Source organism: Melozone crissalis, unplaced genomic scaffold (genome assembly GCF_028551555.1).
Source record: "Melozone crissalis strain CALT ecotype California unplaced genomic scaffold, PUWL_Pcris_2 ptg000014l_1, whole genome shotgun sequence".
NCBI classification, from domain to species: Eukaryota; Metazoa; Chordata; class Aves; order Passeriformes; family Passerellidae; genus Melozone; species Melozone crissalis.
Genome location: NW_026535792.1, coordinates 15,279,773 through 15,395,888, shown reverse-complemented (window position 1 = coordinate 15,395,888; position 116,116 = coordinate 15,279,773). Strand labels below are relative to the sequence as shown.

The window sequence follows — 116,116 nt, the reverse complement described above, 5'->3', positions numbered from 1 at the left end:
GAGATACCTGCAAAAATGCTAAACTTACAGCATTTGGTGAGAAGAGTGAATTTGTTGTCTCAAACGTTTTAAATTATTTTGCTGAAAAAGATGTTTAAATCCTCACTGATGTGTTTTTGATTCTCCTTTGGTACTCTTGCTGTTTCAGGTGCATGGCTTGGCTGCATTCCAGTCCAGTTCAGTACAAATATTTCTGTGTTATCCACCTCCTACATATGCAGATCAGAACAGCTGGAATGGTTGTCACTCCATACTCTTTGAAGGGCTGATTCCTGGCCTTTCTCTTTTCACTCTTGTCTGATCTGGTTTTGAACCATTTCTTTCTTGCAATTTCTCAGATTTGGTTTTAAGGTTTATGCAAATTTTGAGGTACTTTTGGAATTGAAATGTGCTTCATTTTCAGAAGGACCGTGTCAGGATTTGTGGAACATCTGTTCCTTAACACCAGGTTGACATCCAAAGCACTAGGCACATGTCTGAATTCTGATCTATATTCCTCTTTATTCCTATTTTTCAATTGTCAGATATTGCAATTATTGCCTGGGTGCCAATGCCTTGTGCTGTCATACTCTGGCTATGGTTAAAGGGCAAAGCTGAAGTTTTCTCAGATAGCATGTATCCTTATCACTAATACTACATGACAGCTACCTTTGTTCCATTTTATTACGGTGATGTCATCTAGAGAAAAGGGAGATAGATAGGGCAGGTGTGCGTGAGAAGCACATTAGCAACTTTACAAAGTGAAAGCATAGCCTTAGTACCCACTAGTTTTAGGATTTTATTTGTGATCAAAAGGGTCCTGTCTAGGCCCAGAGTGGGTTAGATTTAATTCTTTTTGTATGAAAAAACCTGTATGAATCTGTAGCGTCCCCAGCTTTCTTTCAGCTAGCTCCAGTTCACATGTGGTATCTTGCATATTTTATGCACCAAAGGGAGCTGAAGAATAAAATTGTTCTTTTATCTTCCAGCCCATGGACAAGCAGCAGGCTTTGGTTCGGAAATCATCTGTTGTTAACCTGGAAAACTTCAAAAGGCAATATGCTAGAAGGCGATGGAAGGTACGACAACAAGCCTTTAATCCTTCTCACATGTGGCTTCCCAAGCCTGATGGGATCAGAGGGCAAGATAGAGCTGAAAGTAAAATTGTAATAGGCAGTAAATGAATGAGATGTGTTTGGATATGTCTGCACTGGCTGTGTGTGATCACATTGGTTTTCCTCCCTCTCTGCACAGCTCTCGTACCGCGTCGTTTCACTGTGCAACCGCTTATCGCGCTCGCTGGTGAATAAGGTCCTGACACAAGAGGAGAGTTTGGTAGGTGCATTCCTCACACAGGAAGAAGAGAAGAGCCAGTCTTACTGTGCAGTCATTTTTGCTGTCCTTCATGGATGCACAGCCCAACAAGACAGCAGTGGCTTGGAGTGGGAAACCAGAGGGGACCACGGCATCATGTGTGTCTTTAATGCTGCTGTATGTTCTGTTACTGTGACAGGAGTCTTGTGCAGGGAGAGCCAGGGACAAGATGGACCTTCTAGGGGCTAAGCACAATATTGTGTAAAGGAGCAGCTAGGAGCCTGCAGAAGATGTCTGGATCACAGGCAGTGACCATGGGGTGTGACTGAGAGCTGAGCAATTGCAGGGGAGCTCACTGCTTTGTGCCCAGCTCTGTGATGGAGGGTGGGGGACCCTGGCACTGCCTGTGACCTTCTGAAGTGAAACTTTATGGGCTCTATTAGCTCTGCTCTTCTCAGTAGATGATAGTGATAATATTGGAACAGCATGTTTAAGAGCATGGTATCTGATTTACATGAGACTTTGTGGCCTTTCTATTTCAGAGAAACTGTGAAAGTGACAGTGAGGATCTTTCACAAAGGAAAGCCCCTCCTCAGAGGAGAAGCAGCATATCATAATGGGATGAGAATTCCATGCGCAGGAGACAGGAAACTTTCATCCTTGCTGAAGCAAGCAGCAATGGCAGCAGACTTGGACTTCTTGTCTGAGTCCTTGGTATGATGCTTCTTGCTTCTCAAAATACCCCAACAACTGGACAATGGTCTTAAATGCCTACTAAGCATTTTAGAAAATTGGGAATCAAGATTCCCAGGGAAATGCTACAGCACAAGCACCAGTTGGAGTGCTTTTATATGTTGAGTGTTTCAGTGATACTTCAGTGATACTGATGTCAACTGCACTCAGGATGTAGGGTTTCTACTGATAATCTTTACTGCAGAGTAATTCACATTCCACACAGTGGTTAAGACTGTGGGCATTATTATTTCAGTCAGGGAATTGCTAGTGAGTAGTAAGGATTTTTTTTAATTCAATTTTTATAATTGTTAATAGCATAAATATTTGGTGGCAGGTATCTGACAGGTTTGGTTAGCTTTATGCAGTACTCTGTTATTGCTGCCACTGAAAAGAAGATCACAGTGTCATTACATATCATAACCTTGATTTTGTGAACCTGGCAGTAAATAGTTCTGAAATGCAACAAGAACTGTGCTCTGGCCATGGTCTCTGCCTGAGGATTAGTACAACTCTCATTGTTAGTGTGAGTGCAACTGACTGTGGCACTGAGGTAGGCCAAGGCAATTTTTGGATGAAAAAGAGAAAAAAATTCTGTAGTGATTTACATGCACCCAAATACGACATTTTCATGGAATGATGACAGGATGCCTCACCAAAAAAAAAGGACATTTATAAACCTAAAGCATAAACCTAAAGAAATAGTCTTTATTAGACTTTGTTATTGCTGTCAATATTATTTCTTTTCAGCAAATTGGAGACTCTTTAACACCTGTTTGTATAGGTGCTGTTTACATGTAACCCAGACTGCAGACATCTGTATTTTATTCAGGGAGTTGTATCCAAAATTGAGGAAATAAGCACTTTGATATTGGTGTAATATCTTTGCATAGGCAAGTTGCATCATTTAAAATATATTAGTTTCTAAGCCAGTATTGTTCAATTGGTACCAAAAATGTGCATAGACTAGGATATTTTTTCATTTGAATGTATTTGCTCTTAGAAGTTCCTATTTATTTTGTGATTTAATGAATTAAAAATCAGAAAGCAAGTCTATTAGAAACAACTGTAGATGGACAAGGAAACTGATTTAGTTTAGCTTTACACTTGTCACCTCGAGGCTGAGGTTTTAGAGCAGAAGGTGTTGAGAAGTAGTATCAGGTTAATTTTGATGGCTTCCAGTTTCTAAGAAAGAAATAAAAATATGCTACTTATATTTGTAACTTTATATCCTTACTTAGTTGGAGACTAAAATGCAGTTGATAAGAAATTACTTCTGTGAAAGGAAGGAAATGTATGAGAAGCTTTGGAGGAGAGGCAGAATGTAGGATTTGATGGAAGAAACATAAAATGAAGGAGAGGGTTGGAGGAAAAAAGCAGTGGAGAGGAGTGAGTATGAGAGGGATGTGGAGCTGATCCTGGACAGGGAAAGTTGGAGGAAAGGAAAGAGAAAGTGCATATATGGATTGTGGAAGCTGGAGAGTAAATGTTTCTGCAAATATGGCACTGCATTTTTATACTAATTTCTATACATTTTTATTTAATTTCTATTTATTTTATATCTTGTGCTGCCATAGCCTGTGACATGAGCTGGTCAAAGGATGAGGTGCAGGGCATGGGCTCCTCTTCATATTCAATTAAAAGGTATATTTCTGAACTTTCTGTGTAATTCTTGAGACAGAATCCTCAAAAAGTGTTGCAGTAATGTATCTATTAAGAGGGAGCAGTAACAGGGAAACCTGAAGTTTCAGTGTATCCTAATTTCAGCTGGAATAGAGTTAATTTTCTCCTTAGTAGCGGGTACAGTGCTGTGTTTTAGATTCAGTATGAGAATAATGTTGATGATAATATACTGATGTTTTAGTTGTTGCTAATAGTGGTTACCATAAATCTGGACTTTTCAGTTTTCCATGCTCTGCTGGTGAGGAGGTGCACAAAAAGCTGGGAGGGACCATAGCCAGGGAGAGCTGACCCAAAATGGTCAGAGGGATATTCCAGCCCATGGAATGTCATGCTCTGCATGTAAACTGGGTGAGCTGGCTGGGAGCCACAGGTCACTGCTCAGGGATGGGCTGGGCATTGGTCTGTGGGTGGTGAGCAGTTGTGTTGTGCACCACTTTTCTTTCCTGGGGTTTATTCCTCTCTTTTCTTTTCCATTATTATTAATTATTATTATAATATTTTTCTTTAGTTCAACTATAAAACTGTTCTTATCTCAGAGTAACCCTTGAGGTTTGCTTTCCAATTCTCCTCCCCAGCAGGGCCAAGGAAAGGTGAGCAAGGAGCTCTGTAGGGTCTAGTTGCCAACGGGGGTTAAACCATGGCAGTGTCTGGAGGGAGTCTTTCATAAACAGAACACTAAAAATATATATTTGGATAAAAAGCCTCCCAGCTTACCTACCAAATTTTGCTTTCTGCTTTCCCAGGGATGTGGAAAACCAAACAGACTCCAAGCCAGTGGTATTTTTCTGAATTTCTGGACTTTGAAAACACCTCTGGTTTTCAAATTTGAGATTGTGGGATGTGTATGTAAATTACACTTCTGAAAATTAAGCCCTGGTTAAAATAGGTGTTAGGTTGTTGGATCAGGATTGTGCTGTCATGGAGATGGGGTTATTCTCATGTAAAATCCTAGCAACTATTGAGAAAGATGGGCCTCAGCAGAAAGGCAGAGAGAGTGCAAGGCTGTAGGAAGCTCTGGCTTATTAATTCTACCTTTATAAAGATGTAAGGTGGTGTTTTAACAAAGACATTACAGGCAGCTCACTGATCAGTCTTCAGTCATTTTCGTGCCCAGGTGAGCTAAGGCCAGACCTTTCTCTCTGGCCCTCAGTCACTGCACGTGGCTCCCAAGCAACTTCATTGCACAGAAACCACAGCACACAGCACTGGTGTCCATACAAACCCTGACTGTTCCAGGTAGGAGCATGCTGTGAGTGTAGAATCTCTTGTACTCAGGACTAATGTTGGTGACGCATTAGGGAGCTTTATGGTGTTTTCCCAGCTGTGGTGTTCTCTGTGTGTCCCATGGGGTGAATCTCAGCCTGCTCAGGGAGGCACAGTGTAATAGTGCTGCTTCCAGCCCTGGCAGGACACCTGCTCCATGCAGGGCTGCTTCTGATACTCACCACCAGGGCGTTTTGAACAACAACATCCAGGTTCCATTCAGTAAAGGGCCAAAAAAAAAAAAAATTAAAAAAAGAACTACATGGAAGGAAAGGGAACATTGAAAGAATTTTCTGCTTTGCTGGGAGAAAAAAACCACAACTATTTTCTATGTATTATTCTGTTTTGCATTAGAGAACCTGGAAATGAAGTGATGTCTGGGAAAAAAAAAAGAAAAAGCACAGTAAAAAAAAAAAAAAAAACACAAAAACCCACGAGTATTTTATTAAAGTATGGCTATTTGGCTAGTTTTATTCTTATTTTAGTAGTGATGTTTTTTAATCTACATATATTTTTTATTAGGAGAAACACACTGATTTTTAATATTTTTTTGTTTGTGCCTGGAAATAGTACAGACTGTCAAAAATAGCAGAGATATTTGTAATTTGCTAATAAAATATTGGAAAGCTGGACGGTTGTGTCTGTGTTTCCCGAGAGCGGGGCCTGAGGCGAGGCCCCTCAGCCGCAGCTGTGGAGCCCAGAGGGCGGGAAGCGGCAGCGCCTCAAGGCAGCGGGAGGGAGCGGGCCGGGCCCGGCGGCACTGGGCGGGTTTGTGCCGCCCCTGCCCGCAGCCACGGCCCGCTGGGCGTGAGGGGCTCATCGGGGCGCAGGTGGCGGGAGGGCCGCTCTGGGGCTGCGGAGGAGCCGCCGCCGTGGCACCGGCTCGCCTTTTGGTCCGAGAGGGCTTGATGGGCCCGGCAGACCGCGCTTCCCCCTCAGGAGCGGGGCTCCACAGCTCGAAGCGGGTCCCGCACCCTGGACAGCGAGGTAAGCCCAGCGACTGCCGAGCGCAGCAGCTCTGCTCTTGCTGCCCTCGCCTCTGGTCTGTGCTCTCTTGCTCCATTTACTTTCACTTCCTCCTTTTTTCTTTTAATAAGAGCTGTTGTTCCTAGCTATACTTGTATGTAAGTCAATGAATTTGTGCGTGGAGGGAATATATTTAACAATGTTCAGTTGAGAATCAAAGAACTCGGGAGGCGTTTCTTTTCCCTCTCTCGTTTCTATATGATCACTGTAACTGGCTGACATTCTGTATTGCTCACATAAATGTCTACTCTGTCTTCACATAAACTTCAAACTTTAACAACTTTAGTGCTCAGATAGAAGTAATACATAACTTTCAGCATGCAAATTTCAGTGAGAGGAGTTAAAGAGGGTCAGGTGCACCTTGTTACTAGGCAGGGCTGGCAGGGAACCATTACCTGTAAGTGATCATGAGGCTGATGAAGTGATATTACAGCAAACTCCATCCAGCTGGGGCACAAAGTGTTGGAAGCTTGTGCAGGATGGCCAGATCTGTACCTGGTGTGTTGCTGAGGCTCAGGGGCAGAAGTTTGGCCCTGAGGCAGAGCTCTTGATGAGTTGAGAACATGAAGGTTTCAAATGGACAAGAAGCCATGGTCCTTGTCACAGTGAGTAACTTTGCTGAGGGAAGGGTGGATTAAGGAGAAGCCTTGGGGAGCCCTGATGGAGTGGAGAATGGGCTTTGGCTCTCTGAGGAGATGGGAAGGAATGGCTGATCTGGCTGTGCGTCTGGGGCTGGTGTGTACACAGGGATCTGTGACCATGCCCTGTACACAGTGTACCCCATATCAGAAACATGGGTGATCCAGAAGTCTCAGCATGGATCTGGGTTCTACCTGCAATTCCTTGTGCCAGAGCCTGTTCAGAAGTATCCTCACAGTGTCGTTGCTGGTGTATTTGCTGTTATTTTTGAGGGGTAGGTGCAGAGACTGTCACTGAGCATTAGCTTTTTATAGCAGTTTGCTACAACTTGTGGCCACATCTCAGAGGTGTGACATTTTCCTGTTCTACTTGGAGCTGTGCTCAGTTGCAGCCTTTTTAGGGTGGGATGTATCCACTCAACAGAAAACCTAAGAAAAATGGTGCCACATCAGTATTTCCTAAAATATTTTCCCAAGGATGAACCTTTTGAGCTACGTACAATGCTTTGTTAAATATAATTGAATGAAGTGTCTTGTGTGCATGTGAATTGTCTTAATATAACAATTATGTGGTAAAAAAAAAGCTCTTAGGTAATTCAGTTACCTTTTAAATCTTTTTACTCTATATATGTAAAATATGCTGTAATGTATAGGTATTAAATTTGAATTTAATTAGATTTACTGTTTTGAAGTGTGGAAAAACCTTTCTAATTTTTAGCTTACAGCCTCTCATTCAGCTAGCAAAGGACGGGAAATGCTACATTTTGGTTTGGTCTTAGTTATGTAATTCAAGAGAAAGCAACATAAAGATGGAGATTGGGTCTTGGTGCTGAGCCTTTAATCTTGTCTTGGTTCATGCTGGGCCTTTAAAAGCTGTAGCATATAAAGTTAAGTCCTCAGAAGTCTGTAACAAGCAAAGTCTGATTTTCAAATGTGAATGACTCAACGCTCTTGATGATGAAAAGTTGGGAATCTGTGATGCTGCTCTGTCATCTGGAGTGCTCTGTTTCCCTGCACCTGGATCAAAGCAGGCAGAACGGCTTTTCTGATCTGGCACAGGAGTGCTCTGCATGCCAGCACTGAAATATGCAGTATCCCCTGCACAATGTGCGTCTATGCCTGGATTTGTGCTCCTATGAGCAAATCAGCAAATTAGAGATTCCAGATCCTTTCCTGAAGTTTGGTTATTCTGCCAGGAAGAGATTCTACAGGACTGTGTAGGACACCTGGATGACACAAAGCAGGAGGCTGTGTAGCTGAAGTAGATCCAAAGCCAGCTGGTGGGGGCAGGTCAGTCACCAAACATGGTCTGTCATGCCAGGGGTCACAAGCTGACAGACCTGTGGTTAACTGGTTAACAGACTTGTGACTTGTGGCCCAAGGTTGTGCTCTTACGCAAATACTGACCTACATTTAGAGTTTTTGTTATTTTTTTAATCCTAAGGACCAAATTCATAGAGCTATTCCATTTGGCATGCATAACGCTGGAAAAAGTATAATGTACAAAGTTATTAATGCAGAGTCTATACTGAGACTGGGATGCCATTGTAAATGGAACCATGCTTATGAGATGGCTGATCAGTCAGCAGAGCAAACTGTATAAAATTATTTAGATCTCTAGTTCTGGGCTTTCTAGAGCATGTAAGACAATTTATGATTTTCTTGAGGAGTGTATCCTCGTGTTACTGATGGAGAGGTAAAAATAGTCATGTATGTGGAGCTGCAGGGACCTCAGTTTTTGCTGTAGTTGGTAAATATAGAATTTTTAAGATTGCTGTTAGAGGAACCTGGGTAGTGCTGCTTTCAGGAGGGACAGCTGTGTTTTCTGCACACAGAGAAGTCTCAGTTGCACACAGTGAAGTTGAACCACTTCTGTCCTTCAGGACCCTCTGCTCTGTGGAGCAAGAGCCGCTTGTTTCCTTCCTGTAGTTTCTTTTCATATTTAGCTGTATCAGCTCCATTCCAAAAGTGATTTCCTGGGTCTCCGTGCTCAGAGCCAATGGTGTCCTCCCCTTGTTTTGCTTTGAAAGCTGAGGCCATTTAGTCACACACAATGGTGTGTGCTCAAGGTGTTTGAGCTAAAATACAGAAATTGTCCTTGTGTGCCTTGTGGCTACCAGAGGTCTCACCCCTTCTCAGCCGAGAGCCCTCAACGCCAGGGTAGTGACAAATGCTCTCTCCCTGTGCTCTGAGCAGCCTCCCTGGCAGAGAGGGAGCCAGAGAGAAGCTGCAGCACCTCTGGCAGCTGTGTGGAAGGACTTGGCCATCTGCGCAGGAGGAGCTTGGTGCCGGTTCCAGGTGACGGGTCAGGGCTGCCCCCAGAGGCAGACACTCTCCCACGGCCCGGTACAGCTCTGAAGGAAAGAAGCCTTGAAAGAGGAGTTTGGTTTCAGGTATGCCTTTTTTATTCTGTGAGTTATCTAGGGCCCATTAGTAATTATGGAAATGTTTTTCTATTATGTGTAGAATGATGAGGTGCTAAAAAGCTATTTAAATTTTTTTTTAATGGTGGGAAAAAGCACCTGCAGTTGTTTATTTTAACCTGGTGTAGTAGGTCCCTGCCCTTCAGTGTCTTTCTTGTAGGGATTGAATGTGCCTCAGAGGACAGGCAGTTTGTTGGATGTGCTAATTAATAATTGTAGAGTCACACCAAGGGTTTTGAACATTAGCACATGTCAGAGTTGCTGTTTTTAGTGGAAGAGTTCTTGGAGCCTGCCACACATGGGTGGGGTGCACCTGAGGTGGCACAGGCTGCACACCATAGCACAGGCAAAGGGCTTGAGATAACCTTATCAGTGAGATCCATATGTGCATAAGGAAAGTCTGCCAGCTTTCACTTTTCATAAAATACTGTGGAAAAAATGATGCAGTTTTCATGAAAATGAAAAGTTTGCTTTTTGCATCATAAGGGCTGAGGAGGCAGAAAACGTAAGTTCAATGCATATATTCTGTCTAGGAAAGGATGGTTTGGGGCAGATGTGACAGGGGAGGTGGGGTTTCAATCACTTCAGAAACAGCAGTGATCTTCAGTGAGAGTACCTGTAAGGGAAAGACCTCTGAACAAAATCTCCAGAGAGCAGAATGAAGATAAATGTGCTAGTACACCTTTCTAAAAACAAGGGAGTATGTTTGGAAGAGTTTGTGAGATCTTCTTACTGTTTTTGATGCAGATTTCTTGCCTTGTTTGCCTCACCCCAAACTGTACTTCCACTCAGATTTTTCATTTCTAGGAGCACTGACTGTTTATTTCTTTTAAAAGTCACTGGAAGAATTGCAGATGTTCGTTCTGTTTGTTTTGGAAATCAACAGGTAGGGACTGTTAGAAATGGTACTGAGAATTTTCCCAATTGATGATGATGAACTTTTATCCTGTTTAATGGCTTTGGCCCCACTGAGTAAAGTAAAACTTGATGGAATTTTCAGATGGGGTTTCATTTTTGCTAATTTCAGTTACATTGTAAGTAACAGTTACATGGAACAAAAAGCCCTGTGGGGAAATAGAGGCTTTTTCACCACTGGATGTCATACCAAGTCCATGTGTCTTTAGAACTGTCTGTGCAAGTAACTCATGTCTAGTTTAAAGGTAGACCAAGCAGGGTCTCACACCACTAAAAGTATCTGCTGCTAGAAAACTCTTATTGACAGAAGAGAGCAATAAAAATTTCTTCTGTCAGCTTAAACCAAAATAAAGCACAGCAATACCTGAGTGTGAGAAAAATGGCAATGCTGCCTGCAAGTCTGGGACACGACTTTGAGTGTCTTTTGGGATGGGGTCTTCATGACAAAATCTGCACTAGCAGTTTGCATGCCTTAGCTTCAAGCAATTTCTGTCATTGAAATTAATTAAAATCCTTACTAGCTGCTGTTCTGAAGCGTTTGGCTCTCCTTTTGTTATTGTTCATATGAAAGGGGATGCCTGATCTTTAATAAACTGCATGATCTGCAGGAACTTCTGGCAGAGCAGTGTTATTTTAGGAGACACAGATCAGCAGCCAAGGAGGTGAAGTTTAGCAAGGAAGAGGACTCACCTGTCCCTATTAGTGTTTTTGTGAGCATTAGAGCTTTTTAGAAAAGTGCTGAAAAATCAGAGGGCTGAATTCTGGGGGTTGCTGCTGCTGTCCAGGAGCTGCTCTGTGTATCTCTGGTGAGTGATCCAGAGCACATGGCTGAATTGGCCTGATGGTTTTTGTTTGAGTGGTCACTATTAGGGAGACACCTTTGCCCCCTGAACAGATACCCAGTATACAGGATGGTTAAGGGGAGGCTGCTGACAAGGTACTGCTTATCTGCAAGATGTTATTTATGTGCAAATGGTAGATAAATAAATACTCTTCTGAGGCTGTGGTGGATGTAGCATTTCCTTCTCCTTCTGTCATCACTTCCATAAAATGTAGCCTGGAAGCAACACCCTGAGAGATAAAACTCTATTCACTCCAAATGGCACTGACAGGAGTGTGGGATTCCCAGTCCCACCAGGTTACAGGGCTGGTGGAGGGAATCCTTTGGACTCCAGAAGGGTGACCAAAGGCCTAAAGGAGACTTTTCAAGCAGTCCCCACATGGTTTGACCTGTGTTCCTGACTCTGCACCCAGAAAACTTTTCATTTGTGACAAGAATTAGATTCTTTTCCACTCCCTAGTGGAAGAATCAGTGAAAGTCCCTCTTCTAAGACTGCAGCAAACTAATTTTCTTCCAGAAAAAGTTGTGTTTTGTGGGACCAAAAGGCACCTTTCAGAACAGGTGTTCTAGTATCTTTGTTCATGTCTCCTACTAGAGCATCAAATGAGCTCAGTGGGGCTTTCCTGGCAAGCTGATAGAATCCATGCCCTTAAATGACTAAATCAGTCTGATTCCGTTTTCCTCCACTGCTTGTGAGCAGCACAGATGGTTCTGATTCAGGCAAATGCACCTCACATGGCAATGCTGCAATGTTTGTGGTGCTATGCATTGCACTTGTGCCAGGACCTGAGAGTGGCTTCTGAAAGGTGTTTTGAGTATTGAATCTCTGCACCTGAATTTAAGGCTGATAAAGCAGTTGACAAAATAAAAAAAAATTGTTAGGGAGTTCAATTAAACCATTGTCTAGTAATTATTATTAAGAGATAGCTGAAATGTTATTTCTCTTGGCTTTGGTTAGGACCAGTGTCTATCTCAGTCTGCTTTGAAACTAATTAAACTTAAACCTGCAAGGTGATGTGCAGTAATTAAGAAAAATAATTAAAAAAATCAAGAAAAATCTGCTTGGGAACCAAACTGTGTGACTTGCTTAGTTTAAGGCAAAAAAAATCTACAACTATCTGTCAGAATATATTGCTTTGTCTCAGAAGAAGTGGAAACTAGGGAAATTGAGCAAAATGAACTTCCAACATAGTCATGGGAGTTTAAGAATCAATTGAAAAGCTAGTTTCTGTGTTAAATCAACAGTAGTGTTCATTTGTTATCAAGTTAAGACATTTTATTTGGTAGCAAAGGAAAGCTGAGAATGTTTAAATACTCCTTCACACAGGTCTCCCTTACCCTACCCAGCCTTTTATGCTTTTTTGTACTTGTAGCAGCTTTGCTTAACAACTCCCTAGAGAAACAGGGAGCAAAAGATAATACAGATGTTTTGTTAAAAAATAAAAAAAAACTGAAACCGCTAAATTAAAAAAAATGGAAAGTTATAAAATCTTATGTACTTTTCAAATCAATTTTATGCAGCTGCTTTTAATCAAGCTTTCATAATATTTATCTACAGTAAACTTTTCCTGTACTTAACAGCTATGTACAGCTATTGCCAGCCCAAAGAAAGGTCATGTTAATGTCCTGGTATCATTCTAATTGCATGAAGTAAAGATTTTCTCTCCAATTTTTCTTTCTATTGAGTACTGCAGCTTTCTTATGCTCTATTGAAATTCTGTGTTAGGGAAGCTGTTCTCAGGCAGTGCAGTTCATGCCAGACTGGTGGTGTTCACCCCAGCACATGTTAAGTCTTAAGTACTTTGGAAGTGACACACTGTTTACTTTTGATTTTTGTTCAGTAAAAATGTAAATATAGGACAGTGATTTTGAGGGCAGTGACTTCAGAGAAAGTTGTGTAGAGCTCTAAAACGTCAGCCAAGATCTCTTCTGACCCAAATGTTAAAGATCAGCAGAATTGACCTACATTGTAATAAAAGTGTATGTGGTCTTCAGATGGTATAGCTAATTAACACATAAAAGAAACTAGCAAATTTGTTCCAGTATTCTATTTAAAATCCCTTCCCATGTTTGTACATAGTGTCTGAGCACTGTCTAGTCGTGGGCAGCTTTCAGAATGGTGTGAAATATCCTCTAAGGCTTAGCAAGACACTGATTCACTTGACTTGTCACATGGGTTCTTGCTCACAAAAATCGAGCATGTTTATGAAAAGTCTAGATTCAAGCTTATTTTTAAATATAAGCTTAAAACCTTCTTAACTTCTTACTGAACTGTAACTTAGGGGGAGTTAAGCATCTGATCACCTCATAGTTAAGATACAGAAATGATGACTCACTACAGTGAGAAGTTGCTGGGCATTTGCTGGGTGGTGTTCTTTTGTTCTCTCCCAAAATGAGGAGTGACATTGTGTGTGTGGAGGTGCCCATGGCTGGCCCCGTGCCAGGCTGCAGTGCAGATGCCCTGTGGCTGTGAGCAGGATGGCTCTGGCCTGCCAGGCTGGCCCCTTTCCCTGGCACTAATTGCTTTCAGCATGCCTGAGCTGTGCTCTGCTGGGATCCAGGGGCTCTCCTTTGTTTCTGTGCTATATTGGCCTGCACTCCTCCTCCCGTGTCACATTCCTGTGTCAAACTGTTGTGCAGCACAGCCTGATTTCTCATGCTGTAAAATACATTATTTTCAGATAGAGGAGAACATCTAGAATTGAATTAAAAGTCTGACCCTGAGCTCTTGGAAGGACAGGGTCGCACATGTCTGCCAAACGCTCTTCTGAAGGAGCTTTGACCTGTGCTGTACTCTCTCTCTATTTAGATCTAAGCATTCCTGTCTCTGCAAAACCTGAAAATCCTTCTCACGGTCCTGCTTCAAAGGAAGAGCCCATGTCTGTGCTCTTTTCATTGCTGTAGACTTTCTTTCTGTCCTGCCTCAGTTTAGGCATGGCTGTGGATCCCAGGGCATGTTAGAGCAGCCTGGGCTGGAATGAACTGTGGTTTGAAATTCACATCAGTGTGTGGAAAGATGGACAGGCAGATACCTGCCCTCCCTGTTATTTCACTATTGTTTTGCCCAATTGTCTTCCTGCTCCATGTGCTTACAGCCTAATCTCCTCTCCAGTGCCCAGCTCTGGGACAGGTTCATCCCCATAATTCCCTGGCAGGGCATGGGATCATGAGGAACCCTAAGGGCTGGGGTGTGCAGGGGTCCTGGCAGAGGGGTGCTGGAGAGCATCCCTGCAGGTCCTCACAGGTTCCTGCCCAAGAGCTGCCAGTAGTGGATAACCAGCAAGCAGAGTAGCCTGGGTTGATGGGTGTTGTGTCAGGGAGCTTCCTGTTTGCCCAGGCCACCAGGACTACACTTGTGCTTTTGCAAAGGCCTGGTGTGAGCCATCACTCTCTCTTTCACTGATTGTACCAGTGTATTTATAAAAGTTTTCTACTTCATACTTTGTCCTTTGAAATCTGGAGGCAAGACCCAGCAATGTTTCTTCAGACTACCTTCTCTTTCAAATCCTGAGCAGGGGTTTCCTCTCAGCATTCTCAATCCATATGTCCCAAATTACTTTGCTGCAAACTGCTGCTGCTGTGAATGGTAATTCTGCATTACCTTCCTGTGGTGTTGATTCCTTGTTTTCACAGCAGCATTTCAGCTTTTAATTCAAGGAGGACACACTTACATGAAATGTGCAATGTAATAAAAGTGTTGTCCATGTTGCTTCAACTGCCTTGCTGCTTTTGGTTTATCTGGGTCATGACTGTTGCATTGCTTCTAAACTGTGGCCAAAGTAAATGACTGCTTTTTTTTTGTTTTGTCTTCAGTTGTGAACTTTAAACATAGTTCTTCCAGCAGCACACGAACAATAATATTAATTTGTATTGTTTTATTCAACTGCTGCATTGAAAGGATGACATTGGTTTTGGTTTTAGTTCCTTTGGGGTATGTTTCTTAAGACACTGTTACACGGAAGAAGAGCTAAGGACGTTTCTTGGAGTGGCATTTCCAGGTATTAAAATAGCTTGTTCTCTGTTGTGTATGGCTATACATCCAACAGAAAGCTTGTGAATGATGGTGGGCCACTTAGAATCCCAGCACTGAAAATATTGCAGACAAAATAAAATACCAAAGTGCCTCACTCCTGTGCTTTCCCCAACTTCTCTAGATAAATAGATTGTAGATAAATAGCTCCAGCATCAGCGTGAGGAAGTGCATGAGCACTGATGTGGGCACATTGCCTTTCCAGGTCACAATGTTCCCCTGGAGCTGCTCTGTGCCAGGCTAAGGACACACATCCCCTGGCAGTGTGAGGCAGCACTGCTGCTCTGGTCATGTTGTGTGTACTGAGCACAGGCCAACTCGAATAAAGTGTGTTTGCAGACTGGCTGGCCTTGCAGTGCAGGGGGCTGGGTCACGTGTTGATGAGAGAGAAATTGGAAAATGTTCTTAAAAAGGGGAGAAAGGGTAGTGAATGAGGGCAGCAGGGAAATGACACTGAGGAGAAGCTGGGAGAGGTGGGAAAAGGTCACTGTGTTGGACAGTGTGGGCAGCAAACATTAGGGGAGGTGGAGGGGATGGCAGTGGGTGTGGGCCAATCCATGTCCTTAGGCATTGGCCATGTACCATGCCCTTCCAATACAACGGGAGTTTTGGTTCTGTGACACCCCACAGCAATAGAAAAGTGATGCCTATTTTCATTCCCATGTCACCATGCTGAAATTAGCCATTCTGGCACCCTTCTTATCAGCAGGTTTAATTCCATAGCTTGGGCTTCATTCTTAGCACCAATATTCAGCACTGGATCACCTCACTGAAATAGAGATGTGAGAGCAGGACCAAAAAGGATCCCAAAGCCTCTCCTTGCTCCAAGGCTGGCACAGCAGGCATCTAATTGTACATTGATATGGCAAACTCTGTATGTGATAGCAGAGAGTAGGAACTTGGGGAGTGCTTCAGCTGGAAGCAGAAAACTGACAGAAAGAATTTCTAAGCTAATTCAAAAAATGATCCATGAAGTTCAGATAGAGATAACTTACATCCCATCCTAAATATGCAAATTAGTCAGAGGATGTATTGATGGGCTGTTCTTTAGGACACCAGCTTGGTTAAACAGGATTCTCTTTGCAGCCCTTTTTGTGCCAAGGACAGAGCTTTCTATTCATCTATATAATTCATTTCTATATATTCTATTTCATTCATTTCTATATAATGGAACTGCTTTCCATTTCAATGCAAAACTTGGGGTTATTTTGTGTTTTTCTTTTTCTGTTAGGAGAATTCCAGGCCTTTTTTAAACAAAAAAGAGAAAACTGCTAAGGTGTGTTGGGTAGTAGTTTGGTTTCACTCTTGAGAAGAGGAGTGAAAGGTTTTACATGTTATTTTCCATGTGATTCTGCAATTAAATTGATTTAACACTATGTAGAGCTTGATATAGTCCATTTGGAAAAAATTCAAAAGTAGGTGTAGGATGGGGTTTTAAATGAATTGTTTGTTGTGTATTTGCTTTGATCTTTTCTTACTTCTTCCTTTTTTTTTTTTTTTATCTTTTAATCACTTTTATTGGCTCTTACCTGTTTTCATAATTCTGATTGTGGAATTGGCTGAAGTGTTTATTAGTGTTTAATGACATAAATGTTTTAACTAATCTCTTTTTCTGGGTGATTTAGGGCTGAATTAGCTATGTCAGAGAGGAAATGTCTGTTGGATGCTCTGTGATTGTGTCTGTCAAGTCCAGGACTTCTTACAAATCCAGAATACCTGTAGAAGGAGCTCTGGGCTTTTTGGTTAAACCCTGGTATTGGAAAAGTTGCTCCATCTGTCCAGGCTCAGTTTTGATCTCTCTGAAATGAAGATGATGATAGCACTCCAAGTGAAAGATTCTTTTTTCCAGCATTCATTTGGGAAGTGACCTTTGTGCTTCCGAGTCTCCCTGGTGAGTGGGCGCGCTCCTTGCCCAGCAGCAGCCAGGTGCTGTGCTGAGAGCAGCACAAGGAGCTGTGTGGGACAGCAAGGAGGAGTTTGGAACTCTACCAGTCCCTTCTACACAGAGCACTATGAGCAGGTGTTTCCTTGTAAAAGGAGAATATTAGGGAACGTGCTGAATGAAACACAGCCTGTGCCAGACATATCGGGATGAGGTAACTCTATCCTGTTTGTACATTTTCCCGCCTCATCTAAGGGAAAGAGGATTCTTTTTGAAAAATATTGTGAGATCTTAAAGTGAAAGGTGTGAGAGGGTATTGTTTGTCTTGTGGTGTTTGCTGGAAAAAAAAAATTGAATGCAAGAACAAATGGAATGAGGGGAAATGTGAAAACAATGGGAAGAGAAAAACTGCTTTTAGCCTTACAGAGTAGTCATTGATTCATGAAAGCACAAGGATAATTCCTCATTGTACAGCTTTCAGACAACAGCTGGAATATTCACTTTGAGTTAAAGACTAGCAAATGTTAATGAACTGACAGAAGCCAAAGAAAAGTCAGTAAAAAGCTCCAGCAGTTAGAGGACCAGACAAATAAGTGCTAGGAAAAGGGAGGGAAAAGTAGTGGAATGGAATGGGCAAGGAAGACACATAGGTGTCAGAACTGAAAAGAAAGATAAACTCAGAGAAAAATCAATTGCTTTTGTAGCTCAAGTTCAGAAAGAGGAATTCTGGGGCAAAAATAGAGTTGTAAGTTTGGGGTTTTTTCCCTAAAAATAATTTTTTGAAAATCTGTTGTTTTAATTTTATCTGTTTTATTCTGAGGAATGATCTAGATAATGTGGAAAAAGAAATTCTTTCTAGAAATGCAAACAGTGCATTTGAATATGCTGTACAGATGAAAGGTTTTTCAGTATCTTTCAGGCCTTCAGGTTTCATGTGGCACAATCACCTGAGTACTGTGTGTAATCATGGTCTTGGAATGTTACTAATTTTGAGGACAGCTCTTATCTTTTTTATGCATTTGAATTCTGCAAAGAAAACCTAACTCCCAATTATAAAAAAAATTGGTTTTCCTAGGTTTAATATTTACCTCTTATGAGATTATTATTTATTCTGACTTTCAAAGTTAAGTTCTTGATGAAAGAAATGATGTATAGGATCTTGCATGGAAAAAAATGTGATAAGGGATAATAATATTTTGCATTTGTACAAAAATTTTAGAGTAATTTGAAAGCAGGTCTGTGCCAGTACTTAGATGTATAACTTACTTCAGAGAGAAATAACAAGGAAGGGGACTTAGTCAGGGTCAGATGGCCTCAGTGAAAAAAATGAAGCTTTTTGCTTTGCTGAAGCCCTCTAAATAAAGGCTTTTCTTCTGGTTATGGAAATGGGGACTGGATCAATGTTGTGCTTGTGAATTGAATAAACTTCAGTCTTTATTTAGTAAACTTTTCACCTGTTTTGGGTTCCATTGAAGAAAGCAGAACGGTGCTTGCCCGAAACAGCTCAGGTGTTCCTGTGCTGCTGAGCCCAGTTTGATGTTATGCAATTCTCTGTGAATACTAACTGGTGCAGCCCTGTGGAGCTCCCTTTTGGGAGGGCTCTGAGGCTGCTGGGGGTGCACACAGCTCTTGCAGGCTGTATTTGGCAGAGCTTGGGTCCATCCCTGTGTCCTGCCCAGAGCAGCTGCTCTGTGTGCTCCTGTTGCCCCAGGGCCATGGAAGCTGGGTCACCTCTCCACTCGAAATGCAAAGGGACTGGGAGTCTCCAGTAGGAAGCACAGAGGGGTTCTTAAAGCCCTGTGCTGCCTTTTTTCCCTGCTTCCATTCAAAGGTCTTGCTCACTGAGTAGGAAAGAGTACAGGGTGTGGGAGGGGAAAGTGACTGTGACAGGCACTTTCCCTTTCCTGACTGCATTGCTGAAAGCATGGGAAGTGCAGACACACTGCAGGGTTGTGCAACGGGGGTTTTAAAGCAGAGCACCAAAATTCACTCCTGAGACCCCAAAGGAACTGTGAACAACCCGTAAGAATGCAGCTAGGAATGGGAGTCCTATGAATGATACCTTAACCATTGGCCATTCTCTTTTGCTCATTAGTACTCTCCATTATCTTTATGCATATAGGTGTTATTCTGACACAATATTTAAGCTGCACTGTAGCTGTGCACTGGATGCTACCAAATTGAGGTAATGAGAATTACTAATCCTCTTGAAGTCCTAGTAACCTGCTTGCCACATGTGCTCAAAATGTCTCATAGCCATGCATAGATTAGTTTGGAATTAGTCTTGTGTATGAATTCAATTGTTACTTAGTTGCTCACACATAATCCTTTTAATTTCCCCAGTATATTATCATTCATTGTCTTCCAGTGCAAACCCTCCTTGATTCCCATGCTTTTCCCCAGTGGTTCACTGGAATGTTTCCTGTCTTGGCTTGGCCAAGGGCATTTCTGAGGTGTGGAACCTTGATACAAAGCTGGACTGAGCAAAACAGTTTGAAAAAGTTACCAGCTAGCTAAAGAAAGAGAGAGATGGCCATGGATTGAAGTAGATCTTAAATTTGAGGTTACTTCAGACTGGTTCCTACCCTGCATTTCACAGTTGAACCAAGAGTAGAAGAAAAGAAGTGACACAACTACCTGCAATCCTGAGCTCTGAAACTGCTGATTATGTGGCACTGATGATTTGTGCTGGGGCAGCAGCCAGCTGGCCATGTGGCTTTAGATTGCTTTTGAATAAATAGCACTTAGTATGGCTCAGCTTGATATGAACAGGAAGTGCCAGGCAGAGGAACTGTCACTCCAGAACATGAGTCAGAAGATGAAATGAAGGGCTGGCACAGATGCATTTATTCCAGTGCCTTCATATTTGGCATCTGTGCCCAGGCAAATGATCTAATAACAGCTCCCCTACATCCTTGGATCCACGGGAAAAGAGCCAGTGTTGTGAATAACACACAGAAGACATGGGTGAATGTCTAGCTAAAAAGAATTTCTCCATGCATTTCATAGATTGGTGTAGGTTTGCTTTAGTCATGTTTTTTAGTGCTTGCACCTGCTCTGTCCATACCTCCTCAGTGACTGCCACAAGCTCCTCTCCTCATCTTTTAATTGGCAAACTCGCCTCCCTTTGGCCTCTTGTGAATTGTGAGCCATGAGAGGAGCCTTGCCTTGTATGAGCCCTCACAGAGATGATGGCTTCAAAACTTTTTATTGGGTAAGTCCACAATACAAGACTCCTCATATTTCTAAACACTAAGAATGTAACTTTGGGCAAATCTGGGTTCTGTGATGGTTAATAACTGCCCAGGCAGGTCACTGTGATTTTTAATGGCTCTTGGGGATGGTAAAGCTACACATGGAGACCTAAATGCAAGAGAGGGTCACAAGTAATAATTTGGTGTCTTCTATCCAATCAAGTTTTGTTCAGTATCATTTGTTCAGATTTGGGATCTTTCTTTTTTTTCCATTGACCATTTATTAACTGATGGCACAGAAACATTCAATGTCCTTTGTTGTAATTGTTGGCCCATTTCTGTATAAAATTTTTTCTGAGTCACATCCCAAACCATACAGACTCCTTTCATTGCCATGACAACAGCAAGGCATGCCAATGTTAGCAAAGTCTGCTGGAAAAAGAGAAGTCAGTAAAATCAAAACACAGTTAATTGTGGTATTTAATATATAAATTCCCATTTTCTGTATTGATCCAAAATTATCCTGCATTGTGGAAAAATAGTTAAGAATAAGCCCTAGATAAATAGCACAGCCTCATGCTGGACATTGGGTCTTGTCCTGGCACTGCATTATAAAAAAAGGTCTTACAAAAACAGTGAGAGTGGAATTGCTCATAGCCTTGGTGAAATGTTTGGATCAGAAGAGGATGAAGAGTTAAATGTGGTTACTAAAAAAGTAAAGGATAATTATTAACAGTCAGAAAAATGTTTGGGGTTAAATTGTGTGTTGTTCTGTCACTATACCTATCTTTTCATTGCTTAATATTAAAAGTACATTTGCTGGGATTACATAACAGTACATTTTAAACTAATAAATAATGCAGTAACTCGTGCAAAGTAGTAGGGAATCATTGATGTAAAACAGGTCTTGTAGAGCTAAATGCTGGAAGAAATCTGCCTCAGTCGAGTGAAGCTGGGAAGGAGGAAGACTGTGGGTGGGACTTGAGAGGTCTGCATCATGGAGGATTATTTCTGTTTTAAAGAAGAGGTGAAGCACAGAGATAACAGAGGTACTATCCACAGCCTCCTTTCTCCTGAAACCTACATGATCAGTCATATGGGCTTTCTCTTGGCCTCCCTCTATGCTTTGAAGGTAAACTATTTTGGAAATAGAGATGGAGGATGAATGTCCTGCAGTCAGGGACATTAGGGGCTGAACTCTTGAGATTTGTAGTTTTGAATACTTCTGCTTATGCTTGCTGTGAAGGAGGGGGAGAGGATGAGTGATGTTGCCTTCTGAAAGCTGTGATTCAGGTATTCCTGGCCTGTGTCTAGGGGTGTCCCATAAAACTCTTCTCAACTTTTTTTGTTCCATTCACCCTGTTAATATATAGCTGCAGGTGGCTGGAGGGCTCATCTTTCCTCTGGTATGTCCTCAGGGTACCCAAATGAGTTTCAGGAGCCTCTGCAATTTCCAAAGGATGCAAGTGCTCTGTTTTCATTTAATGATAATTGACTCTCAGATGAGGTGGCTGAATGGTGGTGACAGCCATTGGTAGCATCAGAGCAAATGCAGACTTGTTCCCCTTATTTATGTCCTTACTTTCAGACCTACTGGAGCTACTGTAGGCTGGAATGCTGTTTGCTTTGTTTGGGCTCTCAGTAATTCTGCCAATACCTGCCTGTGATGCACTAGACCTCCTCATCCTGCATCACCTGCCATGCTAGGTTTTATTCCAGTGTGGAAGCTCCTGAGTCCAGCTGGCTGCAGGAAGTCACTTGACTCAGCAAAGATTGTAGTTAATATTAAATATTAACAGTTGCTATCTAATAAACAAGCTTCATGTGAGAATTCACAAAGATGCTATTCATAGCAATAGCTATTCACAGCATTGCAGTAGCAATGGTCCTCCAGCGTAACCTAAGTTCTGAGCTCAGGGAGCCTCTGGAAACAGCCCCTGCACCTGCATCCAGGCAAATGGCAAGGGAGAGCCCTTGACTCTCAGTACTGCAGAGGGAAACAGAAAACAGAAAACCTTGTGGTTTTGTGAAGTTAATATTTAAGTGTATGTAACTTAAAAGCATTAGATGTTTGTGAACCTAAGAAACTCCTTGAGAATTATACAATGCTTGGCTGCAGGTGGAGCCTTCAAGCCATAAAAGCTGCAGTTAATGATAAGATTTTGTCTTCATGTTGTGATTAATGTGTGTGGGCATGTGAACATGGAGAAGAGCTCATAGTGCTGAGTGTGTTTGTTTATTATTCTTTCTCTTCTGTGGAATGGCAGATCCCCTGGACATGTCTGCACTGAATGTGTTTTCATGCATCTGTTGATTTTTTAAAGTGTATTTCTTATACAGCATCCTCTAGCTGACATATCTGAAATACTTAAGGGATGCTGTAAAATGTTTTTATAGTTTGCCCCTATTTTGATGGTATTTGTTAGCATAGGTGGTCTCATCAACAAAGAAGGTGCTCATTCACAGCAGAGTTTGACTATGATTCTAGACAAAAGATTAGCTGGTGTAGTTAGAGGTACAAAACAAAAAAAAATTCTTACAACTTATAGAACAAAAATGGGTTGTCTTGACCATTATTCTCTGGGTTGATCTTACATGGGTAAATTGCCAACAGAGACTTTTTTCTTAGTCTGTGATTTTTAGCTTGGTTGGATCAGACTATTCAAAGCAAGGCATTTGAGTTTTATTCTGATGCAAAACGCTGTGCATCCCTGAGTTGCCTTTTAGGGGACAGCATGAAAAGCCATCCATACCTGGGACGTGTCTCCACAGTGGTCAGTGATATTCAGTCCAATTTTGGTTGGAATTTGTGTCATGAAATGTAACAGTCCCTCCAGGGAGCTGAGCTCTGCCATTAGGGACCTCCCCTAACACTTCATAACTCAGAATAAAGCATTGAGGCTAATGAGGAGAGATGCAGGAAACACAGGCTACAGGACAAGAACATGAGGATGGGATCGCTGATCCACTGGCACTGAGCATCAGCTGTGCCTTGGGAAGGAAAGGCAGCAGCAAGCACAGAGCAAAGTGTCCGCAAGTATTGTAGGGCTTTCTGTGGGACAGGGCATTTTTCAGCCAGAGATGTCTTTGATAAACTGATGGATTTTTTTATTTCCTGTATTTTTTCAGTCTCTTTTTGAGTCCAGGTAAACGTCTACTACATTTTGTCCTGCCTCAAGGTGTTCTACAGCTTAATTATATGGGAATGAAGAAATAGTAATTCTTTTCCTTGTTCTGAATTTTTAATCTGCTAGTTCCTCTTGTTACCTTCTAGCTCTTCCACTCGAAGAGCATAAACAATTATTCCCTGTTCACCTATTTCACATCACTAGTCTTTGTAAGCTTCCGTTGTGTTCCTGACTTAGGCTGATGTACTCAAACGTATGCAGTCCCTTCTTGCAGAGCTTTCCTCTTGCTTCTGGTCAGTTTTCCCACTTAGTTTGTGAATGTCTACTGACTCAGTCATGACATCCCTAATATTGTATGGACTGTACCAGTTCCTGTGGCTATAACTGAGATTTCTCACTATGTTGTTTGTTGTCGCTGTGCCCTCACTCATCTTGGTGTGCTGTCCTTGCTGCCACCATCTAACCTGTGACAATGCTCACCGCATCCTTTATCCTTCTTCAGACTTGGAATTCCATTCCTCAGTGACAGTTTGACTTTTTGCTGTTATGTTGTTCGTTTTGTTTAAGCAAACACTTTAATATCCTCCTGCTTGTCCTCTAATGTGATTCGTTCTGCCTTTTCTGCACATTTTGTCCCTGCCTACGGCATCCATTTCTCTTCACCGCATGTCCAATACATCAATTCCGTCAGGATCCCGGCCTAAATGAGATGCTTCGTTTCCCTGACCCGTTTCTTTGCTCGTTTTTATGCAAAAGCATTAGTCTGCTGTTCCTCACGCTCGGAGAAGCCCAACAAACCCCAGTATCAGGGCACCGTGTCCGTTCCCGGTGCCCGCCGAGCTCCCCCTCAGCCGGCCCGAGCCGCTCCCGCCGCGGTGCCGCCGCCCTCCGGCCTCGGGGGCGCGCCGCGCGTGCCCGCGCACGGGAGGCGGTGGCGGGCGGGGGCGGGGAGCGGCCGGCGCTCTCGCGAGAGCCGCGCGGTAGCCCCGCGAGATCGGCGGCTCCCCGCCCGCGTCATGTTTTCCCTGTGACAATCCGGGCCGGGAGGACGCGGCTCCCGGCGGGATCTCCGCGCCCCGCTCTCCGCGCCCCGCCGGCCGCTCCCGCGGGGCTCCCGGGCCGAGCGCCGCCGCCTCCCCCCGCCGCTGCCTGGTGAGCGCGCGGCCGCGCGGGGCTCGGAAGCGCGGGCAGGGGCGGGAGGCCTGGGCGAGCCCAGGGCCGGGATGGCTCTCCCCGCGCCCTCCCCGCCCCGCAGCACCGCGGGGCCGCAGCCGCGGGCGGCCGGGAGCGGGGGAAGGTGCGGGAGGCCGTGAGGGAAAGGGGAGGCAGGTGGGGCCCGTCAGGTGCCACTGCCCTGTTGCTGAGGGTGAGAGAAGGAAGGGCGTCCTCCTGCAGCTCTTCTTCCTTCGTGGAGGATTTTGTGCCTTTTCAAAGCGGTATAAACTGCGAATTCTGCACTGTGCTTCGGCTGAGGTCCTCGGAGCCTGTGCTTTTACCTCATGAACCTCATGAATGCTCTTGTAGTGTGGCCGTGCATTTTCCTCTAAATGTTGAATGCATCTCTGGGTACGTGCATCCCAGGTGGGCCCGGCAGGTGTCACAAAATTCAGTCTGAAATTTGTCATGTTTGCCTTCATCAGCTTCGTGCATGACTGTGGGTAGGTGTTCCTTGTGTCTCCACACCTGTCATCTGAATTGCACCGTCTTCCCATGGCGTGTTTGTTTGGTCTTGCTTGCAGTACTGAAACATTATATGTATACTTTTACTTAGAGATGATTTATTTTGTATTTCCAAGTGAGGTCCTAGCAGGTGTTTTGTTGTTGTGTTTTGGGTTTGTTTTCTTTTTAACTGCATATGTTTAATTTCATTGGGATGTTGCTGTACACAAGCTGCTTTTCATGTTTTTTAAAGGGCAGAATCCTATTGTTATGCCTTCTCCCTTTTACAGTGTATAGGAGAGGTTCAATGCAGTTGAAACATTTTAATTTCTGTTGGCACATATCTAAGCTGATTGATTCCTCGTGAGTGGTGTAATTTCTGTAGCTGGAACTGTGCTCTGTATACATGTAAACATATACTGTATGTGTCTGTATATGTACATGTGTATATTGATTTATGAGGTTGATCAGATTTGTAGTTTAGCAGAGTGTTCTATGCTGGTATTTCATAACAAAACCTCAGTTTACATGTGCTGAATTTAATGCTGCTTGTTAGAGACCCCATATATATAATATGTCTGCTCCATTGGGATGTGCGCCTGTGGAGAACTTTGATCTGAGGGTTAAGTGTCACATAGTTTTGGGGAAAATTATAATAAATATTTAATGTGGAAAGGTAGACTGTGTCCCTGGTCAGTCTACTACTACTTTCCCATTCTGAGAGGAATCTGTTTTTTGCATGAAATATTAAAAGCTGTACGATGTGCTACAGGACAGAGTGGCATTGCCAGTCTCCTGTAGCCTTGCACCTATGAGGAGTTTGTTAGGTGGCTGTATCACAGTGGTTGTGTTTTAAAATGAAACATCTTAAAGCTTTTTGTCTCTAGGGTGCAAACTTGTAGTGAGGTTTTCCTCTCTGCTCCTGTGGTCTTATTTAAATATGTCATGGAGGATTTGTTCTTTGAACATTAAGACTAGACGAGTTTATGGGGTTGGAAGTGTGTAAGTTGAAGGGGAAGTGGGAGTCTTGACTTTTTTTTGAAAACTATGTAAAGGAGGTGTTTATCTAATTGTTAAAGACTTGACATCCCTTTGCTTAATTGACTTATTTTTGCCAAGAGACTGCTCGGCATAGTAAGAATGTAACACAGTATTTTTTTGTTCATCTAATCTGTGAATTGAAAAATAGTTTAACAGTAAAAACTTGTTCTGCTGTTTCACAACTGAATTAAATAGATAGTAGTTGATTAAAGATCTTTGTTGGGTTTTGCCTTTAGTTTACCAATCTGAGGTAGCCAGAAAGTTTATTTTTCAAAGAAAACAGTACAGGGGTACTCTGCAGAAGCATATTAATATTTTAATTTATTAATAAAATGAATATTTTAAATGATCAGTAGTGACTGGAGTAGGACCAGTTTAAGAATGGGGAAGCTACATATGAAATTAGCAGTAATATTTGTGTTTGAGTAGTAAAATTATGTATGTTTAAGATGTTAAGACGCATGTAGCATTCCGATTTTTCTTTCCGTTTTTAGTGTTATTATTCTTGTAATACTCATGGGGTAGACATGCGCTCAATCCTGTTTTAAAAATAAGTAATGGAGACAGAAATTGTGTATTTTAGGTAGGCTTGGTGGAACAGGTCATAGGTTGTTAGGAAGTCATTGACCTTTCAAAGCAATGGCCTCAGATCCTGTACAGATACTTCATCTTCCTCTGTTCATGAAACTTGAGAGGTTTTTTACCTTGCCCTGGTGTGTTTTAGTTCAAAGCAGATGCAATTCTCTGTGGCTGTTTCTGACTCCCTGCTGTCAGTGTGGGCAGTGAATGGTGAGCTCTGTGCCGCCTGTGTTTGCCGTGATGGGCTCTCAGAAGTGCTCAAACTCTGAAATTGCTGCCGGGGTTTCTTTTTGTCTGTCCCCCTTGCCCTGACTTACAGTCAAGTGGAACATTCAAGTCTAGTAGGTGTTAGCTCTTTGAAAACATGTGAAGGAGCCCTCAGAAATGGGAGCTCTGCTGTCACAGGGCTGCTTGCAATAAGTGCAGGAGTGCTGCAGCTGCTCGCTGTGCTTTAGAGTCATTCAGAGTAACCCCTGTCAATCGGTAATATGAACAAGAGGAAACACAGCCAGTCTGGAGCCCAGTGGCTGCAGGGTTTGCCCATCAGCAGCAAGTGTAGCTGTGACCTTGGAGCTGGCCAGGTGTGTTCCCTGGCCTGTTGTGACTGACCTGATGTCACCAGGCTGTTTGGGAGAATGTTCAGGTGGCTCAAGCAATCATCTTCTCTGCTGGAAGTTGGAATTAATTTGCTGCTTAAAGAAGACCCTGCACTTTGAGTCCTTACTACTAAGAATTTTTTCTTTTGCTGTCAGAACTAGATAATACTGAAATTTCATCCTCAGAACATTTCCTTACAAATGCACGAATTTACACAACAGAAGTTTCTTTTTCAAGTAGTTATAAAGGAGTTCTCTGAGTCAAGAAATGCAAATGTTAGCAGGAAGTGTTAACACAAAGGGGCGTCCACAACTTAGCTGGGCACCCTGCTCCAGTGTCTCACCATTGAGATGTTTCTTCTTTATATCCAATGTTAACCTACTCATATTCAATTTAAAACTTGAAAATTTCCTGTTGTCCTGTCACCACAGGCCCTGATAACAGGTATCTCTCCCTTGCTCTTATATGCTCCCTTTATATATATAGATATTTATGTATTGATCTATCTATATATATGTGTGTGTATATATCTATCTAAGGGCTGCAGTCCACCCTTCTGCTTACATACAGCTAAGTTGAATGTGTTTGAATTTTGACTGTGTGTATTGCACTCTCCTGTCTGTTGCTGAGTTTTCAAGTCATGATTTCTAGTAAATACATCTTTAAAACTTCTGTAGTTTTTGCAAAAAAAAAATGTCTGTTCCTAAGTGTAGTGGTTTTTGAAAATATTGATACTACACTACACAGTAGAAGTGATTGTACCTTTTGGGGAAAGTGGTAGTGCTAAAACCTCACCATGGTTTTTGTCCCTTTTCCAATGCAAGATCAGGCACCTTTCCTTGCTCAAATTGTTGGGATGTTTTGATGCATATGGAATTTCTGCTTCTCAGCTCCTCTTCACCAACTGCTTTTGATGATTGTGTATGTGGAACACCCTGCATTCTCAGCTTTTGTTTCAGTAACCTTAAAGCATCTGAAGAAGTAATGGATTAAATTGATTTTTCTAAGTTTATCTGCTGAACAATAATGATGGTTTTTATTTCTCCTCTGCTTGGGTAGATTTTGTACAGCCCCTGGGGGTTTACATTGAGAAGCCATGATAAGGTTTTTATATCACTTTCCTTTTAAACACTAAAGTCAAAAGGGCAAATAGCTTTAATTTCATATTAACTTAAAAATAACTTTGTCTTCCTTTAGTCTGTCTCCAAAAAGATTTTTGGAGTAACCAGTTGTGACCAGCTGAAAGCATAGGGTTATATTGGTTTCAATACTATACCTGATAATGAATAAATGAATGATCCCACAAGAACCTAAAATCGTGTAGGAAGATGAAAAGTGGAAGAATATCAAGTAGAACCTTAGCATGGCTTACTTCACAAATATAAGGTTAGGTGGAATTCAGTATTTGGAAAGAAAAGTTGATGGTTGTTTGCATAATTACTCTTATTCTGAATGATTGTGTCATTGATTTAGTTTCCATATGCTGAGCAGGAGGCTGATACAAGGAGAAAGATCCTGGCCCTTGTGCTCAGTGGAGACAGATGTTCACATGCATCAATGCTGGTGTGTGTTTCACTGTCATGTTTCAGTAGTGAAGGACAATCTGCTCTAGCTGCTGTTCTTGCTTTTTCTGGGTTAGTTCCTTTTGTTCCTTGCTTCCTAGTCCAGATTTGGAGGAGACCACAACTTATTTTTTCTCTGCTGTTTCACAGTCCATCTCCTGTTACTGGTGCTGCTGCCTTTTTTATTTTTTTCGCTGCTTCTGAGGACATTTTTTGCTTTCAGTTCTGTGTGAATTTATAGTAATTTCTCTGCAGTGCAGGCACTTTCTAATTTATCTTTTTCTCTTTTTCTGTTCTGTGACTGTTTTGGATAGATTCCATTCACCTTGCATCTCTCGTGACAGTGTGTCCAGACTCCATGGACAGGCCAAAAAAAACATTTGAAAGTTCCTGCCTTGTATAGTGACCTACAGTGCTTTTTGGCATGGTGGAATATTGAACAGATAACTCCTCTAGCCAGCATTATGTCCTGTTGGTTTCAGCTGTCACAGTGTCCCCTTGCTGGAAGCCATATGAAACGTCTTGTGGGTTTTACATTTCTGTACATTTCATATTTTTGGTGTGTGACAAGGCAGGATTTTAGTTACCTTTATATATTCTTGGTTTCTAAATCACCTTTGCAGTAAAAGGCTCTAAATGTTGTTTGGAGCTGTGATTCCTGCTGCTAAATCCTGTATATACAGTCCCTTATTTAGGAAAAAAGGGAAGCAAATCAGTTGGGGTTACTTGTGCTTTCATTGTAAAATTCTAATAAGGATTGCAAAAACTGCAGCATGTGAAGCAAGATCCTTACTGGGACTTTGTGGCTTCTTTGTAAGAAGTATGAAAGGCTGGAATGATAAAAACTTCAGGTAATCTGCCATTTTATGGAACATCAGGTACTGTTAGGAGTGGAACTTGGCAAAACCAGAGAGCGGGCCTCCTGTTGCACAAAATAAAGGTACAGCCATATCTTGAACTTCACATTCAGCCTGGAGTTGTACAGGTTAGGAATTTGACAGAATATTGAGAAAACAATTTAGTAGTCTTGGATACAGCCTAAAGACTTTGGTTTGCTGGTCAGAACGTTACATGTATTTGAATGAAAAAATAATTTCAAAGGGTTCTAAGTGCTTATGCTAAGAAACTGAAATATTGAAACTTTGAAGAGATTCCACTTGTATAATGCAGCTGTAATACTGTCATCACAGTGAGGCAGTAAATAGAAATATATTAGGTTTTCTGTCACATTTTAAGCAAATTAGCTTTTCCAGAGCTGTGATTGGCAATGAACTCAGAACTTCTACTTTATCAAAAATTATCTAAAATAACATCCCAGAAAAAGTTCCTCAGTAGTCAGTGTCACTCGCAGTAAATGAATTGATTTATATTTTTAATGAGCTCGTAGAATTATCTGATCATTCTGATTGTGAAATCTTTCCTGAGTTTTGTGTGAGCCACAAAATGCTCGATGTTTCTGACCCATCACAGGAGTTAATGTGCAAACAAAGCTTTAACCACGTGTAGCAGCATCAAGAGCTGTAGTGGGATCTGGCTGCCATCTGTTTAAATATTAAATTTTCTACTCCTTTTTAGAAACCACGCAGGTGACATCAGGCTGAAGGGACCTTGAGCACAGGAGGTGCCCTGAGAGTCCCTCAGGCTGAAAACAATGAATGGAGCTGTTGCAGACTGCAGAAGCTCACTGTCAGTGAACACACAGTGAGGAGCTCTGTTCATGTGTGTGGTACAACACTGCAGGCAGGCCGTGCACACAATTCAGTTTCACAACCACATCTTCCTATTTAATTTTGGTGTTTCCTGCCTGTGATTTGACTGTACAGACAGACTTCTTGTGTTGCAAGCTTTTGTAATTAGGTTCCCATAAAATAGATGTAGTCAGCTTCTGACAAAGGTTGCTGAAATTGCTGATTGCAGGGAGGGAGGGAGTGAATGCTTGTGAGGTTTATTTTTCCTCTGAGAAAACTTTTTATTTTTAGGATATAGAATATTTACAGTTTTATAGGTGCAGTTTTTCAAGAGCTTTGCATAAAATAAAGCTTTCAGCTACTTTTGTAGGAGTTCTAAGAGCCTGAGCACTTGGCTTCTGTCAGAATAATTTTGTGTGTGCTTGATTTCTGCTGTAGTCAGGCTAAGTTAAAGAAAAATGTGTTAGTATTTTGTAGCTTTTTTCAAATTCCATCCTTGTTATATCTTCAGTGTGTGTGGTAGTGTCACTGATTTAAAAAAATTGATTTTCTTCATACTAATTGAAGCTATTGTGCATAATTTTATGCAATTTAAATGTTTGAAAGTCTCCATGGACTGTGAGTAGTTGTGCCTACCTTAAACACTATGTTAAAATACATTCCCCTTGTTTGCTGTGTTCATTTGACAACACTTGATGTAACACGAATTTTGCTTTTTATCCCTGTATTACAGTGTTTATTCTTTGGGCCTTGTACAGGGAGGGAAGCACAAAGCTGTAAAATAACAATCAAGCAGGAAGATTCAGGTCTGTACAAGCAATGGGAAATCACTGTGCTTCAGGATTTACCCACATTTCTGAGCTGATTGTTCATAGTTTCCTTTTCACAGCCTGAACAGCAGGTGCACCTTCTTCCTCCTTATCTGTGGACTTGCATTATTCCTGCTGGAATACCAGAGATCACCTGCATTTGGCAGTGGGGTGCAGCCAGTCTGTTTGGGGAGGGGAAGGCCCTAAATCAGCTCCTCCCTTGCACGTGTTTTGATGGTTTCTGTCTGTTGATAAGTTGAGTGTGTGCACACTGAGGACTTCAAAAGCAAAACATGTTTTGTGGGGAGACCACTCTTACACTCTCTAATCAAATCAACTAGATAATAATTCTGTTTTTTAAGGATCCTTTCTACAACTTTCTTTAAAACAAAACATAAACCCTTCATTTTTTTCTTGTCATGACTTTCATACTTACATGCTTTCCTGCAGGAATTCAGTGTTATCTCTTTTTATTTGCCTTGTGCTGTTCTTGATCTTCCTGATCATCTCAAAAGGAGCTGCAGTGTGATGTAACTGCACTGTACAGCTTCTGCCCAATCTCCACCTTTCTTTAAATTGTTCCAGCAATCTGTCTCTTAGATCTACACACAGCAACTTCTGAGGAGCTTTTTTAAATTCTAAGCATTTTTTAAATTAAATCTAAACCCTAGAAGGGAGCTTCCTATTTACTTCTATTAGGATACATTTGTTGTGTGCATGGAGGTGGTTTTTGGGTGACATTCAAGTATCTCCCATAATTTCTGAGCTGACATGGAAAGGGAAGACTGTGGAAATTCCTTTGGGGAATTGTGTATATTCTGTCCAAGATAACTTTATGGACTTTACCCTTCAACCCCATGCCAAAGTCCTTTGTAAATGACTCTCATTTCCCCCTGTTCCCTTGGAATATAGGAGTACTTGGGGCAGTTTCTAAAGTCCTCACTCCTTTGACAGTGTTGAAGGTGAGAATTTCCCATATTAACTTCTTTAGTAATGTTTTTTTCCCCCCTTGTGAGTTCTTATTCTTGCATTTGAAAGTGATCAAAGCTGTCCCACTTACCTCAAAGTGGCAAGACCTAAAAACTTCTTGGTTTCCTGAAGCTGTAGTAAAAATCTGAAAAAAATGTTTGTTCTTAGAGGTTTGACAGTCTTGCTGTCTGAGCCAACCAAGTGGATTTATGAGAAATATTTAGTGTCTCCTTTGTTCCCTTTCTAGAGAAATCTCTTTCCATAGCTAATTTAGGAGATGGTGCTAAGTGGCTGGAAATCTACTGTTACTTCTCAGTCCCATTTTACCTCACATATATCACTTTATAGAAACACACAAAAAAAAATTATACAGAATCTTCTTGATAGTTTCACTTTGATGTTAACTGAAATGCTTTGGAAGAATTATTCCCCTTTGAAAACAAATAATTGTTGCAGAAAGATTACTTGTGTTTCAGACACATGTACAGGAAACACAGATATTTTTAGTATCTAATATAAACACCAAAATATAAATATATATGTATATATGTATGTATGCATATATATATATATAAATATAGAAATATTTGTGGCTGAATGCCTATTTCATTGTGTCTCCTGGTCAGTTGTACATTAAGGTGTGAGTCATCCATGCAGTCAGTGACTTGGTATTGTATATATGCAATAAGCAAGCTGGGATTAATGACAAGATTAAATTCCTCTTTCTCTTTCTGTGATTAAATTGCTGTGGTGGCAGAGAGAAAGAAGGAACAGCATTCATAGTTTATCTCCTCATAATTTATTTCTGTTTCATGGAAATAACTTGTAAATGTAGTTAGATGCCTCTCCAGTCTCTTACTTTATTCTTGTTTGAGATAGGGGAATAGTTCTTTTTCCTAAAAAAAGATGCAGTTTTTCTCAGTGAAAGAATTGGCTGTTTGGCCTATTTCATTATTGATATAAACTTAATTTTAATTTTAATATGCCCAATTGTCTGTTGTATTTAATAATGACTTGCAATAGGTCATTCACACTTTCAATACATGTAATTTATTAGTTATTGTAGGCAAGCTTCCACCACAAAAATTAATATTTAAAGTGACCTGTAAAAATTAGCTGGTGGTTTCAGGCTGAATTGATTCCTACTGAAGAAAAAACAAACTCTTTAATAACACAGCATATTTTAAATTCTTTAACATTATTTGCTAGGCCACTGAAGACTTCATGCTTTCCCTATAATGTGACAACTTTCCTCTTTTTCCTTATTTTTCTCAAGAGGGAAGATCTTAAGTGCATCACTTATTATTAGTGTATACTCTGTCTTGCTGACAAACATTTGCAGGCTCTTGATTTTTTGTTTATTTTTTCCTTAAGTGCAGCAAACACATCTAATCAAAAACTTCTTTAAAATCATCATCTAACTAAATATATGAAGAGAAATAAGTGGATAAAGGGGTAATGAAATTTGTCATCAGCTTTCTTTCTGAGTTCTTGGCTGTGTGGAAATGCATGCCAATCACTGAGTTACAATGGTTTCACAATCACTAGGGCTGCTTGAAAGTTGATTTCTTTGAATTTGAAATGCATCGTTACCTCCTGTCTATTACTAGTTATGGCAAGATGTGGAATCTTGATGCTGAGCTTAGAATTCGGCTTAGTTTGGCTCTGTGGTGTGGGTTTTTTTTATGATGGGGAAAACCATGAACAGAGCAGAAGTAGCTGGTTTTGACTTCTGAGCTTGAAGGGACAGAATCAGGGATACACAGTCAGTCTGCACTGGGATTCAGCTTTGGAAGTTACAGGTTCACCTTCAGGTGCATTTAAAGCAATGGACTGATAAAAGGAAAAAGAACCCTTCTCTCTGCTGCAGGTAATTTTCGTGTTTCTTATAACATTAAAAGAGACCTCTCTTAAGAATATTTTCTTCCATAATTTAAATGATCTGCTCTCCTCTTAGCTCAGGCAAAAGCCTTCTCTGATTATATTCCTCGTGTTTTCACAGGTTTCATTTTAAAATTCTTTCCCTCACATTCCCTTTGATTTGATGTAAGAGGAGCAAACAGCAGTTGGTGTGCAGTGCAGGGATGGGTACCAGCAGCTCTCCCTGTGCTTGTGCCCTTATTCCAGCAGAGGATTTGATGAGCCTGAGCCTTTCCCCGAGTTCCGTTCAGCCCTGGCTGTGGTTCTCGGGGCGAACACTGGAGGCAGCCTTGGTTACCTTCGAGTCTTTCCATGCAACTCGAGTTGCTGCCGCTGCTGTTCCGGAAGAAAAATTCTCCATCCCGGACACAGAACTTGGCTTTCAGTGTTTGATATGTGCATTTCCCCCCAGTGTTCCCTGGAGTAAGCTTGTGAAATAGGTGTTACATTTGGTAACACTGTTGAAATCTTTGTTCAGCTATGTGTTTTAAGTCCCATTTTAGTTGATTTACCCATAGGCAGCAGTAAAATGGATGCAGAAATGTACTGCCCCAAAATGGTGATTTCCTCAACAGGAACTGTGGTTCTGAAAGATATGACAAATAAGTTGTGTTGCACATTCTCACGGTTCACTTCTTTTTTTTTTTTCCTCCCCCTCCAGCCCGAGGAGCAGAGGGAGAAAGGGAGGAGTAATGGCAGATAAAGTGGACATTTTGTTTTGTTTTTAATATAAATCCCAGAAAGTTCTGGGTACTTTAGTTTGAAGTGTTTTAAGTGTTCCAGTGTTGAAATAGTTTTATAAAGCTGTTGCTATACATTTAGGTTGTTACAGGTTTATGATGACAAGAGAAAAATACTTTTCTCCACTTGTCACATGTTTCTGGCTTCTCCCTTTGTGCCTGGCTGTGTGATCAGCATGTTCAGACAGTGTGTGGGACTGCACCCTGTGGGACTGGCCCACCCTGCTCACTTGGTGCCTTCCACACGTTCACCTGGCCCTGCAGTGCTCAAATACAGTGAAACAGCAGTGAGCATTCGCTTGAGTTTTCAAAGCCAAATTATTTTCTTTTTGTCTGCCCTAAAAAAACCTCCGATGTTCATGTCTAGGCTCTGGAGCAATTATAAACCTTGTATTTGTGGCAATGAGCTGGAAGAAATAAACCTACCTATACCCTGTGTAACTGTTACCTGGTTTCTGCTTAACTTCAGTGATCTCTAGTTGTTACATACAGAGAGAGATCTTTTACATTTGTATTCAGAGAGTATTTCCAGGGTTATGAGCAGTGTCTGGTTACAGCCTTCTGCCTGTCACATGAAACTGAATGTTATTTCCATGGTGGACCAACAATTTCTTCTGAAAGCTGCAGAAGGAGAGTAGGGCACTACTAAGGGCTCAGCTTCAAGCTTCAGTCTCTATTTTTAGAGATGCATACAAGGGCAGGAGGGAAAAGATCTGTCAGTTTTCAGGAAAAGCAGCAGTATTTGAGCCTTTGAGGTACATGAGCACATTTTGAAGTTTCTGAAAGAACAGTAGCTGGTGAAAGCATAAAGCCCATGAGTAAGTCTGTTTGGGAACTTCTTAATGGAGCTACATCTCCATGTTTCACCTCTTGATAAGGCACAAACTTCACATTAGACCAGAGTTAGGACGTTTTCATTAATTGGCCTTAGAGTTTCTGTTAGGATCCAATGGTAGTTAGCAAATACTTTGTGACAAATGAGATGGTGTTGCTCTTTGTTCATCAGCAGGGTCCTGGTGTAATAGTACCTGTCTGTGTCACTTGGAGGCTGAGCTGCTGGGAAGTTTTGTGGTGTGAGTAGACAGAAGGTGTGTCTTGTATGAAATGCAAGGAATGCTCCCTGCTCTGAGTGGTGCATAACAGCAGTGGCTGCAGTTTTGTGGGATAGTCCTGGGTAAGGGGCAGGTACTTGGGTAAGGCTCACTGGGGCTCATGGAAGGCTTTTCTGAAGGTATTCATCTGTTGTAGGGAAAATTTGGCTGAAATAGAAGTAAGTGCTTAATAGCACACAGTATGCTTTTTTGGCAGATGTATTGGCAGAATAACTGTAGTAGTTTATGTTTTTAATTTATGATTTTAGGTGTGAAATGTCAAGATAAAACAAGGACCAAATTGCACTGCCTGTTACCCGTTGTCCTACAAGCACGACATGGCAGCAGCACTGACTTTCACTGCATGGCAGAGAGTCTTTCCACCTCCAGGAGTTTAGTTTGGAATTAGATCAAATAGGGCTCACACTACCAAAGGACACAAAACTCTCCTTTAGGAAATTATAGTACTTTTTGGTGAAATTGTAATGTGTTAGGACTTACAGGGTCAAAGAACAGAAAGTAATCATTCAGAACCTATGTAACCCATGGTTAATGATTATAAAACAGGAGTTAAACACATCTGTTTTGTATAGTAGGAGATAAAGCATTACTCTAAAGAAAATTCTTTTAAAAGGAGCAGTTTGAAATCACTCACTTTGAGGAAGCCTCTTTGCATATTAAGCTATGAACTACCTTAGCAAAACTTAGAGTTGACATCAAGAATCCTCTTGAAGAACTGGAGTTCTAAATGCTGCTGGAATTAAAGTTAGTAATTTGAGTGTCTCTTTAGGATCAGAATGTTCTTTTAATTTGTTAAATTTTTTAAATTTTCTCAGACATAGACTTAGAAGAACCCTGGACTCAGCTATTTGTGATCAGTCTGTATTCTTGTATGTGAGAAATTTTTCGAACTCAGTGTAGGTCTTTAGGAATTGTGATCCTTTATTCAGACAAAATAGCAAAATATCATACCATTACATGGATGATCCTGCAGACATAAATCATCATAGTGCTGAGATAGGCTTACCAGCCCTGCACCTTTGTGGTTCTTGAGATCTCAATCTTAAATTACCTTATCTGTTAAATGCTGTTCATGTCACTTAGAATAATTAAATTTGCTTTATGTGAATTTTTGTCCATATGGATTTAGAAAATGCAGACTGACTTACACTGAAATTCTTACATCGTGTTAAGTAAGTTGCACATGCATATAGGTGAAACAGTGAAACTGGTAATTCTTGGTGGTCAATCTTTCTGTGCTTACCTTCTGAAAGGATTATTTGGGTTTGTCCTGCTGTCAGTAATAAGATCTATAGATAATATTGCATAATTGACAGTTTTTTTCATTTTCAGGACTAATGGCAAAGAAGTAAACCAGCATGGCAGCTATGGTCCCACCTGTGAAGCTGAAGTGGCTTGAACACCTAAACAGCTCATGGATCACAGAAGACAGTGAATCTATTGCAACAAGGGAGGGAGTTTCTGTCTTGTATGCTAAGTTAGTTAGCAATAAAGAAGTAGTGCCATTGCCCCAGCAGGTTCTGTGCCTCAAGGGACCTCAGTTACCAGATTTTGAGCGGGAATCTCTATCTAGTGATGAGCAGGACCACTACTTGGATGCCCTTCTTAGCAGCCAGCTGGCACTGGCAAAGATGGTGTGCTCAGACTCTCCGTTTGCTGGAGCTCTGCGAAAGCGTCTCCTTGTGCTGCAGCGTGTGTTCTATGCACTTTCTAACAAGTACCACGATAAGGGGAAGGTGAAGCAGCAGCAGCATTCACCAGAAAGCAGCTCTGGCTCCACAGATGTGCACTCTGTCAGTGAGCGCCCCAGGTCGAGCACCGACGCGCTCATAGAAATGGGAGTTCGGACTGGGTTGAGCTTGTTATTTGCACTGCTGAGACAAAGCTGGATGATGCCTGTGGCAGGACCTGGCCTCAATCTCTGCAATGATGTTATCCATACTGCAATAGAAGTTGTCAGCTCTTTGCCACCTTTATCTCTAGCAAATGAAAGCAAGATTCCACCTATGGGTTTGGACTGTTTGTCACAAGTAACAACTTTTCTTAAAGGAGTAACGATTCCAAACTCTGGGGCAGATACTCTAGGTCGTAGATTAGCTTCTGAGTTGCTTCTTGGTTTGGCTGCCCAACGAGGTGCCTTGAGATACCTTCTTGAATGGATAGAAATGGCTTTAGGTGCTTCAGCTGTGGTAAACACCATGGAGAAAACCAAGTTACTGCAAAGTCCAGAAGGGATGATCAGCTTTGATTGCTTTATGAGTATATTGACCCAGATGCGACGATCTCTGGTAGGTATAACCACCTTTGGATTTTCTGCATTCCAATGTAGCTGCATTCTTAACTGAGAAGATTCTCCACCCCAAATGCCAGTTTGCTGAATATGTTAGAAAGAGGGCTTTTTTTGTGATTTCCCTTCCTGTATTTTCTTCGTTACCCACCATCTCTTTCCCTTCCTGCCCACCTGTTCCCTCATAGGTAAAGATGAAACAGCAAAACAGTCTCTGTGTTGCATTTTGGTGTTATTCTCTAGCTTTAGGGAAAGAATTGAGGACACACTTGATCTACTTGGACTTGTACATTTAAGTTCATAGCAGAAAAAGTTAGAAAATCCCAAGTTCTGCAATACACCTTGTTTCCTGTTAGTTACTTTTATTACACATTTTTGCTCCCCCATTCACCTAGGCCTCTGCTTATTCATCTTCAGGATGTGCAGCAGTTTTGCTGATGCTCAGAAATTATTTTGATAGAAAATGAGCTAAATTGGAAGTGTGGCACATTGCTTTGTATATTGAGTGCTCACTGCTGGTGCTAGATGAATATTGCTTTCCAAGGTATGAAATTATTGCACAGTACACAGTCAGAAGCTATGGCAGCTTCTGTCTTGTGGTGCTCAGACTGAAACAGGAAATGACTTTTCCTCAAGTGGTCATCCTTTCCTTTCAGCTTGTACTGCTTGTTAATAAACATAAACTTTAAAATCTAAAAAAGATTCTAAAAAGGATCTAAAAAATATTTTGAAGAATGAGATCCATGAGAAGAACATGGCAGTAGCAGTATCTGAATCGGAATAAATGTTTTGATGGGCAACTTTATTTGCTGTTGGATTTGGGCTATATATACAATTAGAGACCAAAATATGAAAGATATGTAAACATAAAATTATTTATGATTAGTAATTTAGAAAAAAATATCACTTTAGACGCAAATAACATGCATTTCATTACAAAATAGTATTGGGAGAAATTACCTCCAAACTCAGATACCTTCACAAGACTGAATCACTATGAATGTTGGACCAGCACTTGTGGCAGTTTTGTTTTCCTGAAGTGTATGCAGGTGACCCAGCTCAGGAGAGAGGTAGTGTACTTATGCTTTTATAGAAAGAGATGTTAATTTTTGCTTAGCCATAAGAACAAGTTCCTAATGTATTTTGTTCAGGTGGACTGTTGCTGTATTGGAAGCATATTTCTCCTAATAACAACATTTAAACCTTGTAGGGATCATCTGCTGATCGAAGTCAATGGAGAGAGCCAACCAGAACATCAGATGGCTTATGTTCCCTGTATGAGGCAGCTCTGTGTTTATTTGAAGAGGTATGTCTTGAAAAAAACTGTTAAGTTACTGTAGTTTACTTCTCCTCACACGTGATTGGCGTGCACATGTGGGTGTAGTTATTCTGGAGTCAAAGAGGTGCAAAAAACATTGAAAAATAAAATGTAGTGAGACAAAGTCATTAAGCTAATTAGTTGGCAAGCTAATGATATGGTCGTGGTGATTTGTATTTTAGACAGTTACTGTGTTGAGGGGCAATTAAAGCTGCCTTAAACACTGTGACTGTATAGGAAGAAATATGAAATGCTACTGTGTAATAAATCTCTGGTGTGAACAGGTTTGTCGAATGGCCTCAGACTATTCCAGGACATGTGCCAGCCCTGACAGCATTCAAACAGGTGATGCTCCCATTGTGTCAGAGACCTGTGAGGTGTATGTGTGGGGCAGTAACAGCAGTCACCAGCTGGTAGAAGGAACTCAAGAGAAAATACTTCAACCCAAGCTTGCTCCAAGCTTTTCTGATGCACAGACGGTGAGTGACATCTGTTAATGGTACATTATGTAACATTCAGCAGCTTCATAGTCACAGTATGAAACTGAAAAATAGTACTTTATTTCTGAATGTCAAGTTGTAATGAATGATGTTCAGAACTGGTCCCACAGATTATTTTACTGAGGATATCTCACTACTTTTATTGATGCCTGGGAAAAACATTCTGGTTTGGTCTTAATGACATGCACAGATAAATATTCATGTAACAAGAATGACTGAATTACCTGACTTGCTCTGTGGAGACAAGTGTAGCTGCCTGTAGTTTTTTTTGGTGGGTTTGTTTTGATTTTGGTTTGTTTGCTTTTTGGTGGATTTTTTTGTTTGTTTTGGTTTTTGTTTGTTTTTTTTTAATTGTTGCTTAAAAGGTGCCTTAATGACTGCATGCTCTTTTCCATTGGTAGTTTTCACGCCAGGGATTGCTGAGTTTAAAGCTCCAAACTGGACTAGCTGCTGACACAGCAACCTTAATTAGCTTTCTGAAAATCAGTCTACATGCTCTTTCTGCTCTGTCACAGATTCTGCAGTTGCAGCTGGGCACTTCTATTGATGCATGACCCAGAATATAATAGTTTGCTTTTCTGGTACTATATTGGCTTTGCAGTGTTGACTTAAGTAAAAGCACTTTCTGGTCACTAGACAATTTAGGTGCATTTTCTGGAATTGTTTCTATGGACATCACTGATGTATTTTATATTTCAATGGGTTGCAGGACTGGACATCATAAACCAAGGTTTATGCATTCAGAAAAGTTTCAAAACATTTGAAAGAATAATACACAAGAATGGAATGCATGATCTGTATGAATGTATGAAAAACTCTTTTAATAGTACTGTATACAACTATACAACAAATTTATGTGATTTTTTCCACTTAGCCTTCCACTTGATGATTATGGTAGGAGTATCTGTATGAAGACATTCATTCCCATTAAACAGGACTGTGGCCACCTGTTGGGGCTGGTTTATGGTGTGCCTTCATGTGTCAGATGGAACCTGCTCTACACTTCTGCTGTGTTAAGATTCCTATAGGGAATGGTGTCTGTGTTACTCCATTTGCTGTTGGGTCATTCCTCAGCTGAGCACTGACTTCCCAAAAGGGACAAGTTCTTATTTGCTTAAAAGCTTTTGATCCTATTTCTTTGATGTTCATGTGATTATAGTCTCAAGTGAGTGAATTTTTAGCATTTGGTTTATTTTTGGGATGTTAGTGCTTGGTACTGCTTAAAATTAGGCAAAACCTACAGTGTTTCATCAAGCTGTTACTTTGTCTTTCTTGCTTTTAAAACATTAAGATTTCCATCTGTGAGTTTTGGAGATCTGAATGCAGCACAAGTTCTACAGTCTGTAGAAGAGATACAAGTAAATAAAATAATCACTGTTCATACACTTTAGTCAATTATGAAAATAGTTTTAATTGTAACATATTTCCCAAGAATTTTAGTTTTACTGCTTGCTGAAATCCAAATTATTTTAACATTGTGTTATATTTAGTTTTTACATCATTTTATATGAAGAAATCTGAAATTCTGTTAAAAAATACAGACTTCTAGACCTATATGTAAATTCTGGATTTGTCTAATCTCTGTATTTCTCTATTACATCCTTTTTTCTCTTTGTAGATTGAAGCTGGACAATATTGTACATTTGTCATTTCTACGGATGGCTCTGTTAGAGCCTGTGGAAAAGGCAGCTATGGGAGACTGGGACTGGGAGACTCCAACAATCAGTCCACATTGAAAAAATTGACTTTTGAGCCTCACAGGTCTATTAAAAAGGTGTCATCTTCAAAAGGATCCGATGGTCACACTTTAGCATTTACAACAGAAGGGGAAGTCTTCAGCTGGGGCGATGGTGACTATGGAAAACTGGGACATGGAAATAGTTCAACTCAGAAATATCCCAAACTTATTCAGGGTCCCCTGCAAGGGAAGGTATGTTTTGTGTAGTGGAGCATGTGTTTTTATTCTGTTCAGCTGGGATGTTGTGTAAGGTTTGAAATAGATAAAATCCTAAGAAAAAGTTCTGTGTTCTTTGTAGACTTCTCTTTGAGGCTGGGTCTGCTTGCAACAAAACACTAGAGCTTATGGTTGCCTGTAGGCCTGTGATTTGGGCAGTGGCATTGTCAGGAAAGCTTCTCACAGCCTTGAGTCAAACTTGTTCAGGAGCTTTCACTGAATTACAGTTTCAATTTTGCTAGCTGCAGCATCAAGGCTTTCACATATAGATTGTCTTAAACATCCCCTGATGCTGCTTTTTTCTCCTCTAAGACTTGGATATCATCATGCTAAACCTGCTTGATAAATAAATCATTAGTAGTTTTCCATATGAACTTTTTATGTACTTATTTCCCCTTATCAAATAAACAGAAAAGATTGCAAAGATTATGTGTGTACTTAATCCCTGTGAATGAGCAAGTTAGTTTATGTAGACTCCTTCTGAAACTTGACTCTCGTAATCTTTCAAACTTCCCACTTGGTTTGTGTAAAAACGTTGTCTTCCTTTATGTGTGTGATGTAGGTGGTGGTGTGTGTATCAGCGGGCTACAGACACAGTGCTGCTGTTACAGAGGATGGAGAGCTGTACACGTGGGGAGAAGGAGACTTTGGAAGATTAGGTAATGTGTAAATTTCATGAGATGCTTTTGGAAAATTCCTGTGTCTAGTAATGATTTTATACTCCTGTTTGCCTTGTTCTCCAATTGTCCACTCTGCATACATATACACATGTACTCAGGTGTGTGCATACAGCTGACAAGTGCAGCGGATCTTAAAAGTTTTTAATTCAGTTAATTTTGCAAAAATTATTTCTAAAAGACTTTTCATTTCAAGGCAAGTTGCTTTTTCTTCATTCCTAAGACTACCATTGCTAATGTCTCTGGAATGTAAAAACAGTTGACATTTGAAATAAACTGAAATTCTAGATAAACCTCATTTAGTGTGATAGTGGAATGATTCTTTGAGGAATCATAATAATATGGCTAATAATAGCAAGTGTATGATTCTAATAAGGATACTTCATGTTAAGTTTGCCAGAATGGCTTAGTGTTCTTTTACCTTAATACATCTAAAAAGTTAAATTTAACTGAAACAACAAACCCTGTATTACTACTTCCTTCAAGTTAACTTGTTTATTTTGTCATCTTTGCTATAGAGCTGCTATGCCTGGTGTAAAACTACTCTTCTTGAGCAGGTTCAGTTGAACCAACAGGTTTTATGCAGGAAATTTTTTCAAGTTGGGCTTTAGTTCCCTTCTGTTTTCTTTAAATGTCACAATCATCAAGTATAGAGGAGTAGAAGCAAGCAAGTGGCAGGGGTGGAAGATGAGGAGAGTGTTTGACAGTCACAGCTTTCAAGGGAATCAGTAGAAGCTCTGAGTGTATCCCTGTTGTTAAAAAAAGGTTAGAGGTTTAACTAGAATTTTGGTGGGAATTGTGGAAACCTCCTTGAGTTTTAGATTATATTGGAATTTTGACATCCTTTGGGGGTCTTGGAGTGTACAGTAGTGAGTTCTAGAATGTAACTCAGTGTAACATTTCATTGGGTTACAGGACATTCTTAATATTTAATCAGTTATGGATACCAGTGATAATAATTTTCCTCTATTCTCCGTTTTTCTTCGGTATCCACAGACTTTCTGGAGTTTAGTAGAAATAAAACTTTTTATGAAGTAGGTTTTAGCTGTAATGTACATGGTTTCTGCAGAAAGGACCTGTTAGAAATGTGGCTGTCTAAAGGCAGCTGAGGGGCAGATCTGTTCGGTCTGTGCAATGGACAGGAGTGACAGAGGGCTCTTATCACAGCTTCCTCATGCTGTGCACGATACCTGCTGCCCAGTGTTGGCAAGTCTAGCTACCTAATCAGCTGCTAGTGAAGGCAGTTGTACTAGCAGTTAGTTTTATTTCTTTTCAGTTAGGTAGAAAATAATCATAAGTTTTAGAGGCAGTGAGATCTGAACAAGTGTTCTGGAGTATGTCCTAAAGATTTAATGTTTAACTTTATGACAGGTGTCCTTCAAACCTTACTATGAGTCTTTCAGAGAAGTTGGCAGAAATCATCATTTGTGATGTCTGCAATACACATGGAATTTGAAAAATCATGATTGCAAAACAAATATAGGACTTTAATTGTCACTAAAAGAAAATACTTCTTTCTTTTTTCCTTAGGTCATGGTGACAGCAACAGCCGCAACATTCCAACTTTAGTGAAAGATATTAGCAATGTAGGAGAGGTTTCCTGTGGCAGTTCACACACCATAGCTCTGTCAAAAGATGGGAGAACAGTGTGGTCCTTTGGAGGAGGAGACAATGGTGGGTAAAACAAATGTTTTTGGTAGTAATTTTTATCTTATTCCATCTGCCTCATAGTTTCAGTACTCCTTGCAGTTTGGTTCTGGTTTTTATTCATCATTTGGTTGCTATTCAAGGAAGGGATTCTTAAAAAATCTAAATACAATATCTGAAGTTCACCTGCAAGATGATAGAATTAAAAAAAAAAATATTTCAGCAGGGGAGGAGTTTCACAGCGCAGAAGGGTCAGTGAATAGATGAACAGTTCTGGAAAAAATGCTGTGCTGATGACTTTCAAATAAGCTCACTCATGATATGTCAGTAGCTAATTATGTCCTACAAACTATTGCATGTAAACTCCCTGGGATTTGTGTTTCAATTTTAAAATAGACTATAATAAATATATATTTGTATCTGTATATGTATATATATGTAATTACAAGTCTGTAATTACTGTAATTGAAAGAAAATGGATTTTATAAAAATTGTAATATGTTTTAATTTTAAAAATCTACTCTGATATTTTTGGAAATCTGAAAAAATCTCTTTGGGAATACTTTTTAATTGTTTAATTGTTGTCTATGCATTGAAAATACCTTTGAAATACCATTGAAAATAAGGAAGTTGTGTTTCCTCCTTTGCAGGCAAACTTGGTCATGGTGATACAAATAGAGTATATAAACCTAAAGTTATAGAAGCCTTGCAGGGAATGTTTATTCGAAAAGTTTGTGCTGGCAGTCAGTCTTCACTTGCCTTGACATCAACAGGGCAGGTAGGCAAAACAAGTTTCATTCAAATTACAGGAGTTGGTGAAGAGAGTCTGGGTTCCTATTATCTCTGCATTTATTATTTTAACTGTTGAGAAAATGTTCAAAGAGTACTTAAATAGAAGTGAAGTTCTTGATTAGAGATTGAGGTACCTAATGCACAGGAGTGTTTCAAAATGTGCTAAGAGTCATCTAAGACACACTTTTCAAGATTCTTGCTTAGTCATAGAAAACATGTATTAACCTATGTTTTTAGGCTAATCAGTGTAACCAGTGTAAAATCAAATTGGATTCAAGAAGCAAACAACAATGAAATGCTTGTAATTTTTAATACAGTAATCAACTCAGGTGATTAAGTGATTTAATAGTTTTTTAAAATGCATATGTATATTAGAATATAGTTATTAACTGCAAGTTTTATTTCTAATCTGAAAAATCTCAGGAGAGCTTGGAGCTGAATGGTGAGGTGGTAAACAAGGGCCCTTCCTGGCATGATGGGCATATGTAATCCAATAAGCATTTCCACACATGTAACCCAGCTGGCCTCCCCACCTTCAGCTCTGTGACTCAGAGGCTCTGGCTTTTCGAAGTGGGGGTTAGGAATGTTGACATTCACTGTAGCAGTTTGTTTTCCTGCAGCAGCCTCCCTGGTGCTGTGCTCTGTGGCACCTCGGTGTCTGGGGGAAGGAGTGCACACTGTATGACACATGTGTTCAGTCAGGAAAGTCCTGTGCACACTGTGCTGAAGTGTCATTGCAGTCCTTGTGCAGGTGGTGTGCTGGGGTGTTGTTTGCTGTGCTGGGCAGTAGCACAGGTGTGACCTGCAGTGTTCTGTGCTTGCTTTGCTCCAGGTTTACGCGTGGGGCTGTGGGGCCTGCCTTGGCTGTGGCTCCTCAGAGGCGACTGCTCTCAGACCCAAGCTCATTGAGGAGCTGGCAGCTACCAGAATAGTTGACATTTCCATTGGTGACAGTCACTGCTTGGCACTTTCTCATGGTAAAGAGAATAAGCTCTAAAATGACATGATCCTCCTCTAGATCAAAAGCAGTTGTATTTCAGCTTTTTTCTACTTTATGTTTATAGACAATGAAGTTTATGCTTGGGGTAACAATTCAATGGGACAGTGTGGACAGGGAAACTCTACTGGCCCCATTACTAAACCAAAGAAAGTCAGTGGTTTAGATGGAGTTGCAATTCAGCAGATTTCGGCAGGAACATCCCATAGCCTTGCCTGGACAGCTCTTCCAAGGGACAGGTAATGATGACATTTGGGACAGGTATAATTTTATTCTTTTATGCAAGTCCTCTTTGGGATATATTTAACTGTTTCCTGAAAATGTTCCCACATCATCTCTGTCAAGCAGTCTGGTTGTAATGTTTTGTTCTGGAAAGTCTTCTTCCTCTCATCTTTAGATATTTCTTCTTTATGTATGAATGTTTCTTACATGTAGTTAGACAAAACCTACCACTGTTTACTAAATATTGACAAGGGAGTCAGTGGGAGGTGAAACAACTCAGCATTCTTTATTTTTTGCTTCTAAGGGGATTTTTTATGACTTGGGAAGTTTCTTTTAGTGTAATAAGTAGTACACTAATCAGGAGGCTTTTAGCAAGGGGAAGTTCAGACAAATTACTGAGGTGCATTTAAAGATCTTAAAAAATTTCTGTATGATTGCATGTTAAACTGAAAATAAATAGTTTGGTTATTAATAGACAATAACTCAAATAATATTTTTACACCAAAGATGTTAGCAAGTGATTGAAGTGAAACAGTAAACATTTATGTATGAACTAACACAGAGGAGCAGAAAAACTTAATATTTGGAAGATAATTGAAGAAGAATTTCAAATGCCCTGTTCTCAAGGGAGCTGTCAAATAAGGAAATAATGCTCTGTGCATTTTATCAAAGTCTCTAACCTGACATTTATGCTAAAACCAGCTTTGTGAGTACTGGTCAGCCTTTGCCTGAATCAGATTAAATGCATATGGCTTTAGATTTATGGCTTTGAGGTGTTTTTGTCCATAAATGTGGAGTGTTTGATTGTAAAGAGTTTTACAAAAAAGAAGAAAATACCTTCGTGGGTCAGGAAGTTGGTCTGCCATCGTTGTATTAGTTTGCTCTAAGAAAGAAGCTGGTTTAGTTAAGTGTGTATTCAACTTGTTTAAACTATTAATTTATTAAGGCAGTTAAAGATTTCCAGAAGGTAATTTTCCTTGATGTTTGATTCCAGGCAAGTTGTGGCATGGCACAGACCCTATTGTGTTGACCTTGAAGAAAGTACCTTTTCACATCTTCGTTCTTTTCTTGAGCACTACTGTGACAAAATTAACAGTGAAATTCCTCCTCTTCCTTTTCCTTCATCAAGGTACCTACAGCATATGTGTGTTACAGATTTTTATATTTGTTTTTTCTTTACAGCAGTGGTGCATGGCTTAGTCTTGGTTACTCTGTTCTTTAACAAGCTTAAATCTGGTTTACCTGCTCACTCAGGTGCCATTTGTGTAGAATTACTGTATTGTACTTGTATAACAGAGGAGCTTTACAGTGTCTCAAATGTAGCAGGATATTTAGTCTGAAATTTGTTTTCATTGTGCAATGAATTAAATGCTTTATTTCAGATCTTTCCTTTAAAATTCATTTTTCTGTGCAGTTGAAATGCATTTACTGTTTCTGTGTTGTCAGTTCTTACTCCTGTAACCAGTGTTTCAAATATTTTTAAGAGGACTAGAAAAGAATAACCTGACTTCTTGTTTTTAACCTGATTAGTGTACTTCTATATCTTCTGAGAGAAGATTACATTTATTGCTTCTTAAAAGTTTTTTTTTCCCTCTGTGTATCATATTATTGTTTATTTCTGTATTTTGGGACTGTTTTGCCTCATAATTCAGAGGACTGTTAATCTAAAGTGAATGCCTCTTACAACCATTGTCCACAAAAACACTTCTCTGTTCTAGTTTCAGTTTTTGTTCTTTTAAGGAGGTTGGCAGTAAGTTTCTCAGAGGAGTTTCCTTCAACTCCCAGTTGGAATTTACTTGCTGGTATGAAAAATCAAAGGAGAGTTAAAAGCTTAGTGTGCAAATAAATGGAAGGGAGTCATGCTAATAGTAGGAGAGGTTAATAGATACATATTTCTTTTACAGGGAACATCACAATTTTCTTAAATTGTGTTTGAAACTGCTTTCTAATCACCTTGCACTTGCACTGGCTGGAGGTGTAGCCACCAGCATTCTTGGCCGGCAGGCTGGTCCTCTTCGAAATCTCTTGTTCAGGCTGATGGACTCTTCTGTCCCTGATGAAATTCAAGAAGTAAGTCATGCCTTGTTGTTTACTTGTGAAAATTGTACTCTTCTCTTTTTTTTCTGTGTAGTTAGATATTTATTAGACTTTCTGAATGATTCTGACTTGTCAGTTTTACTCATTAAAGGTAAAAAGTGTAGTCACCATCACTGTTTCATGATCTGAAGGCAGAGGAGAATGCTTGCATAAGAACTTCAAAAAGCTGCTCATTTTGGAACTTCTGAATTATTCTTCCCTGTAATAATAAACCTAAAATGTTTTTGTTGTGGGTTGAGTAACTGACTCGGTTGAGTAATTCTCCTAAGATGCACTCTTACAGGAAATAGCAACTTTTGTTGGTCTTGCTTCACTCCTTCAGTGTACTGCACATTGTTTGTGTCACAGCATAAAAGATTAATGTGGTAGAATTCTGATATTAAATGAAATTAAGCAGATATTTGGGATATATCATGTGTGGTGTATGGTAATTTTTAAGGAGACAGGTGGGTTAATTATTTCCTATGTTAAGAAGTATTTTTGGCTGCTCTGATTTTAGGTTGTAATTGAGACACTGTCGGTTGGAGCAACTATGCTGCTTCCTCCATTGCGAGAGAGAATGGAATTGCTACATTCTCTTCTACCCCAAGGTCCTGATAGATGGGAAAGCTTATCAAAAGGACAGGTAAGGTCAAGTAAAAACATGCCTGAGAGCAGCTGGGGTAGGCTTTGGTTTAGTGATAAGATAATTTTGAATACTAGATTGGTTGAACAAGCCTTGGTGAGAGAAAATTAATTGTTTCCTGGGATGAATACTTGTATAATGCTTTCCCTACATGGATTTCACCCTGCTTTTCAAAGATGACTGCAAGATTCATTTTTGTACCCTTTTTCCTATGTACAGTGTAAAGAAATTGTGTGTCTCACTCCTGTCTTCCCAGATGATCAGATTTCTACAGGAAATACTGGAGAAAGTGTTTGATTCAGTGTCTTACACTCATTGCCCACCATGTGGACAGTCTGGTTTCTGTCTCTCTTAAATCTCAGATTTTTATTAGTTATGGTCAGTGCAATTCAGTATATTTATCCATTCTCTAATAGTACAAATCTTCATGAAAACCTGGAATTTTGGTAAAGCCTTCCAGCTTATTTCTGTGTTCCATTAGAAGATTTTTATTGGGTAACTATGACTGATGCCTTTTTTCTTCTTAGCTCATTATTTTATCTTTATTAACAAAGAGTGATTTTTGTGTCTAAACATTCTTGTTTAGAGAATGCAGTTGGACATCATTCTGACCAGCTTGCAGGATCACACCCATGTAGCTTCCCTGCTTGGCTACAGCTCCCCATCTGATAGCACAGAAACTGCCTCCATGTGTATCAGCTATGGAAACCTCTCTGATCAAACATATGCTGTCCAGAGCAGTCATCCAGACACTCATCTAGCTGAAATCTTAATGAAGACTCTTCTTAGAAACTTGGGATTTTATACAGTATGTACAGGCTTCATATTATTTTTTCTTGTTAAATTATAATTAATTTTTGATATTTTGAAGGATTAATATTTCCCCCCTCATCTTAAGGAAATGGTGCTAATTTTGTTTATCTGAAGTAGTACTGCCACATGTATGTGTCCTTAAGTGGACTAAAGCCAGTTAAATCATCTCTAACAATATGGTTCTAATATTGCTCTAGTGGTATTTATTGTTTAAGGTGACTTATGTAAGTGCAGCTGGTTTCATGTCAGACTATTTTATTGCTCTTGCTTTGGTTTCACATTTTTCTGGAAGAGAAAACATAACACAAGATGTAAATAGTTGATATACTGTGTTTGCCAGTATAATCTCAGCCACCAGGGAACAATATGCAGACACCAGGAGCATTAATCTATTTCATTAACTTCACTATGGTGGTAACTACCTTGTAATAGAGCAGCAAGTACAGGTCTTACTGAACACAGTGTGTCAGCCAGATTGTTGTTCTTAGAAAGTGTAGGGGAACATGGGAGCAAATCACTGACCCAGCTTCTTAATCAACCAGCCAGTTGAATTCAACAGTGAGAAGAAATCAGAGCTTTGGGCTTCTTGGCATAGTGTGGAGCTCCTCAACACAGGCTTGGCAGTGTTTTGTTCTTCTCTCTAGACCTCCTTCAGTCAGCAAGGTGGACCTGTCTGCTTTGAATTGGCTGCTTGAAATTAACTCAGTTTTTCCAATGGATTCTCAGGGAAGTCAAGCAGCCATCTATGTTCTCCTTCTACTGCCATCCTGGATAGTGCAATCAGGGATTATGATGTGAGATATATTAAGCATCAGCCCACAACAGATCCTAAGGAATTACTCCACAATTTTAACACATGTGCCTAAATTATTTTAACACATTGTGCTTTGGGGGCTAGGTTAGGAACTGAGTTTTTGAATCTAGTTATCCTTGGTGAGGAATAAAAGTGTTGCTGCATGTGAAAGTAATAATGTTAGAAATGTTTGCCTGACAGCTACCACAGTCATTCCTGTGGCTTTATAAACAATTGGAATTTCAAGTTTGCTTATCCCATGATCCACTTGACACTATCCAATTTCTTCAGTAATTACAGGTGCACATAGTAAAGATGAAAATGCTTCTTTTTAGGTAATAATAAAGTATTATAGTACTTGGAGCAGTATTAATTGTTATCTTTTGTCTTAATAGGACCAAGCCTTTGGAGAACTGGAAAAAAACAGTGATAAATTTCTGCTAGGTACATCATCTTCAGAAAACAGCCAACCTGCTCATTTGCATGAGCTTCTATGTTCCCTACAGAAACAATTGCTGGCTTATTGCCACATCAACAGTGTTACTGAGGTGCGTATTCTTATTTTTACCATTTAGGAGAGAAAAAAATAATTCAGTGTTCAGTATCAGAATGTTGTAAGGTTCCTTTTGAAAATCTTCTGAGTATTTGAAAGCTGAAGTGTTTTAAATAGTGTACCCCTTATATGTATTTACAGAATTGTTCTTATATTTGTTTCCTTCTAGAATTCCAGCAGTGTGGCACTGCTTCACAAGCACCTTCAGCTTTTATTGCCTCATGCTACAGATATCTATTCCCGTTCTGCAACACTGCTCAAGGAAAGCTCTTGGAATGGCAGTGTTGGGGAAAAACTGAGAGGTAACTGTCCATGGAAAAATCAGTAATGGTGACTCTATAAACTTAGGCCACTTTTTTTGCTTAGGTTTGAATAAAAAAATCCCTTATTTTTCCTATATTAAATTAGGAAAATGTATAAATTATATAAATTAATGCATAAATTAGGTATCCCAAGGCTCCCCAAAGGAGGAGATGAGGTATCTACCCAGGAATGGCTGGTTCATGTTTTTGATAGAATATTTTGTGTGCAGGAAAAGCACAGGTTGGAGAATGTGAGTTCTCCATTCTGTTCACCTTCACTCCAGAATGTGAAGGTGAACAGAATACAGAATGTGCATTATTGTTTCAGTTTCATTAGTTATAGATTTCTCTTTTTAGAAGTACAATAATTGTGACTACTGAGAAACATGGAACTAAAATAAGAGATTAATAATTAAACAAACCCATCAATTCAACCTTTATTGTTTAAGACATTCTGAGGTAGCTGAGGTGCAATTCTTTGACTTTTAAAATTGTGCTTACATAATTCCATAACCATAGTTAATTCAGGTTTGGTTTTTTCTCTGCAGATGTGATTTATGTATCAGCTGCTGGCAGTATGCTCTCCCAGATTGTGAACTCACTGTTGCTGCTGCCAGTGTCAGTAGCCCGGCCTTTGCTGAGTTACCTGCTGGATCTGCTGCCCCCTTTAGATCGTCTCAACAGGCTCTTGCCTGCTGCAGCCCTTTTGGAGGATCAGGAATTACAGTGGCCTCTTCATGGTAAGTGTTATAACAAACCTGCTTTTAATCTGAGAAATAAACAATGGCATCTATTCTAGTGGAATTTAGCTCTCCCTTTTAAGATGTCTGTTTTTTTTAAAACTGTTGCATCCCCTTTTCAGTTTCCTTAATATATTAATATCCCTTGCTGTGAAGTACTTTTTCTGCTCTGAGAGCTGTTTCCAGTTGTATCCTTAATCTATACTTGTTTATCAGAACACAGAGAAGTGTGTATTAGACAAAGCAAGTTCTTGGGCAGAGTTTAAAAGAGCCTTTACTTCATGAACAACTGTGCCATGAATGGTGGTGGCCTCTGCTGTGCTGTGCTGTGGTTCCAGTGTTCAGCAATGTTTGTCCAAGCTGCTGTTTCTTCAGTGGAAAGGTTGCTGATGGAGGGACAAATCTGTGATTAACTGGGAAATGTTGACAAGATCTGCCATTAGCGTTGGGATTTTGGAGTTGTTTGTGACACCTGGGCACGGGTGACTGACCTGGCACTGAATGCTTGCAGGTGGCCCTGAGCTGATCGACCCTGCGGGCGTGCCCCTGCCGCAGCCTGCCCAGTCCTGGGTGTGGCTGGTGGACCTGGAGAGGACGGTGGCCCTGCTCATCGGGCGCTGCCTGGGGGGGATGCTGCAGGGCCCTCCAGTGTCCCCTGAGGAGCAGGACACGGCCTACTGGCTCAAAACGCCGCTGTTCAGCGATGGAGTGGAGATGGATATTCCTCATCTAGGTGAGCTGTCAGTGCCAGTGCCTAATGCTCAGTGGAAATGTGTTCAGGTGTGAAATTTCTGATGATGTTTCAATAAGTCTCTGTAGTGAAGGTTTGTCTTTCAGCATTCTTGTCTATTTGTGGAGTAATACAAAAAGTTCCAAAATGGTATTTAAGGTTATGATGTAATTTATTGAGAGTCTTGGAAATGCATTCTGGAGAAAAAATTTGCAATTTCTCAGTGGAAGACCACAGACTTCACACAGTTAATTGGAAATGTTTTACTCTTAGATGCTCAGCATTTAACAGACACTCCAAGAACTTAATTTTTCATATTAATTATTGGAAAAATCTCTTCTATTCTATTCTACTTGCAAAATTATTTCTTTATTATTTAGAAACAATACTATTCATAGCAAACTTCATTCTTTATGATCCACCAGAATTATCAACAACTCAGCAGTGGTGTTCCAGTCATCCCTTCCTATCTGAATGGGGCACGTGCTTCTTTGCACCCTGTTCCTCTTAGTTCACATCTCCTCCTCCCTCTGGTTCTGAGTAGGCTACTTCAAGACTTAAAAAAAGAGTGTTTGAAAATGGGTCCAGGCAGTAATTGCAAGTGCATAGCTGTGCAGTTCAGGTAGAAATAATGATGCAGATGTTTGAAGAATTCTTGAAGAAGAATTGGATAATGCTTTTAAATCTTCATAGGTTTTATATAGATTGTCTTTTAAGTCACTTCCCTATATAAGGTGAATTTGTGGAAGGACAATGACATGTCTTGATTTTTTTCCTTTTTTTAAAACTAAGAGGAAGGTCAAAGGTAGTTTAAATGCTTTTAGATAGATATGTCTAATCCTCAACATTTGCAGAGTTTAATTTCTTTGGTATTTCCCTTCTGTTAGATAAATGCATGAGCTCCTTGTTAGAAGTGGCCCTGTCTGGAAATGAGGAGCAGAAGCCCTTTGATTATAAGCTGAGGCCGGAGATCGCAGTCTATGTTGATTTGGCCTTGGGCTGTACAAAAGAGCCAGCCAGGAGCCTGTGGATCAGCATGCAGGACTATGCTGTCAGTAAAGGTAAGGGGTTGAAAATACCTGTGTATGCTTAAAGCAAGTTAAGTGCTCCAACTACACGCCTAGCATAATCCTGCATTTTCTTTGGCAGCGATTTTTAATTTTACAACATGATAATCTGAATTTACTATTATGTTCTGTGATCTTCCTTTTGCTTTTCCTGTTACTTGCTTTTGACACTGATTTCAGTGCTTGGCAAACATGTAGCTCAGTGTTGTTTTCCCTCTGAACTGGTAAGAAGAAACTCTTGTTTGCTTACTCAGTTGTTGTTTTTTTCTATTTTCTGAGTAGAGCAGGGTAAAACTTGCTATTAAAAAGAAAAATTAAAGGGGATGAGATGGGGGAAGGCAAAATAACTTGCAAAATATTTTAGGAATGGAATGAAGGAGTAAGTCAGCTTTTGTTTTTCAAGTCTCTGGGAGGCTGGTCCTACAGTAGTAATAGTTTTTTCATGCTTATTGCCTATAATATGGGTTTCATGCTCAGTCTTTCCAGGTTCCTTTTATTGAGATCCACTGAGCATTGTAGTTTTACTGTAACTGCTGTATCCAGAGATAATTTTCTGTAGCTCTGGCTATGCTTAACCAGATGAAAAGAGAAAATGGTATTGTGTGCCTGTGGAGAACAGCACAGGGAATTCTGTTACAGGATTCCACAGAAGTGGGAATTCCAGTAAAAACAGTGCTGGTTGTCTGCTTGCAAAATCTGAGTCAAATGGGCTGATCTGTGTAATCAGGCTGTGGAACTGGGTTCTTTAGAAGTCGATATGGGTCTGCTCTGTTCAGCTGACTGAAAGTTGTATCCTCACATTAGTAGAGTTCCATGACAGGCAGTATCATGGAACCTGCTGAGGAGCAGGTGTTTTAGACTAGACTTTCCTGTGGTCAGGTACGTTTTGTCATTTCTACAGCTGTTCACAGGGATTTATAGACAATATTTAACACAAAAATATACCATGAACTTATTTGTAAAGATGGGGAACAGTAATTTTTTATTTACCCACGGAGAATTGTGGTGCTTTGTGAAGGTTTGCCTGGCAGTTCAGTTATGTCATGGTGGAGCAATATTATTTTCATACTGGCTCTTTTGAAAGTGGGGAAAGTTTTTTGAAATTAAAAAGTCAGTTTCTTAAAAATTAAATGGCTGAAGGTCTTGATTACAATATTGAAAAAAACAAGTATTTCTGGTTTTGGGAATGGTAGCCAATTTTGATAAATCATTTCTTTTTTCAGATTGGGATACTGCAACTTTAAGTAATGAATCCCTCCTAGACACTGTGTCCAGATTTGTCCTTGCAGCTCTTCTGAAACACACGAGTCTACTTAGTCAAGCTTGTGGTGAGAGCAGGCAAGTAACTCAAAGCTGCTATTAAAAGTTCAGCTTGACTTTTTGAAAGGAAGTTTGTGTGATTTTTTTTCTGGCCTGGATGTGGTTTTCTGTAGGTACCAGCCTGGTAAGGCCTTGGCAGAAGTTTACCGCTGTGTATATAAAGTTCGGAGTCGCTTGCTTGCCTGCAAGAACATGGAGCTTATTCAGACCAGGTCATCCTCCAGAGACAGATGGGTAAGGCTCTCAAAGTGCATCTCTTTGCAGTTCTTCTGGATTTACTGGCTATTTAGAAAATGTTACATAATTGCCAGTATTTTTTTCTATCCTGTTGTAAAACTTTCTCGAGTTTCCAAATGAAAATGGGCAGGGTGTAATTAGGAATCCATTGGGCTGGAGTGTGTGATACTAATTCAGTTAAAGGAAATGATTGATTGGCATCATTTGACCCAAGCCCAGCCTCGAGCCTGGTTTACCCTCTTCCCATCTCTAGAGTGCTGGGCCATAGAAGCCCTACAGTTTAGCTGGAGATAACTCAGCTGTGTTGGGCAGGCCACAGCTTTGTCTGGCTGCCATTCCTGAATCCAGCTGCATTATCTGGGCCTCTGATCTCTGAACCTCTCTCTTCCCTTTCCTTGCCTACCCCATCTTCCTCCCTCCATGGCCACATTATCTTCTTAGTCCTAGCATTACTTTAGGGCAACTTGTCCTTGTCACCCCTATGTGAATGTCTGATGTGAGAGCACTGGGCCTGAAACTGGCAACTTCTGAAAAATTTTATTAAGCCAGATCATTATTAATGATGAAGGTGTTCAGTGAATTACAGGACTGGGGCCTGTTTGGCAATACAAAGTAGTCCTTAAAGCAGGTTTCTCTGATAGGATTTTTAATTGTGGTTTACAATCTACAAGCATGATATTTTTAATGAACAAAATTCTCGTGCAGCATCAGGATTAAGAGGCTTTTTAGCTGTATTGTAAAGCACTAGTGGTGCTTTTAAAAATAGTGTAGGTATGTCTCCTGCTTTTGGTTAATATTATGGGGATGTGTGTCTTGCTCACTTCCTTTCTCAGGGTAGGGGTTTAACATAGTTGCAAGAGGCTCAGCACTTCGAAAGCATTGGGTGTGCATGCAGTAAGTTCTGTTACTCCCAGAAATCGTCAAACTTACAGATGCAATACAGCAAATCTGATAGATGGAGTAGATTTGTTGCTTCAGATTTAATGCCATTGGGAAAAAGGACCTGGTTTTCTTTTATACAATATACCCAGGCTTATGGTTTCTGAAGGCCTTGGTGCTGAAGTGTCAAAAGTTTGACTGTAGAGTGTAAGTAAGCATTACAAGGAGACATTTTTCTGCTCATGGTTACAAAAGGAAGATTAAATTTTCCAACTTAACTATTTAAAACCTTGAATGTAAACAACTGTCTTCATTGTATAGTTCACACAGTATCACAAGTGCTTCTTGGTAGGAAGAAACCTCTTATTCAATGCCCATGTCTTTGTACATTCATCTTTCATTTTGGTGAGAATTTCACTTCATGTGTGTAATTTTTTTAATCAAGATGCTAGATAACCAAGAATCTGCTGATGTTGATACTCAAGAACATTCTTTTACTCGTACAATTGATGAAGAAGCAGAAATGGAGGAGCAGGCAGAACGTGACAGGGAGGAAGGACACCCAGAGCAAGAAGACGAAGAGGAGGAAAGAGAACATGAAGTTATGACAGCTGGGAGTAAGTACTGGCTATGTGTGTAAATAATGCCATGTGCTTTGGAAGGACAGTGTCTCCTTCACTCTGAGGTAAAATTGAAAATGTTTTAAGAAGATTATGAAAGATTTGTCTGCATAAACATTTTGAGAGGTTTATTTTTATACAAGGATGGTAGTGTTTTTTATAGTGCAGGTAAGTTTTTAGATAAAAATGAATGTGAATACTAAATGAGTTCACTGCAATTCAGGCTAATAAAAGCCTGAAACTGTTCCAGTGTCAAATTTGAGATATTCTGATGTCTACAATACAGATTTACAGAAGCATTATTTTATATACATCTGCTGAAAGACAGACGTGAAATAATCTCTTTTGATTTGATGCTATTGAAACATGAGTTGGGTTGCAGTAAGATACTGAAAGAATTTTGGTGTTTTGTCAAAGTGCATTGTCCTTCATTTTAAAGCTAACGTTGTATAAATGCTCCATTTAACTTGTTTGCATGACTTCTTTTATGGCACTGTATTAGCATTGTATCCTTTTACTGTTAGAAGAATATTAGTTGCTCTTTATAGTGGGGCAGATCTTGGCCCAAGATGTAGATGAATATTTTATTCTCTGTGGCTTTGTCTAGAAGCTAAGACTTTGTTTTTGTGTTGCATATTACAGAAATATTTCAGTGTTTCCTGTCAGCCCGTGAAGTAGCTCGCAGTCGGGATCGCGATAGGATGAGCACGGGCACGGGGACTAGAGCTGATGATCCACCTGCTCAATCCCAGCAGGAACGGAGGATCAGCACAGATCTGACAGAAGGGCAGGATGTGTACACTGCTGCCTGCAACTCTGTGATCCACAGATGTGCCTTGCTGATCCTGGGCGTGAGCCCTGCCATCGAGGAGCTGCAGAAGCGAAGGGAGGATGGGCAGCTCCAGCAGCCTCCCTCTGCTGCTCCAGAGGGCATCGGGCTCATGACCAGGTGGGCTCTGCTGACTCTTACACCATGGTTAACTCTTCTCTACTCCCTTTAGAATTGATTATACAACCCCAGGTTTCCTCTGAGCATTATTGCAGTTTTATTTGGAAGAAAATTACTGCTGAGAGCAGTGTTATGCTTCTGTTGCAAAGAGTGATTTTTCTCAGTTTTTCTTGGCCATGCTAACTAAGCCTGAAGAGTTTTATTCTGTGTGTACCCTATTTAAGTTTCAAAGTTGAGCTTAGTGGTAAGTAGTTCAGATTATCAAGTGTACAGACAGCATGAGGTACTTTGAAAAATTGTTCATTTTTTGTGTTTGGATTTTTTTTTACCATATTTGTGGTTTTTTGAACCATACCAATGTCCGAGATAGTAGTGTTAAAAAAACCCAACTGTGTATGTTTAAAACAAAAGATTCAAAGCCTATTATGACAACTGTGTTGTTCATGATTGATTTTTACAGATATTCCTATCATAGGCAAGGATAAGACTTGCTGTTAGGTCTCCTTTTTTGATACTTTAAATTAAGATATTGATGGGAAAGATATTAAGGTATTGAGGAGGAAAATTATATATATTCCGTACCCTTTTATTCTTTTTGCCTCTTTTTGGAAATCTAGTCCCTAAAGCACGGGTGGCTGCCTCTGTCATTGTGAAAGTGGCTTTCATCTCCAGCATATCAACTTTAGGATGCATTTTTTGGGTGGGTTTTTAATAAGTTCAGTGCTTTTTCACCCAACTTACTCTGTCTCTGTTTCTTGTCCTCTCAGAGTGTTTCTGTTACTCTGTGTAATACTTATGAAGGCTCTAGAGCAATCACTCATTTGAGGTTGACATTTGTTCACTTGACCAATAAGGCTGTTAAGAAGTAACAGAACTTACTAATACCCTTTTAAAATATAACTGAAGTCATCAGACCACTCTTTTCCTCTTTAATGTGGTCTTGTGATGTTTTGTGATAGTCTCCTCCCAAATAAAACTGTGGCAGCTGCTAAATTTGGCTATCTTACCTTTGTGTAATATCAGCATTTTTTTTCTCTGTGTGTGTGCACACCAATGTGCCTGCACCTGAAGCAGGAGTGAAAGTCTTACAGCAGAAAGTCGCTCAATCCACGCAAACTCAAGCTACAGACTGATGAAGTCAAGAAGTGAATCTGATTTGTCTCAGCCAGAATCAGATGAGGAAGGTTATTCACTGGTAAGTAAACCAGTATGATGTATTTAGGGGTTGTCAATAGAATGTTTGGATGGAAAGTACATCTGAAACATTTGTTTAGCTGTGTTTTGGTACCTTAATTCATCATTGTTAAAAAAAGGGTAAAAATAATTAAAAAAAATTATAGCTCTGTCAACTGTCTCACTTTTATGGTGAGGGATGAAATGTAAATACTCTAATATTATGCACCACATCTGATCACCTGAGGAAATGAGGCTTTTATTATTCTTTTAATTTAGAGTGGAAGACGAAATGTTGATTTGGATTTGGCAGCATCTCATAGGAAGAGGGGTAAGTTCTCTTGTTTACCTAGTGAATAGTAACCTGATAAGTGTTAGGAGTGTCTTAAGTTAAACTATGTTTGCAATTACATACAGTTTATAGTTTCTTAGCAGGTGTTAAAACTGAGCATTTAAAAATAGCATTTAAAATAATTGTTACCCACTCTGTGTTGTGTGAATTCCTGTTGCTTTGTGGCTTGTTATAGTATTTCCTTGGTTATTACTCTTCACTCTGGTTTCTGCAATTGTAATGCTCTTTTGAAACAAGTGAGGTTTCCTGTTAAATGAGTCAGAAATCTGCATTCTGTTTTCACTCATGTGACTTCAGGAATAAAAAAATTTTGAGAGAAGTTTATGTGGAATGTTCCATTCTTGTGCTAACAGCAAGCTTTTACTATAAAATGTGATTGAACCTGGAGAGCTTGTTATTCAGAAGACACTGCTTTACTTTGCATCCTTTGAACACCAGCACATCTCAGAACCAAGCATCCACATTTCCTGTTGCTCTTTGTTACTGCTTCATACTGAGGAATCTCAGTGAGCTCCCTGATAGAAGGTGGTGGAGGGACTAAAAAGTCCCACTGCCATCTGGATGATGCAGAATCTGCCTGAGAATCATGACTCAGGTCTGCTGTATCTGTAAAAAGCATGGGATTATGCAAACAGGAATTAGGTTGAGTTATGATATTCCTCAGTAACAGAAGCCTCAGTACTGTTGGGTAAGGTAAGAATTCTGGTTTAAAAGGCTTAATTGTTGAGCAGAATATCAGAGGTTTCGTGCCTTTGAAAGTCTTTTGGAATTGCAAAGGGTGTTATCAATGGCAACACTCACTAGATTTCAGAGTATTTAATGTGGAAAGTGATGCCTTGTCCATGCATAATCAGTTGAATCAGTTGAGCAAATAAAGAAATGCACTAGAGCTGCTTTTACTGTTACAGCAGGTGTATCATGGCATTCTCAGGGTTAGAAGATCTGTCAGAAGGCCTCTGTCAACTCCTGATCTGCAGGACATTCTTTGAAGTTGGCATTTTTAGCTTTGCCATTGCTCTGACACAGAACTCTGTACTTGACATCCTCTGTGTCCTAAGAGTAGCCTAGGAAATAATCTTGGATTAAGTCTCAGGTGCAATATGTCTCATGAATGATGGTTCCTGGATTGTTGCCTAGGCCAATGTTACTTTTGTCACAAGCCTCAGGAAGTGAGGAATAGTGCAAGAGTAGACTTCATCAAAACTTTTATTGCAGCAAGAAGATTCTCTACCAGGTCTGAACACTGAGAAGAAATGGGTAAATACAGTGAATCTGCCCAGAACCTAAAAAGACGCTCAAGTAGCTCATTTGCAAACTGAACACTGTCACAACATGTACAGATGCCACTGTTCTGGTACTGGAAGACTTCCTTGGGAGTTAGCACACAGTAATGCAAGCTTATCTGCTTGTGCTGGTGATACATATGCCAGTTTTGGTTGATAACCAATGCCAGAGTCAGAGAATGCATCTATAGGAAAACTTTCCTTGTACATCTGTCAAGGTCAGGAAAAGATCTACAAATACTTGTGTGATAAATGGATGGGCTGTTCAGCTGAGTGCTTTTTATGATTTTTTGTCTCTTGTAACACGTCTGTTTTGTCAATCCTAGTTATCTCCTAGAACTGAAGCATGTCCCAGTGTTTGGTGAGGGTGTAACTTGCAGCTTTTTTGGATTGCCTACCCCTTGTCATGTGGCCAGCACAGTGCAGTGGCAGCTGTGGATGTTTGGTGACTCCCCTTCAGTTTTATCTTTATTCTTGTGGTGTGCTGTGACCAATAAAGTACTATGAGTTCCTATGGTCTTTTCGATGAGTGTGGAAGGAAAAGCATTCTCTTTTAACTTCATTAACATCACAGCCACTCAGTCCAATCTTTATTCTAATTACCTTCTTAAATTATTCTGTCTGTTCAGAAAGAGAACTGTCTATTCCTGCTTCATCCTGAGGATCCTTTGAGTATCTTGTTCCCTGCTATTATTCGGTTGTTTCTTTATTAGTAAACTTTTCCTTCCATACATACAGAAAAAGTCTTTTTGAGTAATTTTGCAGTGAGGGGTAATGAGCAGCACATTGCTCTTTCCCCCTTGTGTCTAAGCCTTTTATTTTTTCTGTTGCTTAGATTATTTTTTTCAGTTTTGCAGATCCAGAGAGTGTGCCTCCAAATGTTATACATGTTGTGTACAGTGCCTCTGGGGTGCTGTACACCATGCTATCTGCACAGCAGTAAGGAAAGCACAGCCAGCAGGGCAGTCACAAACAGCTACAGATCAGTGAGAGTCCTCCACTCTTGGCTTTTTATCATCTGCAGCTTAACTCAGTGAATTTCAGTGTACTTGAGTGTACTGCTGTGCCTTACTAACACAGCTGGGGTACTCCAAAAAAAGCAGCAACTTAACTGAAATCCAGATGGAATTGAAATATTTTAGTGTACCTGTAATAATGAATTCTGCCTTTGAAAATTGACAAATAATGCTTAAGGAGGGGACTTGAACCTACAAGCCAACATACATACACATGAGTGCATACAGCTGTGCTACAGGGGATTATGCCTTTTTTCCTTAAAGGTGAAGAATTTAGAAAGATTGGTATCTAGGCTGTATTCATGCCAAACAAGAGTAAATATTTTTTCCACATGCCTTGCTGCTTGGTATATTGTATTAATTGAGATGAGACTGATTAAGTCAGAATAATATGAGACAGAGATTTTATGAGTGTGTTACCTTCTGTTTCAAATGTGTGCTTTTGTCTTCTGCTTCTTGTGTGGTGTAGTGTATTTACTCCTTTTTGGCCAGTTGAGCCCCAGAAAAAAGAAGAGCTTCAAGCAAGTAACTGATGGCATGTTTATTTTTTGTCTCTATAGCTTCCCTACATAGCTTCCTTTGTTCTATAAAGTGTGCATTGCAGCTGTGCCACATTCATTTAGAAAGCTCATTATTACAAGCTGGCTTATAAGGACAAGTAAAGTTGTTGTTTTACTGTAAGCTTCAGGTTTATTCATCTGTGCAGCTCTGTTCATGTGATTGTGCAGGCTTCTGGAAGCGCTGGACTGCAATCGATTCTGTGTGATTGATGTTACACAGAATCAGGCTGAGCTCCAATGTAGTCACATATTTGATTATTCTGCTGATATGTAGTATGTTCAAGAGGGAAGAATTTACTCTGTGCCCTAATGGTTAAACATATTTAGTTCTGGAGTATTCTCCTTTGATTTCTGATATTTGTGTTTAAACTCTATCCTTTCAATTATAACTTCTATTCTACAGTTAATCTGTAACTTGTAATCATTGCGTTTTTCTCCAAATTAGAAATATTTTTACATTGGTTTTATATTTAAATATTCTTGCATTTTGTACTAAAACAGTTAGCTAAGATGTCATAGTTTCTTAAAATATTAAATAATTTAGAGTTTTATTAATATGTAGTTGGGCTTCTTATAAGGTTTGTTGCCTATCAAAACTAAATTTTCTTCTGATATTCTGTAATCCTGTTAAAGATTTCCTTTAGCTTATGATTTAAGCCACTGGAATTGGCTTTTGTTTCTTGACAAATGCTTTGATTCTGTGCTGTGGCATAGTGCAGTGTGGGCAGGTGGAGGGGAGGAAGCTGAAGTCACTGTGGGGTGCTTTGAGCTCTCCTGCTGTACAAAGGCTGGAGGGCTTATGGGGCTTCTGGAAAGAGCTGTTGCTCTGTAGGCAATGTTTGTGGACTAGGAAATGGTTTAGCTGTGCTTCTGTGAGTAATCTGAGGCTTCATTTATCCTCTCCCCTGGGCTCTGTTCACCATGCACTTGCCAGGGAACTGCTTCCTACATGAAACCGAATGTTTTAGCACCTGTTTGTTCTGTTCTGTATTACTTATGTTTCTCACCAGCCACTTCCCCATGTAACTTAGATTTTAAATAAAAGCTTTAAAGCAACTATTCTAACAATTGATGTTGAAATTAGAGTAAAGGTGATATTTTTTTTTTTAAATATTATTGCCAGGTATCAATTGTAAAATTGAGTAACAGAATTTCTTTACTTTTTTCACAGTAAAGATGATAAAATAGGTTGTTCTCTGTAAACCATGTAGTCTTACTGTATTATGTAAAGCAGCAGAGATTAGGAAATTAAATTGCACTTTGAAAAGAAGTGTTTGAGCATTATCTGTGCATTATCCAAAATAAACTTGAGTCTGTATGACGTAAGTACTGTGATGGCTCTCTCTGAAGCCATAGCAGTCTGCTTAGTAAGGAATACTATGGAAATGCACATTAACACTATTTACTGAAAACAGAATGGGATGTGAAGAGGTTTTCATAATTTGTAGCCCTGACAATTAAATTTTTGGCAACTAAGTGAAGGTAACCTGTTTGACAAAAGAAAAGCAAAATTTCACAGTATTTTAATTTGTAAATTGCATGAAGGTGCAAGTTGTGACCTGCACGTGCTGACTCATTGGCAGAGTAACAGCATTTTGCCTTTACTTCAGGAAAAAAGTGATGTAGGTTGCTAGGAAAGCTAGCCCAAGTTCAAAACTGCTGTGTCTGTCTTTGCTTGTTCTGTGAGCAGCTGCTGTAGGGAGGCAGCATTTAAAGGAGGCCCTGTAATTTGGATCTGGCTGTTACCATTGGAACTCAGGTTTGCTGTTGAAAGCAAGCTTTGGACAGATGAATTCCTATGACTTTGTGTGACTTTTCTCTGAAAATGGCTATGTTTAATAATGTTTGAAGATGATACCTTGAAGAAAGATGTTTAAAACTGAAGTAATACAGATTTCTACAAGTGCTGTGAGCAGGTTGTGATTCTCCAAATTATAACTTACTGTACACAAGGTAGATAAATATTGAAACATTTTTTGTACATTATGTAAATTATTCAAAGCGAGTGTAAACACAGTTTAGGTTTCCACAGAGGTCTCCAGACAGTCTCTGTACAGATGGGAAGTTCTTCTGAGCAGGGTGTGCCCTCTTGTAATACTTTGCATGGCTCCAAGTGGGCAAACAGCACTTAAAAAAGGAGGAAAATACTGACTGATGCCTATCAACTGACTCCTAATGAAGTTATGGCTTGAGTGCATGGCACTCATTTGTGCCAGGGAGGGAGTTCTAGCAAAACTCTCTTGGAAATTGGATCAAACCTATGGTGGTACATTCCGGTGCTGCAGAATGATGACTGATGCTCATTTGAAGAAGTCCATTTATTAGTGGTAGTAAAGTTTCAGGTAATGATATACTGATGATAGGAAATACTTGAAAATAGACTTGTGAAACTGCCACATGACAGAGATCTAACACTTATTCTAGAAGTGTTTTAAAAAACATGGGTCTGTCTTGAGTCAGAGTTCTTTTTAGTCTAAAAAACTTTCTGTTCTCTTCTGCAGTCATGAATTTTGTAAATATTTCATTCAAATAGCATTGTGCTTTTTCAAAACTATGAAATACAGTGGCTTGGTTAAAATCCACTCTTGCTTTATGTTAAAACTTAAAGGAAATATCCAAGTGCATAAGTTTTGTTGGTAGAAAATCTTTTCTTTACTGTTATGTCATTTATCTGCAAAGCATTTTTTATTCAGTGTTCCAGCTTTAAGCTGAGCAGTTTGAGTGGCTTCTTTTTGTTTTTTTTCACATGGCAGCTTGTTACAATAGTGCTGAACATTTAAAAGAAATACAGCCTTTTCTTTAAGGAAATTGCTGTAAATTTAAATCAAGTGTTTTGCTCTAAGTTGCTTAATGCATGGTATAAATAACATGAATATTCATTTTCCACCTGTGTCAGTAGCAGCAGCTCAGTCTTTACCTACTGCCAAAATGTGTTACCTGAATTGGAGTTGATGAAGCTTCCTTGTGTGTATCTTTAGGAGCAATACACAGTCAGATGGAATCTCTGAGTGACTCATGGGTTCGACTGAAACACAGCAGAGATTGGTTGTACACATCCTCCTACTCATTTGTTGAGTCCGATTTTGACCTCTCAAGATCCCTTGGAGTTCATACCTTGATTGAAAACGCTGTCAGTTTTGTAAGTGGAGATGTGGGAAACTCCCCAGGATTTAAGGAACCAGAGGAAAGTATGTCCACCAGTCCACAAGCATCAGTAATTGCAATGGAGCAGCAGCAGTTGAGGGCTGAGGTAATTTTCAGTTTAACAGCTCTCCTTATTCTTCATGCATTATGCTCATTCTAGGAATTTTTTTTGAAACAGTGTCCACATTCTATCTATTAAAGTAATTTTTCCTTCTTTTCTGTTAAACATCTTAATTGGAACTGGGAATGTTATGTAAACAAACTAAAGCAAAACTGAAAGTGTTCAAACAAAACTGAAAGTGTTCCCTTTTAAAAAAAAATCTGTGAAGGAGAAAACAGTGACCTTATTTATCTTTGCTTACAGTTCAGTATAATCCACTTTCCATTTCTGAGGGTACTGGCTATTTAGTTAATATTGTCTTTTGCCTGCTTTTATTTTTAGCTTCGTCTGGAAGCACTTCATCAGATTTTGGTGCTTCTGTCAGGAATGGAGGAAAAAGGCTGTGTGCCATTAATGGGAAGCCGCCAAGTACCAGGATTTCAGTCTTCTTCACTGCTTACTTCTGTTAGACTCCAGTTTCTTGCTGGCTGCTTTGGTCTGGGCACTGTAGGACAGGCAGGGGCCAAAGGAGAGAGTGTAAGATTGCATCACTACCAGGTGTGTACTTCAGCAGTTTCTGCTGTTTCAATAACCCAGTGATAAAAATGTCTCAGTTTTTATAATAGTTATTTGTTTGTTTGGCCCAGGATGGTATCAGAGCAGCCAAGAGGAGTATTCAAATTGAAATCCAGGTGGCTGTGCACAAAATTTACCAGCAATTATCTGCTACTTTAGAAAGAGCTCTGCAAGCTAATAAGCATCACATAGGTAAGTGAAAAGCAGATTTGCAAACCAGATGTTCTCCAATGTACAGTAGAACAGCTTGTATGTTTTCCAAGGCAGACTTTGATATTAGTGACCAGAATTCACTGAATTACCTATCTGACTTGTTTTTCTTAAAGAGAAATCTGCATTGGTTGGTAGAACCCAGTGGCTATTATTACCTGGGTTGTTTTGGTGTTTCACTTTGAGAAACAATGTGAAAGAAGTACAAAATCAAGTATTTCACCCAGTTACCTTTATCTTAGAGAGAAGATTCTGTTTGAGTTTTAGCCTCAGAACATTTAATCACAAACTAGATCTGCGTGCTGCTCTTTCTTGGACAATTTTGACACAGAGTTACACTGAGCTAAAGAAGAATGCAGTGGTTCATCAGGAAGACTACCTCAAAGCATCTGACAAAACTCACCTTTTCTTTGAAAATTTAATTAATTAAATTATATTTTAAAAATAATTTGCTGATCTTCTGTCTTAGTATTCTTACTCTGAACATCTTATTGATTAAAAACAACTTTATTTTGATCTTAGAAGCACAGCAGCGTCTTCTGTTGGTGACAGTGTTTGCTCTCAGCGTGCACTATCAGCCTGTTGATGTCTCCTTGGCCATTTCCACGGGGCTGTTAAATGTGCTGTCCCAGCTGTGTGGCACAGACACCATGTTAGGGCAGCCCCTGCAGCTGCTGCCCAAAACTGGGGTTTCTCAGCTCAGCACAGCTTTGAAAGTAGCCAGCACGAGACTGCTGCAGATCTTGGCTATCACCACAGGGTGAGTGTCCCTTGCTTTTGTAAACATCATCACTGAGCTTATCAGCACCCTTGAAAAATGTGTGAGCTTTCATCAGAACAGTAAATGTTGCTCAGAAATATGTTAGTGAAGGGGTGAGGGGGAAGAGTAGTCACATTATTCATAGGAAAGATACGTGTAAGGCTAACAAATATTTTTCATTGAGTGTGTTTGAACTTGAATAGTCACAACTTGGTGATCCGTAAACACTGTATTCTTATAACCCCCACTTTGCTTCTTCAGCTCTGTGTGGAGGTGTGTTCAGTTGATGTGATAAGACTTCCTGTTGCTGTGGAAAAGCAGTAATGATAAATGTGGGAGTTTCTTGGAGCAGGACTTAGTGCTTCTTGCCAGAATATGAAAGAATTTTCTGAGGAATAGTGCTAGACCATGGGACAGCATGCAAAGTCCTAGCAATACTTAAATATTTATTCTTACTCAGTAAATCCTTTGACTCCAAAGATTAGGACTGTTTTCATTTGTATTAAAAATAGGGTTAAAATAATGGAAAGAATTTAAGCCTATAATGGAGGATGGGAAGAAGTAACCTGCTGCAATTACTGTTCCTTAGATCAGCTCTCAAGTACTCCTAATTTTCTTTTTGTGTGTGTACAGAACCTATGCAGATAAACTGAGCCCAAAGGTGGTACAGTCCTTGCTGGATTTATTGTGCAGCCAGCTGAAGAACTTGCTATCCCAAGCTGGTGTGATGCTGATGGCTTCCTTTGGAGAAGGGGAAGGCGAGGAAGGTGAAGTGGAATCAAAAAAGGCAGATTCAAATGGGGATAATGAGAAGAGAGACTTCAGAGGTAATTATCTTACATAATTTCTGTAACAATTCTAAAATACCAGGAAACAGAAGAAAGCACTGAGTGCTGAGGTGCTCATCCACTCTATTGTGTATTGGTTTTTGTTGGGTCATTTTTAATTCTGTAAATTAGATTAAAGTCATCAAAGGATTTTGTGCTCATTTGAGATATACACAGAATTGATGCACAAAACTGCAAGGATAGGAGCAGGCTGAGAATAAGAATTACTTCATTGCACTTGGAATTAGGAAGAGAATATAGTTTTCCTTAAAAAATGAGTTGGTCGTAGTGTTTGTCATAAATGTGGTAATAGGAATTTAATTATTTAAATAAATAAATACAGCTTTATTCAGGAAATTATTGTATTTGCTTTGTATTATGCAGTTTTGCAGTCCAAGTGGATGGCAAGAAGGTGACACTACTGTGTCATATGGGAAAATCCACAACAAAAGATGTCAGTATTTTCTGAAATACTGGTATCTTCACGTAGCTTACAATTCCTTAATGAGCATTTTGAATTTTGGTGGAAATTGCTTTTGAAGAATTTTTAATTGTAGCTTGGTTTTAAGTGTATATATAATGTTTTTGTTTGTGCTTTTAACTGTCTTCACTTTAAAATAATGCAATGTAAGATTGCTGATTACTGATGAATTTACTATTCATCAGTATTATTACTATTATTACTTACTAATTACTGATGAATTAGTAAGATAATTAATCGGGAATTAGAATATGAGGTCTTCCCACAGAGATCTCCCTCCCTTACCTTGGCCCACAAAAGTTTAATGTTATTTTCTCTCCGTGTCTTGCTGAGGAGCAGGAGTTGAGAGCACAGCTTGGTGGGCACCCGCCAGCTAAGGTTAACAGCCAGCCACCCTGTAATAACTGATCATTGTGCTTCTACCTGCAGAACAGGTTGCTCCTGGTAACCAGGACAGCCAGTCAAGTTGGAATATTAAGGCTGTAAATAACAACTTCTGCTTTAATTTCCTAGCTGCCCTCCGAAAGCAACATGCAGCAGAATTGCACCTGGGAGACTTCCTTGTTTTCCTGCGTAGAGTTGTGTCTTCAAAAGCAATTCAGTCCAAGATGGCATCTCCAAAGTGGACAGAAGTCCTTCTTAACATTGCTTCCCAGAAGTGTTGCTCAGGTATGATCATGTCAGAATGTGCTCCATGGTTACTTTGCATTTCTCTAATGCAGTTCCAAAAACTAAGCCCTGTTAGAACATGTATTACATAGTGAGTTCCTAGTGAGCAATTCAAACCAACTGCAGTGTAGGTGTACAGGGGTTTCACTCTGGGGCACTGGGGGCATGGAACCAGGGGCAGGCCTGAAGCTGAAGTAATTTTAAGATTATTGATATGTTGTTCCATCTCCAGGAGTTCCCTTGGTTGGCAATTTGAGGACTAGACTGCTTGCACTTCATGTACTGGAAGCTGTGTTACCTGCATGTGAATCTGGTGTTGAAGATGATCAGATGGCTCAGGTCTTTATATTTTGTTATAAACTTTCACATTTCCTGAAAAATCTCTTAAACTGCTAAATGTTTCAAAATCCAAGTCAAACAAGACTCAGTGTAGTTACTTGTTAATCTAAGAACACTAAATATTTTGATGTTTATACCTACAAAGCAAAGTAAAACAATATAATGTTGCTGTTGTTTTCATGTTGGCATTAAAATGATCTGAATTCTATCTCAATGCTCCAGGTTGTTGAGCGATTGTTCTCACTTCTGTCTGACTGCATGTGGGAGAGTCCGATAGCCCAGGCCAAACATGCGATTCAAATAAAGGAGAAAGAACAAGAAATAAAGCTCCAGGTACCAGTGCTTGTACTTTGTCTTGTGACTGAATGCAGCTGAATTACGTTTACCACAGATATTTTGTTCTATTCCTCATAGAAGCAAGGAGAATCTGAGGATGAAGATGAGAATCTTCCCATCCAGGAAGTGTCCTTTGATCCTGAGAAAGCTCAGTGCTGCATAGTGGAGAATGGGCAGATTCTAACTCATGGAAGTGGAGGCAAAGGATACGGCTTAGCTTCCACTGGAGTTACTTCTGGGTGTTACCAGTGGAAGGTAGGTTGCATAAATGTGTATTTCTTACCTTCTCTCTCATTGTTTTGGAAATGTGCTATGTTTTATTAACAGCACCTGCCTGTGTTTTTCACTTATGACACAATTCTTGAGTAAATGGCAGTGTTACATTTATGGTTGGACTCAATAATTGTAAGGATGTTCTCCAACCTAAGTCATTCTGTGATTTTTCAGTGCCAAGGGAAGAGTTTGTGTCTGCTTTTGAGTGGTGGGATTTGAGTATTTCAGCATGCAGATTGGAGACTGTGAACATGTGTTATGTGTTATTAGAGGTAATGGTAGTTGCCTCTAAGGTCCGTAGTCAGCATGCATGTGGAGTTTTGCATGCTTCATTACCTACTGAATTATGTAGATTTAGGATTTTTTTTTGTAGAAAAACATTTCACAAAGCATGTTGTTTTCCTGCAAAAAAACACACATCAGCCTGACTGACGAGAACAGTGTTAAATACATCATTTGGAGGGATTTTAAAATAGTTTTAGCATATAAACTTACTGTTTTTCTCATTAAAAGCTTCTGTGAAAAACAGTTAAAAGTAGACATACATATGTGTAAGGAAGATTTTCATTGCTTTGTTGTGTTAAAGTGTATATTCCTGATGGTTTTCCCTGTGTTTGTTTTGCCTGTTAGTTCTACATCGTGAAGGAGAACAGAGGCAATGAAGGCACTTGTGTGGGAGTGTCTCGCTGGCCCGTGCATGACTTCAACCATCGCACTACCTCAGATATGTGGCTCTACAGAGCCTACAGTGGCAACCTGTACCACAATGGAGAGCAGACTTTGACTCTGTCAAGCTTTACCCAAGGAGATTTCATTACATGTGTGTTAGATATGGAAGCAAGAACTATTTCCTTTGGTAAAAATGGAGAGGTATTTAACATAATTCTTTTTTTGGTGGGTTTTCTTGCAAAGGTAGTATGGCATGGATAAGCATGAGAGTTAAAATATTTGGCAGTTTCAGTACTTAGAAGATTTATAACACAAACATAACTTTCTCAAGTTTCATATTTTTGCTTGTTAGGGTGTTCGAAGATTGAAGGGTTTTTCTTTTTCTTCTTCCCTAGGAGCCAAAACTAGCTTTTGAAGATGTGGATGCAGCTGAGTTATACCCTTGTGTTATGTTCTATAGCAGTAACCCAGGAGAGAAGGTAACTGAAATGTTCATCTGTGGAGGTTTACTGGTTTAGACTGGTATAGAGTCAGTATTCATCAGAGCAGCCTATATGGTGCTGCTTTCCATTACTGACCAAAACAGTGTTACTAATACAGAGTGCTTCAATTATTGTAATCTATTGTAAATTTAAAATGTATTTTAGTATTTAGAATAGATTTAAAGGCTTCATGTTCTACACAAAATATTCTATTCCCCAGAAGCCAAGGAGAGCATAGTATTAGGATTTCTAGATAGTCTTGTGTGAGAAACTATGAAATATATAGTTTCAGCATCCTTGAGTCTGAAAGATGGAGGTTTTGCTCACTGTTAAGGTGGATTTCCTAGGGATTCTGAGGGAAAAAAGAAGACAAGGCTAGTAAATATTTCTATTCAGCAGGCCACTCCAGTATTTATAAGAAGAGCTTATTGAGGTATGTTGAGAAGATAATTTGTAAACTGTTCTCTTTAAACAGGTGAAGATCTGTGATATGCAGATGCGTGGGACACCAAGAGATTTGCTGCCTGGTGATCCCATCTGCAGTCCTGTTGCTGCGGTGCTGGCAGAAGCCACGATCCAGCTCATTCGAATCCTGCATCGCACAGACCGCTGGACACACTGCATCAATAAAAAAATGATGGAAAGATTGAATAAAATCAAAACATGTCTTAAGGAAGCAGGTCAAAAACTGAAGAAAAGTCGCTCTGTTCAAAGCCGAGAAGAGAACGAGGTGAGAGAGGAGAAGGAAAACAAAGAGGAGGAGAAAAGCAAGCACAGCCGCCATGGCCTGGCAGAGCTGTCAGAGCTGCAGCTGAAGATGCTCTGTGTGGAGGTGTGGCCTGTCCTAGCAGTGATTGGAGGAGTGGATGCTGGGCTCAGAGTTGGAGGTCGATGTGTGCACAAGCAAACGGGCCGTCATGCCACCCTGCTGGGAGTGGTGAAGGAGGGCAGTACCTCTGCCAAGGTCCAGTGGGATGAAGCAGAGATTACAATCAGGTATGCCCATTTCCTACACTTTTTGCTGTGTAGTGGTAGTGGTTTGTGGTTGGAAATCCTCAGAAGAAGGATTTTTTTTTATATTAGAGTCAGGCTGATCAATTCCTTCAAGTGTAGACTTCAGTGGTATTGAAACTAATGCTGCCTTGAGGTAGCGTTCAATCATTCTCCCACCTGCCTTCGAGTGTTCAAGGCTGGAAGGAGATGCTCCTTTTCCCACCCATCTTGCAGACAAGCCTTCAAAGGGAAAGCACCTGGAAGGAAGCTGAAATGAAGCTTCTCTGAGCTACTTGGTGCTTTCACAAGAATTGCCTGTGTTTTTGTATGGAAAAGATTTGATTAACTTAGTTTCTTGAACTCCTTCTGCTTATAGCTGAAGAAGTCTTTTGAAGAAATTGAGCAGTGACTTTTTTTTTCCCTGCCGGTTACAATTACATTCTGAAATAGCTGGGGTCACTTTGCTTTTCTGGCTGTTGCAACATTATGTCTGTTTTGTCTTTGCAAAGGCTGTGGTCCCTTTGACTATATCAAAGTACAGTTAATTTAGTTCCAGGTATAAATTCTTTCAAGTATGCCCATGTGACGGTGTAGCCCTTAAAATAATTCAAAGTTTTATTTGAGTAATGTGGAATGGCACTTGATCATAAGCAAGCTTTTGATAACGCATTTAATTAGGTTCATTTTTCACCTTTTTAATTAAAACCAGGCTAAAGCTTGATTTCATTTTTAGATAAAAGTTTACAATGTAAGATTGGAAAACTTTTTGGGAGAATAAAAGGAAGATTTAAAAGTCATTTATCTGCTGGATATATGGAAAATACAAGGCGTGTGAAAATACAGGCTGGTGAATTTTTGTCCTGCTTCAAGTGAAAATTAGTCAAGTGTAACAGTCCTAAATAGTACCAGAAAATATTCCTGAATATAGATGGACAGGTAGATAAATGTGTCTGTTAGGTTTTCTCACCTGTGTTTTTCAAAGGTCACTGGGTGAGAGACAGAATTGTCCTGAGCTCTCAGTAGTGTGCTCATGGTGATGAACAGCTGAGTCAATCAAAGCTTTTCCTTAACATTTAAAAGTTTTCTTTATAAGCTTTTGTACCTGTTAAGATTCAAGTGTGATGATAATATTTACCTTCAGATAATTTTTCTTAATAAAAGTCTGTTACATATTTCTGATAAGTAATATATCCAGCGCCCATGTTAGCACAGAGTGGATCGTTTCTGTGGGGCTTCTGGGTTTCAGTGCTTGTTATTGAAAACCTGTGTATGCTTTGTTGCATTTGCTTTGAAACCATATCTCCCTGTTTTCTGATCATAACCTCATTTTCCCCTGTTTGCATTTAATTTTTAGAATTGGTTTGTTTTATTAAATATATTTTGCATCTTATTTGCCTACATTACTTCCTGAACTTTCCTTCTGTCTCTCCCTCACTTGCTTTTTCCTGTGTCATTCTGATCTTTATTAAAGCTTCCCAACTTTTTGGTCGCCTAGTGATACTCCGTTGTATAATCTGGAGCCCTGTGAGCCACTGCCTTTTGATGTTGCAAGATTTCGTGGGCTGACAGCTACTGTGTTACTGGACCTTACCTATCTGACTGGCATTCATGAAGATACGGGAAAGCAAAGCACCAAGAGACATGAGAAAAAACACAGACATGAATCTGAAGATAAAGGGGAAATGGACCAGAAAATGGAGGGTGACATTGGATCAGATACACGATTAGGCCAAAGTGCTGATGATAACAAAGGACACGGTGCTACAACCTCTAAGTCGGAAAATGAAATTGTTTCCTTTTCTCTAGAACCATCAACACTAGGTATGGAGTCCCAACACCAACCTGCTGAAGGAAGAAAAAAGAATCACGAGCACACCCCACGAAGTCATGATATAGTGCAGTCGGAAATCCGAGCTGTACAGCTGTCTTACCTTTATCTTGGTGCTATGAAGTCACTTAGTGTTCTTCTTAGTTGTAGTAAGTATGCTGAGCTGCTGTTAATCCCCAAAGTGCTGGCAGAGAACGGCCACAACTCTGACTGCGCGGGGTCGCCGGTGGTGCACGAGGACGTGGAGCTGCGCGCGGCGCTGCAGTTCCTGATGCGGCACATGGTGAAACGCGCCGTCATGCGCTCGCCCATCAAGAGAGCCCTGGGGCTGGCAGACCTGGAGCGGGCACAGGCCATGATCTACAAACTGGTGGTTCATGGGCTGCTGGAGGACCAGTTTGGTGGCAGACTTAAACAAGGTACATTTTCAAAATGAGATTGAAATGAATAGTAACAATGATAACACAGTTAACATAGTCTTGTCGATTTGTAATGGTTATACTTTGGAGGAATCTTAATCGGACACAGACATTTTACAGAGCTCTGTTTACTGTTTTATAGATATAACACTTTGGCCTTTTTCCTAATTCCTTATCTTAATAAAAAATGAATGCATAGCAATCAGAAATAAGTTTTTAATGTCTTTAACATTTCTAAAAGTGATCAATGCTCTGTATACTTCTCAGAAGGATTTGCACTTCTTCTAAACAAACAGTAAAAACCCCTTAAAAATGCTACTTGCACGGCTGAGTTAAATATAGGTTTATAGTTAATCAGCTGTACTTTTATCTAAGACCTCTTCCCCTTTTGTCTGTTTTGAGAACAATCCAGGCTGTTGCAACCATAAATCTGAATATTATAAACTTTCGCATAAGTAAATGGTTTGTTTGCTATTTACCTTGTATCCCTGTGAGAACAGCAAGAGCTTCTGGACTAATTTCTTTACTCAAGTCCATGAGTTAGTGGCAGAATCTGCACACCCCTTTCTTCTTCTGGGATGAATTCTAAATAACAATAATTACTTTTGAAAGTTTAGCCATGGCTACTGCTTTGATCTGCACAATTAATGTTGCTGTAACATCCTTATTTTTCTGTTGCAGAAGTGGAGCAACAAGTAGAAGAAGGTGATCAGTCTCAGCAAGCCCAAACACCAGTTACAACCAGCCCTTCTGCTTCTAGCACAACATCTTTCATGAGCAGCTCTCTGGAGGATACCACCACTGCTACTACTCCAGTGACTGATACAGAAACAGTTCCAGCGTCAGAATCACCTGGTGTTATGCCTCTCAGTCTGCTGAGGTAAAAAATCCTTTTAGCATGTATGATTCTGTGGGTGTAGGGAACCAGTTGCATGGTTTAGGTAGAATATATGGCTTCAGCTGACTAAGCCCTTAAAAATGCTGCCAAGAATTGCCCCTGCAGAGGGACACAGTTTAAATGTTACTTTGCCTTGCAGGACATGCGTTTTTTATTAGAGAGCTGTGAAGCTTTTGCTATACACTGTTTATAAATGTAATATCTGAATTCTTTAGAAGGAGAAAATGTTCTCCTTAAGTTGTCCTTCAGTTGTCATGTTTATTTGGTATAGTTTAAATTACAAATCTCTGAAATTCATTTTTAGTGAACATTTGATTCTCAGACCAGAATAGATCTTGGTAGGTAACATCCTGTAAAGCTAAGATGTTCTTTCAGCTTACCCTGACATACTGAAATGGAAGATAAGCCACTGAATTTGCAGAGGCAGTTTGCACTGTTGAAGGAAATCTGCTTTACCTTGCATAGAATACGTTTCTAAGTTTATTAATTCATAGAAGTCTTGCAGACATCTTTTGATAAAAGCCAGAACAATATCTTCATACTATGACAGTGAACATCAAATACTTAAACCTTAGTAAGTCAGCCTTAATTTATTAGTCAGCCTGAGTTCTGAACAAACCAGGGAAATGGAAAAAGTGTTTATATTTTATCTCCTAGGAGACCTCCTGGTCTCTGAGGGTTTTTTTTTATGTCATGCTTAGAACTTAACTGTAGAGATAAAGTTGGTAGGAATGAGCTGTTGCCTCAAAGTATGTGTTGTGTCCTACCCTTACTAAACTCAATTACATCAAGTGGGATTTGCCAAGTGCACTCCAATTGGATGTACTTCTTGTGTCAGACCTTTTTCAACACAGTTCTGTTCAACATAAATGTACATTGTTCTTTTTTCAAGGCAAATGTTCTCCAGTTATCCTACTACAACTGTACTTCCAGCACGACGTGCTCAGACTCCTCCAATATCTTCTTTGCCAACATCTCCTTCAGATGAAGTTGGAAGGAGACAAAGTTTGACCTCTCCAGACTCCCAGTCTGCAAGGCCTGCCAATCGCACAGGTAAACTTGTCAGTGGAGAGAAATGGGAGCAAGTTAGGAAAGTCACAGGAGCTCAGGGGCCATGTTCTAAGAGATGCAAACCCAACAGAGGCTCTTCTTAAGGCAAACTAACATGCTAAGCATTGTTGGAAACCTTTTAGTCACTATCTTAGGGAAAAGGTTATAGATTATATAGCTGTGGGCTTTATCAAGCAAACAAAATGAGTTTTTAAAAGCTGTGGATTGGATTAAAAAACAATAGTGAAGTGTAATTGGTAACTGCTTCAAAATGTTCATCTGATTTGGGCTTGTTTACTTGGTTGTGTGCTGCTGGTAAGTGCACTAATTTTCTAGCTTTTGTTAGATCACATACCACACAGAAAACAAGAATTTATGTATTTTATGGTACATTCACCAGTACTTTTTATTCTTGCCCTTATATCTGTGCTATTAATTGGGGTCTTTAGTGGTTCATGTGTTGCATAGCGACTGATCCCCCAGTTTCATGTGTCTTTTTTTTTTTTCCTTTTGATTTAATGATGACTTGCATCTAGTTGTGATAGTGTCTTTACAACAGTGTTTGTTTGTTTGTTAGTGCATTTTTGTCTTCACTGATTAGACATTACTTTTATGGCAAGTCAGAAAGAAACTGTGGGTTTGGGGCAGTAACTGACCTCTTCAGAGTCCCTTGAATGACTCTGCACAGGATCACAGGCATCATCCACCAAGAGGTTTTTCAGATACATTCTGAGCTCAGCTGAGGTCTTTTTCTGTACCTTAAGAGGAATGTATAATGATCTCACCACTTGGGAATCTCTGATTTGGACAAGGATAACTTTATCTGGCTACCTTAATATGGATCAAATAGATAATTTGATACAGTTCAAAATGAAAACAATAGAAATTGCTTAAATAGTCTTTTGCATATCATCAGTATCCTTCTTGATCAAACTGAGACAGTGAACATAATCTATGTTACAAAGAAGAATAAACTCCCTCTGTTTTGTTACAGAAAGTATCTTATTTTGTGGAAAGTAATTGAGAGAAAAGTTGGGAGTAATTATTTCCTTAGTTCAAGCTGATATATCAAAGTAAGGTGTAATAAAGTAACACTAGAGAAAGATTTTTGTGCTTTACAGTATCATTTTCTGTCTTTTAAGCTTTGTCTGATCCAAGCAGCCGACTTTCAACATCCCCACCTCCTCCTGCCATTGCTGTTCCCTTGCTGGAAATGGGGTTCTCCCTCAGGCAGATTGCAAAAGCTATGGAAGCTACAGGTAATCTTTAGCTATAATATCAGTTTAACTGAAAGACTGGGTACACATGAAATGCTTGTTTTCCAGTAGAATACTTAATTTTTAAGTTTTATAACCATTTCTGTGAAAAAACAGATTGCTTTTTTTGTAACCATCAGTGGTAAAATACAGTTTCAAAGTGTGGTTTTCCTGCTTTCAGGTGCCAGAGGAGAAGCAGATGCACAGAACATCACAGTGCTGGCCATGTGGATGATTGAGCACCCTGGAAATGAGGATGATGAAGAGCCTCAGTCAGAGGGGACTGCAGAGTCACGGCACGGAGCAGTTGTCTCTGGCAGCAGTGGGAAATCTGGGGATCATTGCTATTTGCAGTCTCCAGGGGATATCCCTTCTGCTGATGCCCCTGAATTGGAGGAAGGCTTTAGTGAGAGGTAGAAGAATTTTCTTGTCATTTCTTGTAATCTGTTTCCTAAAACTAGAAATCTCACAAATTCATTGTTGCTGACAGAGAGTTACTTTGTAATGCAGCTTTTGAATTTTGTTACAGCATGAGCAGAAGCAAAGATGCAATTAAATTAGGTGTACACGGTGCATTTGTTTTTCTGTACTGTTTGCTTGCAGAACTGGGAACGATTGTAACTGAACATGTTTTCTTCACAGCAAAAAAAGAAAAGAATGAAAAAAAAAAATGAGAGCTGATAGTATAGTTGTATTTTAGCTAAAAGACCAAGTATTAAAGCAAAATTCCATTAAAGTCATGTTTTGCCAAATTCACGTGTCAAAGGTGAATTGACTCAGCCAGCAACAATAGAGATATTTTTATTTCTTCAAAAGAGGAGAGAAAACTAATTCAAGCTGATTAATTAACTATTCAAGCTACTAATTAACCTAGTATAGAATGAGTGCTCTCTCAAAATTTCTGCTGTGCTTAGGCCCTCTGGAAGATCAAGTAGGTGTTGACTTTGCTGCATCTGATTTGTTTGAAGTAACTCTTACAGTCAAAACCATATAAACGTGCTCTTTGAAACTGAAGATTCTTGAATTCCTTTTTTTTCTTCCATTAAAGAAAGGAAAAATTGCTAATAAATATGACTTAATTACTGTGTGTAGTTGTTTAAAATTTGGTTTAATTGACCTGTAAATTCCATATTCCTGTAGCCCTGATAATCTGGATCATGTGGATAATGCAGCTGCAGCGAGCGGCCCTCCCTCTCGAAGTCGGTCAGCTGTCACACGGAGGCACAAATTTGATTTGGCTGCCCGAACGCTGCTGGCACGTGCTGGTAAGGGACTGAAAGAATTCCAAGGGCTTTGCTTATCCAGGAAATGAATAGGAAGGGGACTGAGACTTTGCAGGACATTTAGACAACTCCTTCTCATATGTGTGCCAATGTATAGTTAAGAGTTTTATGTTCAGCAGAAGAGTTAAAACAATGTATATTTAAGATTGTTCAGCAGAAGAGTTAAAACAAAAAAGAAATTGAAAGTACAGCCAGCTCTCTGCTGTGAAAAATAAAAGTCCTGCTTTCCTTTTTCTCTCTCTTCCCACCTTGAGCGGGTTTGTACCGCTCAGTGCAGGCCCACAGGAACCAGAGCCGCAGGGAAGGGATCTCCTTGCAGCAAGATCCAGGGGCACTGTATGACTTCAACTTGGATGAGGAGTTGGAGATCGACCTTGATGATGAAGCAATGGAAGCTATGTTTGGGCAAGACCTGGCTAGTGATAATGATATTCTGGGAATGTGGATCCCAGAGGTACTGGATTGGCCTACCTGGGTGTGTGTGACTGCAGCAGGGGCTGCTTTAACTTACTGCTTTTTGCATGCTTATATTTTCAAGTTTAAAGCAACATGTGTATGTTTAGAGCCTCTTTGAAAGTATCTTACTAAGTGCCAGCAGTGCTTAAAATCATCTTGTATTCTGCAGTATCATCTCTAGGTTAAGAATAGTGATTTCTTGTGTTTCTTGCTCTGCATTTCCATGTGTAGTTTTCTTCTCCCTCCCCTGAAAGATGAGAGCAGAACTCATATAGTTATTCTGATAATACCAATTAGAAATCAAATAAGTGTTCCTAGATGGTTTAGTTGTGTGAGATAACAAGGACAGTAATAAATGTTTCTTCTGCTGCTACTGCTAATAGTATCTAATCTCTAGCAAAATAATTTGCACTTCAGTCAGTTTTTCTTGTGTCATGTAGTCCATTCTCTGAGAAGGATGTGGTGACAGTCCTCACTGAATTTTTCTGTAGAGCACTAAATAAACTGTTGAGGTGGAAAACAAAGATAATAACAGCACTTTGTTAATATTTGGATTATCTCTGTCAGATTAGACAATCAACCCGTAAGACTCAGCTTTTCATCTCCTAGTTATGATGCTACCTAGCTTTGATATGGAAGCAAGTTGCATGATGCATATTGAATTTTTCAGAGTGTTTGTGTCACTGAAACATCTCAGTGAAATTACTGACTTAGGACAGAAGTGTAATTATGAAAAATAGACTTCACATTGAGATAAAACCTTGATATTTGCTGACACAAATAGTAATTTTTGTTGCCCAGTAAATGTAAAATCTGGTTGTCTGAAAGCAAAAAAAGGATTCTTTTAATTTTTAGCTCTAGTTTCAGACAAGTTCTGAGGAGAACCAGATACAGACAGTGTTGAATGTGACAGCGTTACAAATGAAAAGTTACACTGTCAAGAATTCTTGAGTCAATCTAACATGAAATAGGCTTCTCCGAAGCTTTACTTTCAAATGTTTTTCCTTTTCTGAGATGGTTTTCATTATGTCATAAATTGTATGTTTCTGCTTTACTTGTGTACAAGTCAACCATATGCCTATCACTCAGTGACAGAAATGTGCAGGGACACCCACCTAAGGATATTGGCATGTTTTATATCTAAGGCACAGACACTTCTTCTGTCCAAATAACATGTGAAAACCTTGCTGTGCAGCACGTGTGTGAATCTGAAGATAGAGAAGAGGTGGTGGTTTGTGAGCTGTGTGAGTCCAGCGTGGTCAGCTTCAACCAGCACATGAAGAGGAACCACCCTGGCTGCGGGCGCAGCGCCAACCGCCAGGGCTACCGCAGCAACGGCTCCTACGTGGATGGCTGGTTCGGCGGGGAGTGTGGCAGCGGCAACCCCTACTACCTCCTCTGTGGAATCTGCAGAGAGAAATACCTGGCCCTCAAGAGCAAGTCTAAAATATCAGCCTCTGAAAGGTACAGAAATAGGAGACAGTGGATAAGGAGAGGAAGCTAAGCATGGTTACGAGCCATCAGCATTTTAGGGATTTGATTTAAGAGAGAAGAATTCCTAGCAGGATTTTCTGATACTTAAAATAATTCTCTGTATTTGACAAAGGCATATTTAGAAAAAAAATGTTGCTTTGATATTTTAGTTTCTAAATTAAGAACAAGGAATAATTTCTTGGGATGTTGCCTCCTTCTTATTGACTTTTGAAAGCTCTTAATCAATTTTGTCTGACAATTCCAGTATGTTTTCTATGGACTTTTCATACATTAGTACTGCAAAGTGCTTCCCCCCTCCACACACACTTTCATAAACCATTTTATCTGTTTCTCTGTTACTAGGCTTTTCTGGAATCATTCATAAATATATGTAGACCTAACAGTAAAGTTAGACTAAAAAGGGAACCAAATTTAAAATTTTTATGAATATTTGTAAAATATGTAACTCAGTAACTTTCTTTGTTATTTTTTCATACAGGTACAAAGGCCAGGCACCTGATCTAATAGGTAAACAAGACAGTGTCTATGAAGGTATGTTTTAAAGTTGCAGAGGGTATTGTTTTTTCTAAGAGTTACTTTCATGCAAATAAACCTGAAGGTATAATTTAAAATCTCTTCCAGTTAGATACAGTATTTTAGTTTTGGGGATTTATTTAGTTCAAATCAGAAAACAAAATCAGTGAATTCTTTCCCCTGTTTTTCCACTGTAAGCAGCTGAAAGGGCAAACACCTAACTTGGGGTTGATAAGGTCTTGTGAGTAGATGTTACATCCAGAATTGCACGTACAAAATCTTACCTTCAAATACCTTTCTTCAGCTGCCTTTGTTGGAGAAATTAATTAGTGTAAGTTAGCATCCCAAAAGTCTGCCATTAGTCTTGTTCTTTATTTTTTTCCCTTTGTCCAAGCTGAGAGCATCCTGAGGGTGGCTTTCACTTTAAACAGATAATTTCTCATGCGTGTAGAAAACTTTTCCCAGTTGGTTCTGTGATTCTGGTCCATTCTGTAGCTCCTGTGATCACAACTTTGTGATTTACCACATTTGTCTATTTGAGACTAAATGAGTGCTGCAGTACTTAGGGCAAGTCTGTCTGCTGTAGATCAAAGGTGTTCTGATTCTATTGTGTGTGGAGTGAGACAGTAAATATAAGCTGACTTGTGTGTAAATGGCTGCAAGTGAAGGAACTGTCTCACTGAATTGCAGTTAAAGTGGTTTTTCTTTGTTGTTGGGAGTTTTTTTAATTCTCTGGGAATGAAAAGCAAAAGCCTGGGTGTTCAGTTACAACCCATGAGCTAATGCATGCTTTTTTGATAAACACGAAGACCAGAAATTTCTAACATCTGTCTTTTCCATTCAGTCTTTTGAAATACACACTTGTTTCCATGATTTAAAGCATAACTGAACACCTGCATTTTTCACTGTACCCTAGGTTTTGGAGCTGTCTTGTATGTGATGACCCCTAATGTCTGTCCTTTTAAAGAGTAGCTAGTGTGATACTTCAGAGAATCTTCCATAAAACATTTGTGCAGTATAAAGGTCGAGTTGAATAGAGAGGGCCAAGAACAGGATTTTGTTTTTCTGATTTACTTTGTTATGTCTATGTCAACATCAGAAGCTGAGTTTTTAATTCTGCTGCGCTGTAGATTACAGTACACATTTCATACCATCTACTGTTTTTTTTTTTAATTAATTGAAATTATTTAATATTTGTGCTTTTGTAACCAAGTCTAATACTATTTCTCCAATTCTAGAAGACTGGGACATGTTAGATGTGGATGAAGATGAAAAGCTGACAGGAGAAGAGGAGTTTGAACTGTTGGCTGGGCCTCTTGGGTTAAATGATCGACGCATTGTACCCGAACCCGTTCAGTTCCCTGACAGTGACCCTCTGGGTGCTTCAGTTGCAATGGTGACAGCCACCAACAGCATGGAAGAAACACTGATGCAAATAGGTACATTTGAAATCCATTTCATTTAAAGAAAGAATGATAATAATAACAGCAGCAGCCACAATAATAATGATAACAATCATCACCACCTCCTCTCCTCTTTAGTGGGATTTTTCTAGAGGCAAGACAGGAACATCCTGACAGTATTTCCTGCCTGCCACCATGAGGAAGTGGAGACTGTCTCTGAATTGTCCTTTTATTGTAGGGAAATTAGAGAGAGGAGTGTGAGGCATTATGAATTGACAGGAGGATTGAATTTTGCCAATGAAACTTGTGACTGTAGTCAAACAGTAGATGCCAGTAACATGTTTTGCAGAACCCAATGAATGGATTTAGGTTGGGACGTAAGAATAGTCTCCTCTGATGGAAGAGGGAATCAGAGGAATTGAGTATGTCAGATTGTGTTCTTGTCTCTTTGAAAATAAGGAATAATTAAATTATGGAGTGTATTTTCCTCTCAGTAATTATTATTGTAGTTCTGTACATATGAAATACTGAAAAATGAGTAACTTAGGCTGACTTTGCTTCTATGCCTATTACTATATGATAATGTTTTGTTTTTCTTTAAACACTAATGCAAATCATCGTTATTTCCAAGGCTGTCACGGCTCAATAGAAAAAAGTTCTTCCGGCAGAATAACCTTAGGAGAACAAGCAGCTGCCCTGGTAAATCCCCATGACCGTGTCATGGCTCTCAGAAGAGTGACAGCTGCTGCCCAAGTGCTCCTGGCAAGAACAATGGTTATGAGAGCACTGTCACTTCTGTCTGTCAGGTTTGTGGCATCTTTGGCATCATTTCCTCCTTTCCTTTAGTAACCACTTACCCAGGTCTGTTTGATAACGATGCAATTTCAAACTAATTGGGGAAGCAATTCTCGTGTCTGTACTTACATAACACTGCTAAGAGAAAAAGTTCTGTTGATTTTGTTCTTTTTAACCAAGGGGTTTTATATCCATTTCCACAGTGGTTCCAGCTGCAGCCTGGCAGCTGGCCTTGAGTCCCTGGGGTTGACAGACATCCGCACTCTGGTTCGTTTGATGTGCCTGGCAGCAGCGGGAAGGGCAGGCCTGTCCACGAGCCCATCCACAGTGTCCAGCTCCACGGAGAGATCCAGGGGCATCCACAGCAAAACCAGCAAGCCCATCTCTTGCCTTGCCTACCTGAGCACTGCAGTTGGCTGCTTGGCATCAAACACTCCCAGTGCTGCAAAGCTGCTGGTGCAATTATGTACACAGGTAGGACTTCGGTACTTACTTGAGACTACCATGATTACTTGTGCTTTTACCTACTCAAGCTGCTCTCACTTTGAGGATCTCCTTAGAGTCCTTTTTTGTGGCTTTGCACAGGGGTATTTGGTTGGTAAAAATTAAGTAGCTGAATGTGTCTTTGCTGAGTACTCTTTTCAAGTGGGGAAAATGAATGTACTTTTTCTGTTGATAAGATTTTCTGCTAAGGTTTTGGTTTTTTAATTCAGTTAATTCTATGCAGAGAAAAGAAAAATAAAAGGAAAAACTGTAAAACTAAGTGCAGTTTATGCAACTGAAAATGTTTCTAAATTTGACGGTTCTGTTTGTTCTGATTATTTATCATCAGTTATTTCTTTTCAGAATTTGATTTCTGCAGCAACTGGTGTGAACTTGACAACAGTCGATGATCCAATTCAGAGAAAATTTTTACCAAGTTTTTTAAGAGGAATTGCAGAAGAAAACAAACTTGTCACATCTCCAAATTTTGTGGTTACTCAAGCACTAGTAGCATTGTTGGCCGACAAAGGGGCCAAACTGAGGCCAAACTATGATAAAGCTGAAATTGAAAAGAAAGGTATGATACAGCTTTGTTTTTAAATATTAATCATTAGATCTTAAGTTCTTCATTTGTGTCTAAGGGAGAGACTTGCTAGAATACTGTATAAATAGATACGCTTTTAAAAATGGACAAAACTTGCTTTGATCAAAGTAATGTTATGGTTTATGATACACATTTTACTTAGAAATATGGTCTTATTCTGAAATATGGTCTTATTCTGTAATTGCATCTTTCACCACTTCAAAATATAGTCTGAACTTGGGTATATTCAAAGCCATAGAGCTGAGCTATTGAGCCTGGTTATGCCTCCTTGATGAAATTAAGGAAGGTAACAGCTGATTACCATTACCTGAGTGCTGTCCTGTGTCTGAGGCAGAAATTTGTGCTGCCTGTCCTCTGAGATGTCAGGGAGCCACAAAGAAACAGCTGTGCCTCCTCCAGGCTGCTGCTGGGATAGAGAGGAAAGGACAGGACAGTGACAGTGGCAGGTATCTGTCAGTGGAGGCTTTTCCAGTTTAGAAAGCACTCGCTCTTTGACCAACCATTTTCATATAATGGGAATAAGGCTATTTGGAATTCTATTCTTTTTCTTTTTACTGTAGTTCATGTAATTGCAACATTGTGTTAAGATGCTTGTTAATCTCTTTCTGGAAATGCTGGCTGTTGCTGCGTTCACTCATGTAGGCATCATCTCACTGTTTTGTCTAAGCAGGTTTAATTGCCCATTTGTATGCCCATCCTTGCTATGATCCCTCTGCTGTAGGCCCTCTGGAGCTGGCGAACGCGCTGGCCGCGTGCTGCCTGTCGTCGCGCCTGTCGTCGCAGCACCGGCAGTGGGCAGCGCAGCAGCTGGTGCGCACGCTGGCCGCGCACGACCGCGACAACCAGAGCGCGCCGCAGACCCTCGCCGACATGGGCGGAGACCTGCGCAAGTGCTCCTTCATCAAGCTCGAGGCTCACCAGAACAGGGTAAGCGTGGCTCCCTCGCTGCACCCGCTGCCCTGCTCCCTTTGGCACAGCACAGGAAAAGGAACAAAGCATCATTTTACAGTTACACTGACTAAAATGATTTCCCACAGGAAGTAAGTTTTTGGAGATAAAGTTGTTGCACCTCTGATGCACAAACCCGTTCGGCTTCTTTGAGGCTTCATTTAAGAGGGTCATGAAAATATTGTCATGATATATCAAGGCAGCAGAATCACTCTGAATATTTCCTTGGATTTTAATTTGCATTAACTTTTCTGTCATTATAGTTAACATATTTGTGCAGTATTCTGTGCTGTGATGGTGTTCACAGGGGTCTCAGGTTGAGGGAAGAGACAACGATCTGACTCCATGTTTCAGAGGGCTTCCTATATTATGATATATATTACATTAAAATTATACTAAAAGAATAGAAGAAAGGATTTCATCAGAAAGCTAGCTAAGAATAGAATAAGAAGGAATGATAAGAAAGGTTTGTGGCTCGGGCTCACTGTCTGAGCCAGCTGGGCTGTGATTGGCCATTAACTATAAACATCCAACATGGGTCAGTCAAAGATTCACCTGTTGCATTCCACAGCAGCAGATAATCAATGTTTACATTTGTTCCTGGGGCCTCTCAGCTTCTCAGGAGGAAAAACCCTAAGGAAAGGATTTTCCATAAAAGATGTCTGCAACACTGTGCAATAGCAGCCAGTGGAGCATGGGGCTGTATGAAGTGTGGCATCCCTATCGAGCCTGCTTAATTGCAGTAAATAATGCTGTAAAAGTAGAAAAATACGTCTAGTTTGGTTGTTACAGGGTGTTTCAATCACTGTCTCACTGGTTAGTGTTTGCTTAATATTAGTGAGCAAACATACCCAAGTTGTAAATTCCAGTTTTGCCATGGTTATTTTGGTATTTGTAGGTCATGACATGTGTTTGGTGCAATAAAAAGGGACTTTTGGCAACAAGTGGGAATGATGGCACCATCAGAGTGTGGAATGTGACAAAGAAGCAATATTCACTGCAACAGACCTGTGTGCTCAACAAGCTGTAAGTTGATCCTTTACAACAGCCAGATATTTAATGTAAGCTGTCATTGTGTAAAATACTGCAGGATTGGCTGTTATCATTATCTCCTGCTCTTAAAATCTCTCATTTGTTTTCAGTTGCATGCAAAATAAATAGGTTAAAACTTAGAACTAAATGTCAGCCTGGTAAGAGTCTCTATAAAGAGATCATGTCAGTGCTGTTTAAAAACATCCTTAATTAATTGATATAAGGAGACATGGGTAAAAAAAAATGGTATAGGACTGTCATGTAGCAGAAAAGTGAGTGTCCCTCCACTGGGTTCCAGTGGACAGCTCCAACATATAACATGATATTGCAAGTCATTGATTCAAGTGTGAAAAAGTAATTCTGACTCCTGAGACACAGGAGTATCTAAATGTAATTCTGCGTGGGTATCTTGGAAGTACTTTTTTTGTCATTTGGGTGTGTCCAGAAAAGAAGAAAGCAAAAGGAAAGATTAAAATCTGATTCTTTAGTGAAGCATAGTTGAATTTGGAAGAATAATGGAACAATTGTGAACTACTAGATTGTTTTGTGACAATTTTTTAGTGGTTGGCTTAGTTCTTGTTTGCTTGCTGGTCTGAGATGTGGCCTTAAAAGAGACAACCAGAATGATATAACAATATTATATCCTTCATTGTTCTGGTACTAAAAGCAGTAAAAAAATGTGGCTGTTGTGTATGATCTAAAGGGTAGTCAAAGGTATCTGTGGCGCTATTACAGTTAGACAAAGCAGACTTTAAAATGGAGTTTTAGAATAGTGTAACAGGAGGAAGAGTTTGAAGTAGAATTCATAGTAAGATGTACCTGTTTTCTTTCTTGTCCATGCTATTGTTTCATTTCATGACTTCCCAGAAAATTTTGTCTTTGAAGATGTTGAATTTGAGATTAAATAGGTAAAGAGTTTCCATTTGAAACCTAATTTGAAATTTCTGAGAAATAAGTAGTATCTCATTCTGTAATTTGAAGTGGGTTTAGAGGGAATGTAGTACTGTGAGCAGAAAAACATTTTATGTAAATCTGCTGCAATGGTGGGATTCGAGGTTCTAGCACAGATATTTTGAGTTCTAGGTTTTCCTGTCTGCTTATAGGAAATGTCCTCTTAATTTCATTCTTTTATTCTATTACAGAGAGGGTGACTCTGAAGAAGGTCTGGGGTCACCCAGTGACCTTAGTTTATCTCTTGTCTGTTGGAGCATCAGTGGCAAGTACCTGGCTGGAGCTACAGAAAAGATGGTGAACATCTGGCAAGTCAATGGTATGTCCTGAGCTGCCTGTGGGTGCTTCCTGGTCCAGCATGGAAATATGGGGAGCTGCCAAGTCACTGCATGTTTGTTTACACCAGTGTTTAACTGTCCAGTTAAATGCCTACCATCTCCCATAGTCTCTTGTGAACATGTTTAATTTGAGAAAGGTGCTGACCCCAAGTGGATATGTGATACACGTCTTTGAGAGGAGGACTTTTAGTCCCTGTAGCTTGTAAACTTTATTTTGTTGCTTTGCACTTAGAAACATCATGAGTTACTGTGCCTATGGTAATAGATAGTCCCCAAGAAAACTATAAATTTACTGGGTACTGAAGAATTCAGCTTCCTTCCGTAGCAGAACCACCTAAATTGAATGATACATGAGATTTGTTGCCTAGATTTTGTGTCTGCATAGATTAGCAAACCATTGCTTTGTATTCTTGTAACTTAGGTGAATTTGTAGTGTGTCCTAGCTCTCAGTAAGATCTCTTTAATTTTTTTCCCATGGAAAAAGAAAACTTTCCCAGGGGAAAATATTACTGTTTTCTTTTCTTTATGAAAATGAAGTAGTTTTAACAGGCTTTTTGATCTCCTAGGAGGAAAAGGCTTATTAGATCTTCAGTCTCACTGGGTATCTGCACTAGCCTGGCCAGAAGAAGGGCCAGCTGCAGCATGGACAGGAGATGCTCCAGAATTGTTGTTAATTGGGCGCATGGATGGATCTCTGGCTCTTATTGAAGTTGTGGATATTTCAGCCATGCACAGGCTGGAACTGGAGCACTGCTACAGAAAGGATGGTAAGAGACTGCATCAGTATTTGAAATTAAAATTGTGAACACATTCCCACTTTTTATTAAAGAAGTATATAATAATTTTTGGGTATTGTTCATGGGATATGATTTCTAGTTCATGGGAGGAGAAAAGTCTGTGGGATCTTTATCTGCATCCTGATTCCCCCACAGCAGAGGCAGACAGTGGGTAGTAATCTGGTAAAATCCTGCCATTCCTTGCCCTTGTGGACAAACAGTAGTGATCCCCTGCAGTGTCTGCTCTGTCTGCAGATGGCCTGCAGAGTGTCATTGGAACTCCTCAATGATTGCATTTTTCCTTTATAGCTTCAGTCCCAAAGGACATCAAGTAGCAGATTTTTGGTAGTATTGTGTGCTTTTGCATCTGGCTTCTTCAGGAAGCCTCACAGATATTTTTTGGCAGAATCAAGTGAAGCAATATCTACTTGCTAGGGGAGGTAAGTTGTTTTCAGAGCATTTTTTAGAAGCCTATCTCAGATACATGTATAAGATTCAGTCTACTCTTTTTCTTTTACCTGGTATAGTTCTTTTCAGTATACCAGGAATGTAAATTCAGTTTTTTCATAAAGAGAAGAATGAGAAAAGTAGTGCAAAATAATCTCAACAGCTGTCATTAGTGACACTCAGTTTTATCTTTATCATATGAGTTCAGGAAAATTTTCGGACCAGAATATGTTAAGTGACCTTGGTGGTGGTGGACATTGTTATGCACTTCATAGATTAGACAACTGCACTGCAAAAACCTCTTTGGATTAGGAGTGAAGTTCAGTTTAGTTTAATGAATGTTTGTGCTGTCTGTTCGTGCAGTGTCTGTCACATGCCTGGCCTGGTTCAGTGAAGACAGACCATTTGCTGTTGGCTATTCAGATGGAAAATTGCTCCTAGGAACAAAGGAACCGACTGAGAAAGGAGGAGTCGTTCTCATTGATGCACATAAGGTAGAGCTGGTCTTTTTTAAACTAATGTACACTTTTTGTGGGTAAAAATTTTATTTGTAGGTAAAATCTGTTTAAGCTGTTCTCTCTATTTGAAAGCTATTTATAAAGACAAGTGAATGTTATTTTAAAAATTCACACCTATTTCTGATACACATATTAATGTAATGTACTCTGAAGGAACAGTATACCAAATGTAAAAAAAATAAAAGAAAGATAAACTTGATACCCTCTTTGCTATCAGACACTGTGGAGTGTATGTACATACAGTGATGGAAGTGAATTAAGCACACAGCTGTACATTGACTGGATTTAAGACTAATTGTTTTACTTGGTAAGAGTGCTCATAATAAATTTTTATTTTGATTATGTCACATGTTTCTGTTTAGCTTTCTGTGCAAAGCAAAAGGTGTTTTTCTAAATATGCAGTTGCAAAGATTTAGAACCTTTGCTTGGCCAGAATGTAATAATGAGTCATTAATAATCCATTAATTATTTGTTAGGCTAAGAGCAGAATTCCTCAAATGTAGGTGTAGTAAGAGCATCCTGATTAGCTTCCAAGAACTGCTCTGGTTGTGTGAAGCAGGACAGTCCCACACTGTGGCAATAAATCTGTACTTGCCTTCTTGCTATGGGCTGTCTTCTTTTCCTACCTCAGACTCAAAGCTATTTCTGGGGAAAAATAATCAAGAAGGGTTTGCAGTAAAAAGAAAACATCTTTTTCTATGTTTCCCATTTAGTTTCTTTCAGCAAACTTTTTAAAGTCTTTTTAATTTGATAGTTCTGAATTGTGGCATTATGACTTTATAATTGCAACTCTCTATCTGTGATTTATATGAGAAGAAAATACTTTTGTTGTTAGTAATTAAAAGTTACATTAGCTCTGAGAGTTAAATCTCCTCCTCATTACTGTGTTACTTCATACCAACTTTTCATTTTTTGAAATCCAACAGGACACAGTTGTTAGTATGAAGTGGGATCCAACTGGTAAGATTCTCCTGACCTGTGCCAAAGAGGAGACAGTGAAGCTCTGGGGGTGTCTGGGAGGGTGCTGGAGGCGCCTGCACTCCCTGTCCCACCCAGCCCTGGTGAATGGCATTGCCTGGTGTGCTCTGCCAGGGAAAGGACCCAAGGCCCAGCTCCTGTTAGCTACGTGAGTCATTGCTTTGTTGTTGTTTCTGTAGCTCTTCTGCAGGAGTTTTCTTCCAGTCTGTAGTGTCAGTAGCAAAGAAAAGGGTTTGTTTTTAAAAAAATAATATTCTTTCAGTAAGTTACTTGTCATGAGATTTATGAAATTCCAGAATTCAAATAAAAAGAGTGACCCAGCTGTGTTCTCCATGACTTGTGGATGCTAGTCCTGCTTGGAATTTTTTTGCTTCATCCAAATTTTTTTTCTGAGAATATGTTGTTAATAGAAATGGAAAAGCTACAGCGTGTGAGGAATAGGAAAAAATTGCACTGACCCATTGGGAACAGGCCCTTCTACTTTAGATTGACTGATGCAATGTGGTTTTATAGGAAGGTCCTGAAGACTACTGGTATATAAGTTAATATCAGACCCCTGCTATTTTGTTAGTTAATATCTTTATTTTGTTTTTCTAATGTCACTTGCCATGCTTTAGGGGATGCCACAATGGTTTGGTGTGTGTCTGGACTGTTCCCCAGGACATAATAATCACATTGCCGTCCAGCTCAGCGTGCTCAGAAGGATGGTGGGAACAAGAAACAAGTGCCAAGGTAAAAGGACAAAACTTGGTGTGTAAGAAATTCTCTTTGCTCTTTGTGAAGTTGAAAGAGGAGAAGAATATGAGCGAGTTACTTGAATCTCAAAGTTTCCTGAGAGAAGAAATTTGCTAAAAAAAGTTTACATTGCATTGGTGTATGTGTAGGCAGTTTCAGAACAGGAAATTGAAACATTTATTTAAGGTTAAGGCTGAAGATTATATTTTGGTCTGTTTTCTTTCCTTTAAAAGTTGATCAGTTTATCCTAAAATTTAGTGAGAGTTCAAAGTTTTTTGTAGATAAAGAGTGAAGATTTTCACCTACATAAATTGTAATGTGACCACAATTTGATGTTGATGGTATTTTGTAAGGGGAAGAAAGCTGATAATGTGATCAAGTTATCTATAAAATATTGTCATGGGCCTGGGTGTTTTTAAATTATTTAGTGGAACTTTGCTGTGTGTGTGTATGATCAGTATTTATTGCTGAATACAGACATGTCATGCTACTCCATTTCCTGGAAGTAGTGCAGCGTTCCACAAGTGTGTGTTTGCTTGCAGGATGGATACAGGAAGGCAGTGGAGGTGAAGTGTGTGTTCCAGCTGAGAGGACACATCACTCCTGTCCGCACTGTTGCTTTCAGTCCTGATGGGCTGGCCTTGGTGTCTGGGGGCCTTGGTGGCCTCATGAATATCTGGTCTTTACGGGTAAGATCATCTTTGTGTGCCTTGATTCTCATTCTTAGTAAGAGTATCTGACCTGGTCAAGGTACCAGACCAACTTCCACCTCACCACTTGTTAGATGCATTAGAGAAAGTGTGGTGTAAAATAGTGTTATAACATCATAAAGTATAAATTGAAATTGTACTTAGCATTGAAGTACTTTATGGTTCAGTATTGATTGATTCTGTAGAGTTGGTCATGTTAGTTAGGCTTTGCAGAACCAGCTGCTTTTGTTATAGTTAAGAACAATATTCTCTTATGTTGAGGACTCTAATTTAAAGCGCTAGATAATGTGGATTATTAAACACTTTTAAATCCTTAGTTATATTATCTCCTTAATATGATAAAAATGAGGAGTTTCTGCTTTTAGATTAAGCTGTTCAGTTTTTAATAATAATTGAAAGCTTGTGAGAGTATCATCCCTCAGGAATGTGTATGCACTTGAACAGAGCTGTAGCTCTGTTTGCACCTGACTCCAACCCCTTCTCTCCCTAGGACGGTTCAGTGTTGCAGAGTGTTGTGATAGGGTCTGGAGCTATCCAGACTGCTGTGTGGATCCCTGAGGTTGGAGTTGCTGCCTGCTCTAACAGATCAAAGGTGAGACAGAAATGTTTGAGCCTGTGTGTTTTCTGGCCCCTATGGAAACCAATCAATGGAGCTGAATGATCCTGCTATGTGAATTTTTAATTTCTAATGTGACTACTGTGACTGCTGTTGAACAGGACGTGTTGGTGGTGAACTGCACCTCGGAGTGGATCTCTTCCAATCACGTGCTGGCGACGTGCAGGACTGCTCTGAAGCAGCAGGGAGTTCTGGGCTTGAACATGGCCCCGTGCATGCGCGCCTTCCTGGAGCGCCTGCCCGTGATGCTGCAGGAGCAGTACGCCTATGAGAAGGTAGGAGAAGTGCCAGTGCTTATTAGCATTCATGGCTGACAGGAGTTCACTCTTTAGATCTCTGGTTTCAGTCTTTCACCAGAGAACCCAGAAGACTTTCCTACCTTCTATTTGAAGTATCTTTCACTATTCTCAAATTATTAGTCTCCTAATTTGAAAATATTTAAAATATTAGAAAAACTTTGTTTAAGCATTGGGGGAAGGTACTGTTTTACAGGGCTAGCTTTTAAGGGCTTGTATTTTGAAGTGATTGGTGTATGTTTCTAACTGGTTGTTCCTTTTCCTCCCTGCTGCCCTGCAGCCCCATGTGGTGTGTGGCGACCAGCTGGTTCACAGCCCCTACATGCAGTGCTTGGCATCCCTGGCCGTGGGGCTGCACCTGGACCGGCTGCTCTGCAACCCCCCCGTGCCCCCCCACCACCAGAGCTGCCTACCTGACCCCTCTGCCTGGAACCCCACGGAATGGGCCTGGCTCGAGTGCTTCTCCACTACCATAAAAGCTGCTGAAGCCCTGGCCAAGGGAGCTCAGTTCCCAGAGTCCTTCACTGTCCCAGACCTGGAGCCTGTTCCAGAGGATGAGCTTACTCTCCTGATGGTAAAAGTTGATATATTGTCTTAACAGCCAAGTGTGTTGTTACTGAGCACACACTATGATGCAGTGAAATCCCTGAACTGTAAATATTTATATTTAGTAATATAAGCACCAGCAATAAGTTTATTTTTTAATTAACTGGTTAAAATATACTGTTAAGATTGCTCTGTCTGTGTGTGTGTGTAATGAGTGCTAGTCAGTTGCACATTAAAATACAAAACAACCCAAAACTGTGACAGTAATTTTCATGTGTGATAGGAAGAAATACAGAGCTTTGTAGTGCTGTTTTAAGAGTAACATTTTGTCACATTCTCATGCTGAATTATTTTGCTGGTGTCAATTGTCTTCATGACTTGTTATGTAAACCAAACCAGAAATTTTTATTAGGAATTTTTTATAAGCAAGCTTATAACATTTCAAGCCAGTGTTTGCAATTGAAACTTCAAAAAGCCCTATGCATCAGTAAGTAGAAAAAGATTACTTCATCATGAATTTAGTTTTTCTTCCATTGATTTGGATCACAAGTCATGGATAACAGTGTCATTGCTAGTCTGCATGCATTTTTGTTTAGAATAATTTAAATATTGTTCTTAGGAAAGTATATATTGTATAACAAAAAAGAATGTGCATCTCTTGTGCTGAACATGGTAAATGTGGCTTTTGCTTTGTAGGATAACAGTAAATGGATCAATGGCATGGATGAACAGATCATGTCTTGGGCAACATCAAGGCCAGAGGTCAGTAAAATTGATCATTTGGAGAGTTTGAGGTGCTTTGGAGGGGTTTTTGTTCTTTTGAAATGTGGCAAGCTGTTGGAAGTGCACTTGTTCTAAAGGCTTCTTTCATGCTCTTCCCCAGGATTGGCACTTGGGAGGCAAATGTGACGTGTACCTGTGGGGAGCAGGACGGCATGGGCAGCTGGCAGAGGCTGGCAGAAATGTCATGATCCCAGTGGCAGCACCTTCATTCTCCCAGGCCCAGCAGGTGATCACTTAGAACCAGTCATGATTTCATCATTTGCCATCTGTTGTTTGTAAAGCTTGTCAAAATCCCTCTCTAAATGTCTTTTCAATTTGTTGTTTGAATTAACTCTAAATATCTCAAAACATGGGTTTCACTAGAAAGGAAATCTTAAATTATTTAACAAATTCAAACCAAGAAGCCACTGAAATCTGACAACACAGAATTATTTTATGTGAACGTGATTTTAAAATACAACTTTCACGTAATACATGTGACAGTTAGGCTTTCTGAAATAGCATTGGCTTGATGGAATACTGTCTTGATATATTTGCAAAGAAAACAAATTAAAAGGAAATGGTGTGCTGTAATGCAGGTATTGCAGCAATGCTGCATTTATCATATACTTTATTAACATTCCTTCATGTCTTTCTAACCTAGGTGGTTTGTGGTCAGAATTGTACTTTTGTCATCCAAGCCAATGGCACAGTTTTGGCTTGTGGTGAAGGGAGCTATGGGCGACTGGGACAAGGAAATTCTGATGATCTTCATGTCCTAACTGTCATTTCAGCACTGCAAGGTAAAACTGTTGTATTTGAGAGGAATCCAGTGATGGAGCATAAATAAGCATTTTGGTAGTTAGTATAATTTTTTTCTAACAAAATAATTCTGATGCTCTTCTGCAGATTTACTTGTTTAAATATTGTAGTTTCTAATTTAAAATTTGAACAAATAAACAAGATCTTCATATTTCTTTAAGATTTAAATAGTATGTTAAAATTCTTTTAAGAAAGCTTCAGGGAAAATTGTCTGCTCAAATTGGGAACATTTAATTTCAGTACTAATGGCAAGACAGAAGTGTAAGCTCTCCATAAGAAAACAAAGATTTTGTTTGAATTAAAAGTAAATTAATTGCTATAAAAAGAAACCTTAGTGCTGTTTGTTCCTTTCCCCAGACCTAACTGGCTGCCACAAAGCATCCATGGATAAATCTATGTAAGAGTTTGCTCTAGGCGATGCTAAGCTTTGTTTTCTCACTTGTCTTTGCTAGGCTTTGTTGTGACACAGCTGGTGACCTCCTGTGGCTCTGATGGACATTCCATGGCTCTGACAGAAAGTGGGGAAGTCTTCAGCTGGGGAGATGGGGACTATGGCAAGCTGGGCCACGGGAACAGCGACAGGCAGCGCCGGCCCAGGCAGATCGAGGCTCTGCAGGGAGAAGAAGTTGTGCAGGTTTCAAAATATTTCTTTCTCCTTCCAGCTGCAGGCCTGGGAACCCAGTGCTGTAGAACTGCATGAAAACAGGCAACTTTTTAATTCTCTGGGCTTTATGAACCAGGGTGGTTGTTTCCAGTTAAAGCATGTCAATACCACAGATATATTAATTGACAGTTGGTACTGGAGAGGACTAAAAATAGAGCATGGAAGAAAGGGGTGATTTAAAGATGATCAAAATGCTGACATGATCTATAGTTTCCCTTCATCCTCATCAGGTGACTTTGACCTACAAAACTGGTCACCAAGACCTCCTCCTCAGTACTAACAATGCACACATTTGCTTTTGACAGGAGGTTTCTTTATAAAAAAAATTAGATAATCACACAGCAAATTCTTCATGCAGATATCCTCCAGTCCCCTCCATACCATTGCCACTGAAGAGAGTTAAGAGATGAGTTGCTGGAGAAATCGTTAATACTAAAATGTCTGTATTTTAGCTCTTTAAAAAGGAATATGTTTTAGGGTCAAGAGAGGTACTACATATGTACATGTAATAGTCAATATAAACTTCCAAGTATAAAATGTGTGTAAAAATAATTCTTATTTTACTTCTAGATGTCATGTGGCTTCAAGCACTCAGCTGTGGTGACAGCAGATGGCAAACTTTTTACCTTTGGAAATGGTGATTATGGTCGATTGGGGCTTGGAAATACTTCAAATAAGAAACTTCCAGAAAGAGTGACAGCGCTGGAAGGTTACCAGATTGGCCAGGCATGGTTTATCTAATATTAGCATTGTATATTAGTTTAAAGCTTGTGTTTTTAACATACTTAAGTGTTCAATTGTGGTTTTTAACCATGGCTTTTATTTTGATTATGATGGCAAAATTTGAGTATGTATGATTTTTTAAATACTTACTTTCCTGAGTCTTTTGATCATCTTTGTGCAAAACTGCCTATATTTTTAACATTTCAAGATTTGGGCATTTTTACACATGAATTAATGAGATTTTTAAATGTATTTTTAAGCAGGGAACATGTTTGCCATAATACCATCCTGTGGTTCTGTGAGCTGAGATAAAACAAGTGTTGATAAAACACTGCTGTATTTTTTCAGTCCTAAGGGTCTTTAAGACGCTCATAAGCAGTGGAAGTTTTAGTGGTTTTACAAGGATAGTTCATTTGTAAAACACAGTTTTTCTTCTTAAAGGTAGCTGGTATGTTTGACTCAGTAATCAGCAAAAGCAGTGGTAATAACATTATATCTCTCACCCAGGTTGCCTGTGGCCTCAATCACACTGTGGCCGTGTCAACGGATGGCTCAATGGTTTGGGCTTTTGGAGATGGAGATTATGGTAAACTTGGTTTGGGAAATTCTACTGCCAAGTCCTCACCACAGGTTAGATTCCCAAGGAAATTATTCTTTGCATAAACTTTCAGTGCTCTTAAAGATATTGCACAGCGTTGAGCGTGTGATTTGCAGATGTTATTAATTCCATGCTGTTGTTACACAATCTGGCACAAATATTTCTGATGATACATTATGCTGAGCCTGGTACTCTCTAGAATTTTGTGTAAATCCTAGCAACTGTGACCCAGTAGCAGTATAAATAGTCAAAATCTGAGGATTATCTTAGAAAAGAGAGATTTCCTTTGGAAACTGGGGAGAAGGTTGTTTCCACACCCATCTGCTTCTTCCCATGCCGCTCCCCCTCACTTCCAGGAAAAATAGATATTTTGAATCATCGTTCATAGAATAAGGTGTTCATTCCATTGAAAAAAAAAATGTTTCTGTTTCCTGTACTAATTTCCAAGTGTTAATTAAAATAGTCCTACAATATTTGTGCTGCACAGTGGGAATAAAAAAATTTTTTTTGGAAGCAGGAGTTACAGGATGAATTTTTGTTTGCTTTCTGTTTATAGCCCTGTAATACTCTAGCTTGTTTTCCTTTGACTTTACCCTGTAGAAAGTGGATATTCTTTGTGGAATTGGAATAAAAAAAGTTGCCTGTGGAACTCAGTTCTCGGTTGCACTGACAAAAGATGGTCACGTGTATACTTTTGGCCAAGGTAAGACAAACTGCTCTTTTGACATTTCCATGTTTAGAAATAAACATGGAAATGTGTAAATTGCAGGTGAAAAAGAAGAATATTAAGACATGTTTCTAAGATTGATCTAATGCTACTTTTTAGAAACATGTTGCCCTAATGTAAATTTTGAAACTTGAACAATGCAATTTTAACATACACCTGAAATCCAGATTTGTAGCTTTGTCTAGTTTGATCTCAGAACACCTTTCATTTTGCTAATTTACTTTTTGAAGAGCATTTTCCTAGAACTTATTGAATTTCACACATCCAAAACCATTGGTTTACTTCAAAGTTTGTGTTGTCTAATGAAGTGCACATACTTCACACGTTTAACAGTCTGGGCAGCAGTATTTCCATGTGCACTAAATGAAACATGCATAAACTTCTGAAGTCAGTTAATTCATGTTTGTTATAAACCCATGCATTTAGATCTAGAGGCCTTGGTTTAGTAGAATTTGGTCTTGTTTCTGACTGACCATGGATAAAGTGTAAACAAGCACTGTAGGCAGCACTAGTTTGCAGGGAACACCCACACTCTGTCCCTAAAGCGTCTCCCTCGTGTCCCAGCCCCAGGGCTGTACAGATCTGCTGTCTGTCCCTCCCCTGCTTGTGCTGTAATGAAATTCCCCAGAGTGCTGCTTGCTCCTGGAGCCTGGTGCTTGCCCTTGCAGATCGCCTGATCGGGCTGCCCGAGGGCCGCGCCCGCAACCACAACCGGCCGCAGCAGGTGCCGCTGCTGGCCGGGGTCTTCATCGAGGACATCGCCGTGGGCGCCGAGCACACGCTGGCCCTGTCCTCCACGGGGGATGTCTACGCCTGGGGAAGCAACTCCGAGGGCCAGGTACATCCTGTTCCCTGCTCCTGACCTCTGGGAGCCTCTTGCTGCCCTTCACAGCTGTGCTGGGCATGGCTTTCCTTCGGCTTTCCTTTGATTTTCTTTCCCTCCTTCACCCCTCAGCATGACTGTGTTTTAGGCGATTCCCATTATTTTCTTGTTAACTCTCTGTGCTCTTCCATGGTACCAGTTTGGGAAAGCACTCCAAACATGCTACCTAAATTACTCTAATTCTAGCTTTTTAGAAGAATTGCAGATTTTCTCTGAATTCTTAAGCTGTCATCTTTTCAACATTAAAATATTTATGGTTGATGTCAATCATATTTTTGAACTCTTTAGATACTTTCCATAATGGAAATATAAATGAACCTCTTCAAAGGAATGATTTTTTTTAAGTCAGAAAAAACGTGGTAAATGAGAAATTCTCCTCCTTTACCACATACATTACTCGAATTTTTCTACTGCAGGCTACAAATTTTACTGGATGTATTAGCTACTGATGTTTCAGGAAGTTTGGGCAAGCTTCATTCTGTGGTGTTCTAGGATTGAGTTTTTGAGAAGCCTTGTTGAGTAAGGTGTTTGGAATAATTTTTGAGGAACTTATTTGAGGTGTCTATTTTAAATTACTTTTATTAGTGGCTTTTTTAATATGGTACTTTGTATTTTTGGACGAGAAAAAATAGTGTAAAAATGTAGAGAAATTCATTCTGAAAGCTGTTTATATGATTTTCCTTGTGGTTCAAAATACTGGTTTTATATGAAGTGGGGGGAAAAAATACCCTTTTGTGATATGAAAATTTTAACTCACAGAATATGAAATTAGGATATGATACTCGGCGAAAAGTCACAACAGCTTCAGTAAATGTTTACATTTACTAAAAAAATCATCTGTGTTTTTGTAAACCAGGATTTACATTCTAGAACAAAAATGCTGTTTAAATAGCACAGGGGAGATGTAGGAGCTTTACTGTCTATGTATGAGAGACTGAAATACAGGACTTAGCAGCATGGATCAGATCCTCAGTCTGGGAGATTTTTTGAGAAGTCTCCAGCTGTTTTCAGGTCTCTCTGACACTTGGATCTGTTACTCTTGTTGGGTGCAGGTGCAGCATTTTGTCAAAGATAAAAGGTGAATATATATAGATGGCAGATATTTTTTACCACAATATACGCTGTAAACAAATACGATTTTTTTATCATCTTCTCTGAATTCTTGCTTGGAGAGTTGTAGCAATACTGTCAGTTGTTGATTGTTGCCTTTTGGCAGCTGGGGCTGGGCCACACCAACCACGTGCGGGAGCCCACGCTGGTGACGGTGCTGCAGGGCAAGAACGTGCGGCAGATCTCGGCCGGCCGCTGCCACAGCGCAGCCTGGACAGCTCCGCCCGTCCCCCCTCGCGCTCCAGGTGAGCAACTGGGCTTTGGTCTGGCCTTTTCTTTAGTCCTGGTGTCTCCTGGGCTGTGAGTGTGACAAGAATTTCTGAATATTTAGGACAAAATTGGGTTTTTTATATCCATACCTTGTTCTGTTTAATACACAAATGATCTTACTCTCAGTTTGGCTTCTGTTGTGGTTTAACCCCAGTAGGCAGCTGAGCACCTTAGAAGCTACTGTGAGGAAAATCAGCTTCATCCAAGCCAAAGCAATACAGCTCCTCTTTCTCAAACAAGTGCTTGGTTTCTCTTTCTGTGGCAGGTGTTTCAGTGCCTTTGCAGCTTGGTTTACCTGATGCCATTCCACCCCAGTATGGGGCACTGAAAGAAGTGAGCATTCATACAGTGAGAGCAAGGCTGAGACTGCTCTACCATTTCTCTGACCTCATGTACTCTTCATGGCGATTACTGAACCTCAGTCCCAATAACCAGGTAAAATTCCATTGGAAAAAACTGGCTTGGCTTTGTTGTTCTGCTAGAGAGTTTCTGACCAGATCTAGATGGACCTTAGTAATAGGCTCTGTAATTTTTTTGTAAAAAAAAATTAAAAATAAATAATTCGATAATAAAACAAACTTCTTGAAGGTATTGCTTTACTTTTTCACTTTTGCTATCACTGGCAAGTGATATGCTCTTGTTTCCAACAGCTTACAAGCCTCAAAACTAAAACCAAAAAGTGCTGATCTGTGTCCTGAAACACTGGAGCCCTGTTATTCAGTTAAGAATGGAATGACATCCTTTATTGATACATTTATTCTCATTGGTGCTTCATTGCAGAACAGTACATCTCATTACAATGCTGGAACGTGGGGGATCGTGCAGGGACAGCTCCGGCCCCTGCTGGCTCCGCGGGTGTACACCCTGCCCATGGTGCGCTCCATAGGCAAAACCATGGTGCAGGGCAAGAACTACGGGCCCCAGATCACTGTGAAAAGGATCTCCACCAGGTCAGTGCTGCTCTCACAGGCCTTGGCTTACACCTTGTGTGCATGCTGAGGTTCATACACTGCCCTCTGTTCTGGCGTTCTGAGCTCTCTCTGGACAGCTTTGTTGATCGAGTGACTCAGAGCCTTTCCATGATTGTGAGTTAATTTTTGGCTGTGTGTCTCTTCCCCAAAGGGGTCGGAAGTGCAAGCCCATTTTTGTCCAGATAGCAAGGCAAGTGGTGAAGCTGAATGCATCAGACCTTCGCTTACCCTCCCGTGCCTGGAAAGTGAAGCTGGTTGGAGAAGGAGCTGATGATGCAGGTGGAGTGTTTGATGACACCATTACAGAAATGTGTCAGGTACGTCTGTGAATATTTTGGGAATGTGTAACAGGAATGTATCACAGTGCAGTCCCAGGGAAAAAAATATTGTAGCCTGACATAAAGACAGGTCATGAAATAAACATGTCTTTACTACTTAAAATCATCCTACCATGTTTACCTTCTCTCAGTGTTTCATATGAATTTGTAAGGAGTAATCGTCACCATGGTGAAATATTCTGTCTTGTAATGCTAAAATGTCTTAATACTTCTGTCTTAAGTTTGCTTTCCCTCTTTCTAAGAAGGCTTTTTTGATTGATTTTTAAGGAACTGGAAACTGGAATAGTAGACCTGCTTATTCCTTCCCCAAATGCTACAGCTGAAGTAGGCTACAATAGGGATAGGTGAGTTGTACAGGACTTGCTTTTATTGCAGATGGTAGTGGGTTAAAATTGAAATCTTTCATCAACTTCTTTATACCAAATTATGAGACTTCAGGATTGTCTCTAGTGTATTTTTTGCCTTCAGAGTATGTTGTCTCCTCATTGTGAACCAGGGCATGGCTTTAACGTGGACTTGCTGGATTGCTGATGGCAGAATTCAGAGTAGCATCAAGATGCCAGGCTTTGTGCTCAGGAGTTCTGCCTCCCTCAGGGTCCAATGTTTTAGCAGCTAAAGATAACAATAATCTTATTTGGAAAAGTTTATTTGGACAATTGCTGATAAGTGCGCTGGCAGTTACTGTGCTGTGCTTAGAAGTGTTTTCCCTTTTACTTCTAATGAGGTAGCATAGAAATAACACTCTTTTCACTTCTTCTTTTTCCTTTCAGATTTCTCTTTAACCCTTCAGCATGTTTAGATGAACATCTGATGCAGTTTAAGTTCTTGGGCATTCTCATGGGTGTAGCTATTCGTACAAAAAAGCCATTAGATCTTCATTTGGCTCCAATGGTCTGGAAGCAACTTTGTTGTATCCCACTCATCTTGGAGGATTTGGAGGAGGTAGATCTGCTCTATGTGCAGACCCTCAACAGCATTCTTCACATTGAAGACAGTGGGATTACTGAAGAAAATTTCCATGAGGTAAGATAAGAAAGACGGCACTTTTAGATTTATTCTGAAAGCAGTTACTATATTAGATTGACCTTCACATCAGTATTTCTATAATTTCATTCTCCATTCTAAGTGCACAAGCACTTGTGCATTTAGAGTGGTCTGTGATCTTACTGTAGTTCTAGATGACTTGTAGTAAAATGCTGTGCTTGAATCACTGGGGTGACTGACACTTTTTCTGTTTTGCATAACAGATGATTCCTTTAGATTCTTTTGTTGGCCAAAGTGCTGATGGTAAAATGGTTCCCATAATCCCTGGAGGGAACAGTATCCCACTTACCTTTTCAAACAGGAAAGAGTATGTGGAGAGGGCAATTGAGTACAGACTCCATGAAATGGACCGACAGGTAAGAACCTCATTGTGACTTGCCCCTGTTGTTAGTGGGAACAGGGGGTAATTTGTGCCTATTTCCATTACAGTTTATTCAGTGATAAGAAAAGTTTGGCTTTCTGCATATTTTTGGGTCTGTGTATTTTTTCTTCCCCACAAAATGTTTTGACCCTTTTTTAAACATTTAGTCTTGTTTTTTCTCAGTAATTACTCAGTTGGCAAAAGAGTGTTAGAAATCAGAGCTGGTCTTCCATTTGAGTAACCCCTCTTGAGAAAAAAACCTGCAGTTTTGCATGCTGGGTACTCTAACTGGACATGTGAACAACATATGGCTAAAGAAAATACTATTGACAAACCTTTGTTTAGCTTGAAACTATTTATCTTTTGTTATGACACAAATCCTGCAAATATTTCACAATCTGTTTTGGGAAGTGCTCGTTGCCTATTGCATAGTTCTGTGTATTTTGTCATTTGAGAGAGCAGCATTCTAATTATAAGGTAAAGATGCCTGTGTGATACTATCTGCCTTAGAAAACAGCTTCCTCATCAGAGGTACCAAATCCCAAGTCTTGCAGAACAAGTACAGCATTCTCATCATACATCTGAATTGGAACAAAGTCTTTTTACTGTTTACACAGTTGCTTGGTATAGCCATCATTATTTGTGCTGCCAAGTTGTAATTTTTTTAAATAGCTCTGTATTGGGTCAGAACATGTTCTTTAATGTGCAACTACAATTTAAAATATCTGTAATATTGTCTAGGATTTTTAGAAACAATACAGCCCTTGCAGGGGCCGTGTGTGTGGGAGGCTCTGTTTAGAAGACATTGGTAATTCTGTCTCTCAATGCCATTTCTCAGCTGAAGTTACATTTGTGTTTGGATAGTCCAGGAAGTGGCAGAGATCACACAGTTGCACTTCAAATGTCTCTCCCGTTTTTGGCCATTAGGTGGCTGCTGTCAGGGAAGGAATGTCTTGGATTGTTCCCGTTCCTTTGCTTTCACTTCTGACTGCCAAGCAGTTGGAGCAGATGGTCTGTGGAATGCCAGAAATATCAGTTGAGGTTCTGAAGAAGGTTGTGCGATACAGAGAAGTTGATGAGCAGCATCAGCTGGTGCAGTGGTTCTGGCACACCCTGGAAGAATTTTCAAATGAGGAGAGAGTCCTTTTCATGAGGTTTGTGTCAGGAAGATCTCGACTGCCAGCCAACACAGCTGATATCTCTCAGCGATTCCAAATAATGAAGGTTGATAGGGTAAGACACTGGTGTTTCTATTATTATTATCATCTTTATTATTACTATTTCCTCTCAAGTGTAGTCTGTGCTTTGGCACTAGGAGACAATTTCCATAACTGTAAATTTACAGAAAAAGTGTGGAATGGGATATGCTCTAAGTTAATAAACTCAGACATTTTGGTTGTGTAGAAGGACACAGGCTGCATGAATTGCATCTTAATTTAATTGGTGGAACTGGTGATTGGACATAAAGACAAGAAACAAACCTTTGTCTACTTTAACTGTTCCAATCTCTTTTCATTTAGTAATTTTCTTTCTGTTTTTAATTTTGTGTAAGTAGCAACATACCACTGGTGAACTCTTAATGTTTTAAAACCACTGCAATGAGTTTACAGTGTATACAGGATGCGTTCATTTGGGGTTTTGTGCAGTGAAAGCACATTCTCTGTGAACAACATGAAAAACTTGACAAAAATCTCAGCTAACAGGGGTTTTTTTGTCATATTTGGTTGGGTGTCTCTCAGATTGCCTAATGCTAAGGCACGTTAGGGTATGTAATTTGAACATTGTTTGGTATTTAGCAGTGGGCTTCTAAACAGCAATGTGATCAACTTTTCAAAAGGCTGAATTCAGTAGTGGGTTGTGTTACTTGCAGAGTAGGTGCTACAGTGGTTTTGGACATACTTAAGGGTGGAACAAATGCTGTAAACAAGGAAGGTCAGTCTGCTTCTTAAAAGGAATTTGAGATAGAATGTGAGAATGGTAGAGGTAAGGAGCAATGAAATGTGGATATTGTTGCATTTTTAACTTGATTCACAACTTACAGTGTCCCACCTTTTATCCATTTCCACAGCCTTACGACAGCTTGCCTACCTCACAGACTTGTTTCTTTCAACTGAGGCTCCCACCCTACTCCAGTCAAGTAATCATGGCAGAGCGTTTGCGCTATGCAATCAATAATTGCAGGTCTATAGACATGGACAATTACATGCTCTCCCGGAATGTGGACAATGCAGAGGGCTCAGACACAGATTATTAACATTCTGTGAACAAAATCATCTTCCTTTTACTACAAATAGTGCCCTAAGTCCAATTCATCGTTGACATAATTTTACAGTAACCATAGATGTTTTAGGAGCATAAAACCAGATCTTAATAGATGATGGCCACACTTTAGTTACTCTAAATGTAACAAAAAATTAGATGTTTTTATTTTTTTGTGATTGTAAAAAAGGAAAAACAAAACAAAAAACTATGATCGGTAAGTTTTTTCTCCTTTTTTGGTCACTTTTGATAAGTTTGCATGGAGACATTTTGGTGCATTTTTGTTGGGAATAGTACATTTGTAAGCCCTCCCAGTGAACATGAAGAGTTGTACATTGTGTATAATTGTTCATTAGCCAGAACAGTTTTACATGAATATTCACATATTTATTTTGTTTCAATTTGAATTGCCTGTGCAGGGTTCTTTCTGCAGAGAAAAATAAAGCAAATTCAAGACTCGGTTGCTTGTATGCATTTGTGAACTGTGGTTGGCTTACTCAGGCTTCATACTTTGATATTTTGTCTCAGGAAATTACAGTCTTACAGTGTTGAGACAGGGTGTGACATTTAAAGCCTCTTAAAATGTTTAGCCTGCTGGACTGTGCTGTGCAGCCCCATGCTCTGCCTTCTCCTGGCCTGAGGCCCTGGCTGCTTGGGTGCACTGCTGTTCATTCCTTGTGCTGCAATACAAGTTCATGCTGGGCTTGCTTCCTTCTTGCTTTTTGTTTAAACATTTTGCTCCTCCGTAGTAATTGTTGGCAGTAACAGCATGCTGCCACCCTGATTCAGAAAACTTTAAATATTTTGAGCAAAATAGTAATATTTTTAATGGACACATTGATGTAGTTGATTCCTGCTCGGAGTACACAAAAATTAAAATGGAAGGGACAGGGTAGTAGTCAAGGTTGTGGGTTTTATTCACATTTTTAGTTCTGCCTTTGGTCTCATTTTGTCTCAGCTGTAACTATTGTGATCAGCATGGTTTGAGTGACACAGTGATGGATGTTCCTGTTTGGTTGGGACAGCAGTACTGCACGTGGAGACCTCTGCTCTGTGCCTTAGGGAAGTGCTGGACAATTGGTAATTGCCCATTGTCTGTGTGAAAGACATCACTGATGTCAAGCTACAAACACTGCTTGGTGTTCAGAGCAGGATGTACCTGGGGAGGGAGAAGGGGAGAGGCTGTCCCTAGGTGAGTCAGAGCTGCTCTGCTTCCGTTCCCCTTTGCTCCATTTCTTCCTCCCTCAACTCCTTGGGAAGATGCTTTGGGAACTGAGGGCTGGTGAAAATTATTATTAGTGTCATTCTCACCTGGGGCAAGACTGGTCCATCTGAGTGTGGAGTGTAGGGTAGAAATTCCTGGTACTTTCTCTCATGTGTCTGTTGTACATTAACAAGGATTGATTGGGAAATTTCCTGGCTGTCCAAGACTGAGCTGCTGTATTGCTGCCAGCTGGCACTGCGCAGAGGGAGGGCTTGGTAAGCTGTGAAAATTTGCATATCTGGGTTTTATCTGGTGAAGTTCTCTCAGGGCTGTATGTGGGCTCTTGAAAAAGGCAAAAGCCTAGCTGTGATCAAAGACCACTGCAGAGTGAATTATTTCAGGGGGATCAGGAGCTGGGGGAGGGAGGGTCTCACAGCTCTGGAACCATGCAGACTTGGTTTCCTGCCTTACTGTCTGTTAGGTTTCAGACTGGACTGAGATGTTGGTGTCCCATCACTGTGTTGTGAGGATGTATAGTCACATCTTGGCCTAAATGTGTAGGTTTAATAGGTAAAAAATACAGTATTTAAATAAATGGGGAAACAGCTATATTAAGTCCTGTATTATTGCATTCTACACTTCATGGATGTGTCTTAGTGGCACTGATTTGTCAGCCTGTTTCAATCAGCACAGGAAATATTAGAACTGTGCCTAAAAATGGGAGTTTTATGAGGACTGTGCTGTTAGCTTTCTGGATAATGAAGATCTTTTTGGAGGCAGTTTACAATAAAATCACAGGGGATGTTGATTAAAGGTTTGTGCTTGATGGAACTTTAATGGCTTGGAACTAAAGAAAACCGTAGACACGTTTCCATCCTTCCATAGTACCCTAAGTAAAATGTTGTCATTTTCTATACTCTATTTTCAGATTGGATTGTGAAGTAAGAAAATTCATTATTGATGCTGAAAAAAATGTAGCAATACAGTAGTGTTCAGATTTTACCATGTCATGAACAAATATCCCCATTCAAGGAGGGGATGAACAAAGTAATAAGTTAGAGCATTGTTAAACAAATAGGGAAAGAAATCAAGTGGAGAGTGTTTGAAGACCCTTTTTAGCTCTATAAAAGAAAATTAAAAAACAAAACAAACCACAAACCCCACAAAGTACCCTGCCCCTCCTCCCCCCCACCAAGTCCTGGTAGAAAACTGGCAAAAAGGCTTATGTAATATGTAAACAGATGCAAATGTGCTTTCATATCTTGTAGCTACTTGCTAATCTGTTCCTGTTACAACTACAGAGATGTCTTTCACCACAGAGTGCTGGGAGAGCTGGTGGCACGAGGAGGCCTTTGCTTGCTGCAGTGACTGTACAAGTTCATGCCTTGTTTTGGCTTGTCAGCAGTGTGTGGAGCTGTTGTAGTGTATCCAAGGTACAAGTTGTGTCTGCTTCCCAATTTCCACATCACAGTAAATTTGTTCAGCTCAGCAATGTCCTTTCATAGCTGTCAGTGCTGGGTGAGGATTGCTGTGTCTCCTTATCTGCACTTCTTCCAGTTTTCTTCCTTACCTTGTGGTGCATAAGGGCCCTACTTGAACTTTAGGAAGGAGTTAATGAAATCCCACTTTTACAGTGTCATGCTGTTAAATATCTCTAAGTAATGAAGGTGGAATAATTTCGTTTCCTCGTTGGTTTTCTGGGTGAGTGTTTCTTACAGATGCTCATACTGATCAAGTATTTCTCTAGAATTGCAGTATTGTTTGACTAAGTTGCTGTAATGCTCTGATTTATTTCTTACCTCAGCCAGATTAGAGAGTACCAAGTATATCTGTGGATCAGTTAACCAGGATCAGAAGGCAAAGTAAGTATATTCAGTTATGTTGAGAGCTGTAAAGTCCTCTTTGGTGTCAAATTTTGTAGATGGTGGCACAGCATCAAAAGTATGTAAAAAAAGTTTCACTTCCAGGTAGCAGAGCAGTGTGCAGGAAGGGGACATCCTTGTGCTTTGGGATGAAAATAGCTTCTGGTTCTGGACTTTGCAGTGAGAAATGGGTATTTATATGCAGCTGGTCTGTACTGTGTTCCTTATTTAGCATTAAAAGACAGGCTGTTAGTCACTGTCTTCTCTTGTGGGTTAGTTCTCTGAATTAGCACTTGTTCAGATTGCACTTCCTTTAAAGTCAGCTTTAAAAAATAATTTGGTGCATCTTTTTTTATGTAAGTACATCATACAGAGGGTCAAACTTGTTTTGTGTGCCTTGAATCCACGCTTCTCTCATTAAATAAAAAAGCCTGGTAAATTAGCTGCCACTGTTAATCACCAAGGAAGTGCTGGTGGTCAGTACTCTGCTTTTGCTAGGAAGATGTTTCAGGGAGGGGTTATCCTCCTTAGTGGATGGAATGACTGTCAGGTAATACCCTTTAACAGAAGTTTGTATATCACTCTTGTCCTAAAATTTGTGAAAATCCTCCAGTGACTCAGGCTCTCTCTGCTGTGGCTTTATTGCCATTACATAAGGAGTTTTGAAAGTGTAGGGTCCAGTTTGAACCTCGTGACCCAGAGGGAGGCTCTTCCTTAATGTTGTGTACTCAGGTCCCTGTGTGACTCATTGTGCCTCAGTTCACTCTGTCTGTGTTTCTTCCATGCAGTCAGTGAACCTTGCTGTCAAACTTACTGCACTATTAAACTGTCTTAAAAGTTCCTAAAATTTATTGAACTCTATCAAATTATTTGGCCTCAATAAACACACTGCTGCTTCCCTCTTCTGAGTGAGGTCATCTGCAGCACGAGGGTACCAGAACTGCAGTTTTCAGCAGATCTGGCATTTTGTGACAGCAATGCAGGGTTTCCCAGTTTCAAGGAACAACAGAGAGCAGTTATTTCCTGAAGCCCATCCAGGAGGAGATGCATGTCTTTTCCCTTTTCAAAACAAAAATTTGTTTGGACTTGACCAGAACCCGTGGAAGTAGCAACAGTTCATTGCTACCTCAGTGAGGTAAAATACCAACACCTTAAAGCTGAACCAATTTTCTTGATGCTTTTTCAAGCATCAGCTTTTTTCCTGGTTTGCTGTCTGGGATCATGTTAGCACTTCTGTCTGCTCTCAGCATCACTGAAGGACACTTCTCCCTGACTCTCTCTAGCCCAGCCTGTGTTACATTGCGGCAGAAATCCACGTGGAGCCTTCGCAGCGATGCTCCATGGAGGGTCACAGCCTCCAGGGTGTGGTCAGTGATCTGCACACAGTTCTCCAGCTTGAGGCTCTTCAGGTTTGGGCAGTTCTTGAGAAGCTGCAAAATGCAGTCATCTGTAACATGGCCACATCCAGAGAGGGTCAGAGACAGCAGGTTTGGACATCTGAAAGCAGGATGGTGACAGGTGAGATGGGAGAAATAAATCATAGAGCTTGCAGAAGCAAATAACATCAATAATAAATATGAAGGCTGAAAAAATGCCTCCTCTTCATCAGGAGGGGCAAGGAGGCACAAGTAGGTGAGTGTACATGTAGATCTTAACGTTCAGCTTAACTAAAGGCAAAGCTCACTTAGCTTTTTCTGTTGGTAGCAACATCTCTAGCTCAGCTGGCACAGTGGCATGTGGAGGCCTGTTTAAGCTGTGGCTGCATCATTTTTTCTTAAGGAGTTGGATGGTGCTGTGCTTCTCCAGGCACAGACAGAGGAGACCCAGCAGAGAGGAGATTAATTTCAGGATGAAGTGGAGGACAACTGAGAGAAGAGACTGCTGTGCAGACATGCTAAGCATGAGCAAGTAAGGCACTCCCACTCTTCATTTTTAGGAATTGCAGATATATTTTATCTCCTTGGATTTCCTGAAGCCAGCTGCTTCCTAGAAAGTGTTCAGTGTTCAAGCCCCACTCAGCTCTTAAACTTTCCTTTGAGTCACTGAAACTGGTAATTCTGTTGTTATAAACAATGATGCAGCAAATGAAAAAAGCTTTTTCTTGCTGCTTGAGTAGGCCTGGGGAAGTAGAGGAAAGGCCTGTCCCCAGTGGGGTGTTGGTGCTGTGCTGAGCAGGCTCTGTGCAGCAGCCTGCAATCATGTGCCATGTCTGCTCCTGGCTCAGCCCCCTCTGCAGGCAGCAGCAGTTCAGCATCCACCGAGCTGAACAGAGCATCACACACAGGTCTGTGTTAGTGCTGCTCTTGTGAGGCCTCTGGACAGAATTTTTTTAAACTCTTTTCTGTTAGGAGCAGTTGGAGGAAGAAGTTGGCAGCAGTCAAGAAAGGCTTGAACAGAATAAAACTACTTTAAACTCAGGAAGAAAAGCTGGATATTCAGTTTGCATTTTTCTTTTTACACAGTGCTAGGAATTTTGACTGGAAATGCTTTCAATGGGTTGCAGTAAAAATAGATAGGACCTTGTATTATCCTTTCTAGGCACAGGTATGCTGATTCCTCCTTAATTCAGATTTTTATCTAATTGTTCTAGAACGTTTACTTCAGAAATCTGGCACTTGCAATTTAATTTGTTTTGAAGCTGTTTTTCAGTCCTTATTTTGAGATTGCACTGCTGCTGGCTCTCTCCTGTCACTAGCCCATAATTTTGTCAGTTGTTTCAAAGCTGAGGGCTGTGGCACAGGTGCACCATGTCAGGGAAGCACTGCCACAGCCCCTTGGCTCTGCTTTGGGACCAAGCCAGCCCTGATGTTCCCCACACACAGAGGGAATAGCTCTACCCTGTGAGCCTCCTTCTGTCACTGCTCTGCTCCTTCCTCAGAGCTGTCTTGCAGCAGCAGAGCTGTGAAGGAAAAGCTGTGCACCCAGAGCTGCTTTTCTGTGGTGCCATTTCTCTTCCCTCACTGCAGTTTAGAAGCAGCTGGGAGTTTAAACTTCAGACTGAACTACAGCTGACACTTAGTAACATGTTAATTGACCTTGGTTGTAATGAGGTGTGTTCATTGTTTGAAATCTGGGCTCTACTCCAGGCACCCCCCAGACACTGCCAGAATGGTGTAGTTCAGCTGAGCAGCACTGTGAGAGGCAGGAATGCACTTTCCCATATTAATAATGAATTCTTAGAAAAAAAAGAAGGAAAACATAGACTTAAGGGAGATCTAAAGGAAGTACACACTATTATGTAAAATGAACTTACACTACAGTTGTAAAGGCAAAGCACTCATGTACTTCATGCTCCATTTCAGGCAGGGGTTATGGAGTATTGGAAATAACTCTGACTTCACTCATCTCAAGGCAGTTACTGCACACTCACACCCACAGAACGTACCTGTTGCAAACGTCTAGTAAAAAATCACTGACAGTGTTCTCATGCCTCTTACAGAAGTCTTTCTGGAAACTGTTTTTCATCCAGTCCTCAATGTTACACACCTTGACTCTCTCTGAATACCAGCAGATGGATAAGTGTTTTAAAGCAGGTCCCAGGAGAAAATTATCCTTCTTTAGTTCCACTGGAGAATGAAAGTTCAACAAAGACCACAGTAAAGGATCCTGAAACACTTCTAGTAACTTGTGACATGTTTTTGCCAGATTTTTCCTACTGTTTTTGTCCAGAAAAGAGAAGAGATGTAGAAGGCATTCCCGGTTGAGCTGGGTTATGTGCATTGCCCAGCAGCAGTGGCAGAGTGTCTTGGCTGGGTGGAGTAATAGCAGTGCTGGAGGGGGTTCACACTCACCAGGAGGCTGTTGCACATATATGGTTGTGGAATGGGGTTTATTTTTGGCTAACAACTGGTGCAGAAGCTCAGAACAGGGAAAGGAACAGAACCATGTACGTAGCTTGTGCTTCCTTTGTCCAAGGGAATGGAATGGGCATGTACAACTTGACTGTCATGAAATGCTTCCTTAAAAGGGATTTTCCCCCCCGCCTTGTAGGCTCTGCTGGAGTTTAGCAAAGTTCTTGTGCTGAGTTACTGCAGTGGGGTGGGGCTGTAGCTGCAGCTGCTGGGCGTATCTCTGTCAGTGCTTCCCATTCGGGAGATTTGGCTGAGCACCACTTTGGTTTGGCAGAGTACACTTGGCTCTCTGTTTGTTCATTGATTTTTCTGAGGTTGCACATTTGGTCCATGTTCAAGGACTGTCACATGGATAATGGAACTTTCATAAAGTTTTTTAGAAGGAGCTGAAGCAGTCTCTGGGTGCCTTGAAGCACACACACGGTCTGCAGTTCAGTTCACAGGCCCCAGAGGTAGGGACAGTTTCCTGCCCACAGTTATTTGAGGCTGAGCTGTGATTCCATAAACAAAGCTGGCTGTGTCCCCACCTTCTGCAGGAGGGAGGCAATGACACAGAGGCAGCCATGCATGGCAACAGCAAGGCTAAGTTTAGTTCCTTGTGGGCTTGTGCTTTTAATAGATGTCTTCTACTGGCTCGAGTTTTACAAGTTTGGCTGTTCTGGTTTTGTAGGTTTAGTTCCATTACCACAGAAATATTTTTCCCACCCTTTGGTGGAATAAGGAGATATGAAAGTGGTTTTCCAGGTAAAAGTATCTGTTGTACAGAAATTGGAGAAAGTGTAGCAGAAAGTTGTTCCTAGAAGAAAAATAAAGCTACAGCAAGGGCAGGTTGGAATTAAATGCAGTAAGCATCCCTTTAATTTTCCAGCTTGTGAATCAAAAGCACTTGAGATGAAGGTATTTGTAGTAACTTTCTGCCTGATGTTAATACAAGAGAATAAATACATTCAAGAAATCCATAAAAAGTTACAGCAAACAGCACTGGGGGAGTTTTTCAAGTGGCCTGCACGCAAATAGTAGCTGGGAAACTTTATGGCATTTTAATTAGGAGTGTTTTAATATAGGACAAGGTTGAGTGGGACTCAATTTTACCTCCTCCTTCACACCCCAAGAATGCAGTTTAAAATTCAACTCTGAAAAACAAGATCTGAAATTTGTTTGTAGTCTGCAACAGTCATAGCCTGAGGAAGTGCTTGAGTAATGTGTCTGAACACAGCCAGCATACACAGAGAAATGGCAATTCTTTCTGCTTCATTCTTTAGTTAGTAACTTTTACTATATACAGTAAGCTGTGTTTAACAATTGCCAGTCTTCTTGGTTTTATATCCTTTGTCATTTAATCTTATCTTTGAAATTATAAGGAGATTACTGTTCCCTCTCCCCCTGTCAGAAACAGCTCTGCTCAATGCCACAAAAGGGACAAGAAGAGTTCACATCCCAGGTAATGCAGTTTACTGAAAACAGCAGCTGTAAAGATGTGCCTGCAGGTGTTCTTCATTGTTATATTAGCATTTTCAAATCTCAATTACTTACCTTTGTTTTTGAGCAGGTTTAAACAGGTGAGACTTCTCAGAGTTATACATACAGGAATACGATTTTAAAAAATACTAATTAAGAAACCCTCCAAATTAACAACAAATCAACAATCTAGCAAAGCTGAATGACAAGGATGTTAGGATGGACTCTTGCCAGACAGAGGGGACACACCACAATCTGACACAAAAATTAACAGCAGTTGGGTGACAAGGAATTTAAGATGGAATGGCAGGTCCTCTTTGGGGTTAGGTGCTAAATTTGGGAGAGGTGTTACAGAGTTAAGAACACTGCAATTGCTTTATTTTGTTTTTCCCAGAGCAAGGTACAGTATTCTGCCATTTGTGTTCAGAGGACATACACCAATGTTCTGCAAGCCTGTAGAAGGACAAGGGATTTCATTTTCTAAGGAAAGGAGACACTTTAATGGCACATTTTCCATAAACACACTATGTGATGAGATATAATTCACATTCATCCTGGAAATGCTCCAGAAACACACAAGATGAGCACAGTCAGTAATCCTCACTGAAAATTACACACAAGATTTTAATGGTAAACAATTACAACTATGGCACTACAGTACTTGAGAATATCCTAAAGCACGTTGGAATCAGTTGTCAAGGTGCCCATTACCTCATCAGTAAGACACAGACACATCAGTAATGAAACATTGCTGGGGGAATTTAACACCATGTGTTCACTTCCCACTGATTTAGTAAATTCATCATAAATGGCCTCCTGTTTTTCATACAAGTCCACTATCCCTTCCTGTCTCAAACTTTTAAACTCTCTTGCTGACATTTAGGAGCTGGACATTTTGCTGTTTAGATTGACATAAATATTGGCTCCAGTTGTATACGTGGCTAAACAATCAGTAACAAAAGGACAACCTTTGATTGGACACATTTTGGTGAAAAAGATGCAAGTCTTTGAACTGTAGAGAGCAGTTGCTGCTTGCAGAGCAGTCTCAAGCAAGAAAAAAACTTCTTGCCAGCTAGTGTGTACTATGATGAGCAGTAAGTAGAAAAAACATTTGGCTTAAATGAAAGAGATATTCCCCCCCACAAGCGAGTAGATAAATACAGGATATACAAGCTAGGTTAAAAAGGTAATACTAGGCCAGGTGCAGTATTATGTTACTGGTTCAGTGCTCAGTTACTTTTTTTTTCGACACCACACTGAATAGAATACAGTGGATAAGCAAAGTTCTCCACCAGGAAGAGAAATACTTGTGTTGCCACAACAAACTGTTCATACTGCCCATCTGAGTTTGCAATGGGAGAAAATTAAATTAGGAAAGGATTTACAATGTACTTGTTCCAGCAAAGCATATGGCTGAGTCCTGAGCAGCACCTGCTGCAAGCAAGGACAGCCTGCTGTGATTGCATCGTTTCCCCAGAGCTGGGAACACCACTGCCCAGGGGCTGCGTGGGACACAGCACATGGGACTGAGAGAAAATGCTCAAGTCAGAGCATAACTCTGACCCAAACAACTGCTGACAAGAAGAAGTCGATTAAAAGAAGTGAATGTTGCTGAAGATTACAAATTTAAATTTCTAAAAATACAGAAAGGCACATTTACATCACTGTTTTGCAAGAACACTGCATACACCTGACTACTGTAAGTTAAACTGCTGCTGGCCCAGAGAGAGTCGTGTATTTTAAGCTTGGCATTCTCAAAGGTAAATTCTAAAGAAAGCTGGTCCAAGCAGCATGCAGAGAAAACACAGCTAGAGGTGGCATCTGTGCAGCTCCCTGTGAGCAGCAGGAATGGCAGGAATGTGGTACAATGCTTTACCTGCTCTGTTTTCTGCTTGTCTAAGTATCAGCAACCTATTCTCGTTGATTAGAAGAAAGACTGCCTGTAAGGAAGGGAAGGTGACAAACTATCTACTTAAAGAAATGACAAGTTCTAGTTACTGTTCAACTTAAGTAAAAGCATCCTTATAAATATGTCACTGTATCAAGTAACGCTATAGTCTTAACCTGTGTGCACACTTCAAAACCCATTAGCTATGCTCAACCATTTCTGCAGCTTTGGATAAAGCCAATTTCTCCCTTTTCTGGTTTAAGCTGCTGTGACAAAGCTCCCAAGAATGGGCCTGTACCAAATGCCTGACTCCAATTTGTCCTTGTCCTAGCCTGTGAACAGCCAGCAGGACCCTAGGGCAAGGCACTGCTGTGCACTCCCTGTGCCCCGGGCTGCTCTGGGCTCCACTCCAGCCTCCCCGCCTGTGCCCTTCAGGGGCATTAGCTAGAACAGGACTCCCACTTGGAGTTTTCAGACAACTGCATTTCCTAGTTAAGTAAGAGCTGCTGTTTGGTGGTGGGACTCTCCATGAACTGTAGTCTCCTCTTACTGAGCTTTCAGGAGCATCCAGCTCCTTGCTTGGTACAAGAGAGCCAGCTAGAAAGGAGAGACTGAGGGAACAGATCTGAAATGCAACAGTTCTCAAATGTCATGTTTTCTGTCAGATTCCTGGCTTTGGCAGTAGTGGTTTTCCTGTCTGCCTTTCCCTTCTCAGTAGCTGACTTCCACGCATCAGCAGTAGAGCTAAAACTGGTTTGGGTTTTTTTAGCATAGTCTTTCTCTGTTACGTAGCCAGGTCTTAGAAACTGCATCATGACTCCATTGGTCACCTGGAGACTGAAAAAAATGCCACCCTGGGCGA

At 40.1% G+C, this 116,116-nt stretch overlaps 2 protein-coding genes across 2 annotated transcripts; one reads left to right on the top strand and one right to left on the bottom strand.

Annotated features, from left to right (window-relative positions):
- The first annotated feature begins 24,143 nt into the window (after window positions 1-24,143).
- HERC1 (HECT and RLD domain containing E3 ubiquitin protein ligase family member 1) lies at window positions 24,144-106,966 on the top strand. The gene is made up of 78 exons (XM_054272421.1): window positions 24,144-24,200; window positions 37,057-38,012; window positions 39,222-39,317; window positions 39,614-39,808; window positions 41,448-41,759; window positions 42,346-42,442; window positions 43,991-44,134; window positions 44,758-44,885; window positions 45,732-45,876; window positions 45,964-46,135; window positions 47,113-47,247; window positions 48,023-48,188; window positions 48,715-48,840; window positions 49,427-49,648; window positions 50,842-50,994; window positions 51,169-51,301; window positions 51,850-52,041; window positions 52,553-52,774; window positions 53,659-53,832; window positions 55,062-55,176; window positions 55,272-55,392; window positions 56,720-56,891; window positions 57,537-57,843; window positions 58,918-59,038; window positions 59,296-59,347; window positions 65,206-65,477; window positions 65,814-66,029; window positions 66,119-66,239; window positions 66,780-67,017; window positions 67,651-67,844; window positions 68,839-68,994; window positions 69,227-69,333; window positions 69,556-69,666; window positions 69,748-69,924; window positions 70,573-70,812; window positions 71,007-71,090; window positions 71,569-72,089; window positions 73,558-74,333; window positions 75,015-75,213; window positions 76,124-76,284; window positions 77,424-77,540; window positions 77,719-77,950; window positions 78,678-78,802; window positions 79,075-79,295; window positions 80,472-80,740; window positions 81,249-81,301; window positions 82,522-82,722; window positions 83,318-83,492; window positions 83,685-83,955; window positions 84,328-84,541; window positions 85,290-85,495; window positions 86,415-86,542; window positions 87,691-87,818; window positions 88,404-88,604; window positions 89,424-89,554; window positions 90,505-90,704; window positions 91,174-91,288; window positions 91,834-91,980; window positions 92,492-92,593; window positions 92,719-92,892; window positions 93,194-93,487; window positions 94,156-94,221; window positions 94,343-94,468; window positions 94,886-95,024; window positions 95,496-95,677; window positions 96,278-96,433; window positions 96,938-97,060; window positions 97,629-97,731; window positions 98,424-98,593; window positions 99,855-99,993; window positions 100,284-100,453; window positions 100,799-100,968; window positions 101,141-101,306; window positions 101,595-101,671; window positions 102,098-102,350; window positions 102,575-102,727; window positions 103,660-103,965; window positions 104,801-106,966. Exons 2-78 carry the CDS (start codon window positions 37,083-37,085, stop codon window positions 104,984-104,986), a joined length of 14,592 nt encoding a protein of 4,863 aa, XP_054128396.1. The 5' UTR covers window positions 24,144-24,200; window positions 37,057-37,082; the 3' UTR covers window positions 104,987-106,966.
- A 1,975-nt stretch (window positions 106,967-108,941) lies between these two features.
- Window positions 108,942-112,601, bottom strand: FBXL22 (F-box and leucine rich repeat protein 22). Its single transcript, XM_054272885.1, has 2 exons — window positions 111,443-112,601; window positions 108,942-109,554 (listed from the first exon to the last, which is right to left on the bottom strand). Exons 1-2 carry the CDS (start codon window positions 111,775-111,777, stop codon window positions 109,209-109,211), a joined length of 681 nt encoding a protein of 226 aa, XP_054128860.1. The 5' UTR covers window positions 111,778-112,601; the 3' UTR covers window positions 108,942-109,208.
- Between the last annotated feature and the right edge of the window lie 3,515 nt (window positions 112,602-116,116).

What these genes read in the sequence shown, in the direction of transcription:
- FBXL22 (XM_054272885.1), bottom strand. Translation starts at nt 111,777, where the DNA reads ATGCACATAACCCAGCTCAACCGGGAATGCCTTCTACATCTCTTCTCT. An exon ending in TTACTAGACGTTTGCAACAG is followed by an intron (nt 109,555 to 111,442) that starts GTACGTTCTGTG and finishes TCCTGCTTTCAG; the next exon opens with ATGTCCAAACCTGCTGTCTC.
- HERC1 (XM_054272421.1), top strand. Translation starts at nt 37,083, where the DNA reads ATGGCAGCTATGGTCCCACCTGTGAAGCTGAAGTGGCTTGAACACCTA. An exon ending in AGCTGAAATTGAAAAGAAAG is followed by an intron (nt 84,542 to 85,289) that starts GTATGATACAGC and finishes CCTCTGCTGTAG; the next exon opens with GCCCTCTGGAGCTGGCGAAC. An exon ending in ATGAGCTTACTCTCCTGATG is followed by an intron (nt 93,488 to 94,155) that starts GTAAAAGTTGAT and finishes TTTGCTTTGTAG; the next exon opens with GATAACAGTAAATGGATCAA.